This window comes from Myotis myotis, unplaced genomic scaffold, assembly GCF_014108235.1.
Source record: "Myotis myotis isolate mMyoMyo1 unplaced genomic scaffold, mMyoMyo1.p scaffold_m19_p_17, whole genome shotgun sequence".
NCBI classification, from domain to species: Eukaryota; Metazoa; Chordata; class Mammalia; order Chiroptera; family Vespertilionidae; genus Myotis; species Myotis myotis.
Genome location: NW_023416321.1, coordinates 39,451,301 through 39,594,921, shown reverse-complemented (window position 1 = coordinate 39,594,921; position 143,621 = coordinate 39,451,301). Strand labels below are relative to the sequence as shown.

Below are 143,621 nucleotides of genomic sequence, written 5' to 3'. Positions count from 1 at the left end.
TTAAACTGTATAGGTAGGTACATTTAACTTTAAATTCAACTTTGAATTCATGGTTTTCGTCTTCTGTTTTTCTTTGCTTCTTCTTTGTAGCTATCTCAAACAGGGTACCTAAAAAATGTTTCATTTTATAATAATAAAGCCACCAACACAAAAGAATTACAATTCTTAACTTGATGATAAAAATACCTGTAGGATTTGCAGCTCATTGGAAAAATACAGGTAACTTTATGCTTTGAGTAGTACTTTTGTCACCCACGTGCGATTTGCGGACGTGACTAGCGCTAACCACTGCACAATGAGACTGCTGACCGACTGGCTCACTCACCTCGTGCATGAATCCATGAATCGCGCGCCTCCCCCGCACTGCGTATCCCCTGGCCCGCCTGCGCAGCATCTCCTGTCGCCCAACCAACCGACACCCCCCATTTCTTCTAACGCCACTTCTTCAAAATAGACTGGCCCAGGCCGAAAACCAACTTCTGCGCATGGTCGGCGAAGTTTCAATCGCACTGTATGTACATGCCCGCAGGTGGGATTTTGTGGAAGAGCCACACTCAAGGGGCCAAAGAGCCGCATGTGGCTCGCGAGCCGTGGTTTGCCGACCACTGGTATATACCAATGTATATTATTGTCAGCTTGGTTTCCCCAAAAGGCTGTAGCATGGTACCAGAGGGCCCTTTTCTCTGCATCTCCACCAGCAGAGAAAGTTATCACTTTTGAGTTTTTGCCAATAGGATGGGTGTAATTTTCAAGAACAGTGAAGGGTCTGTGTTTTTATCCAACTTAAAACCTAGTTAGATTTGCTGTTTGAAGGATGATGGCAGAAGACACAAAACTTCTAGTTTAGTGAAAAAGGGGGCATTATTACATGGAACAAAAGCGATAGCCACAGTTTCACGTTCACGTCAGTTCCTCATGCCCAACCAAGTCCCATGAATATGATGCGGGAGGGTCTAGGTGAGTGACAGCACACACAGGGCTGCATTATAGGAGAGGACCGCCGCGTTGGGGACTCACCACTCTGTGGTGAGCAGGTCATGCTCATTCTCTGTCTACGGGAACATGACGTCATTGCTCATGGTTGTTCTCTGCAGAAGGCAGGCAGGGCTTTGCATTTCTGACAGACCCAGCAGGAAGACAAGGCTGCACGCAAGGCCCATGACCAATCCCACTAGAGTGATGTGGGCCAGCTGCTTAACCCCTTCTAAGAGCCTCCTAATGAATAAAAAATAAAACCTTGCCGAAACCGGTTTGGCTCAGTGGATAGAGCGTCGGCCTGCGGACTGAAAGGTCCCAGGTTCAATTCCGGTCAAGGGCATGTACCTGGGTTGCAGGCACATCCCCAGTAGGAGATGTGCAGGAGGCAGCTGATCGATGTTTCTCTCTCATCGATGTTTCTAACTCTCTATCTCTCTCCCTTCCTCTCTGTAAAAAAATCAATAAAATATATTTAAAAACAAACCAAAAAAACCCAAACCTATATTCCTCACCAAGGTGTGGTTTCCACAGTTAAACCTGCTGTCCGTGTAATGATAAGGAAATATGTAGAAAAGGGAAGTATAGAAATGTCACTCATAGAAAGTTCTATACATATTAAGAAGGTAAACCCTGTGTTTTGGTAGAGTATGGCCTATACATTTTTATGAATCTGATACTATAGCGGCAAGCCTATTATTCCAGGCTCTCTGACCTGGTGGGTCTTCACGCTGCATGAATACAGTGACCACTGAACACCTAACACGCCTCCACCAGAAAAGCATTCGACATGGAGAAACTAAGATGGCCGCATAGGTAAACACCGGGAAATTGTCGCCTCCCACAACAATTGAAAATTACCGCAAAGGACTGAGCAAACATCATCCAGAACAACAGAAAGGCTGGCTGAGTGTAAATTCTACAACTAGAAGGAAAGAGAAGCACGCTGAGAGCCAGAGGCGCTGCGGAGGTGAAGTGCAGAGGTACGGAGGCTCGCGCGCGCGAGGAAAGGGGGTGGCGCCTGAGGACGCGGCTGTCTTTTTGAATCACAAACTCCCGACTGCTCTGAACTCCGGTTCCGGCAAGTCTCTGGGGACCCAGGTCTCATACGGGGAGAAGCTGGTCTGTCCGGCAGCAGGCGAACTTGAAGGCGGCTTTCCCTCAGAGGTGCTTGCAGCCGTTACCGGGACACTGAGACCCGCGACTCCGGGCGGAGAATCGGCCATAGCTCCCTGATCCGCCCTTTGATTCCCTGAGACCCCGCCCCACCCAGGCTTCGGCAGAGGCTTTTGCATGTGAATGTACCTAACTGCAGCCCAGCCAGGCAGACCCGGAACTTCCAAGAGAAGGCCCAAGGCCCCGCAGCGGCTTGCATTGCTTCACAGCTGAGCCTCTTCGTGGCTCCTGCTGTGTGGCCTCAGGCAGAGGCTGAATTAGCACCTCCTTAGATCCAGGAGCCACTGGACCATCCAGATTGCAACTCCTCAGATCCATAAGGGACACACTCAGGGAGCAGACTCAGTGAGCACCAAAGCCCCACTGAAGCAAGTCTTGCCCCAGAAGGGTGTCTTCAGCACAGAAGTTCTCCCACTTCAGACACAGCTGATTCTCACAGCCAATTGGCCTGGAGGTCAATTCCTCCCAGTGATTCTACAACAACCAAGGCACCAAGAGTGCACCAAGAGTGTCCACCCCAGGTAACTGGGGAGGCTGAGCTACTGGGCCCTACAGGACACCTGGCGCGCAGGGCCACTCTATCAACACAGGGAAGCTGCCAAAATGCGGAGACAAAGAAACAGGTCACAAATGGCAGAAATGGAGGAAAGCAAATGATTGGATATAGAGTTCAAGGCCACGTTTATAAGGTTTTTCAAGAATTTTATGGAAACCGCCGATAAATTTAATGAATCCCTCAATAAGTATAGTGAGACCATGGAGGACATGAAAAAGGACCAACTAGAAATTAAGCATACACTGACTGAAATAAAGAATAATTTACAGAGATCCAGCAGCAGACAAGAGGACCCCAAGAATCAAGTCAAAGATTTGAAATTCAAAGAAACAAAAAATACCCAACCGAAAAAGAAAAAAGAAAAGAGATTCCAAAAATATGAAGATAGTGTAAGGAACCTCTGGGACAACTTCAAGCATACCAACATCAGAATTATAGGGGTACCAGAAGGAGAGAGAGGGCAAGATATTGAAAACCTTTTTGAAGAAATAATGACAGAAAACTTCCCATACCTGGTGAAAGAAATGAACTTACAAGTCCAGGAAGCGCAGAGAACCCCAAACAAAAGGAATCCAAAGAGGACCACACCAAGACACATCATAATTAAAATGCCAAGAGCAAAAGATAAAGAGAGAATCTTAAAAGCAGCAAGAGAAAGACAGTCAGTTACCTACAAGGGAGTACCCATACGACTGTCAGCTGATTTCTCAACAGAAAGCATGCAGGCCAGAAGAGAGTGGCAAGAAATATTCAAAGTGATGAATAGCAAGAACCTGCAACCAAGATTACTTTATCCAGCAAAGCTATCATTCAGAATAGAAGGTCAGATAAAGAGCTTCACGGATAAGAAAAAGCTAAAGGAGTTCATCACCACCAAACCAGCATTATATGAAATGCTGAAAGGTATTCTTTAAGAAGAGGAAGAAGAAAAAGGAACTCTTACCATTTGCCACAGCATGGATGGAACTGGAGAGCGGATAAATACCACATGATCTCACTCATTTGTGGAATATAATGAACAACATAAGCTGATGACTGTCGGGACTTGGAGGGAAGGTAGGGGAGGGTGGGGGTAAGGGGGAAAGATCAACCAAAGGACTTATATGCGCCGAAACCGGTTTGGCTCGGTGGATGGAGTGTCGGCCTGCGGACTGAAGGGTCCCGGGTTCGATTCCGGTCAAGGGCATGTGCCTGGGTTTCGGGCACACCCCCAGTGGGAGATGTGCAGGAGGCGGCTGATCGATGTTTCTCTCTCATCGATGTTTCTAACTCTCTATCTCTCTCCCTTCCTCTCTGTGGAAAATCAATAAAATATATTAAAAAAAAAAAAAAAAAGGACTTATATGCAAGCATATAGGCCTAATCAATGGACATGGACAACGGGGGGGTGAGGGCATGAGCGGGGGGGGGGGGGAGGGGTAGAGGGCAACGTGGGGACAAGGACACATATGTAATATCTTAATCAATAAAAAATATATTAAAAAAAAAAGAAAAAAAAAAGAAAAGCATTCGACATGAAACCACAGCTCCCTCACGCCCTCGGACCCCAGTGCCTGGTCTTCGGAATATCACTTAAATGACATACTTGCCGGTGCAGCAATAGACTGACCCTTAAACCAATTCCAATTCCACATTCTTGCCAACTTCTACTCCAGACATCTTTAGGCAATATTTCACTTCTTAGGTATATTCAGGCTTAGAAATGATGCAGGAATGATGGAGTTAGAATACCAAGAGTTTGCAAAACCTAATAATACATCTAACAATGGTTATCTACAGTGGCTAAATTCACAGGAAGACACATTGGCAATAATTATGTACCCATGGCAGAAATATTTAGCACCAACTATGAAGGCATCTTGAAACATAAAATAGTTAGCGATTCTCATAGAATCTATGGATATAATCACTAACGTGTAGGAAGTACAGTGGGGCCTTGACTTACGAGTTTAATTTGTTTCGTGATGGAGCTCATAACTCAAATTACTCGTATGTCAAATCAATTGTGAACGAGTGAGACACGTGATGCTGGGCTGACGCTGTGGCGTTCACTGTGAAGTTCGCTGCGCCAACGAGCGGTGGGGTATCTGAAGCTGGCTCGTGACCCGAATTTTAGCTTGCAACTCAAAGCAAAAAATCAGCCGAGAGATGGCTCGTATCTCGAAAAACTCGTTAGTCGGGACACTCGTAAGTCAAGGCCCCACTGTATAGAGGATAAAGGAACATGTTAAACCACCAGGAAATAACTAGGAAAAATCTGTTTGAGGAGGCAAACAACCTTGTTTTATCACCATAAACATGGCAAGAATGAAAAGAGAGAGGAAATGAGACATACAGATGAAATACGAGTGACTTCAGAAACAAGTGTAACACATGAGCCATAAATAACGTTGATTGTGGGATTGAGAGTTGGCAGGGCACTGTTGCTTTTCACTACAAATTTTTTGTGTCAGTAGAATGTTTGAACATGGTGTTGTGATTGATAAAATCACAGCAAAATTCCTACAATTAAAAAATAATGAATGAATGTTAGGGAAGATGAATATAAGGAGGTTATGTTGGTCTTATAGAGAAAAGAGGGGCGAGAATACAGCAAGAAGTGTGAGGTCAAGGCAGGAATTCTCTTTGGGATGGAATAGATTTGAGGATATTTAGATGGCAAAGAACTAGTAGAGAGAGAACATTTAAGCTGCAGGGTACAGAAGGCATAGCTGAAGAAGGGACAACATGATGGGTGTGGGAGGATGGAATTCAAACCATATATGCAAGAATTCCTGTTGGATGGACAGGGAGACTCTTCCTTTCTAACGGAAGGCAAGCATAGAAAATTCCATGTAAGGATATTGAGGAGGTTCCCACCTCACAGTTTCTATGTTCACCCCACTCCTCTTCCCAACCCTAGGTGTACTTTACTTCTCAGGGACCCAGGTATCACAGCCCGAGAGGTGAGCCACAATGGCAGCACTGGCCTTCTCAGTTCTTGGACGGCAACGTTAAACTCCAAATGAGAGTGGAGCCCACCCAGCCTGCAGCGCCACCTCACTTGGGGGGAGGCGTCTCTGCTTACAGTTCCAAGCTCTGTTTGCTTTTATTTTCACCAGCTCTCTCTCTTTTTTAATTGAATTGATGGGTTTACATTGGTCAATCAAATTATATGGGTTTCAAGTGTGCAATTCTGTAAGACTAGCACATCATCTGCACATTGCATTGTGCACTCAAAACCCAAATCTAGTCTCCTGTCACCATTTATCCCTGTTTACCCTCCTCCACCTGCCCCACCCCTCTCCCCCTGGGAATCGCCATACTGTTGTGTGTGTCCCTGAGGCTTTTTCCTTACTCCTTTTACCGATTCATTACTCTTGTTCTAATATCTTTCCCTCATTATTTTCTCAACTTAACTCATTACTTGCCTACTGGTGCTGGTCTCTGCTCTGCCCTGATGACCCAAACTTAAAAGCTATTCCTCCCAGGATGTTGTTGCTCATGCAGTCACACAACACAAGTTTTCTAAAAGTTGGCATAATGGAGTGAAGGATTATTTCATCACATAATATAATAATACAGTCAGCATAATGGCACTTACTGTAAGACATTTATATTGTTAAATGTTTTATGGCTATTCCTGACAATAGAATTTCCCTGTACTGTCTTTATTCCCAGTACTTCCCGTAACACACACACACACACACACACACACACACACACACACACACACGCGCGCGCGCGTGCGCCATGTGGCTCAGGTCTCTCACTCTCTCCTCTTTATTTCCAGTCACTCGCACAATGCTTCCCTTCCCCCCATTTCTATTTTAATTATCGTTGGAAAGCAAACATTCTCCCATTTTATTTTATAGAAGAATTCAAATAATTTGACCATTTATTGTTTGAGCAGCATAAAGTAAAGGCAGAGAGTTTGGAAGACCATTAATAGGGTCAATTCTTTGCCATCACCTCTTTCCCAGCAGTTGTAAGTAGAAAGAAGTAGATATTGATTCTCCCAATTGTTTGATTTAAGTGCCACCAACACTCTCAGAGAAAAAGTGGCTATGTTCAGTTTTCTGGGGGAACAAAAATATAAAATGCCTTTCACGTAATCCTTGCAAAAAGTCAGCGAGCTAGCTATTGTTGTACCACTTTTTCAAAATTATGTTTTATTTTTATTGTTGACATTATTACAGATGTTCCCCATTCCATCTCCCCATGTGCCACTTTCCACCTGGACCCTGCCCTCCCCTCCCTCTGGCCCTCACCACATTGCTGTCTGTGCCCATGGGCCATGCATATGTGTACTTTGGCTATTCCCTTCACCTTCTCTCATCCTGTCTGCCCCGCCACCTTGCCTCTGACATCTGTCCGTCTGTGCCATGTATAAATGTCTCTGGTTGTGTTTCGTTCATTAGTTTATTTTGTTCATTAGATTCTACATGTAAGTGAGATCACATGGTACTTGTCTTTCTCTGACTGGCTTATTTTGTTTAGTATAATTCTCTCCAGATCCATCCATGCTGTTGCAAAAGAATTCCTTTCTTTTTACAGCCTCATAGTATTTCCATTATATAAACGTACCACAGCTTTTTTATCCACTCAACTACTAATGGGCACTTACGCTATTTGCAGATCTTGGCTTTTGTAAACAATGCTGCTATGGACACAGGGGTGCATATATTCTTTCTGATTGGTGTTTTGGTATTCTTCGGATATATTCCCAAAAGTGGAATCACTGGGTCAAAAGGCAGTTCTATTTTTCATTTTTTGAGGAAACTCCATACTGTTTTCTCCAATGGCGGCACCAGTCTGCATTCCCACCAGCAGTGTACTGGGGTCCCCTTTTCTCCACATCTTCTCCAGCACTGTTTTTTTAAATTTATTTATTGATGGTAGCCATTCTGGCAGGTGTGAGGTGATTTCTCATTGTGGATTTTAATATGTATCTCTCTGATGATTAGTGATGTTAGGCATTTTTTCATGTCTATTGGCCATCTGTAGGTATGTCCTCTTTGGAAAAGTGTCTATTCAAGTTCTTTGCCCATTGTTTTTATTGATTTTTTACAGAGAGGAAGGGAGAGGGATAGAGAGTTAGAAACATCGATGAGAGAGAAACATCGATCAGCTGCCTCCTGCACACCTCCTACTGGGGATGTGCCCGCAACCAAGGTACATGCCCTTGACCAGAATCGAACCTGGGACCCTTTGGTCCATGCACCTAGAGTACGTAATGTATCCCTCTTCTCGCTTTCGTTTTCTATCCACACCCCCATTTCAAGACAGACAACCAATGTCAATATCTACTGTTTCTGCTTGCCCACTCCTTTCTGTTAATGGGATTGCTTCATATGGTTTGAGTTATTTCTTCCACAAAAATGAGTCATACTCTACATTTTGTTTTCCAGTTAACAATATATGGCCCAGGCTGGTGTAGAATAGTTGGTTGGAGCATTGTACAGTACACTGAAAGGTTTTGGGTTTGATTCCCAGTCAGGACACATACCCAGGTTATCAGTTTGATTCCTGGTTGGGGTGTGTACAGAAGGCAACTGATTGATGTCTTTCTCTCTCTCTCTTCTCTTTCCTCTCTTTCTTTCCCTTCCTCTCATTAAAAAACCCCACATGGTGCTCGCTTCGGCAGCACATATACTAAAAAACCCCACATGATGATAATATTTTCAGATTCATAAATGGAGATTTAACTGCTCTCTTTGATAGCTTGAAGAATTACTCTCTTGATGGGCATTCAGTATTAACTATCATGAGTGCTTTGATGAATACCTTTGATGTATACTCTTACATTTATAGGATAGATTCCCAGAAATGAGATTTCACACTGAAATGTATGTATATATTTTGTATTAGATGTTGTATATCCTTTTTAAACCACTATTTTGAGGTATGCTGGACAGGCAAAGTCTGCACATATTTGAGTGTAAAATTCAATGAATTTACCAATAAGTGTACACTAATGTATATTATTGTCAAATTGCTTCCCAAAAGGCTACAGCATGGCACAGAGGGCCCTTTTCTCTGCACCTCAACTACCATAGAAAGTTATAATTTTAAAAAAATTTCCAATGGGATGGGTGTAATTTTCAAGAACAGTGAAGGGCCTAAGATTTTACCCAACTTAAAAACCAGTAAGGTTGACTACTTGCTATTTGAGGAATGGTACCAGAAGACACAAAACTTCTAGTTTGGTAACAAAGGGGATATTATTAGCCAGAGCAAAAGCAATAGCCACAGTCCATATTCACATTAGTTCCTTATGCCCTCCTAAGTACCATGAGTGTGATTCAGGTGGGTCTAGGTCAGTGGTCGGCAAACTGCGGCTCGCGAGCCACATGTGGCTTTTTGGCCCCTTGAGTGTGGCTCTTCCACAAAATACCACATGCGGGTGTGCACGTACAGTGCGATTGAAACTTTGTTGCCCGTGCGCATAAATCAGTATTTTTTGGAAGAGCCACTCTCAAGGGGCCAAAGAGCTGCATGTGGCTGGTGAGCCGCAGTTTGCCGAGCCGCAGTTTGCCGACTACTGCCCTACACCAACCACACACACACACACACACACACACACACACACACACTCCATGTTACTCAGGTCTCTCACTCTCCCTTATCTTTTTTTTTTTCTAGTCCCTCTCACAATGCTCTCCTTCTCCCAATTTCTATTTCAAATATTATTAGAAAGCACAAAATCTTTCCATTTTATTTTACAGAAGAATTCAAATAATTTGATCATTTATTGTTTGAGCAGCATAATGTAAAGGTAGAGACTTTGGGAGACCATTATCAAGTTCAATTCTTTGCCATTTTCTTTTTCCCAGGAGTTGTAAGTAGAAGGAAGTAGAGAGTGATTCTCCCAATTATATGATCTAAGTGCCATCAACAGTCGCAAAGAAAAAGTGGCTAAGTTCACTTTTTTGTTGGCTGGTGGAGGAGGGTGGATGGGTGGGAGGTAATCAACCAAAGACCTTGCATAACCCGTGGACACAGACAATAGGGTGGTGAAGGCCTGGGGTGGGGGCAGGGCGGGCTGGAGGGGGTCACTGGGGCAAAAAAGGGGACATATGTACTACTTTCAACAATGAATATTTTAAAAAATACCTTTAATTTAATCCTTGAAAAAACGTAGTGAGGTAGCTATTGCTGTACCATTTTTAATAAATGAAGACATTCAAGTTCAAAGAGATGAAGTGATGTCCACAAAGGCCCTTAAAATGCTGGTGGATGATCCCAGAAGGTGTCATGAGCACCTACTGATTCATATCATAACCACCCATTCGTTGGTTAGTCTTTAGTTTTCTACTGAACCTTCTCCTAAATCTTCTTTATGGCCTCTTGATTTTTAAATCCCAATTTTTTTCTCAGTGGTCATGGTTGTCAAAACCTGAGATACCCTGGTTTTTTTGTCTTTTATCTGCATTGTTGGCAGAGGTTCCTGTTGCAGTTCATTGACCTCTGCCCATTCGTCTGTTTCATTTGGAGCCCCTGGGGTTCAGGGAGCAGAGGAAGTGCATGTCCGCAAACCACATCTCCTTCAGCCTCACCAAATCCTGACCTGTTTTGTTTCCTATCCTCGATTAGCCAATCCTACAAGAGTAATATGAGTATATGCACTGTATAACCGTCTAACACCCAACCTGCAATCATGGAATTGCTCTGATGGTGTTATATTCCACAAGGCCTGTGCTTCTTTTCTTTTATCCTTTTACTTATGTTTTTAAAATAAATACCAAAAGATGGTAGGTCTTTTATAATGGGCAAAGATAAACCTGATTCAAAATTCTAAAATCTGAGTGTTGTATATAGGAGTCAATATGATACTGACTCATTGTAATTTAACCAAATCATATGTGCAGAATTTTATTTCTGAGTTAATACAAATATACTTTCCCTGTTTTATTTTTTCATTGAGTTTTTTTTTTACCACTTCATCACTTAATGTGTTGCATTGTGGTGGGTCAGTCTAAGTTATTATTTGACTTAACTGTTTTTTGTTGTATGCAGAGGAGGGTGGGAGGGGTATGGTAAGAGATCAACCAAAGGACCTGTATGCATGCATATAAGCATAACCAATGGACACAGATAGTAGGGGGGTGAGGGCCTGTTTTGTGGAGAGGGAGTGTGCTGGGGAAAAAAGGAGACATATGCCAAAGCCGGTTTGGCTCAGTGGATAGAGCGTCGGCCTGCGGACTGAAGGGTCCCGGGTTCGATTCCGGTCAAGGGCATGTACCTTGGTTGCGGGCACATTCCCAGTGGGAGATGTGCAGGAGGCAGCTGATCGATGTTTCTCTCTCATCGATGTTTCTGGCTCTCTATCTCTCTCCCTTCCTCTCTGTAAAAAATCAATAAAATATATGAAAAAAAAAAAAGTTAAAAAAAAAAGAAGAAAAAAGGAGACATATGTAATATGTTCAACAATAAAGAATTAAAGATGCAACAGAAATCAGGCTAAGCTTGTAAATGGAAGCTTAGTAAATATCCAATACATACAAAAATAAATTGTACTTAGGACCCCAGCACCCCAAATTTTTTGTTTTTGTTTTATAAAGTACTTAAATTTTTGGTATTTCTTTTGTGGTAAAATAAAGATAACATGAAATTTACCATTTTAACCGTTTTTTAGTTTACAGGTTAGTGGCATTAAGTATATTGACATTGGTGGACCCATCCATCTAAGAGCTTTTTTCATCTTCCATAACTGAAACTCTGTACCCATTAAACAAAAACTCTCCATTTCCTCCTCCCACCAGACCCAGCAACCACTATTGTACTTTCTATCTCCATAAGTTTGACAACTCTAAGTACCTCATATAAATGGACACATGCAGTATCCTCTGTGACTGGCTGATTTTTCTTAACCAAATATCCTCAAGTTAAGCCATGTTATGCCATGTGTCTGAATTTGCTTCCTTTTTAAGACTGAATAATATTCTGTTGTATGTATATGTCACATTTTGCTTATCCATTCAGCTAGTGATGGACACTGATAATCATTTGACTATATATGCAAAGGCTTATTTGTTGGATTGCTTTCACCTTTTGGCTATTGTCAGTAATGCTGCTGTGATTATAAGTGTACAAATAACAAATGAGTCCCTGCTTTGAATCCTTTTGGCTACATACCAGAAGTGAAATTTCTGGATCATATGCTAATTCAATTTTAATTTTTTGAGGATCCGTCACACTGTTTCCCACTGTGACTGCACCTGCATCAGTGCCGGGGAGTTCAGTTTCTCCACACCCTTGTCAGCACTTATTTTCTGTTTTGTTGATAAGTGGAGTTAATTTTTTTTTTTTTGAGAAGATGAAGGATCTGTGTTTATTTCCGGGCCTCTGAGCAGGGTGGTCACCCGAAGCATTACTTCTTCTAGGACACTGCGTCAGAGCGTGGGGAACAGAACAAAGAACCAGCCAAGAAGAAAAGGAGAGAAGAAATGAAATGCCTGAGTTAATGGGCACTTTGGGGCTCCTGCTTTCTGTTTACCCGACAAGCAACACTACCCCCTTGTCCAACAGCCTGCACCTTGGACTCTTGGTTCTGAGTGTGGGCGCCGGCGCACCCGATGAGCTCCATAGGCTACAGGCCGGCTGGCCTGCTGACCAGGTGCATGTTTGCCTACAAGCTGGGTCTCCACGACCTGCCCCAGTCAGTTGCCTTTTTCAGTGCCATCGATATAGACGGTGTCTCAGGAAGGAAGTGACCATGGATTGTAAAACCCCCTCCAACCCGACCGGGATGGAAAGGAGATAGGGGATTCCCCAGGGCGCAGCGCTGGGTATCTACCAGGTCCTGGAACTCACCAAAGGCTCCCTGAAGAGTAGAGTAATTTTTTATGTGGTGTAATGTAAGGGTCCAGCTTATTCTTTTGCATGTGGATATCCAATTTCCTCGTCATCTTCATTTGTGGAAAGAACTGTCCTTTACCCATTGAATGGTCCTGGAAACATTGTTAAAAAAATCAAAGGTAAAGAGATTATAAGAAAAATATATTTCTAATTTTGTTAGTTGTATAATGATTATGTTTAAATTATTAACACCTAAGAAATTGGGTGAAGGGTACATATAATGTGCAGTAGTATTTTATCGTTTTAAAAAATATATATATTCTATTGATTTTTTACAGAGAGGAAGGGAGAGGGACAGAGAGCTAGAAACATCGATGAGAGAGAAACATCGATCAGCTGCCTCCTGCACACCCCCTACTGGGGATGTGCCCGCTACCAAGGCACATGCCCTTGACGGGAATTGAACCTGGGACCCTTGAGTCCGCAGGCTGACGCTCTATCCACTGATCCAAACTGGTCAGGGCTTTTTTTTTTTTTTTTTTTTTTTTTAACATATTTTATTGATTTTTTACAGAGAGGAAGGGAGAGGGATAGAGAGTTAGAAACATCGATGAGAGAGAAACATCAATCAGCTGCCTCCTGCACACCCCCTACTCGGGATGTGCCCGCAACCAAGGTACATGCCCTTGACCGGAATTGAACCTATAGTTTTTTTTTTTTTTTTTTTTTTACATGTATGAGATTATTTCAAATTAAAATATTAAAAAATTAAAAATTAAAAAAAATCAAAGGGTGAGGGATGGGAACATCTATAATAGTGTTGACAACAAAAATACAGTGAAAAGATGAATAAGTGTTCTTTTGGGTGAATCTTCAAAAAAAAAATCAATGGACTATATACGTGAGGATTTATTTCTGAGCTCCATATTCTATTCCATTGGTCTATATCTATCCTCATGCCAGTAACACACACTTTTAATCACTACAGTTTTATAGGAAATTTTGAAATGGGAAAGTTTGAGTCCTCTACCTTTGTTTTTGAAGATGTTTTGCCTATGCAGGGTCCCTTGAAATTCCATGTGTATTTAAGGATGGGTTTTCTATTTCCACAAAAAAAGTCATTGGGATTTTGATAGAATTGCATTGAATCTGTACATTGCTTTGGGTAGTAGTCATCTTTAAAATAGTCAGCCTTCCAATTCATGAATACAGGGTATCTTTCCATTTATTTACGTCTTCTTTAATTTTGTTCATTGATGTTTGGTAGTTTTAATTATACAAGTTTTTTGCGTCTTGGTTAAATTTATCCCTACAAACTATTTTTTTTTTTTTGAAAAACACAATTTCCATTTTTATTTTCATGCATGTCATTTATACTTATTTGACTTTGTATATTTTTTTTCCAGTATCTTTTTTTTTAATTAAATCTTTATTGTTCAGATTATTACATTTGTTCCTCTTTTCCCCCCCCATAACTCCCCTCCTCCCAGTTCCCGCCCCACCCTCCGCCCTCACTCCCCACCCACTGTCCTCTTCCATAGGTCCACGATTTTTGTCCAGTCTCTTTCCGCATCTCCCACACCCCTTTCCCCCCGCAAGAATAGTCAGTCCATTCCCTTTCTATGTCCCTGATTCTATTATGATCGCCAGATTATTTATTCACTTGATTCTTAGATTCACTTGTTGATAGATGCATATTTGTTGTTCATAATTTGTATCTTTACCTTTTTCTTCTTCTTCCTGTTCTTAAAGGATACCTTTCAGCATTTCATATAATGCTGGTTTGGTGGTGATGAACTCCTTTAGCTTTTCCTTATCTGTGAAGCTCTTTATCTGACCTTCTGTTCTGAATGATAGCTTTGCTGGATAAAGTAATCTTGGTTGTAGGTTCTTGGTATTCATCACTTTGAATATTTCTTGCCACTCCCTTCTGGCCTGCAAAGTTTCTGTTGAGAAATCAGCTGACAGTCGTATGGGTACTCCCTTGTAGGTAACTGGGTTTCTTTCTCTTGCTGCTTTTAAGATTCTCTCTTTGTCTTTTGCTCTTGGCATTTTAATTATGATGTGTCTTGGTGTGGTCCTCTTTGGATTCCTTTTGTTTGGGGTTCTCTGCGCTTCCTGGACCTGTAAGTCTATTTCTTTCACCAGGTGGGGGATTTTTCTGTCATTATTTCTTCAAATAGGTTTTCAATATCTTGCTCTCTCTCATCTTCTGGCACCCCTATAATTCTGATGTTGGTACGCTTGAAGCTGTCCCAGAGGCTCCTTACACTATCTTCGTATTTTCGGATTCTTTTTTCATTTTGCTTTTCCAGTTGGGTGTTTTTTGCTTCTTTGTGTTTTGAATCTTGGACTTGATTCTTGCGCTCCTCTGGTCTGCTGTTGGGTGTCTGTATAATATTCTTTATTTCATTCAGTGTATGCTTAATTTCTAGTTGGTTCTTTATCATAACATTGAGGGTCTCATTATATTTCTTGAGGATCTCACTACATTTATCTGCGGTCTCACCAATCTTTTCGAGGGCCTTACTAAGTTTATCGGCAGCTTCTAGACAGTTCTTGAGAGACCTTAAAAGTGTGGCTTTGAGCTCTATATCTTCCATTTCTGACATTTGCGTCCTGTTTCTTTGTCTCCGCATTTTTATCTTTTCTTGGTGCACCCCCTAGTGGTCTTTGTGCGCAGTCTTGTAGTTAAGTCTTGATTGTTGTTGGTAATACCAGGGGTGATTTGACCTCCAGGCTAACTGGCTATGAGAGTCAGCTGTGTCTGCAGTGGGAGAGCTTCTGTGCTGGATCTCTAGGGCGGTGCTAATCTAGCCTTTGCCTGAGGCTATCCGGCAAATGGCGCTGCGCAGGGTTTGGGTGGGGCGGGTCCCCGGGGATCTAGAGGGCGGGCCGGAGCGAGCAGTTATGGCTGCTCTCAGTTCCGTCCCTAGGGGCTCTGCCTCTCAGAGTCCCAGCAACTGCTGCAAACCTCGGAGAGAAAGCTGCCTTCGAGTTCTGACCGAAGCTAGACAGTCCCGCTTCTCCCGTTTGAGTCTGGGTCCCTAGAGACTCGCCCGGATCTGGAGCTCAGAGTCTGAAACTCCCTCCCGATTGAAAACAACAACCTCGCCCTCCGCCGCCAGCCCGCTCCGCGCGTGCACTCCGCACCTGAGTATTTCACTTCAGCACTGCGCCTCCTCTGAGTCTGCGTATAATATTCTCTTTCCTCCTAGTTGTAGAATTTCCACTCAGCCAGCCTTCCTGTGGTTCTGGATGATGTCTGTTCTGTCCTTTAGTTATATCTCTGAAGTGGTTGTTCGAGGCAGCAATCTCCAGCGTTAACCTATGCCGCCATCTTGGTTTCTCCTCCCTACAAACTATTTTTTATATTTTTGATGCTATTCTAAATGGAGTTATTAATTTCCTTCGTATATTATCCCTTGTTAATGTAAAAATATACAACTGACTTTTGTGTATTGATTTTGTATCCTGCCATTTTGCAGCCTGGTTGAAAGTAAGGGGAATGAATACACCCCCGTGTTTTATTGCTGGAAATACAGTATATTTGGATTTGAGCCCAAATGGCATGATTCTAGGGCCCATTCTCTTCATGTCTATGGGATATTGTCTCCCCATATTATTTCTTCTCATCCAGAAATGAAGGTTTCTCCACTCATTAAGGTCATTAATAATAAAAAATATTATATGTTTCTCTATAGATGACTTGTTTCTGTCTTATTAAATTTACTCTTATTTCATAATGTGTTACTAACTACATGGAATCATGTTTTATTGTAATTTTAACTGATTATTACTAACTAAAAGCAAAATTATGCTTTAATATGTTTATATAGTATTTAGTTTTGCGTATTTATTTTGTATCCTATCTCTTATTAGTTTTGATATCTATGATTGCCTCTTGAACTTTCTAGTAATATTATTATATTCTCAAATGATGGTTCTTTTGTTGTTTCCCTAAACTTAACTACATGGGACCCTTGAACAACATGGGTTTGAAATGCATGGGGGTTCACGTATGTGTGAATTTCTTTATAATAAATGAATGCAGTGCTGACATGTATTTTCTCTTCTTTAGACTATTCTTAAACATAACTTTCTCTTATTACTTTATTGTAACAATCTATTTATATAAAAGCCCTGGGTGTAACATCACGACCAAAGCTCGACCAACCGGAAGTCAGTCAGTCCTACAGGGGTTGTCTTGGCAACATCTGTGCCCTCCCCAAGCTGTTTCCTGGAGCTGTTTCCCATGAAGGCGAGGTTTGAGGCAGGAACCGGCTTTTGGAGCATGGATGCACTGAGTCCTGGGTCACATTGCCAAGGGCTGTGCCCTTCCTGAGCTGTCTCCCGGGAGGGTGAGGTTTGAGGCAGGAACCAGCCCTCAGAGCATGGAGGCATATCTTTATAAAGTTTTAATACATTATATTAGAGGTTGTGGTGGTACTGTTTTACCCACAGCATCAGGAATTGCTGCAAATTTACTTTTCGGTGGAAGCACCTTTCACTCCCAATATAAATTACCCATTCCACTAAATGAAACATCAATTTCTAGACTCAATATAAACAGTGAAGTTGCTAAAACTATTAAAAAGGCCCAACTTCTCATTATTGATGAATGTACCATGGCATCCAGTCATACCATAAACGCCATAGACAGATTACTAAGAGAAATTTGAATGTTGTATTTGGTGGGAAAGACCGCCTTCTTGGAGGGGATTTTCGACAATGTCTCAGTATTGTACCGCATGCTATGCGATCGGCCATAGTACAAACGAGTTTAAAATACTGCAATGTTTGGGGATGTTTCAGAAAGTTGTCTCTTCCAACAAATATGAGATCAGAGGATTCTGCTTATAGTGAATGGTTAGTAAAAGTTGGAGATGGCAAACTTGATAGCAGTTTTCATTTAGGAATGGATATTATTGAAATCCCCTGTGAAATGATTTGTAATGGATCTATTATTGAAGCTACCTTTGGAAATACTATATCTATAGATAATATTAAAAATATATCTAAATGTGTGATTCTTTGTCCAAAAAATGAGCACGTTCAAAAATTAAACGAATTTTGGATATACTTGATGGAGATTTTCACACATATTTGAGTGATGATTCAACAGATGATGCTGAAAAGGAAAATTTTCCCATCAAATTTCTTAATAGTATTACTCCTTTGGGAATGCTGTGTCATAAATTAAAATTGAAAGTGGGTGCAATCATCATGCTATTGAGAAATCTCAATAGTAAATGGGATCTTTGTAATGGTACCAGATTTATTATCAAAAGATTACGACCTAACATTATCAAAGGTAAAGTATTAACAGGATCTGCAGAGGGAGAGGTTGTTCTGATTCCAAGAATTGATTTGTCCCCATCTGACACTGGCCTCCTATTTAAATTGATTCAACGACAGTTTCCTGTGATGCCAGCATTTGCAATGACTATTAATAAATCACAGGGACAAACTCTAGACAGAGTAGGCATATTCCTACCTGAACCCGTTTTCGCACATGGCCAGTTGCATGTTGCTTTCTCTCGAGTTTGAAGAGCATGTGACGTTACAGTTAAAGTTCTAAACACTTCAGCACAAGGGAAATTAGCCAAGCACTCTGAAAGTGTTTTCACTCTTAATGTGGTATACAGGGAGATATTAGAATAAGTTTAATCACTTTATCAGTCATTGTTTGCATCACTGCTGTTTTTATATCATGTTTTTGTTGTTTTCATATCATGTTTTTGTTGTTGTTATATCATGTCTCTGTTGTTGTTATATCGTTTTGTTACTGTTTATTTATTAATAAATTTATATATTATTTTCATATACATTTTACTAATTTCCTTTCATTTCTCACACTTGTATTATAGAGAAAGGGCAAACAGCAATATTAAAATATTTCTGCTAATTAATTCCCCTTTAATGTGCATGAATTTCGTGCACTGGGCTACTAGTATAGTATATAATACATATAATGTACAAATGTGTGTTAATTGATTGTTTATGTTATGGAATTCTGGTCCACAGTAGGCTTTTGGTAGTTAAGTTTTGGGGGAGACAACTGTGATGGGGTTGGTGCCCCTAAACCCCTGTTGTTTTAGGTGAAGTGTACTTCTTTTTCTTTCTTATTGTCCTAATTGGATTCTCCCAGAGAATGTGGAATAATGGAGATGATAATAGTGATCTCTGTCCTAGTACTGATTTTAAGTGAAATGATTTTGGTTGATGCAAGATTTTCTTTTTTTAAAGTGTTTTTTTAATAACATATTTTTTATTGATTTCAGAGAGGAAGGGAGAGGGAGAGAAAGATATAGAAACATCAATGATGAGAATCATTGAACCCAGGACCTTGCAGTCTGCAGGTCTACACTCTATCCACTGAGCCAAACTGGCTAGGGCAATACAAGATTTTCAATTCATTTGTTATATATTTTGTCATATGAAGGAAGTTTTCCTATAGAGTATTTCTATTTTACTTAGATGCTTTATAGGGATGAATGCATAGTTACAACAAAAGAATTTTTAGCATCTAGTTATAGAATTGTATGTGTGTGTGTTTTTTTTTCTGATTAAGGCAATAAATCATTTTGTCAGAGTGCTTGATATTGCCCCTCTGTAGGCCTCCATGACTCCATTGTGCTTGTAGTAAATTTGCCTCTCTGCTCAGTTTCTTTGGGCAGCGGTACATTTAGAGAAATGCAAGGCTCTGGAGTAGACTGTCCCTTTGCCTGGGTCAGGAGGCTTCAGGTGAGAGCTCCAGAAATGAGACTTAATTTTTCTTCCTCACACCCTCCAAACCTCATCATCTTAACCTGCCTTTGGAATATTGATACTAATATGTCCACATTCTGTATCCCTGCTTATATCACTTATTACAAGTTGTCCAATTTTTCTGGACTCTAATCTCCAATGATTTCCACAATCCCATCAATTCTCTTTCTCCAGTCTTGAAATGTTAACGTTGTATCCCCTGGCAGATTAAATGTTGTTATAGGCTAAAGGTTAATGTCCACCTTCACCTCTCAATTCATATATTGAAACCCTAACATCCAATGTGATGGCATTGGAGTTGGGTCCTTTGGGAGATACTTAAGTCCTGAGAGTAGAGTCCTCACGACTGGGATTAGTGCCTTTATAAAAAGTATTTATTTTGTATCCTATCTCTTATTAGTTCTGATATCTTTGATTGTCTCTTTCTAGTCATATTATTATATTCTCTTAGAGAGCTTCCCTGTCCCTTTGCCATGTGAGGATACAATAAGTCTGCAACCTGGCAGAGGGCCCCCACCTGACTATGCCAGCATCCTGATCTTAGACTTCCAGCCTCCAGAACCGGGAGAAATAAATTTGGTGGTTTATAAGCCATACAGTCTGTGATATTTTGTTATAGTAACCTGAATGGACTAAGACAAGTGTCCTTGCTCCTCACTGCCAATTCTAGGTAATTCCCTTTCCCTCCTCTTTAAACATAAGCAGATCTGAATCTCTTCGTCAATTTCTACTAAGTGGTAATTATCAACTTACTAGAGGCCTGGTACACAAAATTTGTGCAGGGTCCCTAGGCCTGACCTTCCCACCGCCTCCTTCCCTCACTCGCTCAGCACCCTGCTGCCACCACTGCTTGTCAACCTCCATGTTCTGCGCTGCTCCCTGGTGGTCAGTGCACGTCACAGCGAGTGATGGAACTCCTGCTCTCCTGGTTGAACTCCTGAGCGAACAATTTATGTATTAGCCTTTTATATGTATGGATTCTCAAATCAGTTCCCCTCATTTCTTGAAGATTTTACTTCTAGATCATGATCTCTGTTTCTAATACTATTATCATCATTCCTGATGAATAAAAAAAAAGTTTTGATATATTCTGCCATATCTCCCTTTTCTATAGGTGAAATATCCCTATCATAAAAACAGGCCAACCCTTCTCTTGTGAATTAGGCCCCATTATCTCTCATCTACCCAAAGATATCATACTAACTCTTCTTATACATTACCAATCTTTCTGTCTCTCTTGGATCTTTCTCATTAGAACTAAAGCATGCTGTTAATTTTCTTAATCTTAAAAGTCCCTCTATTCACATCAATTATCCTTCCAGTTACCACACTCTTTCTCTTATAGTGAAATCACACTTTTAAAAGGTTAAACATCCAACTTATAAAATTAGAAGAAGAACAAAAGAAAAATCCTAATAAGAGCAAGGGGGAAAATTATGAATATAAAAACATAAAATAACACATTAGAAAACAAAGACACAGTTGAGAGAAACAAAAAAGTCAAAAATTGGTTCTCTTAGAATATCAGTATAACTGATAAACTGCTAGCAAAATGGATCAAGAAAAAAGGAACTTACAAATAGCCATATGAAAAGAAACCAAAATAGCAGTTTCTGTAGATAATTAATAACAGAATATAAGTAAACTAAAGTACAATAAATTTGATGAAAAGTAAAAAAATATAACAGAAATGGTAAAGGTAAATCTGACTGAAATAAAATAGAAATATTGAATAGCCCTATAACTATTAAAGAATATTAATATGTATTTTAAAAACTTCTCATGAAAAAAATATCAGACCTAGGTAAGGTCAACAGGTGAAATTCTATAAAACACTCCAGGAAAAGGTAATCCTTATCTTAGATAAAATCTTCCCCCTTGCCGAAACCGGTTTGGCTCAGTGGATAGGGCATCGGCCTATGGACTGAGGGGTCCCAGGTTCGATTCTGGTCAAGGGCATGTACCTGGGTTGCGGGCACATCCCCAGTGGGAGATGTGCAGGAGGCCGCTGATCGATGTTTCTCTCCCATCGATGTTTCTAACTCTCTATCTCTCTCCCTTCCCCTCTGTAAAAAATCAATAAAATATATTAAAAAAAAATCTTCCCCCAAATAACACGAATGAGAAACACTACCCTACTTACTCTTTGGGGAAATGACAGCTTTCTTAAGAAAAACATGACAAAGAGAGCTCAAGAGATAATTATAAGCCAGTCTTATTTATGAACACAGATGTGCAATATGTTAACAAAATAAGCAAATTCAATTCACAATGCTTATAGATAACTCAGTGTGTATTTTTCAAAAGTACAAATCGGTTTAAGATTTTAAAACAATGTAGATGTAAAGCAATTTCTATAGAAATCATAGAGGTTTCATTTGTGGAAGTATAAAAGCTGATCCTAATTTTTATATGGAAGGCCAGAAGCCCAAGGAAAGCCAAAGTGCCTTTAAAGAACAAAGTGGATGAATATGTCAGTAAAAGGCAGGCTACATTAAGTACAAAGCTGTAGTAGTTATGTGAGTACAGTATAACTTTTGGGCAGCTAAGAATAAATGCATTCATAAATGGTGACTTAATCTGTGTTGGTGTTATAGATTATTAGGGAGGATGGGCCTTTCAATGAACAGGGCTGTGATAACTGACTATCCAGAGCAGAAAAAAAAAAGGAATTAACTTCAAACTTTCACTGTATTAAAAATGTAGTTGTATCATTAAGACATATCTTTAAATCACTTATGTCAATGATAATATACTGTTATCATGTAATAATTTTATGATAAATGGAGATGGCAAAATTTCCAGAGGAAAGAAAACATTGCATGAGTAGATATTTGATTTCTCTAAGGGAGTTAGTTTCAAGTTAAAGATCATTCCATTAAGGAAGCTGCAAGTAAGGACAGTGCCTCATGCAGGTGGGAGATTTAGGTAGGGAACCCAAGAGGAGAAAATAGAACCATAGCAACTCAGATGCATGGAAAAAGTCAATATCAGGGGGAAATGTTAAGCATGGTGGGGGCCTCAAGTATTTGAAGGATGAACAATTTGGGGCTCAGACAGCAACACTGCTCTCAAAGAGGCTGGGCTTCAGGTATTCATAGGGAAGGTCTAGCTCAGCCGTGGGCAAACTAGGGCCCGCGGGCCGGATCCGGCCCCTTTGAAATGAATAAAACTAAAAAAAAGAAAGACCGTACCCTTTTATGTAATGATGTTTACTTTGAATTTATATTAGTTCACACAAACACTCCATCCATGCTTTTGTTCCGGCCCTCCGGTCCAGTTTAAGAACCCATTGTGGCCCTTGAGTCAAAAAGTTTGCCCACCCCTGGTCTAGCTGCTCATTCTGGGCCACGATTTCCCTTTCCAGTTTGTCCAGATCAGCCTGAAACTGCCTTAAAACAGCCTTGGGCTCAGGACCTGAGAAATACTCTTCTTTGAGATGCCCCAGTCGTACCTGAAGCAGAAAGAAAGGATCAATCATCTTCTAGTTCTAAGAAAAAGGGACCCAAACTCCAGTCCCTCACCCTAAAGCAGGGGTGGGCAAACTTTTTGACTCGAGGGCCACAATGGGTTCTTAAACTGGACCGGAGGGCCGGAACAAAAGCATGGATGGAGTGTTTGTGTGAACTAATATAAGTTCAAAGTAAACATCATTACATAAAAGGGTACGGTCTTTTTTTTTTTTAGTTTTATTCATTTCAAATGGGCCGGATCCGGCCCGTGGGCCGTAGTTTGCCCATGGCTGCCATAAAGTCTCCTTGTCAGCCATCAGTCCCCTCAGAGCTCCAGAGGTCCCCTCTCACCATGTCTGGATGCGGCTGGCTAAGGAGCCATGTGATGGACATTTGAAGACAGCTCTGCCAGACATTAGGTAGTGATCCCATCCCTGTGTCCATTGTGATATCTTCCTTGGTGGTGGGAGGGGGCATCTGCATTGAGCCTGGGGTATTAGGGACCCAAGCAAACCAGTCGAACTGGGGGAGGAAGAATCTGGAGTCATCCAGAAACTCTGATTCAGGACCCTAGCTCCCAGCTCTCTCCCTCAAGTGTCCCCTAGCCCAGAAGTTTTCTCTCAGAAACCCAGGCTTTCAGTTGTCCACACCTGGCCTGTGTTGACTGCTGAATGTTGGGCAGTGCATGTGAAGATGAACCTGGTAAGGAAATGACAGAGCTGAGTCCAAGACCAGAAGGACACAGGGAAACCTAGAGAAAAGAACAAAGCTTAGAAAGTGCAGTTCCAAAGGAGATAAAGAAATAAATGCTGATTGCTTGGCATGTCCATATATTAGACCTAGTGTTCATTCATTCACTTATTGAAAAAGTACCAGACACTATATAGGCACTGGGAATATGTAAGTAAGACAGACTGTTGTAGTGAAGAATGATAATAAACAGAATAACTAAGTAAAATTACACACAGTATGTGAGGTAGTGATAAGAATATATCACTTGGAGGTAAGACTCCACTCCACCATAGGAAAGTGGTTAACTAATTGGCCATTCAGGGCCTGGTTATAAGTAATAGCTCTTATCTATTGCCTATTGCTATCCTATGGAGGGAGTGGATGGGATTCAAGGTATTGGTGTGAAGGGGGAAGGAGCTAAAGGATGATTCAAAACAGTCCCAGCTGGCGTATGCATAGTAGAGAGAGGAATATGAACCTAGGAAGAACTCAAGAAAAGCTATTTCTTCGTTATGGATAAAAAATGGGGTAGGGGAGCCCAGCCAACATGGCTCAGTGGTTGAGCATCCACCTATGAACATGGCAGTCATGGTTAGATTCCAGTCAGGGCATGTGCCTGGGTTGCGGGCTTGATCCTCATTGTGGGGAATGCAGGAAGCAACCAATCAATGATTCTCTCTCATAATTGGTGTTTCTATCTCTCTCTCCCTCACCTTTCTTTTCTGAAATCTACATATCTATATCTATATCTATATCTATATCTATATCTATATCTATATCTATATCTATCTATATCTATCTATATCTATATCTCTATCATCTATATCTATATCTACTAGTGGCCCATTGCACCAAGATTTGTGCAATAGGCCTTCCTTCCCTTGGCTGCTGGCACCGGTTTTCCTCCGGCATCCGGGACCCAGGCCTTTGGTCTGGCCGCAGCAGCAAGGCTTGACTTCTCTGCTCTGGCTGCTCCCAGCCCCTCCTTTTTTTTTTTTTTTTTTTTTTAATCCAGCTCCTCCAGTGGAGCCCAGGGCAGACTGGAAGCCTGGGTTGCCCCGGGCAACCCAGGCCCCAGCCCCTCCTTGAGCAGAATTCAGGGCTGGCGGGAAGCTTGACTTCCTCCGTTGCAGAGAGCAACCCAAGCCTCCCGCTTGCTCCAGCTCCGTGGCCACCGCCATCTTCAGTCATCTTCAGTCTTCGCTCCCCACCTGCATATGCAAATTAACTTCCATCTTTGTTGGGTTAATTTGCGTAGTCGCTCTGATTGGCTGATGGGTGTAGCTGAGTGGCGGAGTGATGGAGTGATGGTTAATTTGCATGTTTCTCTTTTATTAGTGTAGACTAGAGGCCCGGTGCACAAAAATTTGTGCACTTGGGGGGGAAGAGGAGGGGTCTCTCAGCCTGGCCTGTGCCCTCTCGCAGTCTGGGACCCCTCGGGAGATAACGCCCTGCTGGCTTAGGCCTGCTCCTGGGTGGCAGAGGGCAGGCCCAATCCCTAGGTGCAGCCCCTGGTTGGGCTCAGAGCAGGGCCGATTGGGGAGTTGGGGCGCCGCCCCCTGTCATGCACAGAGCAGGGCGGATTGGGAGGTTGCGATGCCACCCTCAGTCATGCTCAGTGTAGGGCCGATTGGGGGGTTGGGGCACCGCCTCCTGTCACACTCAAGGCAGGGTCGATGGGGAGGTTGCGGCGCCACCCCATCAAGCACAGAGCAGGGCCAATCAGGGGATTGGGGTGCTGCCCCCTGTCATGCACAGAGCAGGGCCCATCAGGGGAGTTGGGGCTCCTTACCCTGTCACGCACAGAGCAGGGTCGATCAGGGGGTTGGGGAGCTCCCCCCTGTCACTCACAGAGTAGGGCCGATAGGGAAGTTGGGGCACCGCCCCCTGTCACACACAGAGCAGGGCCGGTTGGGGGGGGGTGGTTGGGGTGCCTCCCTCTATCACCCACAGAGCAGGGCCGATCAGGGGGTTGGGGCACTGCCACTGTCACACTCAGGGCAGGGCCAATGGGGAGGTTATGGCTCTACCCCATCACACACAGAGCAGGGCCCGTGGGTGGGGGTGGTTGGGGCGCCGCACCCTGTCACACACAGAGCAGGGCTGATCAGGGGGTTGGGGTGCCGCACCCTGTCACACACAGAGCCGCGGGGCGATCAGGGGGTTGGGGAGCTCCCCCATATCAGGCACAGAGCAGGGCTGATCAGAAGGTTGAGGCGCCTTCCCCTGTCACGAGCAGAGCAGGGTGGATAGGGGGGTTGTGGCCCTGCCCCCTGTCACATACAGAGCCACAGGGTGATCAGGGGGTTTGGGCGCTGCCTCCTGTCATGCTGATCCTGGTGCTGGGAGGCATATTACCCTTTTACTATTTGGATAGAGGCCTGGTGCATGGGTGGGGCTGGCTGGTTTGCCCTGAAGGGTGTCCTGGATCAGGGTGGGGGTCCCCACTGGGGTGCCTGGCCAGCCTGGGTGAGGGGATGATGGCTGTTTGCAGCTGGTCACACACCCTTCAGGGTGGGGGTCCCCACTGGGGTGCCTGGCCAGACTGGGTGAGGGGCTGAGGGCTGTTTTCAGGCTGGCGGGTGATGGAAGCTCCCAACCGCTCCTTTTTTTCTTTTTTTTTTATTCTGGGCCAGCTTTAGCTCTGAGGCTCCAGCTCTTAGGCCTCCGCTGCTGAAAGCAGGTATCTGGTTTGTTTCGGTTCTATAATCGAAACAATGTATACATCCAGCTCTGAGATCCCGGCTCGCTGAAAGCAGGTTCCTGAGGTTTTGTTTAGCTCAGGGGTGGGCAAACTTTTTGACTCGAGGGCCACAATGGGTTCTTAAACTGGACCGGAGGGCCGGAACAAAAGCATGGATGGAGTGTTTGTGTGAACTAATATAAATTCAAAGTAAACATCATTACATAAAAGGGTACGGTCTTTTTTTTTAGTTTTATTCATTTCAAACGGGCCGGATGCGGCCCGCGGGCCGTAGTTTGCCCACGGCTGGCTCAGATAGTGATACTGTTCGCTATGTTGCTAGGCTTTAAGTATTCGTAGGCAAGGTCAAGTTGCTCATTCCGGGCTGTCATTTCCCTCTCCCAGTTTTCCAGATCTGTATGGAATTGGTTTAGTACAGCTTTGGTCTTGGAGCCTGAGAAATACTGTTCTTTGTGATGCCCCAGAGGAACCTAAGAACGAACAAAGGATCAGTCAGTTTCTAGTTTGAAGGCAGAAGCACCTAGAGCCTAGCCCCTCACTCTGACGTTCCCCTTCCATAATCATTTCTCTTCCCGAGTCCTCACTTACCATGTCTGGCTGGCGTCGACCCAGATGCCATGTGATGGCCATTTGAAAACAGGCCTGTCGGACATCAGGGAGTGAGCCCATCACTGTGGCCATTGTCACATCTTCCTTGGTGGTGGGTGGGGGCATTCGCATTGTGCACGGGGCATTAGGCACCCAGGCATACCAGTCCAGCTGGGGAAAGAAAGTACAACCCTAGGATCCTGGCACTTAGGGTTTGAACCCCTATCTCTCCCTAGGGCAGTGATGGCGAACCTATGACATGCGTGTCAGAGGTGACATGCGAACTCATTTTTTTTTGGTTGATTTTTCTTTGTTAAATGGCATTTAAATATATAAAATAAATATCAAAAATGTAAGTCTTTGTTTTACTATGGTTGCAAATATCAAAAAATTTCTATATGTGACACGGCACCAGAGTTAAGTTAGGGTTTTTCAAAATGCTGACACGCCGAGCTCAAAAGGTTCGCCATCACTGCCCTAGGGCATCTTGAGGTCCTGACACTTGCTTTCAGGGACCTGGGCTTTCATCTGTCCATACCTGGCCCTGGTTGATGGCCGCATGCTGGGCACTGCATGTGAACACACACATGGTAAGGAAATGGCAGAGTTGATTCAGAGACTGGAAGGAGACAGGGAAACCTGGGGAGGAAAGGAACAGGATCTAGAGGCTACAGCATGAGAGGAGAGAAATAAAGGTTGATGTCTGCATTTTAGAATTGATGGGTGTTGGTTCATTTATTCAAAATATATTTGCATCAGACATGACTTTCAGTTCAGGCTCAAGCAATCTAGTTAGGATACCTTAGGCCAATTAACTTCTCTGACCTCAATTTCTTCACCTGTAAAGTGTAGATGATACTTACCTTATAAATGAGATAATGTATAAAAAATTGGTACAAGTGCTTAGTAAATAATAATATTGTCATTATGGAAGGGTTGGAGGTGGAAAAGATTGACTAATCAAATATCTTCTGCCTTAAAAAATGGTTAAGAATTTAGGGTTGCTTCTCCCTATTCCCAGACAGGGAATTATAAGTGCCTGAATTATAAGGTGAGGAATAGGAGAAGTCATGGATTCCTAGTGTCACAGCCAAGAGAGGCTTTCCACAAGTTATTCCAGGCCACCCAATAATCCTATCAGTTAAGTGGAACAAGTATAATCACTCTCCTTTTCTAGATAAGACAGACACAGTTGGGAAAAGGCAGAGGCTGACCTTGAACTTGGGATCCTGACTGCTAATTTCTGACAGTTTTTAATCTTAACACATTTCCTCTTTAAGTCTGTTGGGAAATTAGGCAAAAGTCGGCTATGAGAACTGAGGGAGAGAGAACGAGAGGCCGTTAGTTGGAGGTTAAAGTTAACATGTGGAGGTTGTATTTTCCAAATGCAGTTGATACTAGTTGGGGAAAAGATGGCCAGGCAGAGGAAGTGGAGACTTGGGGGCATGTGGAGCCTAAGGGATGGTACTGGGATGTCCTAGAGAGTTTGGTCCTGGAGGGGTGGGGATGGTGCTGCCTCAGATTCCGCAGGGAAAGGCCCCTCCAGGGCGCAGGTGCTGGCTTACTGCTCACTGCGCCTCCTGGGTCTGACCACAGTGGCTCCCCAGTAACTGTCTGTAGGTGTCCTACAGAGGCAGAGATGCTGGTGTGAAGTGTGAGGAGCAGGGGCTGAAGGGCAATTTGAAGCAGTCCAGGTTGGTCCATGTGTGCTAGAGAGAGGAGGATGAACCTAGGAGAGCTCAGGAAAGGCAGTTTCTTCCCCAGCAGTTCAATGTGATTCTGGTAAGCTAAAGCTAATGACTGGATCTTAAGCCAGTGGCTAGATCCCCGCAGGGCGGGGGCAGGACAGATTGGCAAAGGAATGTGAGCTCTAAGGGACAGGGAACTGAGTTTAGATTTGAGCCAAAGCATGTACAGTACTGAGCTTGCACCTGGAATGACCGTGCACTGTGCTGAAGGGTGCAGTATGCCTGGACCCTCTGTGTGTGCTGGACAGTAGCAGACAGGATAAGAACGGAAAACCAGAGTGGGTCATTGTGGGATTTGGTGGGAAAATCTTCCCATTCATATCCTCAGGCAGGAAAAGAGACACCACGGGAGACATGCCTCTAGTAGGGCCTGGGCAGATCCCCCACCCACTGGCTGTGGTTCTGGACCCACTGAGCCCCATGCTGTGGCAGTTTGGAGGCATCTGTAACTAGGCAGCGGAAAGGGACATAAAAGTAGAAGTTCAGGGTCTCTGAGGGGAATAATCCTTGGGTTTCTAGGATGGTCCTAACACTTGGAAGGTGGGAATGGGATCCAGATGCTTCATGTGTGGAGGGAGAGAGGATAATGAGGGGCTGGGATCATGTCCCCAGAAGGGCAAGGCTGAGAAGGGGCTCTGGGCAGAGTGTCTGAGGAGTTTCCTTCTCTGGGGAGGGATCTTACCTCGGTCCTGGGCCTGGCACAGCCCCACCTCAGTGATCTCCCGACACCAGGCCTGTAGCTCAGGGTCCCCTCTCACGACGTCATCCCCGTGGTAGAAGAGGTGGATGATCCCTTCCACGTACCTGCCCAGAGGAGAAGGGAGCTGAGCTCCTTGAGAGTAGAAGGCTGTAGCCTCTGACCTCTACTCCTTTTCTGTGGCCTCTGTCCAACACACTCTTCCTGTGTCTGAGTGTAGATCCTTTAAGACTTGTCTTTTGGTATATCCCCCAACTCTTTCTATACATTAGTGTAGAAAAGAATGAAAATGTGGGTCATTACTTCTAGAAATTCTCTATATATGGTGTAGTCATTCTTCCTGACAACAACCCTGGTGTGTTCAGGTCCCCCTCCCCATCCACAGCTATCCCAGCCGAGGCTGTCTACCCCCATCCTGGTCTCTTTCTTATCAGACCTTACCCACTGTCTCCTCATTCTTCCTCTTTTCTTTCAGGACTGAGTCCTCTGCTCCTCATGTCTGAACCTTCTTTTGACATGTTCCTTTTGCCCCATGCTGACCTCAGGCCAAAGCCCCATTCTCATTGTCCCCAATGGCCCTTCCTTTCTCAGCTCCCACTCTCACCCACCGAGCAATGATCTCCCAGAGCCGTAAAGCATCATGGGCATAGAGGGCACTTGGGATGCCCAGCAGGCCTCGGTCAGCCAGATCGTCAGGAGGACAGAGGGAGCGGTAGGTCAGCTGAGCCATGGCCCGACGCATCAACTGTAAATGGCCCCCTCCACCGATGCTCATACCCTGGGACAAAGAGATGAGAGGCCTTGAGGAAGAAGACAGGGCATAGTGTACAAGAGGTTCAGATATGGGGTTCTCACATTTAATGACATTGGTATAAAGGGACAAGGCTCCTGGATTTAAGGGTCAGGACATTTACACAGGTTGGTCTGGGATTTTTAATAATTTTTTAATTGATTTTAAAGAGTGAGAAAGGGAGAGGGAGAGAGATACATATATCAGCTGCCTCCTGCATGTCCCCTACTGTTGATTGAGCCTACAACCCGGGCATGTGCCCTGACCAGCAATCAAATAGTCACCTCCTGGTCCATGGGACAATGCTCAACCAAGTGAGCCACACCAGCCAGGTCAGTCTGGGATCTTAAAAGTGACAGGAGGTCATGCAGAGTTGGATGATTAGGTAGCCCCACATTCTATTACCTCCTTACCTTATCAAATACACCTTCATCTGAGATGAGTTGGCCCCGTCCCCGTGTGTTGATCTCTATGGTGTAGCGGGTGTGTGGGATCAGGAGCTGGATGGAGAAGGTTGGAGGAGTGGTTTATGGAGGACGTGCTTGGGCCCTTCTTTATCAGGGAGTGGCGCTCAGCATGGTGGCCTCCTGTCCTCTTGATGCTTTCCTGCTTGCTAGCGCCTTTGCAGGCTGGCCTCCTACTTCTCTGGTCACTCGTTCTCATGCTCTTTACTCCCCTGGAGCTAGACTGACCTGCGTTTCAATGTACACTTTGATCCTTGCCCAAGGTAATGGACCCTCTAAGTGCTAATCTGTCTCATCCCCTATCTATCACCTCATCTGCCAACAGGGGGTGATAATAGGGTTTATTTATTTCAGGAGGCAGTGGTGATGCTTAGATGAGTGATGTATGAAGAGGGTATAATACACACAAGTCTTTAAGTCTCAGCTGTATCATTTGTCTTCATTATTTCTACCTTGAGTGTTTGATTTTAAAGAATCAGCCCCTTTTGGTTTTCTTTTGTTCTTGTATCATTTGCATCCTCATAGCTTATAATTACCCCTCTACCCATTATCAAAGCCCCACCCTTATGCTCTGGTAGCTTCACTGTTGGCTTTTAGTGGGTGAGCACCTTTAGTCAGAATGAGAGGAGCCATTCTGAGCTACCTACTTAAGCAGCAGAGGGGCTGTCGCCAAATCTGCCCAACCCCCAGTTAGGCAGTTAGGTCCCCTCTACCTTTATAAGCTTTAAAAAAATATTTAGTTTTTTATTGATTTTAGAGGAAGGGAGAGAGAGATAGAAACATCAATAATGAGAGAGAACCATTGATTGGCTGCCTCCTGCACGCCCCCTACTTGGGATCAAGCCTGCAACCCGGGCATGTGCCCTTGGTCAAAATCAAACCTGGGACCCTTCTGTCCACAGGCGGACACTCTATCCACTGAGCCAAACCAGCTAGGGCTTTAATAGCTTTTTTAAAAATAGCTTTCCTTAGGTAAGGCCTCCTGATCCTCACATATATTTCTGTTTATCTCAGACTATTTTGTGTTCATTTCGACCCAGTTCATATACAGGTTTATTGTAGTGTTGGTATTTATCTGAGTTGATGCTGGATACAGGGAATGGCCCAAGTGATATCTCTGGTGTCAAGCAGCTCACAATCTGAAACTTTTCAGAAAATTCATGAAAGAGGCCAAATGTCACAGAAAGTCTAAAGTCCACAGTAGGAGAGAAGATACCCAAGAACAAACAACTCCTAATAATAGTAATAATAATATCAGGAACTAATGCTTTTTCTAGCTTTCAGCCTGTGTTACATTGTTATGTCATTTTATCCTTCAACAACCCACGGTGGAGCTCCTGTTGTCCTCATTTAGAGATGAGGACGCTGAAGCAAGCCTCTGGTCAGTTCTGAGGCCAGGATTCAGGAGTAGATGCTGGCAGTCTGAATCCAGAGCCTGCCTACATTACAGGTTCCGTCTCCTGTGTGTCCTGATAACAGCTCGGTGGTTTGCCAGGAGATGAAGCTGTTTTGGTGAGTGGATGGAGGTGTGGAGAGGGGTGAACTGGTAAAGGGGGGTGAGCAGCAGATTGTGATGCAGGAGCACCATGAGGTCAGTAAAATCCAAGATTCTATTAATCGCACAGATTCCATCTCATCTATGTTACCCCAGACTCACTGAGGCCATAGCTACTACTGGGCAGGTTTTGGGGTCAGGGTGTAAATCCCCAGCTAAAAACACAGTTCAGTTCTCCTTACGCTGAAATCCTCTTTTATAAAATTACAACATACCCACCCTGTGTGCTCTTAGATGTTGCAGCTTAGACTTGTGACCTTTCTCTCTCTAATTTTATTTGTAGGCATTTGCACCTGTTGTTTCCTCCAAGTCTTTGATTTGTTTTCTTGTCATTCCTGTAACCACTTTGCATGTCTTTCTCCACCTATTTCCTGGGCAGGTATAAGTAACCTACTGGGGCGTTCTCCTTGCCTTTTGATCCATTCCTACAGCAGACTCCTCAGTTGGGGTGGGACATTCTCCGTCAATACTATAGTGTTTATAGGCTGTCTCTTGTGATTTCAAATTCTAGTTCCAGATATTTTTCTCTGGTTGGTTCTTATGGGCATCACTTGTCTTCCTGGATAAACAACAAATCTCCTAAGAGAGGAGCAAGGGTTTTTTTTTGTTTTTTTTTACTAACAATTGTTCAGCAATACCCGAGGTCATTGCTAGATGGTCAGGTCTCTGGAATTTCAGAGGGTTCCCTTATAACATGTCCTGAAGAAACATTAGGTGACTTGATGCAATTAAAATATAAGTCTTAAAATAATGATACAGTCTTCCTTCTACTCTTCCCTCTTTCTTTCACAAATTGGTATAAACATTTTTTGCTGCTGCAGTATCATGTGATACTGACCATTTCCTCTCTTGGGTCTGAGCAAGATGGGACATGGAGGGTAGAGGATTTACCTTGAAGACAGGGTGCAGTCCTGGGAGGCACCTCATGGTGGCGACAGCAATGACTTCAGCCACCAGATGAGTGTTCAGCAAGTGATATTGGAGCTCATGCAGTTGGAAATCTGAACTTCGGACCCAGGACTTTGCCAGGAGCCAGGCAAGTGGAGGATCCGAAGGCAGAAACAGTGATGGGGTGGGGGAGCTAGGGTTGGGAGGCTGGATCTGGGAAAAAGAAATTGAACATTTATTGAACGTCTACTTTATGAAGGATATTATCGTCAGCATTCCTAGGGAAAGAGAGAGGACTAAGTAAGGTTATTCTTTTCCAGGAAGTTATAATCTAGTAGGAGGAATGAGGACCCTTCCACCCTGCCTTTCACTGGCTATGCAGCCATATGAGTGCCACAATGGTCAGGTTGAATGCAGGAGAGTCAGATGCAGGAGTCCAGTAAGGAGATTCTAACAGTGGTTTGGGAGAACTGCGGTGAGGTTCTGAGATAGGGTGGGGGGATTGAAAAGGAGAAGCTGGATGTGTTAGATAATTGACAGTGTTTGCTGAAAGTTGAGAATTTTGGGAGAAAAGATATTCGGGAAACAATGTGTATTTAGAGTCAAGGCTACGGAGAGAGTAAATAGTGATTCTCAAAGTGTGTTCCCAAACTAGCAGCATCAGCATCACTTTGGAACTTGTTAGTAAGACAAATTTTCAGTCCCCACCCGAGATCTACTGAATTGGAAAATCTAGTGGTGGACCCAGAACCTGTATTTTAACTAGCCCTTCAGGTGGTTCTAACGCACACTAAAGTTTGAGAACCACTGAGTACAGGGTGAGAACTCCAAGAGGCCATGATGACTCTTGAACAGGTACTTCCAGTTGGATGAGACAGGGAAAACCAGGCTGCAAGCAAAGACTGACATGAGGACACATCTCACTGTGTGAGGATGGAATTTGGGAACCAAGAGCCAGGGGGCTGGGTCCCTGGGAGCAGAGGTTGGGATGAACAGAGAGCAGTGTTGGGAGGCGGATGCCTTGGTGCCTCACCTGGATGACCATGGGCAGCAGCTTCCCACTGGGTTCCATCTTCAGCATGACAAGGGGGGCAGCCAGGTACTGCTGCTCTTCTCGGATCACATTGGCTGGAATTCCATCCAGAAGGATGAAGTCAGCCTCAAACAGGGAACCTTTCTGGGGAACAGAGGAACATATCCATCGTTAGAGTTCAAGATCTACTCCCAGAGGAACAGGGCAGAGGGGGGGAGACATTTAAAGACATTTATCTTTTATTAACTAATATCACCCCAATAAATTTAATTAAAAATGAAGATATTTATATAGCTTCTTGCCATTATCCTAATCAGTACCAGAGTTCTATTGGCAGAACCAGAGCATCTTGTCCAATTCCTCTTAGTTTATTTTTATTAATCCTCACCCAGAGATATTTTTCCATTAGTTTTTAGAGAGAGTGGAAGGGAGTGGGAAGGACAGAGAGAGAAACATTGATGCGAGAGAGACACGTTGATTGGTTGCCTCTTGCACACACCCTGACCAGGGCTAGGGAACCTGCAACCAAGGTACGTGCCCTTGACCACACTCAAACCCGGGACCCTCAGTCTGTGGGCAGACACTCTATCCACTGAGCCAAAGCAGCTGGGGTTCCAATTCCTCTCATTTTAAATAAACAAAGGAACAACCTAGTGTGGGTTGATGGCTTGTGCAGGTTTGTGGTAGCAGGTCCAGGTGTAGAATCAGGCCTCTCAGTCCAGTTTGCATTGTCGGCATTGCAAACTCTCCCATGTCAAGAAGGCTGTGCCCCTTCCCCAACGTCCCCTAGCGCTCTGCTCCCTGTGTTGGGCGCCCATCAGCTCAGCCAACGCTCTTTCACTCGCTGTCCAAACCTCACCTCCTCTGCCAAGTAATGCACAGAGGTTCCCTGACTGCCATTGCCACGGAACCCAGACACATGCACATGGACATGCTCACATCCTGCTTTGTTCGTCTGCCTTACATCCAGCTCATCTTTCCTGTATCCAGCTTCCTCCTCCAGGAAACCTCCTCAATTCCCCCCACCTGACAGTGCATTCTTCATCTTCACAAAATGCCCAAGAACACTGGTGTTGGGAGCACTGACATCAGCCAGGGAATGTCATTGTCCCAGTTAACATCTCTGGCCCCACCTGTATGTGCCTTGGACATCTATGCTTGGAGGTCCTCATAGTTCCTCCTACATAAGTTATCATCTCTGGGTTTTTTCCAGCACAGGACTCTGCACTCAGGGATAGTGGGTTACCATAACCTTCTTCCTTTGGTCCCTCCCCTTTACCACTTCTCCCCACACAGACAAGAAGACAATAAAGGGCTGGAGGGAGTACCTGGAGTTCTATCTCCAACTGGGCCCGAAGCTCTTCCATCCCCAAGGGCAGCACCAGCCGGGAGGGCAGAGAGGTGGAGCGTCTCAACAGCATGGGGTTGGCGCCATTGAGGAACTGGTAGCCAAAAAGCTCGTCATCCTGCCAGCGCTGGTGAACCTTCTCTGTGGGGTCAGAGTGGGGGTTAGGAGGAGGCTTTTAAAAAAATTGATATATTTTATTGGTTAATAAAATTATATAGGTTTCAAGTGTATAATTCTATAATACTTCATCTGTATATCATATGTTCATCACCCCATAGAGGAGTATATTCACCACAACTCAATGTCCCTTCTCCAGCCAATCAAGGGGTTATAGACACCTAGGGAACCACTGACCAGCCAGGGAGCTCTTCTGGCCCCAGAAGATCTGATCAAAATCTTCCAGATGGTTCCAGGAGCTCAGGAGGGTGTACACACGCTTGAGGGCCATCTCCAGTGCCCTAGGACAGGCATTGAGGCATGAGCCCATTTGCTGACTCCTCAGCCCCTCACTATTTACCACCATTCTTGGGCCTCCCAGCCCTTAGTCTACTCTGAGCTCCAGGCTTTTCCTCACCCAGCCTTCAGCGTCCATTCAAAGTCCAGCCTCTTCTTCTCGTGGAATCTCACATTTGGAGGTAGATCGTCCTCACTGCCTGCAGCTATAGTCAGGGGTAAGCCTTCCTTCCAGGTGGCCCAGCTAGGACATGGGGACAAGGTTCAGGTCAGTGATGTGGGCAGGGTCCGGGTGGGGGAGTGAAACTTGGGGTCTAATATGGGTGGGCGGTCACCGGTATACTTGCTGTCTTTCCTTCAGTTCCTTCTCTCGATGTTTCTGGAACACATCCGATGCATTGTCTCCTGCCAGGAGGGCTGGGGAGACATGAAGACAATTGGCCACACAGTTTTGCGTGGTCCTGTGCTCTGTTTGTCCTCACCGTCCTTTTCGTACTGTAGTCCATGTGTTCAGTTGTGCTCTGTTGCTTTTATCTCTGGCTGTTCCTCAGTTCATTGATTCCCCAGACACATTTATCCCAACTTCGCACTCCTGGCCTCACAGTTGTCTTCCATGTTGTCACAGCCAAACCAGCTCTCCACGTCATATCATGTATTGCTTCCCTTCCCTGCGTCCTCTCAGGGGTCCCATGTGTTAGCCTTACCTGTCCCTGCCCTGACCGGTTCCCAGTCACACGGAGATCCTTTCCACTTTACTTTGGCTCTTCTGTTTCCCAGCGTGGCTGCACCTCCCATTCCCTCTGCTCACATTCTTGGAAGGTGGGATGTACACATCACTCACTTCCCTGTCCAGGCCCACTTCCAGCCTTTTTAATTCTATGTATAACTTTCCTCATCTCTCTCTGGCCCACCCTTAACCTCCTGAGCACGCACTTTTTCAAGCCTCAGTGCAATTCTGCCCTCTCCCCTACTAACCCCTTGGCCCTGCTCCCACTTCCCTGAGGCGGCCCCTCACCGGTGCCCTCGGGCAGGGTCAGCACGCCCTCGCCCTGCACCCAGCGGTAGCAGGGGAAGGCGGCCTCCTCTAAGGCTCCTGGGCCCTGCACGGTGATGCGGTCGCAGAACCAGGCGTTGTCCACCAGGGAGCGGTGTTTGTGCAACTTCACGAACTGCAGTGGCCCCAAGTCCTGGGGAACGTCGTGTTCGAACTCCTCCACCTGTGGGGACAGAACCCGGTGAGACTTAGTAGCGGGGACCCGGGAGAGGAGGTTTTACTGGGATGCGGGGTCCCCTCTGGAGTCCGGTGACAAGGCCTCCAGGGACAGCATTGCCTCCTCCCAACACCTGTGCTGCCTGTGGGTCTCAGACGCCCCATCTCACCGGGAGGACAGGAAGGCGGGGCGAGGCCCTGAGTGTCTTGAACTGAGCACTGAGCATCATCACCTACCCCGTCCACTAACCGAGCTCTCACCGCGCCCGCGCTCTCGGAGGACCTTCCCTTTGACCACTGATCCCACGACACTGGCCTGGGGTCAACTGGGAAAGTAGTGGAGGCTGCGGGGACCACGGTCGGTGGGGGAGGGAGAAAGGGGTTGAGCCCAGCCCGACCCTCTCCCCGCTTAGGGGCAGGCGTCCCAACTCCTGGGAGTTCCATTGGGCGCGTTCGCGCGGTTACTCGCCCCCCCCCCCCGCCCCCTCCTGCCGTGAGCCCGGCGGGGATTGGGGTCCCAGCTGCCCCCGCTGACCTGGCCCCGCGCCGGCAGCAGCTGCAGCTCCAGCTCCGCCTCCCCGCGCTCCCCGACCAGCCACAGCTGCACGCGGTTGTGCGACCCGGAGAAGAGCCAGGCCCCGGTGGCCACGCAGACGCGGTAGCGGCCCATGACGGGACTCTAGTAGCCGAGGCGACAGGGAGCTGGGTCCTGCGATTCTCGGGATCTCTCAAGACTGCGGGCGGGAGTGCAGAAGCTCTAGGGCCAGTTTCTGTCTTTAAAGATGGGTCTGGGTCCCGCCTCCTTCGCTACTTTCAGGCGCTCCCCAGTCTCCGCCCCAGACGAGCCCCAACCTGCCAGCTGCCCAGCAGACTGGGGAAGGGCAGCGCCTACTGGTTCGAGCTGCTGTGGGAAGATAAGCGCCCTTGGCCCGGGTGAGGCCCAGAGGATGGATGCGGCAGAGCGTCTCTGACCCTCCTGGCGAGGCCTGGGGCCAAGAGCCTCCAGGTTGGAGGGAGCAAGGATGAGGACACTCCCCAGGCCTCCAGGCCTTTTGGAGAGCTGGTTGATAGAGGGGGTGAGTGGGCCTTCCCCTTCCGGAGGGGAAAGTTTCCCTTTTTCTGGACCGGGACCATGGGAAGGCGGTGGCCAACATATGGAAGGCCAGCCTGGGAGGCTTCGCTGGGCTGCTAGACCCCTTATGGTCCCGAAAGTCTTCAGTTCCTGATTTCTACCGCATCTGAGCCCCGTCCTTCAATAAATGACCAGAGGTTGCCAGGCTGCCTAGAACCTGGAAAAGTAACAGCTCAGAGACTTGCTGCCTGCCTCTCCCTGAACCTGGTTGCAAGCATCCTGGCATTAGGGTCCCAGTTACACCAGATATTGAAGGAGGCCTAACAGAGGCCGGCAGTGAGAGCCTTCTTTTGTCCAACCTTCATAATGGGTGCAGGAAGGGTTAGGGGTCCAGGTATTAGGGCGCAGTATGGAGTCACTGCCCAGGATACATGGACAGTTCTCATGAACTTTGCCCTTTCCAGGTGAATGCAGCCTTTTTGTCTTCATTACATTCCAGGTAAATATTTATAATGGCCTCGTTTTACTGACCATGGTGCCTGCTTCCTCTACCAGAATTCTAAGAGATCAACCAATGAACTTGTATGCATATATGCATAGCCCATGGACACAGACAATGGGGTGATGAGGGCCTGGCTGGAAGAGGTGGAAAAGGATGGGGGAAAACGAGGACCTATGTAATACTTTCAACAATAAATATTTAAAAAATAAAAAAAGAAGTCTAAAAAATTATATGTGAACAGTAGGCACGAAGTTCCACTTCTTTCTTCTTCCCTCTTGTCTTAGTCCCACTCAACCCCAGCTATTTCCTGGTCCTTCATGGCACTCAGGGGAGGAAATCAGGGGACAGGAGAGGGCCAGTGCTGGTTAGGGACTTTGTACACATTAGAAAGATGATTCAGGGCTCAGGCTTTGTCATCCACCCAGCAACCAGATGAAACCCTTGGTAGGTCCATAATGTAGATCTTCTTGGTCTAAGTCCTTGTAAGCTTTTGGCTCACAGTGAATATGACTGCTGGCTGGGGTAAGCCAGGGCAAGGTAAATCTGCTTTCTTGAGCCAAACCCCCAAAAATGACTTTGGATGTTGGTTATTGGTGAGGATAAAAGGGATTCTAGTCTTGCCTTCCAGACTTCAGACCTCATGGAAGTGTATGATCTGAACTGGATGCCCTTCCCCTTCTTATGTTCTAGGCCCACTCCTGCCTACATCCTCTGTGCTCAGGATTGGTGTCTGCCACATGCTGGCCCCCAGTTTCCGCCAGTTTTTGGATCACTCTATCCTGTCCTAAGCAAATAGATTGGCTCACATTCCCATCCTATGCAGGAACTGAATCTGGCCTTTCCACACACACCCTTTAGGGGTCACTTTTACTTAGAAAAGAGAGTTTGTTTCATCCCTGCTTCCAGAATCAGTCCATACATCAGCCTGCTTCTCTGCTGGTGATACTTATTCTGCAAAGAGAGGTAATGTGAACGTGCGAGTCAGTTACTGGCACAGAGACCAGGGCCCTGGGAGTCTGGAGAAAAGGGGTTTAGCTTTGGCATGCCCATGTGACAGATGTGGTCTTCCCTGCTGCAAAAGGCCCAGGCAAAGTCAAGCCCTTGGACCTTCCTGTGGCACATGTAAGGAAAAATGGTAACTGTAAGGAAAAATAAAACATCTACACTAATAAAAGAGAAACACGCAAATTGGTGTCACTCCACTACGCCCACCAGCCAATCAGATGAGGATGCAAATTAAGCCAACAAAAATGGCGGTTAATTTGCATACACAGGAGTGGAGTGAAGACTGAAGACAACATAGAAGGAAGCCAAGTGCTGCAGAAGGGAGCAAAGTGTGGAGAAGCAAGCGGGGTGGCGGAGGCAGGAGCGAAGCCTGCCTCGGCGGGTTTTGCTCCCTTCTCAGCTTTGCTCCAGGAAGCCCTATTCTTTCAGGAATCTTCTTGCAATGGGCCTCTAGTGGTAAATAAGAGACTTGATTCTTCCTGTTAAACATAGATTTTCCACACTCTCCCTTTTCTTAGAGCATTTACTTTAGCAAACTTGTAAGTTCTTTGTCTCTTTGAAATGTGTGTAGATCATTCTAGAAGCTAAATAAGCTTCTTGTCAGTTTTGTGCCACAGGAATGTCTTTCCTAAGGACTTGGGAGCCAGCTCTTTGAAATCTAGGAAGACAGCAGCCTATCTCCCAGTTTCTGTGAGAGGGTGGGAGCCTAACTGAGATGGGCTCCTTGCTCTAAGTTGCAAAACTACATCTATATACACAAAAGGCTAATATGCTAAGTGTCTTTCCAGGTAGTGATGTCATGTAGCAATGCCCGGCTTCCTCTCCCTAGTGATGACTAGCCTCCTTGCAGTTTCTTCAGCCCAGGAACATGACTTGCTTTATAGCCAGGTGCAAATATTTTACACTTTCACCAAATGTCTGTGAAGCATTTTCCTGTGCCTCATCCTCGTTTGATCCTCACAGAAGTCCTGGAGTAGGTAGATAGGAGACTCGGTAAAATCCTATTTTCTTTTCATTAGCCAGAAAACAGAGATTTAGTAAGTTTAGAAACTTGACCCGACTGAAAAGAAGTAAGAAATGGTGGACTTTGAAAATGACTTCAGGTTTTTCTCACTGCAGAACAAGTTAGCTTCTTGATCAAAGTTCCTCTCACTATTGTTCCCCAGAGGGTATGGGTGAGGGGGATGGACCTTACATTTCATAGACAAAAAAAAATTGTTTAAAAAAAGATTTGTGCTGCACTGTATACATTTTCCAGAAGCTTGCTTTTCTCACTCAAGAGATAGATCTCTTGGAAACCTCTGCAGCTCAATAATAATGTATCTGACTCATTCTTTTAAATGGCTGCATGGTGCTCCCCAGTGCACCCAGCCATTCCTCTGTTGATGAGCATTCAGTGGTTTCCACTGGTATGACCTGTACTGATGCTACAAAGGGCGTGTTTGTACCTACATCCTTAGGAACTTGACGGTTTCACTTCTCTGGGTTAGAGCCCAAGGAAAGGGTGCAAAGGATAAAAGGCTACCAGAATAAAAAAACACCCAGGAACAAAGTAAAACAAACAAATAAAAGAAAAACAACACAGCTTTCTTTACTTTTAAGACAGAGGAATACAGAACAAAAGACATTGGCTGAGTTGTCATGGAGAGGAGTAAGTCAAGGATTTTTAAAGGGGGTGTTTATAATGTTTACACTAATTAAAGTTGAAAGGTTATACCATGGACAGGCAGGCCGGATTGACTACACAGGTTTGTACATCGTTGGTTGAAGCAACTCCTATTGTTCTTTTTTTTTTTTTAATCTATACCTGCAGATATTTTCCCATTGATTTTTTTTCCCCACTGTTCAAGGTTTTTTTTTTTTTTTTTTAATTTATTGCTTAAAGTATTACAAAGGGTATTACATATGTGTCCATTTTATCCCCCCGCCCTAGACAGTCCCCTAGCCTCCCCTATCCCCCAGTGTCTTATGTCCATTGGTTATGCTTATATGCATGCATACAAGTCCTTTAGTTGATCTCTTACCCCCCTACCTCCTGCCCCCCAACCCTCCCCGGCCTTCCCGCTGCAGTTTGACAATCTGTTTGAGGCAGGTCTGCCTCTGTATCTATTATTGTTCAAAAGTTTATAATGGTCTCTATTATCCATGAATGAGTGAGATCATGTGGTATTTTTCCTTCATTGACTGGTTTATTTCACTTAGCATAATGCTCTCCAGTTCCATCCATGACGTTGCAAATGGTAAGAGTTCCTTCCTTTTTAGAGCAGCATAGTATTCCATCGTGTAGATGTACCACAGTTTTCTAATCCATTCATCTACTGATGGGCACTTAGGCTGTTTCCAGATCTTAGCTATGGTGAATTGTGCTGCTATGAACATGTGCTGCATATATCCTTTCTGATTGGTGTTTCTGGTTTCTTGGGATATATTCCTAGAAGTGGGATCACAGGGTCAAATGGGAGTTCCATTTTCAATTTTTTAAGGAAACTCCATACTGTCTTCCATAGTGGCTGCACCAGTCTGCATTCCCACCAGCAGTGCACAAGTGGTCCTTTTTCTCCACATCCTCTCCAGCACTTGTTGTTTGTTGATTTGCTGATGATAGCCAGTCTGACAGGTGTGAGATGGTACCTCATTGTTGTTTTGATTTGCATCTCTCAGATGATTAGTGACTTTGAGCATGTTTTCATATGTCTCTTGGCTTTCTGAATGTCCTCTTTTGAAAGGTGTCTATTTAGGTCCTTTGCCCATTTTTTGATTGGATTGTTTATCTTCCTTTTGTTAAGTTGTATGAGTTCCCTATAAATTTTGGAGATTAGGCCCTTATCAGATATGACATTGGCAAATATGTTTTCCCACACAGTGGGTTTTCTCGTTGTTTTGTTGATGGTTTCTTTTGCTGTGCAGAAGCTTTTTATTTTGATGTAGTCCCATTTGTTCATTTTCTCTTTAGTTTCAAGTGCCCTAGGAGCTGTATCAGTGAAGAAATTGCTTCGGCATATGTCTGAGATTTTGTTGCCTTTGGATTCTTCTAGAATTTTTATGGTTTCCTGTCGTATGTTTAAGTCCTTTACCCATTTTGAGTTTATTTTTGTGTATGGTGTAAGTTGGTGGTCTAGTTTCATTTTCTTGCATATATCTGTCCAATTTTCCCAACACCATTTATTGAAGAGACTATCTTGGCTCCATTGTATGTTCTTGCCTCCTTTGTCAAATATTAATTGAGCATATTGGTTCGGGCCGATTTCTGGGCTCTCTATTCTATTCCATTGATCTATATGCCTATTCTTGTGCCAGTACCAGGCAGTTTTGAGAACAGTGGCTTTGTAATACAACTTGATATCTGGTATTGAGATCCCACCTACTTTGGTCTTTTTCGGGATTGCTGCAGCTATTTGGGGTCTTTTTTTTATTCCAGATGAATTTTTGGAGAGTTCATTCTAGATCTCTGAAGTATGCCGTTGGTATTTTAATGGGAAGTGCGTTGAATTTATAGATTGCTTTGGGTAGTGTGGACATTTTAATGATGTTGATTCTACCAATCCATGAACACGGTATGTTCTTCCATCTGTTTATGTCTTCCTCTATATCTTTTTTCAATGTCCTGTAGTTTTCTGAGTAGAGGTCTTTTACCTCTTTAGTTAAGTTTATTCCTAGGTAGCTTAATTTTTTTGGTGCGATGGTAAACGGGGTTGTTTTTATAATCTCTCTTTCTGAAAGTTCACTATTGGTGTATAGAAATGCCTCAGATTTCTTGGGGTTAATTTTATATCCTGCTACATTGCCAAATTCATGTATTAAGTCTAGTAGCTTTTTGATGGAGTCTCTAGGGTTTTGTATGTATAATATCATGTCGTCTGCAAATAAGGACAGTTTTACTTCCTCTTTTCCAATTTGGATGCCTTTTATTTCTTCTTCTTGCCGAATTGCAATGGCTAACACTTCCAGTACTATGTTGAACAGGAGTGGGGAGAGGGGGCATCCCTGTCTTGTTCCTGTTCTTAGGGGAAATGGTGTTAGTTTTTGTCTATTGAGTATGATGTTGGCTGTGGGCCTGTCATATATGGCTTTTATTATGTTGAGGTATGATCCTTCTACTCCCACCTTGCTGAGAGCTTTTATCAAAAATGTGTGTTGAATTTTGTCAAATGCTTTTTCTGCATCAATTGATATGACCATGTGGTTTTTTTCTTTCAATTTGTTTATGTGATGTATCACGTTTATTGATTTGCGGATATTGTACCATCCTTGCATCCCTGGGATAAATCCTACTTGGTCATGGTGTATGATCTTTCTGATGTACTGCTGGATCCGATTTGCTAAGATTTTGTTGAGGATTTTGGCATCTATGTTCATGAGGGATATTGGCCTGTAATTCTCTTTCATTGTGTTGTCTTTACCTGGTTTTGGTATTAGGGTGATGCTGGCTTCATAGAATGAGCTTGGAAGTGTTCCTTCCTCTTGAATTTTTTGTAGTAGTCTGAGGAGGATAGGTTTTAGTTCTTCCTTGAATGTTTGGTAAAACTCCCCTGTGAAGCCATCTGGTCCTGGGCTTTTGTTTGCTGGAAGCTTTTTGATGACTGCTTCAAGTTCTTCCATAGTTATTGGCCTGTTGAGATTTTTAGATTCTTCCTGATTGAGTTTTGGAATGTTGTATTTTTCTAGGAATTTGTCCATTTCCTCCAGGTTGTCTAGTTTGTTGGAATAGAGCTGTCCATAGTATTTTTTAACAATCATTTGTATTTCTGTGGGGGTCTGTTGTTATTTCGCCTCTATCGTTTCTGATTTTGTTTATTTGGGTCCTCTCTCTTTGCTTCTTGGTGAGTCTGGCTAGAGGTTTGTCAATCTTGTTTATCCTTTCAAAGAACCAGCTCTTGGTTTCATTGATTTTCTGTATTGTTTTTTTGGTCTCTATGTCATTTATTTATGCTCTAATCTTTATTATCTCCTTCCTTCTACTCACTCTGGGGTTTTCTTGTTGCTCTCTTTCTAATTCTTTGAGTTGTAGAGTTAGATGATTTACTACCATTTTTTCTTGTTTTTTGAGATAGGCCTGTAGAGGTATAAACTTCCCTCTCAGGACTGCTTTCATTGTGTCCCATAGGTTTTGGATTGTTGTGTTTTCATTGTCATTAGTTTCCAGGATGTTTTGAATTTCTTCTTTGATTTCATTGGTAACCCAATCAATATTTAATAGCATGCTATTCAGCTTCCAGGTGTTTGAGTATTTTGGGTTGTTTTTATTGTAGTTTATTTCTAATATTATGTCATCGTGGTCTGCGAAGATGCTTTTTATGATTTCAATCTTCTTCAATTTGGGGATACTTTGCTTGTGACCCAATACATGGTCTATTTTTGAATATGTGTTATGAGCACTTGAGTAGAATGTATATTCTGTGGCATTGGGGTGAAGTGTTCTGAAGATGTCTATTAAGTCCATCTGATCTAGTGAGTCATTTAGGATTGCTGTATCTTTGCTGATTGTTTGTCTAGAGGACTTATCCAGTGCTGTCAGTGGTGTATTAAAGTCCCCTATTATGATTGTATTGTTGTCGATCTCTCCTTTGATATCTTCCAGGAGTTTTTTATGAATTTGGGTGCTCCTGCATTGGGTGCATATATGTTTGCCAGGGTTATATCTTCTTGTTGTATTGATCCCTTTAGTATTATGAAGTGGCCTTCCTTATCTCTTGTTATGGCCTTCACTTTGAGGTCTATTTTGTCCGATATAAGTATTGCTACCCCAGCTTTCTTTTCCTTTCCATTTGCCTGAAAGATATTTTTCCATCCTTTCACTTTCAGTCTGTGTGAGTCCCTTCTAATGAGGTGGGTTTCTTGTAGACAGCAGATGTATGGGTCATGTTTTTTTATCCATTCAGCTACTCGATGTCTTTTGGTTGGAGCATTTAGTCCGTTTACGTTTAAAGTTATTATTGAAAGGTACTTGTTTGTAGCCATTTCTGTTTTTGTGTGGCTGTTTTCTTTCTGAGCTTTTTATTTATTCTTTTTATACCAGTCCCTTTAGCATTCCTTGCATTGCTGGCTTGGTGGTGATAAACTCCCTTAGCCTTTTTTTGTCTGTGAAGCTTCTTATTTCCCCTTCAAGTTTGAATGATAGCCTTGCTGGATAGAGTATTCTTGGATTCAGTCCTTTGCTTTGCATCACTTTGTAAATTTCCGTCCATTCTTTTCTGGCCTGATGTGTTTCTGTTGAGAAATCATTTGACAATCTAATGGGAGTTCCCTTGTATGTAACTTTCCGTCTCTCTCTTGCAGCCTGTAAGATTCTCTCTTTGTCCTGAACATTTGCCATGGTAATTATGATGTGTCTTGGTGTGGGTCTTTTTGGGTTCACCTTGTTTGGGACTCTCTGGGCTTGTGTGACTTTTTTCTTCCCCACCTCAGGGAAGTTTTCTGATATTATTTCTTCTAATAGGTTTTCTAATCCTTGTTCATCCTTCTGTTGTTTTGGTACCCCTATTATTCGTATGTTGTTTCGTTTCATGTTGTCCCAAAGCTCCCTTAGGCTCTCCTCCTGTCTTTTAATTTTTTTCTCCAATTGCAGTACATTTTGGGTGTGTTTTGCTTCCTTGTCTTCTAATTCACTAATTCGGTCCTCCGCTTCTCCTAGTCTACTGTTGATACTTTCAATGGAGTTTTTCATTGCAGCTATATCACTCTTCATTTCTTCTTGGGTCTTACTTAAGTTGTTGGTTTTTTCATCTGTTTCTTCTAGCTTCTTCCATATGTTATCGATTTTTTCATCTGTTTCTTCTTGCTTCTTGCAGAGGTTGTCGATTTTTTCCTCCATCCGGTTTATGCACTCTAGGACCCTTATTCTGAATTCTTTTTCTATCATGTTGCATGCCTCTGTATTACTTAGCTGCTTTTCTGGAGAGTCCTCCTTCTCTTTCCTTTGGGGGTTTCTTTGTCTACCCATGTTTGATCTCACTGACATATCTAGACGTTGAGTCGTTCAGTGGTTGCTCCCTTGGTGGCAGTGACTCCTGGGTCTGCGGTTGCTCTTCGGGCTGTTGCGGTAGCAGCTGCTCTTCAGTTGGCAGCAGTTCCTCTGGTGGGTGCTGTTCACAGCTGTGGTGGCTCTTCTGCCTGGTGGGGCGAGGTTTCACGTACAGTTGCTGTTCCTCAGCAGAGGGTGTGGTGCTCAGGAAGTTGCTGTTGCTTGGATCTGCTGCGTTGATTTAAAGGCACAAAATACAACACAATAAGGCACCACGTACCAGGCACTATACACAAATATATTCACGATATTAATAACCCCAAATAAAGGTGACCACCTGAATTAAGAGAATTAGGGGATAAGGAAGAAGGAAAAGAAAAAGATAAAAGAGAAAAAAGAAAAGAAATGTAGGGACCAAAAAAAGGAGTGCAAAAATGAAATTGGGAAAAAGGAGGGGGGAAAATAAAAGCGAGAAAAGAAAAGAAAAGAAAAGAAAAAAAAGCAAAAGGAGAGAATGAAGTGGAAGAGGGGAAGAGACTTTTTTATATGAGGAGAATACTCCTATAGAACAGCCATTAATCCCAACAAATTCCAGCAACAGCTCCCTGGAGATGAATGCAAACTAGAAACAACCAATAATATAATGATGAAAATAGAATGGAGAACACTAATCCCAAAATAAAATAAAGAGAAAATAAAATGGCACTTTAAAAAAAATGGTAAAATGGTAGCAGTAATAATACTGGTTAAAAATAAGAAGGTAGTAATTTAAAGGGTAAAATCAGGTGATGGAAAAAGAAGAAGAAAAAAAAAGGAAAGAAAAAAAAAGAAGAAGAAAAAAAAGAAAAAAAAATTGGTTTCTTAGTTAAAAGGTGAAAAAGGAAAAAAAAAAATTGCAGTAGTGAAGGTCCTTCGGTTCTTCTATTCTTCAGTGTGGCGATCGCCTTAGACCTGCCAGGTATTCAGGAGAGTGTTGAGTTTCCCTGCGATACACTGTTCCTCTGTGTTGTAAACCACAGTCCTTATTTTAAAGCAGGCTGCATTTGTTTCCCAGACTGCCTTATTTTGTGTTTAGCAAAGAGTCAGTTTGTGGGTCAGCCTCTGGGTGGCAGTGTTCTGGGGTTGGCCTCTGAGGCTATAGGGCCTCTCTGTCCAGTGGAAGTTCACTGCCCAGAACTGGCTGCGTAATAGTTAGTTACTGGCGCTGTGTTGTTGCTGGGATTGAAAATCCCTCTATAGGCCAGACCCTGTTAACTCCCAGGGACTGATCAGGTTATTTTAATCCTTCATCTCATACAGGGTGGAATCTGGGTGTGGCTGTGCTCCTTTCCTGGGGGCTGGGGGGAGGAGTCTCACTCTCCGGAGAGAATGGCTGCCCCAGTCCTGGGCTCAGGAGTGTCTCAGCACTCAATTCGCTGCCACCTCTCCCGGCCCCCCTTCTCTCCTCAGTCTCTCCCCAGATTCCACTCCTCCGCACCCTCTCCCTCTCTTCAGCACAGGTGAGTGTCTGTATCTGAAATGTCCCATGAACAGGATTCAGTAAAAACAAACAAACAAACGCCGGCCGCGGAAACGGGAAAGGCTTGGTTTCTGTAAGCTTCTTCTCTTACCGGGACTGCATGGTCTGGTCAGCTCTTCAGGCTGCCCCCTTTAGGCTCAGTCCTCTGTGATCACAGAACCCAGCTCTCAATTCCCCCGGCGGTGCCAGGAATCCCGCGGTTCTCCTTTCCCCCCGTCAGGGGCTGTGCCTGTCCCAAGGGACACGGCTGTCTGCCACGTGGTCTCCCTCCGACTCTCTGGGCTCAGAGGTCTGGCAAACTTTCCTGCCCAAATCCCTGTGTTTTTTTTTACCTTTCCAGGGGAGTTCTGCTCTTCCCGGCTGCAAACCATCTCACCAGCTGAGCAATTTCGCCAATTCGGGGTGGATGTTACTAGTTTCAGCTGCTCACTCCATTTGCTCCGGGACACGACCTGGGACGCGTCTGCCTATACCGCCGCCATCTTCTGGATCCAAAATCCCCCACTGTTCAAGGTTTATTTGGCATTTTATTTATTTATTTTTTTGGTATTTATCTTTTTATTTTTATTATTATTATTTTTTTAATTAAATCTTTATTGTTCAGGTTATTACAGTTGTTCCTCTTTTTTCCCCCCATAGCTCCCCTCCACCCGGTTCCCCTCCCATCCTCTGCCCTCATCCCCCCCCCCCACTCTCCTTATTCATAGGTGCACGATTTTTGTCCAGTCTCTTCCCGCATCCCCCACACCCCTTTCCCCCACGAAAATAGTCAGTCCATTCCCTTTCTATGTCCCTGATTCTATTATAATCACCAGTTTATCCTGTTCATCAGATTATTTACTCACTTGATTTTTAGATTCACTTGTTGATAGATGTGTATTTGTTGTTCATAATTTTTATCTTTACCTTTTTCTTCTTCTTCCTCTTCTTAAAGGATACCTTTCAGCATTTCATATAATACTGGTTTAGTGGTGATGAACTCCTTTAGCTTTTCCTTATCTGTGAAGCTCTTTATCTGACCTTCAATTCTGAATGATAGCTTTGCTGGATAAAGTAATCTTGGTTGTAGGTTCTTGGTATTCATCACTTTGAATATTTCTTGCCACTCCCTTCTGGCATGCAAAGTTTCTGTTGAGAAATCAGCTGACAGTTGTATGGGTACTTCCTTGTAGGTAATTGACTGTCTTTCTCTTGCTGCTTTTAAGATTCTCTCTTTGTCTTTTGCTCTTGGCATTTTAATTGTGATGTGTCTTGGTGTGGCCCTCTTTGGATTCCTTTTGTTTGGGGTTCTCTGCGCTTCCTGGACTTGTAAGTCTATTTCTTTCATCAGGTAGGGGAAGTTTTCTGTCATTATTTCTTCAAATGGGTTTTCAATATCTTGCTCTCTCTCATCTTCTGGCACCCCTATAATTCTGATGTTGGTACGCTTGAAGCTGTCTCAGAGGCTCCTTACACTATCTTCGTATTTTTGGATTCTTTTTTCATTTTGCTTTTCCGGTTGCGTGTTTTTTGCTTCTTCGTATTTCAAATCTTTGACTTGATTCTTGCGATCCTCTGGTCTGCTGTTGGGAGTCTGTATAATATTCTTTATTTCAGTCAGTGTATGCTTAATTTCTAGTTGGTCCTTTATCACAATCTCGAGGGTCTCATTAGATTTCTTGAGGGTCTCATTAAGTTTATCAGCGGTGTCTAGAAAATTCTTGAAAAACCTTAAAAGTGTGGTTTTGAACTCTATATCCAGTAGTTTGCTTTTCTCCATTTCTGTCATTTGTGTCCTGTTTCTTTGTCTCAGCATTTTTTATGCTTCGCTGTGTCAATAGAGTGGCTTTCTGTGCTAAATGTCCTATAGGGCCCAGTGGCTCAGCCTCTCCAATTACCTGAGGTAGACACTCTTGGTGCACCCCCTTGTGGGCTTTGTGCACAGTCTTGTTGTAGTTAAGCCTTGATTATTGTAGGTATCACTGGGAGGGATTGACCTCCAGGCCCATTGGCTGTGAGAATCAGTGTGTCTGCAGTGGGAGAACTGTGCTGGAGACACCCCTCCGGGACAAGACTTGCTTCAGTGGGGCTTTGGTGCTCACTGAGTCTGCCCCCTGAGTGTGTCCTTTATGGATCCGAGGAGCTGCAATCTGGATGGTCCCACTCTGACCACCGGGCACACTGGCTCCTGGATCTCTAAGGAGATGCTAATCTAGCCTCTTCCTGAGGCTACCCAGCAGAAGCCAGCTGTGAAGCAATGCAAGTTGCCATGGGGCCTTGGGCCAGCTGCAGTTTGTTACGTAATTTTCAGATTGCAAAGGGCTGCGCCTTTCATATGTAAAAGCCTCCATGCACGGCTTGGGTGGGGCGGGGTCCCAGGGGATCAACAGGGCAGAGGGAGCAGTTATGGCTGCTCTCAGTCCTGCCCTCAGAGGCCCTGCTTCTCAGTGTCCTGGCAATCGCTGCAAGCACCTCCGAGAGAATGCTGTCCTCGAGTTCTGACCAATGCCAGACAGTCCCGTTTCTCCCGTATGAGTCTGGGTCCCCAGAGACTCGCCTGGAACTGGAGCTCAGAGCTTGAGACTCCCTCCAGATTGAGAAAGACAACCGCGCCCTCAGCTGCCAGCCCTCTCTGCATGCACCTCCACACCTTTGCATTTTACTTCTGCACCGCACCTCCTCTGAGTCTCAGTATGCTTTTCTCTTTCCTTCTAGTTGTAGAATTTCCACTCAGCCAGCCTTCCTGTGGTTCTGGATGATGTCCATTCCGTCTTTTAGTTGTATTTTTGAAGTGGTTGTACGAGGCAGCAATCTCTGGTGTTTACCTATGCCACCATCTTGGTTTCTCCTATTTGGCATTTTAGTTGGTATGACACTTGGATAGTTGGCTGTATTATTTATATGTAGACTTTTCTTTTTACATTATATGGCAATGTACACTAATCTGATACATATAGTACACAGAATAAGATCCTTTAGAACAGTTATGCACAAAACATGCAATATTGGATTTACATTGGCTCCCAGGATGTGACTAATTATAGAAAAAGGAACCACAAGTTATATAACACACAGTGAACACACATCTAGTCTGAAGGGCAACTGTAGCGTGAGCAACATTGGCAGTGGTGCCTTTGAGGAGGTGGAGCTATTTCACAGTAACCAGTTTAGGGCTACCCAAGATAAGGACCCTCTAGCATCAGGATGCAGATGCTGGGTTTTATGAACCATGACTATTTCTATCTTTAGGAAACTGATGTTCTTAGTCACAGATCAGATAAAAAGGACAATATTCACAATCTCCAACTAAAATCCTGCTGGAGCCTAGTCAGTGAGGTGGTAGGACATCAGAAGACTTTAAAACTGCAGCTCTTTCTGGATCCCCCACAGTGTGTCCGCACTCTTCTTCACATGGGCCTCTTCCTCAGGTGTCAGAGTCACCTTCACAACATCTGAGATTCCATTCTGTCCCAAGATGCAAGGAACAACACTAAGAAAGCCGTCGTCCTTTATTCCATAGAGACCCTTAATCATAGTGGAAATTGGATGCAACCGCCTAAGATTCTTCATCATACTTTCTGCTAAATCAGCCACAGATAGGCCAATGACCCAGGATGTATAGCCTTTCAGTTTGATTACCTCGTAAGCACTGTCAACCACCTGTTTGTGAACTTGTTTCCACTGTTCCTTATCTGCATCAGTGCCTAAATCAGGGCGCAGATTCTTTAGGGAGACACCAGCAACATTCACTCCACTCCATACAGGCACACTAGAGTCTCCATTTTCCCCAAGGACCCACCCATGACAGCTTAATGGGTGAACTCCCAGCCTCTCCCCCATCAGGTATCGGAAACGGGCTGAATCCAGGTTGCAACCACTTCCAATAACACGGTTTTTGGGAAAGCCACTTAACTTCCAAGCCACATAGGTGAAGATATCCACTGGATTGGAAACAACAAGCAATTTGCAGTTGGGACTGTATTTTACAACAATAGGAATGATGAATTTAAAGATGCTCACGTTACGCTGGACCAAATTAAGGCGGCTCTCTCCTTCTTGTTGACGTGCCCCAGCTGTGATAATAACCAGCTTGGAGTTTGCAGTCACACTATAGTCTTTGCCAGAGACAATTTTTGATGTTTTAAGGAAAAGGCTGCCATGTTGGAGATCCATCATTTCTCCCTTTAATTTGTCTTCCGTGACATCAACAAGAGCAAGTTCATCTGCCAAGTCCTTCATTAAGATACTCATGGCACAAGCCATGCCAACTCACCAGCCCCAACGACGGTAATCTCATTCTGGGGACTCTGTTTTTCCTTAAGAAGGTTCACATCAGCTGATCCTTGAGTGTTGCCATTTTGGACTTGGAACCAAAAGGAACCGGGCGGGCACGGCAGACGGGCGTTGGTGGTGCACGATGGAGGATCCAGACTTGGCGGCTGCAGCTCGGGTACCTTCCCATTGATTTTTAGAGAGAATGGAAGGGAGGGGGAAAGACAGAGAGAAACATCGATGTGAGAGAAACACATCAATTGGATGCCTCCTGCACGCGCCCCAACCAGGGCCCAGGCTGGAGAACTGAGGTACGTGCCCTTGACCAAAATTGAACCCGAGACCCTAGAGTCTGCAGCCCAATGCTCTATCCACTGAACCAAACTAGCTAGGGCCTGTTGTTCATTGGTTGACAGAGTCTTGGGTCCCCTAAGTCTTGAGGCATACCACTGTTATTCAATATTCATGGTTATTTAACATCTCCGGCTTGCTAGAAACAGTTGTGAACACCAGCATTCAGTTTTGCCATCTCCTAGGCAAGTGCTGCTAAAAGTTCTGTTACATGGAATTGCTGGCTGAAAGAATATGTGTGTATGGAAGATACAATTCTTTCATGAAATTATGGAGAATAGGTTCAGTAGAGAGATGGAGGCAGAATGCAGACCAGAGTGCGGCCTGCCTTTGAAGAAATAAAACCAGAAGGGAACAGAGAGAGGGCTATAGCTGGAGGTGGGTGAGCAGCAGAGCCAGTGAGAGGGAGAGGCTGGGATGCAGGAGAATGAGGGTAAGTGATGAGGAGAAGACCCTGATGGAGGAGATAAAACCTGGAAAATGTGAAGGAACTGGCCTCAGGTTGTGCACCCTCACAGTGGGGCAACAACATCTTAGTTATTACAGTGGTTGGTGGTCTTCCAAAGGGCCATGCACATAAACAGACATGCTAATGTATTAAAGTTTCATGGAGTCAGGACAGAGAGCGATTAGGAAAAACATGTCTTCCAGGCCTTATAGGGGCAATAATGGGGGAAGAGGTAGAGAAACATGGCTCAGGGGTGATTTCCCTAACAGTACTCACTCTTGGTTGCTGACACAAGAAAAATGAAGGTTGGATTCATCCAGAACAAGTAGTGGAACAGGGACCAGAGGCTCTGTGCCTGGTTCTTACCTCCCCAACTTCATTAGTGGAGGAGGTATGGACTCTACGTTTCATTCTTGTTTGTAGCCAATTTGCATTAGCAAACATGGTGTCAAGATAAGCCTCTTAAACCCCCTCGCCAGGAAATTGGCATCTCTAGATGACTTGGGTTTACTTGTTCTGAAACTGGCTTTCTCAGCATTTCTGTAAAGGGGTTGAGAGGTTAATCCTGTTCACTCCCTCCAGCCCCACCGGAATCTATTTTCCTCAGGGATCCAACATCCAGTTCTTGGCCTCTGTTTAGGACTGAACTGCCGGGCCAGGCCCACAGCACCTTGGGCTTCTCACTCCATTTTTGAGAAGTAAAGATTGAAGGACAAGTGTGTTGTGCGGCCCAGCAGAGGGTACAGAGGACAGAGAAATTCCATTGCTTCTCTGGGATCCTTGCCAGCACCCTCTAACCATCCCAAACACTGTTTATCTTACATTATTCAAATTCTTGTTCACACTGACTTTAGACAATTTTTATGTATGTCTAGTGTTGATGACTTTCTTGCTCTACCCTGTGGTGAACCATTTTTAAAGCTAGCCCTAACCCAAATCTGTTCCACCCAGCAGACTTGTACTAAAGCTTTGAAGAGGTAATAACCAGGGCAGGGCCTGGGGTGAGGTGAGTGAGGTATTTAACTTCAGGTGCAACACTTAAGGGGCCCCACAAAAACCCAGAAATCAAGATAAATAACCATAATGAACAAAATATCAAAATGTTATTTTATTTCTTAAAATACATTTTTATTGATTTCAGAGAAGAAGGGAGAGGGAGAGATAGAAACATCAGTGATGAAAGGGAATCATTGATGGGCTGCCTCCTGCACGCCCCGCACTGGGGATCGAGACCATAATCCAGGCATGTGCCCTGACTGGGAATTGGACGGTGACCTCCTGGTTCATAGGTCGACACTCAAAGCGTGAGCCATGCAGGCTGGGCAAAATACCAAAATTTTAAATAAAGACAGGGTCATTTGTAAGGATTCATATTAGCCATCTATATTTTTAACATTTTTTTCCAATCATTCCAGCCACCAGAAATGTCTCTGTGGCCTACTTGACCCTCCAGTACCCCCATGTCCAACCCACTGGTTTCTTGTTGTGGAAAGATCTTACCTTACCTTCTTTTTGCTTATTCCCAGGCTATCTCACCTCTTCCTCCCTCTCTCCCCTCCCCACTAATGGCATACTTGAGGAAAGTCAGTATTATTCTCAGTTTATTATGTAAAACAACTTATCTCTCAGTCTCATCTTTCCTCTGCTTTGCTTCCTGGCTTTCCAAAACCAAAGTGGCTCTTGGATGTTTTGTAAATAGTCATAGGCCTGTTGTACTTTACCAACATAAATAAATGATCTTCAAAATTAATTCTCAGGCATCACTGTGTTTTTTTTTTTTATTTATTAATGTCCGTAAAATGAAAAAAAGCAGAGATTGACTTTCTTAAGTTTCATACACTGCCACCCCCATCTTCAAAATACAATTGGCAATTGGCTGACAACCCAGGTTTGTGTGTGTGTGTGTGTGTGTGTGTGTGTGTGTGTGTGTGTGTGTGTGTTTGAGAGACAGAGAGAGAGAGAGAGAGAGAGAGAGAGAGAGAAAAGACAATGAATGTGTCTACTTTAATCTTACAAAACACAGAGTGGATCTTATCCCTGCTTTATAAGAGGGCCTAGAGCTCAAGGAGGGGAATGGGTGAACTAGCCCAGAAAGTGTCATGGGCTTGATTTATATTGCTACCACCCATTCTCTGACACTTAGTGTAATCTTTTGTCCTTACCACTATGATGAATCCACTCCCAAGTCTTATCTATGACTTCTTCATTCTTAAATTGTTATGTGCTCATTGTTTTAAAAGTCTCTGTTGCTTTAATTAGGACTCCTCCTAGGATTTACAGGGTCTAAAGCAAATAATTTTTTGCACACCCTTTATCTATATAAACAACTTGATTAAAAATACATAACACAATTCACAGGCCCATGTGAGGAATGGTGGTTTATCAGTGAATTTTTAGGACAATGGTTAGTGAGGTAGTACTTACATATTTGTTTATTGTGCAGCCAGTGCACATGGAGCCTGGTAGGTGCATCTGTTCTAGAAGTTTCCTGAGAAAGAGGGCTTAAGAGGTATATTTTAAAATATCTAGCATATTTGAAAAAATATCATTATTCAACTCACATTTGATTGGTAATTTGTCCAGAAATAGAATCCTAGATGGAAAATAAACTTCCCTCCGAATTTTGAAGGTATTCCTGTTAGTGAAAGTATAGGCTCCATAACAAAGAAGCCCTACAATACAATGAGTTAAATGTCTGATTAAGTTCCTATAATATCTCTTCTATTTTCCAGCTCTTTTTTAGTATTTTCTTGGAGACTTTCTCAACTTTTTCACCTCTCCTATTGAATTAAAACATTTCTGCTATTAAGTCTTTTCTACTTTATTCTTTGTTACTTTTAGAAAACATTTTCTGTTTCAAGGAAGCTAAATATCTTATATTTCTGAACATGGTAATTACAGTTTAAAAAAAGTATGTTCCTCTCTATTCCTGTTTTCCTAAGTCCCCTTTTCTTTCAAATGTCTTATCAGACATTTAGCTTTCTCTTCATATTTAAGAGGATGGCACTAAATTTTCAGAAGTACAAATTGGTAGTTAGAAAATAATCATGGGGGATGTGAAGTACAGTGTAGGGAACATAATGTTGTAATAACTATGCATGGTGTCATGTGGGTACTAGACTTATATAAATGTCTACCCATTATGCTGGGTACCTGAAGCCAATATATATAATTTTTAATCTTTGCCTGAGAATATTTTTCCATTGTTTTTTATTGAGAGTGAAAGGGAGAGGGAGAGAGAGAGAAACATTGATGTGAGAGAGACACATGGATTGGCTGCCTTCCACATGTGCCCCAATGAAGTCCAGGAGCCTGCAAGTGAGGTACATGCCCTTGACCGGAATCAAACCCAGGACCCTTCAGTCCCCAGGCCAACAACACTCTAGCCACTGAGCCAAACCTGCCAGGACACTAATATAATATTAAATGTCAACTGTAATTGAAAAAACAAATTAAACAAGGTGATTGTGCCCATTGGTGGGGTTTTTCAAAGTAATGGGCAGAGATCTGGTCATTTGAGATGACAACCTCAGTATGAATATTGTCAGATTTGTCCTGTTCATTGCTTGGTAGCATTTGGAGAAAAAGACCTGGGAAATCACTATTTAGTATGTTGGCTTTCACTTAGATTTTCTGTTTTCAATAGGACACATCCACCTGATGTCCCAAGTCCAGGGTCCCTTTGTTCTATCAGAGCATAAACATTTAGTCTTCTGTTGGGGAGGAGGGAGAATTCCCTGAAGGGGCTGATAAGGGAATACGGGGGCTATTTGCTTTTCATGCAGATGTTCTTTCTTTTTCTTTTTTTTTTTTTTTTTAAAAAAAACACATTTTTATTGATTTTTCAGAGAGAGAGGATGGGAGAGAAATAGAGAGATAGAAATATCTATGAGAGAGAAACATCTATCAGCTGCCTCCTGCACTGCCCCCTACTGAAGATCAAGTCCGCAACCACTGACATGTGCCCTGACTGGGAATCACACTGGTGACCTCTTGGTTCATAGGTTGGTGCTCAAACACCGAGCCACACCGGCAAAGCTTCATGCAGATTTTCAATCAGTTCTACTTTGTCCAATCTCACCTGCACCCCTACCTTCAGGAATCACTGACTCCAATTCCTGATCCTTGTGGCGATCACTGCCCGTTGCTTTCAAAAGACTGTTTGCTGTCTTGGCTTTCACAGCTCAGTTGGGGAGAGGGGCTGGTATGCTGTCAGGGATGCAGTCTATTTCTTTTCACTGAAAGTTGGAAGTGGATGGAATGAGCTGCTGGTGTGGTACATGGGAATTTGGAATCCAGAGTGTGATGGCTTCATATTCCCTGCCGATGGCTCCCATGCAGCTATCACACCTCACACACTGGCCTTGTTTCCTTCTGACGGAGAGAAATATATTCCTCCCTATACGTTCTTGCTAATGTTCTGGGCCACAATGTTCCCTTTTAATCTAGTCTAGGGTGATCTCTGTTTTTAGCAAATTTTCTCTATTCCACCAAGCATTCACTTTTTAGTTTTGGAGAATAGTCATTTGTTTATATTCCCTATTGTTTCTATGGTTGGAGTTTGTTTTAGGAGGGTATACTTTAGTGTGTATCAGTACACCACCTTGTAATCAGTATTGGATATTTATTCTGTACCAAATTTCCTTGTATCTGTGACAGAAAAGATATTTAAATGTCTTGTCATTCTCAAACTGTGAATCAAAGAAACAAAAAGTAATTGAACCTGCTTCACTGGACTATCAGCAAGACTCTACAGGCAGGAATAGATTTGTGTCCTTCAGAAGGCCAATGCTCTGAGGTGTGGTAGCCAAATGGAAGCCATCCACAGGGAATACGAAGCCATAACCCTCTGTATTCCAATTTCCCAGTGACCTCACCAGCAGCACATCCCATCCACTTCCAACTTTCAGTGAAAATCCAGTTACACTCCTTTCAATATTTAGATTAAACTATTCTGTACCTTCGCCCTGCCTATTAGGATATGTTCTTATTCTTTCTCCAGGATCCTTTTTTCATGATGATAGTTATGATAGTTAACAGTTCTATAGTAGTGACTTAGTGCCAGTCATTCTTCTAAGTGCTTTTTACGGATATTAACTTATTACTCTAGAATCCTTGGGGAAGCTTATTAAACGTAATGGGCTAGCGCCCTAGAGCATCGGCATGCAGACTGAAGAGTACCAGGTTCAATTCTGGTCAAGGGCACATGCCCTAGTTGTGGGCTCGATCCCCAGTTGGGGGCGCGCAGGAGGCAGGCAATCTCTCTCATCATTGATGTTTCTATTCTTTCTCTTCCTCTCCCTTCTGAAGTCAATGAAAAAAATATATATATAAAGCCACACAAAATAAACAAACAAAAAAGTTTAATGGGCTAGCACTTATTATTATTACCTTGGGGAGAACAGATCTGAAGACCTTTTTAATTTTTGTTGCTTTTACTCACATGTGGTATTGCTGGTGAGTCTCAGGCTGCCTAATGATTTTGCTCCTTGTCTCCCAATTAATGATTCAATCAAAACCGCCCAATTAGAGTATTACATCATCCTAGACAGTGATTGGTTAGGAGGTAGACACATGGCCCAGTGTGGGCTAACCAGGGCCAAAGAGGCTTACTTTCAGGACTTTGATGGAAATAGAGAGAATGAAGTCTCTGTGTTTCCATCCTGGTTGCTTGTTGACTACAGGCAGAACCCATTTTATTACTCTTCAGTTTACTGTGCATCACAGATAATGTGTTTTCTCACAAATTGAAAGCCCGACTCTCCACCGGCAAAAAGATGATGACTCTCTTCATTGCAATCCTTGCTTTGTTGTGGTGGCCAGGAAGCGAACCTGCAACACCCCTGAGGTGGGCCTGTAATGACCTGTTGGCTCTTGACTCCAGTGGCCGCACGCGAGAAAGGTTATCAGAGAATAAAGCCAACACGGAGGAAAGCAAAGCTGTGTCGTGGAGGGAAAGAGAGGGACTGAGTCCTGATGATATTGTTTGAACCCCTCGGTCCAGCCACACCTGAGGTCACACAACTCTTGCCGTTTTAAATCGTAGGAGCCAGTAAATGTCTTTGCTTTGTAAAAAAGCACTTGGAATTGATTTTCTGTTACGTGGAGCAAAGAATCATGGGTAATGCGAGGGGTAAGGCAGAGGCACAGTCTTCAGGCTGGAGCACACGGGCACCTATTGTCTGGGTCCGAGAGACGGTGACTTGCAACAACGGGCCAACCTGTGAGAGCGTTCTCCCCAGGCAGCCCAGGATCTGTGTGAGTGAGTTAGGTGTGGAGTGGATTTCTCACTACCCTCCTAGGGTCCTCTTCAGAGGGTAGCCTTCTCTTAGTTGCTGGAAACTTCTCTCAGGGGTGGGAACTTGGCATTTCCTTGCTTTTTCCCTATTTCTAGGACCTGAGTCAGCCAGTTTAAAGGGAACTGCATTTGGGTATGTGTGGGAAGACTGCCCAGTGATGGGCCTTGTATTTTCACTTTGACTCACTATTTAATATTTACTAGTATTTTTCCATATATAGTTCTCTCTCTCTCTCTCTCTCTCTCTCTCTCTCTCTCTCTCTCTCTCTGTCTCTCTCTCTCTCGATCATTGTTTATTTTGAGGTTGAGTTTTGTCTTGGTGCCTGTCTGTGAAGCTCAGAGGGGTTGAAGATAGTTCTGGCCACCAGTTCTTCTAAAGGAGGTACTTAAAATAAGTCACCTTGATATGGCTCTTCCTACTCAATTTGTATTTATTCACAGATAATACTCCAAATATTTCTATCATTTGATAGGGAGCACCTGTCCACTGGCCAACTAGCTTATGTTAATTTTATTATATAACTTGTCTTTTGCATAGTTTCTGACATCTGGAAGTGTTTTGTGAGTAGTGGTATTAGTTAACCAATACATTTTTGGGAGTGTATTTTGGGTGCCGTTGTCTAAATCTTCCTTCCACAAATCCACTGTCAAGCATTAATCTTGCCTAACATCAAAATATAAAGCCAATGACATCATTAAGGTTTCACAGAAGAGTGTTCCAAAATGTCACAATTTCTGCTCAGGCCACAGTGTCACCAATATTCAGACAAAGATTTAGTGATTTATTTGACAAAGGAATAGTGTTTTTTAAACTGTAAGATTTAGAATAGTTTTAGATTTATAGAAAAATGGTGAAGATAGTACATATACCAATATTGTGAAATTTGTTTGAAAATGTTTTGGCTGGGGTTTTCTCTGGTGTTATGTGGTGGTGACCTTGTGTTTTGTATATAGGCTCAGTAAAATATTTCAGGCAGTAGCTGGAGCTCAGGCTCTCTTGTAATCTGAGTGTATTATATCAAGAAACCCTAATATTGAAGAATCACTCTCTGCTCATTATATTTCTTCAACTATGGTCACTTTCTGATTTCTGGTGGGATATGCTTCTACTGGTCAGTGAAGTGATTGATCAACACAAATAGGCCTTGATGGTTCCACTTAACAGTCTTTGAGGATATTTTAAGGGTATACAATTTATGAATATTACTTTGGAGTATATATTCAACATGTCAATGTTAGCAAAGCTTTTGTGTATGAACTATTACAAGTGGACTTGTCTTTTTCAGCTACTTTATACCCAAATGGCCAAGTAAGCCACATCTTACCTTTACTATTATTTTTAGTGTTTTTGAACTTTATTTTTTTTGTCGACACTATTACAGCTGTCCCCATTTTTCCCTCCTTTGCTCACCTCCACCCAGCCCCCACCCTCCCTTCCCCCTGGCCATCACCTCACTGTTGTGTGTGTCTATGGGCTAGCATATATGTTCTTTGGCTACTCTCTTCACCTTCTTTCATCCAGTCTTCCCTTCCCTCTTCCCCTCTGACGTCTGTCAGTCTATTCTGTGTATTCATGCCTCTGGTTCTATATATTTTGTTCTTCAGTTTATTTTGTTCATTAGCTTCCACATATAAGTGAGATCATATGGTTTGTCTTTCTCTGACTGGCTTATTCACTTAGCATAACAATCTCCAGGTCCATCCATGCTATTGCAAAAGGTAATATTTCCTTCTTTTTTATGGCCACATAGTATTCCATTGAGTAAATGTACCACAGCTTTTTTATCCACTCATCTACTGATGGACTCGTGGGCTGTTTCCAGATCTTGGCTATTGTAAATAACACTGCTGTGTGCATATATTCTTTCAAATTGGTGTTTCAGAATTCTTAGGATATATTCCCAGAAGTGGCATTGCTGGGTTTAATGGCAGTTCCATCTTTAATTGTTTGTTGATTTATTGGTGGTAGCCATCTGGCAGGTGTGAGATGATATATTTGTGTTGGCTTTTTTTTTTTTTTTTAAAAAAAAAAACCCTACCTGAGGATATTTTTCCACTGATTTTTAGAGAGAGTGGAAGAGAGAGGGAAAGGCAGAGAGAAATATTGATGTGAGAGAAAGACATCAATTGGTTGCCTCTTACACGCACCCTGACCAAGGTAGGTGCCCTTGACTAGAATTGAACCCAGGACCCTTCCGTCTGCAGGCCAAACCAGGTAGGGCTCATTGTAGTTTTAATTTGCATCTCTCTGGTGATTAATGACGTTGAACATTTTTTCATGTCTATTGGCCATCTCTGTGTCCTCTTTGGAGAAGTGCATATTTAGGTTTTTTGTCCATTTTAAAATTGGATTGTTTGTCTTCCTGGTGTTGGAGTTGGTATAAGTTTTTTTTTTTTTTAAAATATATATTTTATTGATTTTTTACAGAGAGGAAGGGAGAGAGATAGAGAGTTAGAAACATCGATGAGAGAGAATCATCGATCAGCTGCCTCCTGCACATCTCCTACTGGGGATATGCCCGCAACCCAGGTACATGCCCCCGACCGGAATCGAACCTGGGACCTCTCAGTCCGCAGGCCGACGCTCCATCCACCGAGCCAAACCGGTTTCGGCGGTAAAAGTTTTTTATGTCTTTTGGATATTAACCCTTTATCAAATGTATCATTGGCGAATACGTTCTATATAGTGGGTTTCCTTTTCATTTTATTGATGGCTTCTTTTGTTGTGCAGAGCTTTTTAGTTTGATGTAGTCTTTTTTGTTTATTTTTCCCTTGGAGTAGGAGACACACCTGCAAAAAGATTTCTATGAGAGATGTCTGTGATTTTACTACCTATGTTTTCTTCTAGGATTTTTAATGGTTTCGAGACTTACATTTAAGTCTTTAATCCATTTTGAGTTATTTTTGTGTATGGTGTAATTGATGGTCTACTTTCATTATTTTGCATGTACCTGTTCAATTTTCTCAACACCATTTATTGAAAAGACTGCCTTACTACTAAATAGCATTTTCTGAAGGGGTCCTGGGTGCCACCCCTTTTATTTCTTGCAGTGTCTGGCGCCCCTGGGCAACTGTACTCACTTTCTAGTCACCTACCAGGCCTGTGTGCCAAAGGGGCACTGGGATTGCCATTGTGGGCTAGAGAAAGCCCTTCTTGCGGACACTTCAGAGGTCAGGGATAAGTTAGAGTATTTCCTGTAGTAAGACTTTCGGTGCCCATGCACCTAGAGTAGCTAATGGATTACTTTTCTCCCTTTTGTTTTCTCTCTACACCCCCATCTCAGACAGACAACCAATGTCAGTATGTCCTGTTTCTGCTTCTCCATTTCTTTCTGTTAATCAGATTTTTTCATATGGTTTATGTCATTTCTTCCACAAAAATGGTCACACTACACATTTATTTTCTTGGAAGTTGCTTTCCACAGTTAACAATTAGTGATGAGAATATCTTCAGATCAATAGATGGAGATCTAACTGCTCTCTTCTCCAGCTTGAAGGATTGCCCTCTTGATGGTTTTCAGTATTAATTGCGATGAGTGCTTTAATGAACTCTGTTGTATATATGACTTTATGGACACTCATATTTATAGGATAGATTCCCAGAAATAAGATTTCACACTAAAATTCTTGTATAAATTGTATATTGGCTATCCCTTTTAAACCACGATTTTGAGGTATGCTTGACATGTAAAGTTCACACATATTTGATGTATAAAAACAATGAATTTGCCAATAAGTGTACACCAATATATATTATTGTCAAATTGCTTCCCAAAAGGCTGTAGCATGGTACCATACCAGAGTGCCCTTTTCTCTGCATCTCCACCAGCATAGAAAGCTATAATTTAAAAATTATTTTTTGCCAGTAGGTTGGATGTAATTTTCAGGAACAGTGAAGGGTCTGGGATTTTACCCAACTTAAAAACCAGTAAGGTTTGACTACTTGCTATTTGAGGAGTGGTAGCAGAAGACACAAAACTTCTAGTTCAGTAACAAAGGGGATATTATTAGTCAGAGCAAAGCAGTAGCCACAGTTCATAGTCACATCAGTTCCCCATGCCCTACCACTTACAGCAAGTGTGATGCAGGTGGGTCTGGGTGAGTGGCAGCACACACAGTGGGCTGCATTATAGGAGAGGACGGTGAGTTTGGGGAACTTGCCACTCTGTGGTAAGCAGATCCATGTCCATTCATTGTCTATAGGATATTACCTCATTTCCATGCTTCCCTCAAGTACTGTAAACAACTACATCCGGATACTTAATTATTTTAATGGTCTGTTCTAGGCTTCTAAATTGGTCAAATCTTTCACTGAATTGTTCAAATAATGAGTTTACTATATTCTGGTACATAAGTATGGACTCCATTACACTCGTTGTAGAGGCCTTCTCGAAATACTTTTTTTCCGAGGAAAATATTTATAAGTTTTAGTTTCAGTATCTCTCTTGAAAATTTTAAGTTTACTTTCAAAAGATTTGATGTATCCAAACATAACATCAATACTTTTGCCAAAACCTTGTAATTTTAAGTTCAGTTCATTCATATGAACAGAGCGATCTGTAAAAAACATCCAATTGCTGACCCACTTATGATCATTGATCTGAGGAAAGTTTGCCAGGTCCTTATTCTCAATAAATACCGTAATTTCTTCAAAGCACTCCACAAATCGCTCAAGTACTTTAGCTTGACTCAGCCATCTCATATTATTGAACATCAGTAGTCCACTGTAGGTTGAATCAACTTCCTGTAAAAGTGCAGAAAATTCTCGCTTGTGAAGGGGTCGAGAAGCTATAAAATTCACAATTTTTGTTACAACTGACATTAAATCATCCAATTCTAAGAATCCCGATTTGGCACACAACACCTCCTGATGGATAATGCAATGAAAAGGTACAAGTGGATGTCTAATAGCTTCCACAAACAATTTCAGGACTCCCACATTTTTTCCCACCATATTTGGTGCCCCATCTGTCATGACTGACACAATTTTAGAAATATCAATGTTTAGGTCTCTGAATGTTTTTATAACAACCTTACATATTTCGTTTCCTGATGTACTTATTGGCACTGATTCTAACTTTATCAACTCTTCTCTCATTGTGAGACCATCAGAATATCTAGCAATAATGGCCAACCGAGAATTTGATGCGACATCAGTAGTTTCATCAAGAGAAATCGAAAAATATTTACAACTATTTAAGTCTTTTTTTAAATTGATGCTGTACGTTTTTGTTAAGATCTATTATTTTGTCTTTGATAGTATTTCTACTGAGTGGTAACTCAGAAATTCTTTTAATAATATCATCTTTATTTTCCATATAGTAAAATAGAGCTGGTGCACATCTTAGAAATGTTTCCTTAATAAATTCTCCGTCACTGAGGGCTTTTCCATGCTGAGCTATGGAGTGAGCAATACAGTAACTTGCTGATGTTAAATTTGTAGAGCATCTCACAAATTTAATGATGGAATTTGATTGACTTTTATAGAGGTGTAACTGCCTAGAAATGTATTCTTTCCTTTCATCGATACTTTTTTTCAAGAGCTGACAATGGCCCTGACCGGTGTGGCTCAGTGGATAGAGCGTCAGCCTTCGGACTGAAGGGTCCTGGGTTCGATTCTGGTCAAGGGCATGTACCTTGGTTGCGGGCACATCCCCAGTAGGGAGTGTGCAGGAGGCAGCTGATTGATGTTTCTCTCTCATCCATGTTTCTAACTCTCTATCCCTTTCCCTTCCTCTCTGTAAAAAATCAATAAAATATTTAAAAAAAATTAAAAGAGCTGACAATGATTAGTTTCAAAATGTCTCTTTACATTCCACATTCTGCTTACTACTGTTTCATTACACAGTATGCACAATGATCTGTTGTTTCTGTTGACAATTCCATACATCTCGGTCCATATGTCTTGAAAGGGTCGGCTACTGCTACTTCCACTTCCTTTATCATTCAGTCTTGCTTTTTTATTTTTTTGATTCTCCATCACAAGGCTGAAAATATAAATAAATATAAATCACCGCATTTTTTTTATAAAAGGTTGATAGGTTTCTTTTTTTTTTTTTTTTAAATATATTTTATTGATTTTTTACAGAGAGAAGGGAGAGAGATAGAGAGTTAGAAACATCGATGAGAGAGAAACACCGATCAGCTGCCTCCTGCACATCCCCCACTGGGGAAGTGCCCGCAACCCAGGTACATGCCCTTGACCGGAATCGAACCTGGGACCCTTCAGTCCGCAGGCCGACGCTCTATCCACTGAGCCAAACCGGTTTCGGCGGTTTCTTTTTTTAAATTTTTAAAAATTGTTTTATTGCTTAAAGTATTATAAAGGGTATTATATATGTGTCTTTTTTCTCCCCCGCCCTTGACAATCCCCTTTTTGCAGTGTTGTTGCACTGACTCCTGGTGCAAAACAATTCAAAGATAGTATGTATAACCAACAAATATATGGTGCTGTAATCAATTATCCGACACGCAGAATGTCTCGTCGAGTACTGTTTCTTCTAACCCTCCCACTCCTGTCTCTTAACAAACGTGGCGATCAAGTGCGTCCGTTTGCCGAATGCACCCGAACGCACGGGAAGCTTACCCGAGGTACATGTTGACAATAACGAGTCCGTTTCCAGAATTGGGCATTTTGTCACTGGAGTAAAAATAAAATGTCATGAGTAAAGATTAATCTCTTTATAGTGCAATGCTTAACCTTTTTATATTAATGTCAATATTGGAACAATGTATCTTGGATGTTTTCACTATGTATCTTTGCTACGCAACACCGATGTACATGTTTACAACCGGTTTTAGAATTGCATTATTGATCATGAGTAACGTGAGTAATAATATTACTCGAGTGATGCCCAACTCTGGCTGTTGCGAGAGACAAATATTTGAATTATGCAATTTTTTGTCTCTGTCGATGCGTGTCACCCAAAATGAGTTCGTGTGTCACCTCTGAGACGCGCGTCATAGGTTCGCCATCACTGACCTAGGGGCACTCAGGGTCCATTGCAGATCGCCAATCCCAATAGAATGAAGTGTTTTAGCTGCTTAACCCTGTCTGAAGCTTCATGATGAATATAAAATAAAACCCGAGTTCCTCACAGTTACTGGTAAACCTACTCTTAGTGTAATGAAGGGGAAATACATAGAAAAAGGAAGTAATAGTTGTGTCCAGAAGAACGTTCTGTACACATTAAGATGGTGAAAGGTGTGGTTTTGCAGTTACAGGTAAACCTACTCTTAGTGTAATGAAGGGGAAATACATAGAAAAAGGAAGTAATAGTTGTGTCCAGAAGAACGTTCTGTACACATTAAGATGGTGAACCCCTAAGTTTTGATAGCGCATGACCCACACCTTTCCATGAATCTAATACTATAGCAACAAGCCTATTATTCCAGGCTCTCTGCTCCGGTGGGTCTTCACTCTGCAGTACTGTGACCACTGAACTTCTAACACGCCTCCACCAGAAAAAGGACTCACCTGGAACCACAGCTACTTCACTCCCCCAGACCTCTATGCCTGATCTTCGGTATTTCCCTTAAACCTTATACTTGCACATTCAGCAAGAGACTGACCTTAAACCAATTCCAATTCCATATTCCTGCCAACTTCTAATCCAGGACAAGTCCGGGGCTTAATAAAGCAGGACTCTGTGTCCACTATAGGATTGGGCTCCATCCCAGACAAACCATAACCTGGGATTAGCCCAGAGGGTGGGGGAAAGGCTGGCTGTTCCTCTGAGCCTGGGTGCAGGAAGAGAGAGAGGGGCAGGGAGAATCCACCAGTTTTCTTTCTAGCCCTCATTCCACCCAATATATACCTCCACCCTCGTTTTACTACTGAATAGCATTTTCTGAAGGCTTCCTGAGTGCCAATCTCTTTTCTTGCTGGCTGTGCCTGGTGCCCCTGGGTGACTGTACCCACTTTCTCTTTGCCTACCAGGTCTGCTTGCTGAATGGGCACTGGGATTGTCATTGTGGGCCAGAGAAGGTCTTTCTTGTGGGACACTACAGTATTCAGGGATGAGTTAGAGTATTTCCTCTAATAAGACTTGTGGTGCCCATTCAGCTAGAGATCAGCTAATATATTCCTTTTCTCCCTTTTCTTTTCTATGCACAGCCCAATCCCAAGGCAGACAACCAATGTCAATACATGCTATTCTGCTTCTCCACTCCTTTCCATTAATAGGATTGTTTCATATGGTTTATGTCATTTCTTCCACAAAAATGAGGTCACACTATACATTTATTTTCTTGGAAGTTACTTTCCACAGTCACCAATGCAAGATGAGAATACCTTCAGATCAAAAGATGGAGATCTAACTGCTTTCTTCCCAGCTTGAAGGATTACCCTCCTGATGGGTATTCAGTGCTAACTATGATGAGTGCTTTAATGAACACCTTTGTAGGTATACTCTTATGCACCCTCATAGTTAAAGAACAGATTCCCAGAATTGAGATTTCAGACTAAAATGCTTGTATATATTTTATATTAGATATTATATATATTTTTGAAAACCATGTTTTTAAAGTATGCTTGTTGTGTAAAATCTGTACATATTTGATGTATAAAATTTAATTTTTGCCAATAAATATACACCAGTGTATATTATTGTTAAACTAGAGGCCTGGTGCATGGGTGGGGTCCCTCAGCCTGGCCAGCAATCCGTGGCAGATTGGCATATCGCCCTGATTAGCCAATGGGAAGCATGTCAGAGGTACAGTTAATTACCATGTTTGTCTATTATTAGATAGGATTGGCTGCCTCTTGCATGCCTGCCTCTGGGGATCCAGCCTGCAACTCGGGCATGTGCCCTGGCTATGAATTGAACCATGACCTCCTAGTTCATAGGTCAACGCTCAACCATTGAATTCCACCAGCCAGGCACAGTATTTTTTTAATGTATTTTTATTGATTTCAGAGAGGAAGGAAGAGGGAGAGGAAGAGGGAGATAGAAACATTAATGATGAGAGAGAGTCACTGATTGGCTGCCTCCTGCATGGCCCTTATTGGGGATCGAGCCAGCAACCCAGGCATATGCCCTTGACTAGAATCAAACCCAGGACCCTTCAGTCCACAGGCCTATGCTCTATCCACTGAGCCAAACCAGATAGGTCACAGAATTTATTTTAAAACGATTGTGTTTGTTGAATTATGTTTCCCATGTCATCATTCTTTTCTCCTTTATCTTAGACTTGTCTCTTTATGGTGTAGCTTACCTAACTCCCTGAGGATCCTTATTATCTATTAATAATTGACACTGAGGAAATTTATTGTGAGCTAGAAGCTCTACATGGACAGTACTATTGACTAGACAGTTCTGCCTTAGAATGAGGACCTGTTTCTCTTGTGTGTTAGGCTCATCTGCTATAATGAGGATAGAGTGCTGCCAACAAAATAGAAACTTATTTCTCTTGTACATAATGCTCTAGAGTGAGTGAGCTTTCCAGGGTAGGTAAGTGGTTCTGATAAATGCAGTCAACAAGCAAAACACCTATGGTGTTGTCCTAAATTACATGGTTGAAGCTGGTTTACTACTATCATGTTAACATTCCAAACTACTGGGAACTAAACAGAGCACACAGAGAGCAAGCCATTTATGTATGTATGTATGTATGTATGTATGTATGTATGTATGTAAAATATATGTTTATTGATATCAGAGAGGAAAGGAGAGGTTGAGAGGAATAGAAACATCAATGATGAGAAAGAATAATTAATTGACTGCATCTTGCATACCCCCTACTGGAGAATTGAGCCCACAACCCAGGCATGTGTCCTTGACCAGAATCGAACCTGGGACTCTTCAGTCCACAGGCCAATGCTCTATCCACTGAGCCAAACCAGCTAGGGCAAGCCCATTATTTTTAAGGAAGTGATCTGCAATGGCACACATCACTTTTGTTCATATGCCATAGATGTATGGCCAACTCTAGCAGGAAGGGGGGTGTTTCTGGGAAACGTAATTTCTATTTAAATGTGTGTATGTTTGAGTCTTTGTTATTATTTTAGCATCACATTTATTGTACCTTGGGAGTAAGATGAAATAAAGGGGTAGGTTCTTTTATTCAATCTCAAGCCACAAGTTTGGTCAAGTGTTTTGCCCCTCAAGGCAGAGTGAAGAAGTTTTTTTTGTATTTCAAAGGTATTATTTCTTACTGTCAGAAAAGGTATTATTTCTTACTGTCAAGCTCTTTTCAATGGGCCTTCACGACTTTTTGTAAATAAATAAAAAGAATAAATTCTTTTGTTTATGAGGAGATAAAAAAGATGGGGTAATACTCTGAGAAGGCATAGGGATGGAAGCAATCAAGTTGGGTCCAGAGTATCTATGGCCAATACCACATCTAATTAATATTCCCAAATCCAAGAAGTACAGGACCAGTGGCCCAGAGAAATGTACCCTGCGCTTGGTTAGAGGAAGGACCCTGGCACTGCACTAAGGCAAGGCTAGCCAGGACAAGGTGTCTCAGCAGAATGGGGATTTGCTCAGCATGTGCTTTGAAACCTCACACTCCTCTCTTGAGTGGGAACATCACCTTCTGGTGCTCTCAGTTGCCCCCAGATCCCATGAAGCTCAACCTTTTGCCTGTGCTTTGACATCTCAGATACCAGTCATTCTTTCACTATACAAAGGCCTCCCAGCAGCATTCCAGGACACTCTTATGCTCTCAGGGCACCAATTAGCAAGGTGAGGGACAAGTTCTCATGCATGTGCTTTGGGGCCAGACTGAGACATACATGTCAACCTAATCTGCCCTTTTTCATGGAAACAACTTATAATTAGATTTGAGCTTAAATAGCCGAACTTCAGAGTCAATGTTTTTAACCTCTGTGGGACAGTGTCTCCCAGTATTAAGTCATCCCATCATGATATTGAGGTTCCTCTGCTGATTAAGATCTTGAGGATCTACATAGACGACTTATATTTCTCTTTTATTAAATTATTTATTTTTTTCCAAATATGTCAATGAGAAGCAGGGAATCGGTTTTTATTTCTAACTATTACTAATATAAATGAAACTATTCTGTTTTAAATATTCATTTGGTATCTTATCCTGGTATTTATTTTGTAGCCTCTCTCTTATTAGGTTTAATAATTTGTAATTGAGTTCTTTGGTCTTTCCAGGAATACAACTACATCGCCTCCAATAATGATCATTTTGTTATTTGTTTCCCTAAATGTAATTACATCTTTTCCTTTCCTATTCCACTAACTTGCTCTCCCAAAGAATCTGGAATAATGGTGATTACTGTGATGATCTCTTGCCTGTTCCCAATTTTAAGTGTAATGATTTTGATGACATATAACATTTTCTGTTCTTCTTTATATATGCTCTTTGTCATATCAAGAAATACGTACTTTATTTCAATTTTATCTAGAGGATTTACTTGTGAAAAATGTTTATTTAAAAAATCCATTTTAAGTGGCAAGTGCCACAAGGATATATTTTGTCTTGTCTTATTAATGTAATAAGTAATGTGGCAGAGTTCCTGATAGAGCGCCTCTGCAGGCCTCCATGTCCTCGTAGAGCTTGCAGTAAGTTTCCCCTTCTGCCCTGTTTCCTTTGGCAGCAGTTAACTTGGAGCCCTGAGGAGCTGGACTAAGCATGCCCCTTTGCCAATAGCAATAGGTTTCAATTAAGGGCCTCCATAGTCTATGTCAGGGGTCCTCGAACTACGGCCCGCAGGCCATATGCAAATACAAATATTGTATTTGTTCCCGTTTTGTTTTTTTACTTCAAAATAAGATATGTGCAGTGTGCATAGGAATTTGTTCATAGTTTTTTTTTTTTTAAACTATAGTCCGGCCCTCCAACGGTCTGAGGGACAGTGAAGTGGCCCCCTGTTTAAAAAGTTTGAGGACCCCTGGTCTATGTTATACTGGTAAAACCCTATCTTTTTCCCTCAAACCCTAAAACCATCATCATCCTTATTAGCTTTGGGATCATTGGAACTAATATCTCTAAGCCTTTTATCCCTGTTCATATCAGCTGTTTCAAGAAGACTAAGTCTCCAAATCATCTCTCATTCTCCAGACTTTAATCTCCAATCTCCTGGCAAAACTGACCAATAAAAAAAGAAAAAAGAAAGAAAGAAAGAAAGAAAGAAAATGTACAAATAAACTATATTAGCAATAAAATGTAGCCACAACTAGAATTGCTACAATAATCCTATATAATAAAAAGCTAATATGAAAATTGTCCCCATGGGCAGGAGTTCGACCAACCGGGAGTTAGACGTGTGCTGACCACCAGGGGGCAATGTGGAACATGGCGGGTCGGTGATGCAGCGCTGGCAGCAGGCAGCAGTGGAAGCGCTGCCAGCCCCAATGGGCCCCACTGAGAGTGGAACCATGGCGGGATGGTGGAGCAGGTGAGCGGGTGACGCCAGGCCAAGGTGGGTGGGAAAGGAGGCCCCGGCTGGCAGCAGTGGCAGGCAGCCAGAGGCAGGTAGGCCCTAGCTGGCAGCTGGCAGCTGCTAAGGACCCTACCTGTGCACGAATTTCGTGCACTGGGCCTCTACTTATTAAATAAGAGACTATTGTGACAAGACAACAAACTTGATGAAAAATTTAAAACTTCCTAGAAAATGTAGAATTAAATCTGACAGGAGACAAAATACCAAACTAGAATTATTGTGTAACTATTAAGTAATTTTAATTGGTCATTTAAAATATTCCCTCCCACCACTGGAAAAAAAAAAACTTGCAAACACACCAAAAATAGACAGTTGTAGAGGTGACGTCTATAAAACATTTAATAAAAAGATATTACCAACCACAGATAGTTCTTCTAAAAGTTTTTTCAGAGAAATGAGGATCACTAACTTACTAAGGTTGATTAAAGCATCTTAACAAAACCAGAAAAGATAAATATAGGCTAATCACCCTGATAAATGTAAATGCAAATATTATAATCAAAATGTTAGCATAGGTAGCTAGATATTAATAAAGGAAGGGAGCAAACGGAATCAGACATTCAGAAGCCTAATCTACTAGGAAGTTGCAGCATTCATAGGCACCCAGGAGATTGCAGCATTTTTCCGCCAAGGGGATTAACATTCCTGCCTTCCCAGGTATGGAGAAAAGACCAGCTTTCCAATCTGCATGGAGGAATAAACAGTAAAGGGGAAATTCCTCTGCTGGGTGCACGTCCAGTAGAAGCCAAGATGGCACAAGGGGTGTTGCTTCTACTATGAGTCATGCTAGTGGGAGCTAAGATAGTGACCATAAAGGGGAGGTACCTAGCTTGGAAAGTGATTGGATTGGATAAGGGACACAGAACCCCAGAGGATCTAGGAAATGCATTGGTTTGAGGGAGAAACCAACAGAAGCAAGGAAAAAATGAGAAAATTGATTGGATAGTTTGAAGTGGTACCTGGTTCTTCTCAAGCCTGAGAAAATGTAATGGAATTTAACAATATATAAAATGGCAAATTGGATATATCTCAAGAATGCAAAGTTGGTTTAAGATTAAAAACTTCATATAGATGCAGTACATTAACACACACAGATCACAATAGGTTTTCTTGGAGAATAACAAGCTGATTTTATTTTTACATGAAAGAGCAGGAGTCAAAGAAAAACTGTCACCTCTAAGACAAATTTGAAGAATATATGTTATGAAATAGTATGTTATTTTAATTATACAGTCGTAGTAACTATGTCAGTATGGTACAGTGTAAGACAAACATATTAATGAAACTATAGAATGAAAAACTCAAAAATACTCCCCTTTAGATATGGCAATGTGACTTATACTATCATAATAGATCAGTGAGAGAGGATGGGCTCTTAAATAAACTGTGCTTATATAATAGATTTCCTCAAAAGAAAATAGAATTGAACATTAATCCCACACAAATCTAACCCCAAATGATTGTATAAAAATAGAAAAGACAAAATTTTCAGAGACAGGAGAAGGCTACATGAGTGAATAGTTGATCTCTTTAAGGAATGGGTTTTCAAGTTAAAGGTCATTCTGTTAGATGATTTAGAAATGGGACAGTGCCTCAGGCTAGTGATATATTGAGGGACGACACTTGGATAGAAAAGAAAATAGAACCATAGCAATTCAGATCCAGGAAAACGTAAAACTCAAAAGGAAAATGTTAACCCTAGTATTGGCCTGTCGTCTTTGAAGGGCCATTTACTGGGGCTCAGATAGCAACACTGTTCTCGATGCAGCTTGGCTTCAGGTATTCATAGGGAATGTCTAGCTGCTCATTCCGGGCCACTATCTCCCTTTCCAGGTTGTCCAGATCTGCTTGAAATTGTCTTAAAATAGCCTTGGGCTCAGGGCCTGAGAAATATTCTTCTGTGTGATACCCCAGGGGTACCTGAAGCAGAAAAGAAGGATTGATCAGCTTCTAGTTCCAAGACACAGGAACCAGAGCCCAGCCCCACATTCTGAAATTTCTTTTCCATTATCACTGCCCCAGAATTCCCAAATCCGCTCTCACCATGTCTGGCTGCTGCCGGCCCACTTGCCTCACGCAAAGCATCTGAAGACAGCTCTGCCGGACATCTGGGAGTGAGCCCATCACTGTGGCCATTGTCACATCTTCCTTGGTGGTAGGAGGGGGCATCCGCATTGTGCATGGGGCATTAAGGACCCAGAACAACCAGTCATGCTGAGGGGGGAAGAATCTGGAGTCAACCAGGCACTCTGATATGCAGGGCTCTGGCTCCCGACTCTTTCCTTCAAATATACCCTAGACCAGGCACTTTCCCTCAGGGACCCAGGCTTTCAGTTGCCCATACCTGGCTGAAGTTGATTGCTGCATGCTGGGCAGTGCATCTGAAAATGCACATGGTAAGGAAATGGAAGAGCTGAGCCCGAGACTGGAAGGAGACAGGAAAACCTAGGAGAAGAAATACCAAAGTTTAGAAACTGCAATCCGTTAAAAAGGATGAGGGAATGAGTGCTAATGTCTGAAGATATCCAAATGTTAGAATTAGTGAGCATTCATTCATTCATGTAAAATAAAAAAGAATAAAATAGCTAGGAATATATTGAACCAAGGAGGTGAAATACCTGTACACTGAAAACTGTAAGACACCAAAGAAAGAAATTCAAGAAAATAAATGGAAAGAAATTCTATTATCATGGATTGGAAGAATTAATATTGTTATAATGTTCATACTACCGAAGGCAATCTACATATTCAATGCAATCCCTATGAAATTCCAATTGCATTTTTCAAAAAAATAGAATAAATCAACCTACAATTGTATGGAATCAGTAAAGATCCCAAATAGCCACAGAATCTTGAGAAAGAATAACATAGTTCAAGGCATCCTCATCCTGCTTCCCAATTTCAAACTGTATAACAACGCAAAGTTAATCAAATCAGTATGTTGTTGGGCACACAGCAGACACATAGATCAATGGAACCAAACAGAGAGCCCCAAAAGGGAGCCAAGAATATACAATGGGGAAAGGACAATGTCTTCAATAAATGGTGTTGGGAAAACTGGCAGCCACATGCAAAGGAATGAAACTGGACTATTATCTTATACCACACACACACAAATTAAGGACAAATGGATTAAAGTCCTGAAACCATAATACTCCTAAAAGAAAACATAGGTGTAAGCTCCTTGACATCAGTCTTGGTGATGATACTTTGGATTTGCAAAAGCAAAGGCAATAAAAACACACATATGGAACGACATCAGGCTAAACATCTTCTGCACAGCGAAGGAAACTATCAAAGCCAGTCAGAGAAAGATAAATATCACGTGATCTCACACATATGTGGAATATAATGAACAACATAAACTGATGAACAAAAACAGATCCAGAGACAGAGAAGCATCGATCAGACCATCAAACCTCAGAGGGAAGGTAGGGGAGGGTGGGGGTAACGGGGAGAGATCAACCAAAGAACTTGAATGCATGCATATAAGCCTAACCAATGGGACACAGACACCAGGGGGGTGAGGGCATGAGTGGAGGGTAATGGGGGGGGGGGAGACAAAGACACATATGTAATACCTTAATCAATACAGAAAAAAAGAAGGCAACCTACCAATTGGGAGTAAATATTTGCAAATCTCATATCTAATATGGGATTATATCCAAAATATATAAAGAACTCAATAGAAAAATAAACCAGAAGTCTGATTAAAAGGTGGACAGAAGATCTGAATAGACCTTTTTCTGAAGACACACAGATGGTCAACAGGTATGTGAAAAGGCGCTCAATATCACTAATCATCAGGGAAATGTAAATCAAAATCTTAATGAGATGTCACCTCAAACCTGCAGAATGGCTATTATCAAAAGACAAGGAAATACAAGTATTGGTGAGGCTGTGGAGAAAAGAGAAACCTTGTGCATTGTTAGTGGGAGTTGGTGAAACCACTATGGAAAACAGTATGGGTATTCTTAAAAAATTAAAAATAGCATTACTATATGATCCAGCAAATCCATTTCTAGATATTTATCCAAAGAATTAAAACAGTGATTGAAAGTATATCTGCACCCCATGTTCATTGCAGCATTATTTACCATAGCCAAGACATGGAATCAACTGCCCTGGCTGGTATGGCTCAGTTGTTGGGCTTCATCCTGTGCAACAAAAGGTTGCTGTTTCAATTCCTGGTCAGGGCACATGACCCGGATATGTATTGTGGGTTACAGGCTCGATCTCCGTAAGAGGCAACAGTTCAATAGTCCTGTTCCTATCTAATATCATTGTTTCTCTCTCCTTTACTCTCTCCCTAAAAGTCAATAAAAAAGTCCTTTAAAAAAAAAAGACATGGGAGTAAACTAAGTGTTCATCAATGAATGAACAAAATTATATGTATTATTTACCTATTAAAAGAAGAACATCTTGCCAATTGTGAAAACATGGATAGACCATGGATGGGTGTTTTGCTAAGTGAAATAAGTAGCCTGAGACCGATAATTATTACATGATCTCACTTATATGTGGAATCTATAAAAAAAAAAAGGTAGGGCTAAGGGTGGGTAAAATGGGTGAATGTATTTTAAACCCTGCATCATTTGCATTTTAAGGCCTGTCCATAATAGCTTCCCAGGATACGTTTGTACCTGTTCCAATGGCTGAAGATGGGACTCAAGGTGTTGGTGTGAAGTATGAGGGGGCAGGGCCTGAAGGACAATTTGAAATGAACCAAGCTGGCCCATGTGTGCAAGAGAGAGGAGGACGACACTAGGCAAAGCTCAAAAAAGCTATTTCTTCCTCATAGAGGAAAATGTGGAGTGGGAGAATGAAAGCTAGGTCCTAGTGAGGAAATGAACCGGCAAGAGAAAACTGAGTCAGTTTGCACCTAGAAATGACCTTGCACGGCAGTAGTGTGGTGTGTGTCTGCACCCTCTGTGTGTGGTGGACAGTAGCAGGCAAGAGGAAAAGGGTGGGAAAGCCAGAGAGGGTCATTATGAACTTTGGTAGGAATTTTTTTTCCTATTTGCATTCTTACGAAGAGCATCAGAGAACACAAGCAGGTTGTGTACCCACTGGGCCCCAGGCTGTGGCAGGTTGGGGGCATCTGTGGCGAGAATGGGGGATGGCCATAAAGGCTGATGGTCAGAACATTGAGGAGAATAATCCTTGAGTTTCTAGAATTGTCCTAACATTTAGGAGGTGAAAATGGAATTCAGATGCTTCATGTGTAATAAGAGGTAATAAGGGGTTATGTCCCCAGAAGGACAAGGTTGACAAGGGGCTCTGAGCAGAGTGTCCGAGGAACTTCCTTCTCTGGGGAGGGATCTCACCTCGGTCCTGGGCCTGGCACAGCCCCACCTCAGTGATCTCCCGACACCAGGCCTGCAGCTCAGGGTCCCCTCTCACGACGTCATCCTCATGGTAGAAGAGGTGGATGATCCCTTCCACGTACCTGCCCAGAGGAGAAGGGAGCTGAGCTCGTTAAGAGGAGAAGGCCCTAGCCTCTGATTGCTACTCCTTTTCTGTGGCCCCAGCCAAGCTCCTTCCACTGTATCTGGGGACAGGTCACAATACGTACTTTTTGGGACATCCCTGAACTCATTCTACACACTACTTTAGAAAAGGAAGGAAATATGGGTCATTAGTTTTAAGAGTTCCCTAAGCATGATTAATAACCATTCTTTCTAACAATATCCTGGTTCTTCCAGAACCCCATCTCCCCCTTCCCAGCTTTCCCAACCTAGGCTCTCCCTTATTCCACTTTCCTCCTTTTCAGATCCTACCCACTGTCTCCTCTGCTCCCTCTGTCTGGACCTTCTTCTTTCATGTTTCTTTTGGCCCATACTGACCTCAAGACAGAGACCCACTCTCCGTCTCCCCAATGGCCATCCATTTCTCAGCTCCCACTTTCACCCACCGGGCAATGATCTCCCAGAGCCGTAAAGCATCATGGGCATAGAGGGCACTTGGGATTCCCAGCAGGCCCCGGTCAGCCAGATCGTCAGGAGGACAGAGGGAGCGGTAGGTCAGCTTAGCCATGGCCCGACGCATCAACTGCACATGGGGCCCTCCTCCTGTATTCATTGCCTGGAATTTGAGAGTTGACAGGTCTTGAGAGATAGAAGGAGAGTTTCAGAATCTTGACATAGTATATAAGGGGTTCACAGTGGGGTTTACAAAATTGAAAGTATAAAATGAACAGGCTCATGGGTCTAAGGATCAGGACATTCATACCAGGTGGTGTGAGACTGTGAAGATGGCAGGAGGTTGTAGAGAGATGAAAGATTAGGCAGCCCCATGCCCCCATTTCCTCTTTACCTGACTAAATAGTCCACTATCTGAGTCGAAGTGTGTCCGTCCACGTATGTTTATATCCATGGAGTAGCGCGTGTGTGGGATCAGGAGCTGGATGAAGAAGATTAGAGAAGGGTAGTTATTGGAGTCCATGCTTGGGTCCTCCCTTGTAGGGAGTGGACTCAGCCTGGGAACATTCTCTCCTCTTGATGCTTTCCTCCCTGCCAGTGCCTTTGCAGGCTGGTCTCCTGCTGCTGCTATGATCACTAACTCATGCTCTCCATGACTCCACTGTGAGTGGGGTTGTGGAGCTAGAATGACCTGGGCTTGAGTCCAGGCTTAACCACTCACTTTGGTACTTGTTTAAGGTAATAAACCCCTACATGTCAATTTCCTCATCTGTTAACACAGATGATAATAGGTCTCCTAAGTCAGGTGCTGTGGTGGTGATTATGTGAGTGATACACAGAGAGTGTTTAGCTCTGTGCCTGGCACACAGAAGCATTGATTAGGACAGTGGTTCTCAACCTGGCTGCACATTAGAATCACCTGGGAATCTTTTTAAAATCCTGATTTCTGGGCCTCATCCTCCGGAAATTCTGTTTCTTTGTTATGGGGCGGGGCCACAACATTAGTAACAAAGACACAGAATTTCCCGAGGATGAGGCCCAGAAATCAGGATTTTAAAAAGATTCCCAGGTGATTCTAATGTGCAGCCAAGGTTGAGAACCACTGGGTTAGGAGGTATTATCGTTACCTTTATTGTATCCACCTTGAATGTAATTGTCTGTTTAGAAGCTACCCCTTAGCTTTTTTGTCATTTAATGCTTCCTCTATCATTCAAATCTTCTCATTCCCTAAACTAGCCTCTCTCCTCATTTTCAAAGCTCTCCCTCCAGCTGCTTATTGTTTTACTCTTGGTTTCCTTTGGGGAAAGGATACCTTCAGTCAGAATTTTTGGAGCCAAATTAAGCTACCTGCTTAAGCAGCAAATGGGTTGTCATGAAATCTGTTCCTAATTGTCTCCTCTTTCCTGCTTTTTTTTTTTAACCTACTAAAAAAGTACACCTGCCTTGGCCACTGTGCTCAGTGGTTAGAATGTTGGTCTGAGCCAGCCGTGGGCAAACTACGGCCCGCAGGCCGGATCCGGCCTGTTTGAAATGAATAAAACTAAAAAAAAAAAGGACCGTATCCTTTTATGTAATGATGTTTACTTTGAATTTATATTAGTTCACACAAACACTCCATCCATGCTTTTGTTCCGGCCCTCCGGTCCAGTTTAAGAACCCATTGTGGCCCTCGAGTCAAAAAGTTTGCCCACCCCTGGTGAGCACTGATGGGTCATGGGTTCCTTTCCCAGTTAAGGGCATGTACCTGGATTGCAAGTTCAATCCCAGGTGCTGGTGGAGGCACATACGGGAGGTCACCAATCAATGTGTTCTCTCTCAGAATGACCTCTCCCTGTCTCTCCTTTTCTCCCTTCTATTCTCTCTAAAAATCCATGGAAAATATATCTTCAGGTGAGGAAGAACAAAAAAAAAATTATATAAAGTACAACAAATCCTGACATGGGCTTCTTTTTATCTTAAATTATTTTTATTTCATTTTAATCTGGTTGATAAAAAGGATTCAGACAGTTTGGGTGTTGATCAGAGTTTTTTATGCTGGAACAAGGGAAGGACACAAGTGATACTCCTATAATCAAGGACCAAGGTAGCTCATATTGTTCTTTTCAGAAAGTTCATGGAGGGATGCTGGTGTCACAGAAAATACTAAGACAACAGCAAGGAATAAAGAACCCAGAACAGAGTTCCTAACAGCAATGACAGAAATGATGATGATAATAAAAATAACAGCAGAAAACTGACATTTTTCTAGCATTTAGTCTGTAATGCCTTAACAACCCAACAATGCAGATCGCTATCCTCATTCAAAGATGAGGACCCTGAACACACATCTGGTAAGTACTGAGACCAGGATTCAGGCTTCAGACCTGAGCAGTCTGAATCCAGAGCCTGCACAGGTAACCTTGGTAACTTCTGCCGGCTTAGCCCTCCTGGGAGTTCCAACAAAGACTGTCTGCCATGGGATGGAGTTGCTATGGTGAGGGAATATGGCTGTGGAGGGGGCTTATCTAGTAAAAGGACATTTTGAAGTGTAAAATTGGGCATAAGTGATTCAAGCTAGGAGGGAGACGGTCATGCAAAGGCATCATGAGATTATCAAATCTGAGAGCCCATGATCTACATTAGTAACTATTTTGTCTATGTCATCCTAGAACCCCGAACAACCCCAGCCCAGAGGAGGGTTGGCGTTGGAACTCTCAGTGACATTACAGTTCAGTTGTTCTGCCTGCCAAATACCCATTTGCATATCTTACCAACACTTCAAACTCTTTGTATCTGAAGCTCAACACCTCATCTTTGCCTCCAAATTGGCTTCTTTTCCTGACTACACTCTGACCACTGTTCTACTTCATAGGTTTATAGATTTTGCCCCCTGCTCTGCCCTGTTTCCTGCATCAAAGTGCCACTGAGATTTGGAAAACAATTGTAAGGCAAGCACAAGCCTTATTTTGCTGCCTTCTGCCTAGCAATAGACACTGAACTCACTGTTTATAACATCAAAGTATTTCTTGGTCATTCCAACAGTATTCACTTTGTGAGCTCCTAAGCCTGGCAGTGCTGAGACCTCTGGCCTTTCTCTCCAATATTGCACAGGCATGACGCAGGCAGACTCCTCCCTCCCATCCCTGTCCCACCGTGCTAATGCACACCTTTAGTCTCCTCACTCTAGATGTCAGTGACCAGCCAGGCCCTTATCTTTTTATCTTGTGTTCCTCATAACGTCTGGTTGCAGTAGAACACTCTCCATCAATACTACAGTGTTTATAGCTGTCTCTTGTTATTTCCACCTCTATTCCAAGATATGCTTCTCAGGCTGTTTGTCATGTCTACCATTTGTCTTCTTGGCTAAATGGCAACATATTGGTTTAACAAATTATATTCCCACTCCCCTCCAGACCCACTGCTGGAGAATTTCAGAGAACTGACTTAGAATATGTGTAGAAAAATGTAAATAATTGGACTTAACAGGATAGATGGTCTCTGTGTGTATTATGACTTACAGTTACATGTGAATCTATAATTAGCTCAAAATAAATAGAATTTAAATGTGAAAATATGACCACAAAATTCAGGTCTTGTCATAGTTAACTGTGTCTTGTCCCCTCCTGCCTATGAAGATTCTTTGCTGCAATACCATATCAGTGCTAGACTATTTCAAAGCAGGTTTGTTTCATATTCCCAGACAGATGGCTTAGGCTTTTTAAATCCTGTGGAAATGTTGCATTGTTTCCTTCCTCTGGGATGTGAGCAAGAGGAGACAGGGAAGGTGGATTATGTACCTTGAACACAGGGTGCAGTCCTGGGAGGCACCTCATGGTGGCTACAGCGATGACCTCAGCTAGCATATGAGTGTTCAGCACGTGATATTGGAACAGTTGCAGTTGAAAATCTGAATTTCTGACCCAGGACTTTGCCAGGAGCCAGGCAAGAGGAGGATCTGAAGGCAGGAACAGTGGTGGGGTTGGGCAGCTGGCGTTGGGAGGCTGGATCTGCAATAAGGAGGAATTAAGTATTCCTTGACCTCATCATATGTTAGACACTGTGCTCAGTTTCTGGGGGGGAAATTATGAATAAGATTGTCTCCCAGGGGTCATAATCTAGTAATGTAAGAACCCCGCAGAGGGATCCCACTCCGTCCCACCGACCGACAGCGACCCCAATCAACCGCAGGAGACGTCCCTTGATGCAAACTGCAAGAGGTTTTATTCCAGCGCGCGCTGGGGCTCAGCTCATACTCACGCAGGAGCAGAGGAGATGGGCGCCCAGTCAGGGGTTTTTCATCTTTTTATATGCAAAAATCACACATCAGGGAGGGGTGGCATGCAGGAGGGTAAGAGGAGAACAAAGGAATTCCAAAGGGGTCTGGTTTGTGTCTTGATAGGGATAAGGCACTCCCGCTTGGTGTTTTTACAACCTGTTTATCTCAATGGTTGATTGAAGCCTGCCCTTTGTTGGGGCTATCTCCTGGAACCTCCTCAGGGAGGGCGTCTTTCCCTCTGTTCCTATCTCTAGTGGGGGGGGGGGGGGGGCCGGGGGAGTTGAGCTAAAACAGGCAATTAGGCCTGGCAGCTGGGCCTGTGCATTTTGTAACATTCTTTTATTCTTTCATTCCCCCATTTGCTTTTTGGTAAGTTCTAATCATGGAACTTCTGTCTCTAGACATTCCTTCTCGAAACTATCTCTCTGGCGGAGAGACTGGTATTGCTGCCTGAGCACTAGTACCTGCACAGCACTTATTCCTTCTCTGATAAAGGTGACCAGTCGGTTTAAGATACAGGGCCCAAGAGTAAGAATTAAAAGCAATATAATAAGAGGACCCATAAGGGTGGATATGAGGGTCCACTGAGTCCTGGACTTCCCTATTTTGCCTGGGCTGTCTTAAGCCGAGTGTGATGAAGCCACGTCGGGATCCCGTCGACCTGACTGCCATGGGGGTGGTCTTTTCAGTCCTTGGGTGACAAATTTCTTTACCCAAACAGTGTCACCAGGTTGGAAGGGATGAACCGGATACAGGCAGATCATCTTGGACGTGCTTCTGGTCTGCTTTCTGGGTAGACTGGAAAGCCTGAAAGAACTTGAGTAAACGGGTGAGATGAGTAGTACAGGGCCTGGAAGAGTCACTAGAATCTGTAAAGGCCCTACTGGTTTTAGGGCAGCCTCCTGGGCTGCTTTGTCTGCAGCCTAGTCCCCTCCTGCTTCTGGGGAGTCAGTGCCAGTTGGCCCATCGTCCTTGCTCTGCTCATGTCTGTCTAACTGCTTACTATATTACCTCAAGGATCCTGGCTCTGAATTCTTTCAGGGAAAATGGGCGTTGAATTCTCTTCTGTAGCTGCTTCGTGCTGAGGAGGGACAGAAGTTTCTCTCAGAGCCAAGAGATCCTTGCTATCTGTCAGAGGGACGATGAGGCCTGGGCACAGAAGGAGGTGGGCTTGTGACCTGGCAGAGACAAACTGTAACAATGGTCTGGTGGGAGGGAAAGAAAACATTTCAGTTTTAATAACCTCTGTTGAAATAGGATTTTTCTTCTTAAAACTCCTCTATGGCTATCAAAAAGCCAAATCAAGACCAATTTATCTACTGTATTCAATTTGGCCTGATGTTTGCATAAACACAACAAGAATGGTAACTGACTACCTGTGCTGGAATTTCATGATTGAATCTTAATGTGCCCCATAGGGCCAGGAAGCCAAGCCATCCAGCTGCCATCAGGCCTGCCTGCTGTATCTGCTGCGTTAGGTGAATCCCTCACCTGTAGCAACTCCACCTGAGCCCACGCTCTAGGCTTTAAGGCCCATCTCAGTAGCCCTCCTACTCGTTGCGGCCCAGAGTGTATGGGGTTCCGCAGGGATGCAGAGGCATCCTTATTGCTCCCCTTCTACTCTTACCAACCGCCAGTGATGGGAGGGCATGGGCCTGACGCTCCAGCACCAGCCATCTTCAGGGCTCCCAAGCAGGATACCAGGCTTTTCCTGTGGCACTTTTATTGGCTTCAAGTCTTCAGAGCTCAGACAGAACTCTTTAAAACATGATACTCCAGTCAAAGTTTTCATTAAATAAAACCACTACTGGAAACTGGTCTTATTGAATTTATGCAAAGAAATGTATTGCCATGACTTATTAAGCATTGCCAAATTTCAGAGGAATTATATAAGGAGAAAAACATACTGATCTGCTCTAAGATCTTCTGATTTTTCTTGTTACTGCTCTTTTATCATTTTCCCTAAGTACTTTGGCATAACTATTTACCCTCTGTTTAGGGAGGCAGAATGTAAATTATTTACTCTTTCTGACTTACTGGCCTGTATCATTTGATTAATTTTCTTTTAACATTTCTCTTCTCCTTCTTATCACATATACAACCTTTTTTAAATTTCATGCTTTCAAATTAGCCTTTAAACCTTCTTTCTATGTCCTTAAAAAATGCATAACCATGCCTTAGGCCTTCTATTCCAAACAGGCTTTTCCCAGTTTTCTACAGTTGAGGTTTTGTGTCACCTCTGACATGGGCATGGTCAAACAGGCCCAAAAGATAGTATACAGGCTGCCAACTGTCAACTGTCTCTCGATAGAGACTAAAACCTGATGGGTATTCTCCTTTGCCCAGTTGGGCACCTGCCCTCTTGGCAGCTAGACACCCTTTACTTTTGGAGTTCACCCCACATAGTCCCCTTCCAGGACAGCTAACACATAGCTATAGCAATGTTCCTCAGTGTGGGAGACTGGATATTTGCCAGTTACAGCTGCATTTAAACCTGTAAGAGAATTGAAGGTTAATACAACACATTAATACAATGAAACATAATAACATAATATTGGCATCATGGCCTCTTCAGGCAGTCAAATCCTCTGCTACTAAACATGAGATATGGCAGGGCTATACAAACGTTTTAGGGAGGTGACTAAAGTCCATACTTTGACCTTTCTATATAAGGTAAGATTGTCCTTGTCTTTCTGAAGCCATGTTTATGAAGATGCAGGCATCATCTGAGTCTATTATGCAATTTTCTGCAGGAATAGTCCTTTTCAAGTTGGGGTGAGTCCTGGGGTTGTGAACTTCTTTACCCATACCGAGTCCCCAGGCTGGAAAGGATGTACAGAGTCCGAGGTGGCACTGGCAGGGCATCTCGAACAAGCTTATGGATGGCTTGCAATTTCTGTAAGAGATCACATCCAAGTAAGGGGTACAGGCATTCTGGCATGACTAGAAACGAATGAGTTACCGTGTTCTTTCTGAGGTCCACAGTCCTCTTTGATGTCCAAGGAAAAAGGCAGTTTGTCCGGTGGCTCTTAGAACTGGTGTCTTCTTAGATGTTACTGGTCCCATTGGCTCTGTCAAGACTGAATAGGCTGCTCCAGAATCACCAGAAAATTATCCAGGGGTTTCATTTATCTACAAATAATTACACCTAAGTAGACATATAAACATCAAATAAACATCCATATTTACACCTTTTCAGTGAACAAGTACTTTTACAGTCTTGGGAATTTTGGCAGATAACAGGAACACTGCCCAAGTCCCCTGATGGGGGCCTGACAAGAACAGATGTGGGGGCCTTTGGCTGGGGGGTACAAAGTCTCCATTCTTTCTCTCTTGGCACTGCTAAGGACAGGATCATTGGAGAGGTCTCTTCACCTAGGCAAGGCTGTGCTGAGTCATCTGGGGAGAAAGTGGTTTCTGCTCAGTTTCCCTATTTTACTTGTCCCAGCTTACTGGTCTATTATGCATTCTATTTTCTTAAAATGTATTCTGGCACAGGAGAAGGTTGTTTGCTGCACAGAGGCAGCTAACCTCTACACAACTGGGCTCGGACATCTGCCCAGCAAACTGCAGCCTATAAGTTCAATATGCAGCCTCCGGTTTTTCTAACCCAACGAGGTTTCAGCCAGTCTGAGTCAGACTCCTCCTCCTCTTTTCTAGCGGGAGTTCAGTTGTTGTTTTATTTTATTCTTAGAAACCTTAATCCTTTAATGATTACCAAAGGTGAACATTCGGCAATTTTAGATTAATATTTATGAACATATTTTAAATGTACTTTTACTCTTAAGATATATCTAGACCTTTTGTGATAAAACTAAGAACAGGTATCGGTCTGATTCAGCATTGGAGGGGTTAAAAGAATAAACCAGGGCAGAGAAAGACTGTGCTTACAGTTACTTTTTGTAACCTTGAAGTTCATTGATAAGACCTGTTAGGTTTGCAGCCAGCAGCATAACTGCCAACCCCCCCACTTCTCTCAGCCCAGGCTGCTTTTCCTCACAGATTTTTTTTTTTTTTTTTTTTTTTTACTCTTTTATAAGCAATCTCAGAACTAAGCAATCTTGGAATTACAGCGATTTACAACCCAGGTAAGAGCAAAGAGCAACTGATAGACAGAAATTTATATTAACTAAGTGGGCTGATTCCTTCTGTAGTGGCGAGCAAAAGACTCTGAGAACTGCTAGAGATTCTTGCAGCCCACCGCGGGTCCAGTCCAAACGTTCAGCCAGATGAATTAACAGAAATGCAAAATAAATCAAAGTAATTTTCACTTTACACAGACTAGTAATGAGCAGCCAAAATAGATAAACACTCGTATTCACGCTCTCAGTAGACTAGCCCAGACTGAAGCTGAGCAGATAAACAAAACAATGCCCAACTCCCCAGACGGGCGTGGGGGCACTCCTGGCACCCATGTTCCAGAACAGAATTCTTGACCAACGTTTTGGTGAGAACCTACCGGAGGAGTTAAGACTGCATCCAGTCCCCCCTTTTGGTAGCAAATTGGCTAGTTCCACACAAACAAACAGCTGTTCACTCATGCTTCCTCAGTGTTTTAGCATTCACTTTAATTTTACAATCTCTATTGTATTCCTTTAAAAAATTTTTCAACATGTAATTAAGAACAGCAGGTTTACTTTGTCCCGACCTCATGATGATCGGTGACGAGAGACAGACAAGGGAGGGGTGACCTGTTTTCACAGATTTTCACTCAGGTACCCGCCTGACCAAAGTTGTGGAGCCACACAAAGGAGAGGAGAGGGCAGGCCCCCTCCCTCCACACTCGCACACTTTCACCAAACATTCATTCAGCAAAGGCATTTAGCCACCACAACACACAGTTTTTCTCAATCAGTAACATTTTTAAGAATAACCTTCAAAAATGCAAGACATAAGTTTTTTTATCATTTGAATTCAGTAAGCTTCAAGGTCCCAAGTTCTCAGCAGTTCTGGAAAACCACACCTGAGGCTGACAAGCAGGTTTGACCCAGCCCTTGACTTTAAAACGACCATAATGCTTAAAGGAGTAGTTTGAGTCTGTCCCATAGCGTCCGTCCAGTGAGTCCACAAAATCAAACAAAAGAACACAGACATCAAACAAACAAACAAAGACACCTAAGAACAGCCTTCCGACCCCGCGGAAGAAAAACTGAGTCTGTCCCATAGTCAGTTCGTATGCCACCAAAAACACAAATAACACAGAAGTTGCAGACACGAGGACCCACTTCCCCCTCCTCGTCTGCCACAAACACGTAGCGGAATCAGACGGGCGTGATCCTGACAATCTCTGATCCAACAGCTGAAGCCGATCAGCGCCCTTACTAAAGGAGACCACCAGGCGTCCCCGGCATCTCCACCACCCTTGGGGCGTCCCCCAAGGCTGCAACCTGTGGTCCTCCAGGCACGTCTACCGACCACTGTTCGGCCACTCTCACGAGTTGCCGAACGGCTGCCAAACCGAAAGCGCGCACCCAAATCCAGACCGCTTGACAAACACAAGACAAAGACAAACAATTCGGGGCCCTCCTTACCTCCAAGGTTGGCTCCGCGGATGAGGGGTGGCCGTCTGATCCCGGGCGAGCCCCCAAATGTAAGAACCCCGCAGAGGGATCCCACTCCGTCCCACCGACCGACAGCGACCCCAATCAACCGCAGGAGACGTCCCTTGATGCAAACTGCAAGAGGTTTTATTCCAGCGCGCGCTGGGGCTCAGCTCATACTCACGCAGGAGCAGAGGAGATGGGCGCCCAGTCAGGGGTTTTTCATCTTTTTATATGCAAAAATCACACATCAGGGAGGGGTGGCATGCAGGAGGGTAAGAGGAGAACAAAGGAATTCCAAAGGGGTCTGGTTTGTGTCTTGATAGGGATAAGGCACTCCCGCTTGGTGTTTTTACAACCTGTTTATCTCAATGGTTGATTGAAGCCTGCCCTTTGTTGGGGCTATCTCCTGGAACCTCCTCAGGGAGGGCGTCTTTCCCTCTGTTCCTATCTCTAGTGGGGGGGGGGGGGGCCTGGGGAGTTGAGCTAAAACAGGCAATTAGGCCTGGCAGCTGGGCCTGTGCATTTTGTAACATTCTTTTATTCTTTCAGTAGGAGGAATGAGGATCCTTCCAGTCATTCTCTCACTAGCTCTAGGGAAGTGTGAGTGCCATGATGGTCAGGTTCAAAGCAGGAGGAAGTGGGAAGAGGGAGTCCAGTATGCCCATAAGTGTGGTTTGGGAGAAACCTGATGAAGGTATGAGTTAGGATGGTAGACACCTGACAGTTCTCATCAATTGACTGATGAGAACAGTAAGAGTGAAAATGATTAAAAACAAGGGAGAATATGTCTAAAATAGAAGGGATATTCCAAAGATTCAAAGGTCAGAAAGAGATTGAGTAGCCTTAGGGTGAGGACCAATAGAGAGCATTCTGACTCTCAAAAAAGGTAATTTCATGTGAGTAGTGAGCAGGCTTCGAGGTAGAAAGGAGAAATTGGAGACAAAGGCAGATCTCACTGAGTGAGGTGGGGGTGGGGGACAAGAGCTGGCTGTCTTTGTCCCTGGGCAGTGGTTGGGGTGAAGGGAGAGCAGTGTTGAAAGAGGATTTCCAAAATATCTCACCTGGATGACCATGGGTAGCAGCTTCCCACTGGGTTCCATCTTCAGCATGACGAGGGGGGCAGCCAGGTACTGCTTCTCTCCTTGGATCACATTGGCTGGAATTCCATCCAGCAGGATAAAGTCAGCTTCAAATAGGGAACCATTCTAGAGGGAAAGTTCAAAGTCTACTCCAGAGGGCCAGCACCAAGGGGAAGATATGTAATAACATTCAGTCTCATTTCTTACAATTATCCTACATCAATATCAGAGTCCTAGTGGCAGAAAGGAAGGAGGCACCCAGAACAATTAGTCCAAGTCATCTCAGTTGACAGTGAGGAAAGAGGCAAAATGAGAGGAATCTTTCCCAGGGACATGTTAATTCCCTGTGGCAGTGGTGGTTTTAAGACCATACTTGACCAATTCCTTTGCAGCACAGGCATGCTAAGATTCTCCTGTCAAGGTTTCCAGGCCTCTTTCCTCATCTACTTTCTCTTCTGCTACCTCTGTCTGGCACCCAAGAGTCTCATAGTTTCCTTCACATACTTTATCAACTGCAAGTTTTTCCTGCAAAAGACTCTGCACATAGGAACAGTGGATTAATACAGTCTCCCTTCCCTGATTCATTACTGGTCCTTCCCCTTCATCACATCCCTTCCCCCACAGACAACGAGAAGACAATAAAGGGCTGGAGGGTGTACCTGGAGTTCTTTCTCCAGCTGGGCCCGAAGCTCTTCCATCCCTGAGGGCAGCACCAGCCGGGAGGGCAGAGAGGTGGAGCGTCTCAACAGCATGGGGTTGGCGCCATTGAGGAACTGGTAGCCAAAAAGCTCATCATCCTGCCAGCGCTGATGAACCTTCTCTGTGGAGTAGGAGTGGAGGGTACAGGGAGGATATTTACAACAACCCAATTTCCCTCTTCTTTAGGTTTTAATACAGCAATTCAGGCATATAGTCACTCTGTATCCAGCCCCTGTCCTTTCTTCTTGTTGCCTCAGAGATATGACCACACATAATATCTTCTCACCTGGGAGGTACTGGGGGACTATGGAGTGTGCAGTTTGAGCCATCAAAACAGGCTATTATGAAGTTACAAAGGTCTATGGGAATACTGACCACATAGGGTGCTCTTGGGGCCCCAGAAGATCTGATCAAAAGCCTCTAGGCTGTCCCAGGAGTTCAGGAGGGTGTAAACACGTTTGAGGATCATCTCCAGTAACCTAGGACAGATATCAAGGATGGCACTGTCAACTCACCAAATCCTGCCTGATACAGCATCCACCACTTCATTGGGATCTTTTCTCACCCTGTCTTCTCTGTCCATTCATAGTTCAGCCTCTTTCCACCATGAAATTTCATATCTGGGGGCAGATCCTTCTCAGAGTCCGCAGCTATTGTCAGGGGTAGCCCTTCCTTCCAGGTGCTCCAACTGGCAGATGGAGAAAAGAGTTCAGGAAGGAATTAGGGTTCAGTGATGGTGGCAGGACCAGAGAAGAGGTGGGAATATCAGGAGGGCTGTGGACGGGTGGTTACCAGTAGATCAGCTGTCTTTCCTTCAGTTCTTTCTCTCGATGCTTCTGGAACTCGTCCAAGGTACTCTCTTCTGCCAGGCGAGCTAGAAGAACATTTGACCACATAGGTTTGTCCAATTGCTGCTATCCCTGACTTGATCTAATCTCTCATTCTTTTTTTTAATATATTTTTTATTGATTTTACAGAGAGGAAGGGAGAGAGATAGAGAGTCAGAAACATCGATGAGAGAGAAACATCGATCAGCTGCCTCCTGCACACCTCCTACTGGGGATGTGCCTGCAACCAAGGTACATGCCCTTGACCGGAATCGAACCTGGGACCCTTCAGTCCACAGGCCGACGCTCTATCCACTGAGCCAAACTGGTTACGGCTAATCTCTCATTCTTAACTGTATTACATCAGACTCTTGCCTTTTTCTCTGGCTCTACCTCACCTGATGTATTCCCAAAGTCACTCATTGTATCTCTGCCCAAAACCTATTCGTGATCTCACCTATTTCAACTCCATAGTGGTCCTTAAGCAACATCTCATGTTTTCCTCCTTTTCATGTTCCTTAAATCAAATTCCATTACTTGTGCCTATACATGATTATGAATTGTCTTCTTGATCACATGCCATATCCACAAAACCCCATATTATTGTGTATTGCCTTTGTTAAGCTCATCAATACTGGTCTTCCCCTTTCTACACCTTCACCTGTCCTCCGAATGACATATTTCCTATTCACTATACATATGCACTGTGCTGTTCTCTGTCCCTACCTCCACCTGATCCCTGAGACACAAATTCTATGTGTGTTATCTTCAACCATCCCATCTCACCTGTCTTAGGGAGCAAATAGTTCCATGGTGCTACTTTTCCCTCACTGCATCTCACCTAGCCTCCCCCTTACATGGTTTATATTTGTTAACCTGACTTGTCCTTTTCTCACCTGTACTTATATTGTCTTACAAAGATGCCTATTTCATTTTTTAATTAAATTTATTGGGAAACATTGGTTGATAACATTATATAAATTTCAGGTGTACAGTCTTACAATACGACATTTATATTCTCTGAGTATGCTCACTGCCCAAAGTCTAGTCTTCTTCTGTCACCATATATTTGACCCCCTTTTATCCTCTTCCCTTTGGTAACCACCATTATGTTGTCTATATCTATGAGTTTGTATTTTTATTTGTTTTGTTTGTTCATTTTTTGCTTTTTGATTTTTTATCCCACTTAGGAGTCAAATTATACAGTTCTTGTCCTTTTCCTTTGACATTTCATTTAATAGAATACTCTCAAGATCCATCCATGTTGTCTCAAACAGCATGCCATCTTTCTTAGGGCTGATTAGTCTCCATTCTTATATGCCATTGTCCTAAATTTCTCTCCAGTCATATTTCTCCTCCATGTGTCCCACAGCAACAAATACCCTATAGCCGGTGCTCACTCATCCCCACCCCAGTCAGTGTGCTCCCTGCCCTACCAGTTGTCTTCCATGTTTTCACAGCCAAACCAGCTCTTCACATCATATCGTTTATTGCTTCCCTTCCCTGCCAACTCTCAGGGGTCCCATGTGCTAGCCTTACCTGTCCCTGCCCTAACTGGTTCCCAGTCACATGGAGATCTCCTTCTCACTCTACTTTGGCTTTTCTGTTTTCCAGAGCATGGCTGCACCTCCCATTCCCAGGGCACACCTTGGGAAGTGGGATGTACACATCCATTATTTCCCTCTCCAGTCCTACTTATAGCCTTTTTATTTATGTATAATGTTCCCCTTGTTTCTTCCCCAGTACTCCGTGGGCCCTGCTCCCACTTCCCTGAGGCGGCCCCTCACCTGTGCCCTCAGGCAGGGTCAGCACGCCCTGGCCCTGCACCCAGCGGTAGCAGGGGAAGGTGGCCTCCCGGAAGGCTCCTGGGCCCTGCACTGTGATGCGGTCACAGAACCAGGCATCGTCCACCAGGGAGTGGTGTTTGCATAACTTCACAAACTGCAGTGGCCCCAAGTCCTGGGAAACGTCCTGCTCAAATGCCTCCACCTGTGGGGACAGAACCCGGTGAGACTTAGTAGCAGGGACCCGGGAGAGGCATTTAACTGAGGGTGCCGGATGGGTGGGGCTTCTGTGGAGTCCAATGACACGGCCTCCAAAGACAGCAATTCCTCCTCCCAACATCTGAGCGGTGGGTCTCAGGTGACCCATGGAACCAGGAGGACCAGGAACCCGATTGAGACCACAGTGACTTGAACACTGAGCACCAACACCTGCAGCTGCACCTGGGCTCTCGGAGGACCTTCCCCTTTGACCATTGACCCCATAATGACACTTGGGAAAGGAGTGGAGGTTGTGTGGATCAGAGTCTAGGGGAGCGGGAAAGGGGTTGAGTCCAGCTGGGCCCTGGCTCTGAATCTCTCGCCCACCCAGGTACAGGCGTCCCTTCTCACTGGAAGTCCCAGCTGGTGTGGTTGTGCAGTCACTGGCTCTCAGCCTCCCAAGTCCGAACTGCCCTCAGGCATGGAGCTCAGCCAGGGGGCCTGAGTTCCCCCTTCTTCCGCTTACCTGGCCCCACGCTGGCCTCAGCTGCAGCGCCAGCTCTGCCTCCCCAAGTTCCCCGACCAGCCACAGCTGCACGCGGTTGAAAGACCCGGAGAAGAGCCAGGCCCCAGTGGCCACTTGGATGTGGTAGCGGCCCATGGCAGCAGGTGGACTGCCTGAGTGTCAGAGGTTCCCAAAGATTCCCAGGCTAGGTTTCTTCCCGCTTCATGCAGGACAAACCCAGGGCTTTAATAAAGCAGGACTCTGTGTGCCGGCCCACTACCGGATTGGGCCCCACCCCAGACAAACCAGAACCTGGGATTAGCCCAGAGGGTGAGGGAAAGGTGGCTGCTCCTCTCCACACATTGTAAGGGATTTATATTGTTAAATGTTTTATGGCTACTCCTGACAACAGGATTTCCCTCTGCTGTCTTTATGCCCAGTATTCTCCCTACTCAAACACACACACACACACACACACACACACACACACACACACACACACTCCATGTTGCTCAGATCTTGCACTTCTCTCTCTCTTCTAGAAAAATCACTCACAATGCTCCCTTTCTCCCCATTTCTCTTTAAAATATTATTGAATTGCAAAAATTCTTCCAATTTTATTTTATAGAAGAATTCAAATCGTTTGATCACTTATTATTTGAGCAGAATAAAGTAAAGGCTGAGAGTTTGGGAGACCATTAACTGGGTCAATTCTTCACCATCATCTCTTTCTCAGCAGTTGTAAGGAGAAGGAAGTAGAGAGTGATTCTCTCAATTATATGATATAAGCACCACCACCAACTCTCAGGGTAAAAGTGACTATGTTGAGTTTTCTGGTGCAGCAAAAACTCAGTGAGGTAGCTATTGCTGTACCACTTCTTTAAAAATAAAGGCATTCAAGTTCAAAAAGATGAAGAGATGTTACCAAAGGCATCCAAAATGCAGGTGGGTGATCCCAGAAAGTGTCATGATTCATATCATAACCCATTCTCTATTTAACCCTCTGGCTGTTGGCTTCTGGCCTTAGTTTCCTACTGAACCTTCTCCTAAAGCTTCTTTATGGCCTATTGATTCTTAAATCCCAAGGTTGTTTTTTTCAGTGGTCATGGTTGTCAAAGCCTGTGAGGCTTTGACATTTGTCTTTTAGCTGAGCTGCTGGCAGAGGTTCCTGTTGTAGCTCGTTGACCTCTGGCCATTCTTCTGTTTCATTTGGGGCTCAGGGAGCAGAGGAAGTGCATGTCCACAAACCAAACTCCTTCAGCCTCACCAAATCCTGACCTGTTTCATTTCCTAACTTCGATTACCAGTCCTAGAAGAGTTATCTGAGAATATACACTATATATCCCTGTACCACTCAACCTACAATCACAAAATACATTACTCTGATACTGATATATTCCACAAGGTCTGGGTTTTTACCCTGTTACATATGTTTTTAAAATAAATAACAAATCATGGTAGGATCTTTTAGAATTGGCAAAGATAATCCTGATTCATAATTACAAAATCTGAGTGTTGTATATAGGATTCAGTATGATATGATTCATTGTAATTATACCAAATTATATGTGCAGAATTTTATTTCTGAGTTATTACATATATATTTTATGTTTTCATTTTTCCTTGATTTTTTTAAAACTTTGTTTTATTGCTTAAAGTATTACAAAGAGTATTACATATGTCTCCTTTTCCCCCCCACTTGACCTTTCCCCGGCCTCCCCTACTCCCCAGTGTCTTGTGTCCATTGGTTATGCTTATATGCATGCATACAAGCCCTTCAGTTGATCTCTTGCCCCCACCCTAACCCTCCCCGGCCTTCCTGCTGTAGTTTGACAGTCTGTTCGATGCTGCTCTGCCTCTGTATCTATTTTTTGTTCATCAGTTTATAATGGTCTTTATTATCCCTAAATGAGTGAGATCATGTGGTATTTTTCTTTCATTGACTGGCTTATTTCACTTAGCATAATGCTCTCCAGTTCCATCCATGCTGTTGCAACTGGTAAGAATTCCTTCCTTTTTACAGCAGCATAGTATTCCATTGTGTAGATGTACCACAGTTTTCTAATCCATTCATCTGCTGATGGGCACTTAGGCTGTTTCCAAATCTTAGCTATGGTAAATTATGCTGCTATGAACATAGGGATGCATATATCCTTTCTGATTGGTGTCTCTCATTTCTTGGGATATATTCCTAGAAATGGGATCACTGGGTCAAATGGGAGTTCCATTTTTAACTTTTTGAGGAAACTCCATACTGCTCTTCACAGTGGCTGCACCAGTCTGCATTCCCACATTCCCAAGGAGTGCACGAGTGTTCCCTTTTCTCCGCATCCTCTCCAGCACTTGTCGTTTGTTGATTTGTTAATGATAGCCATTCTGACAGGTGTGAGATGATACCTCATTGTTGTTTTTATTTGCATCTCTCAGATGATTAGTGACTTTGAGCATGTTTTCATATGTCTCTTGGCTTTCTGAATGTCCTCTTTCAAAAAGTGTCTCTTTAGGTCCTTTGCCCATTTTCTGATTGAATTGTTTATCTTCCTTTTGTTAAGTTGTATGAGTTCCCTATAAATGTTGGAGATTAAACCCTTATCGGTGATAACATTGGCAAATATGTTCTCCCATGCAGTGGGCTTTCTTGTGGTTTTGTTGATGGTTTCTTTTGCTGCGCAGAAGCTTTTTATTTTGATGTAGTCCCATTTGTTTATTTTCTCTTTAGTTTCCAATGCCCTAGCCTAGGAGCTGTATCGGTGAAGAAATTGCTTCTGCATATGTCTGAGATTTTGTTGCCTTTGGATTCCTCTAGGTTTTTTATGGTTTCCCGTCTTACATTTAAGTCCTTCATTCCTTTTGAGTTTATTTTTGTGGATAGTGTAAGTTGGTGGTCTGGTTTCATTTTTTTGCATGTATCTGTCCAATTTTCCCAACACCATTTACTGAAGAAACTGTCTTGACTCCATTGTATGTTCTTGCCTCCTTTGTCAAATATGAATTTAGCATATTGGTTCGGGTCAATTTCTGGGTTCTCTATTCTATTCCATTGATTTATATGTCTGTTCTTGTGCCAGTACCAGGCAGTTTTGAGAACAATGGCTTTGTAATACAGCTCGATATCTGGTATTGAGATCCCACCTACTTTGTTTTTCTTTCTCAGGATCGCTGCAGCTATTTGGGGTCTTTTTTTATTCCAGATGAATTTTTGCATCTAGGTCTGTGAAATATGCCATTGGTATTTCAATGGGAACTGCGTTGAATTTATAGATTGCTTTGGGTAGTATGGACTTTTTTTATTTCTTAAATATTATATTTATTGGGGGACATTGGTTAATAAATTACATAAGTTTCAAGTGCACAATTTTATATAATATATCATCTGTATATAGCACTGTGTGCTCACCACCCAAAGTCAAGTATCCTGTGTTTCAAGCAGCATTTCTCTGCTGCTTTGTGATCTTTCTTCCAAATGTTTTAGCTTACCATTGATTGAAAATTCTGCAAAGCAGCCTGCATCAAAAGAGTATCTGTCTTTATCCATTCTTGTAGGATGTGCAATATACCCACAACCGCTATCAGAATCCCTTCTCCTGGTCCTCAGCCCCGTGGGGCGGGATTGTAGCAGTTCATTCCTGGAACAGGCGTTTCCGGGCCTTGGGAGCAGGCCCCAGAGGGCGCCGGGGGCGCACCAGAGGACCTGGACTAGGGGACGGAGGTAGAGCTTGGAGCGGTGAGCTGGGGAAGCGCTCCCACAGGTGGAAGTTCAGGTTGAAGTAGGGCCCATGCGGGCATCTCTCTGGACTAGGTGTGGGGGCCCGAGGCCATGGCTGTCTGATGGGGCCGTGCGGGTGGGGGCCTAACTCCGATCCAGCGACCAAGCCGGCTGCAGGGACCATCCAGGGAGTCAGGAACCCGGGGGCGGCGTCCTCGCCCTCGTGGTGGGCCTCTTCTTGCACTGCGACCTCTGGGACAAAAGCGCAGAAGAATCCCTGCTGGATGGCGACACCTCCCGCGGGAGCGCCCAGGAGAGCGCCGGGTTCCAGGCCGACGGGCGGGTGCGCCCCCGCTCCCAAGAGCGCCTCAGGTACCAGCACGAGGGTGTGCCCTCCCAGAGACACTTGAAGGACCGACGTGGGCTCGGGCTCCAGCACCAGGTCGACGCTGCCATCCAGAGGCAGCTGCAGGGCACAGCCTGCAGCCAGGACGAGCATGGAGGTGCGTGCGTCGGCGGCCCAGGGCCCCGCCGGGCCTTGCAGGTTGGGCGCCATCCCGTCTTCAGGGCCCACGGGCTCCTCAATTCGGCGGCGCTTGGCGGGGCCGGGTCCTCCGGACTGGGGTCCCCACCAGGGCGCAGCATGGAAGCTGGGGCTGAGGAGGCGGCTGCCTATCATCGGAGTGGCGCTGCGGGCGGTGCTGCGGGAGCTTGGCAGAGGGCGAGTGTCACTCGGCGTCGGTGACAGGTGAGGCAGGCTGGGGACGGGCTGGGCGAAGGGCCGCGCGTCGTGGGGCAAGTCCTTTGAGCTCCTGGGTGTCCTACCCGGAGGCCTGCGATCCGGCTGGCGGCAGCCTGCGTCTGGGTTTCGAATCTTTATACGCCCCGCTGGCCCCTCCCCTACGTGCGGCGTGCGTGCCCCGTACACCCGGAACCAGCGTCTCACTGGTTCTGGCTAAGCCCCGCCCCTTCCGAGGCTCCGCCCCACGGAGATGGTGGCAAGTCTGGCGCCCAATATCCTCGGCTGTGGTTGGTCAGTCACTGTAAGGAGGCCCAGAGGGCCGGGCAACCGTGATGCTCTAGGCTTGATTTCCAGTGTAATAGTCCCTGTTGCTTTTTGAATTGACCTCGGATGCGGAGGACATGCTCAGCCGAACGCCGATTAGGAAGGAGGACGTTATAACCCGAACGCCGATTACGTTTCTAGTCTCACCAACAGAGTGCTGCCCCAGGACACCGACAGGGAAGTCCATCTTACCCCAGGCCCATCCCCTAGTGACCTGCGTGTTTCTTTTTTGGAACAATAGTGGGGTGAGTTTTGGGGTTACATCATTTTCTGTTTGCCTAAGTTGTAAATTACTGTCAGATCATTTCAGTCGTGTTAGAACAGAGTGTGTTAAAATCAGCCTCCGTACGATCAACTTACGAATATATATATATTATCAGTGTAGTACTATCCTAATTATTATGCTACCATAAACTGAAGAGTTTGACCTAAACTGTAGCAGCGAAGTGTATCTGTTGTGAGCCCAATTTACAGATAAAAATGCCACGCAGAAGGATTTTGTCCCGGAGCCCAGAACCAGCAGAGCTGGTCTGAAACGGGAAACTGCACTTTAAGATGATGCAGGATCGGGGCTTTAGTCGGAATGTCAGTTACAGGTGTGTCTGCGTGGTGTGCGTGGCGTAACATGGCTGCAAAAGCGAAGCTGTGGCTCAACGCGTTAGCTGGTGTTAATAGGAATAAACGCCCAACACTGACTTGGTAATATGTAATACTTTCATGGGTGACGGAGGACAAGGAAATATTTCCTTCTACCCCTGTCAGGTTCCACGGATGGTTTGTGCTTTTGGTCAGGGCCCTGCTTTTAGTGACGAAGTCATAAGGGAACTCAGACTTCCCGGGCTGCACTGGGGGATTTTGCCAGCACTACAGGCTGCATCTGCCCGTACAGCCTGATTTCCTGTCTCCCTGTCCGTGCGGGTGGAAATTCCCCGCAAGTGGCACGACCCTGTGGCGGTCCCCGCCGGGCAAATGTGCACGCGGTTGGTACCTACATCCAGGCTGCCAGGCCATTGAACAGCTGCTGTGTTTCCGGTGTCTGGGTAGAGGGCGCCGTGGTGGGAGGAGCTGGCAGGAAAGAATTGCTTTGGCCCTGGAGAATTCTGTCTTCCATCCGTGAACATTCCACATTCGATGAATAATGGGGGCAACATTCAGGAGAGGGAGGGTGAAGGTGCCATGGTGTAAGGAACAGATGGACAAGTTCAAAGCAGGCCAGGACGCCAGGAGGAGCTCTAGGCTCCTGGCCTGGCCAGTAATGGAGTTCTGAACCCAGTGGCGCCACCTCGTGTCTGCTGCTGCTGGCCTGACCTCCGCACCTCACCTGTGAGCTCATCCTTGCCCTGTGCCCTGTGAATCTTCACTGTGAACTCCCTGTCTGCTGAGCCAAACCAGGTAGGGCTGGGCTTACCTTTTTTTAAAAAAAATTAAATCTTTGTTGTTCAGATTATTACAGTTGTTCCTCTTTCTTCCCCCCATAGCTCCCCTCCACCCGGTTCCCACCCCACCCTCTGCCCTTACCCGCCCCCCGACTGTCCTCATCCATAGGTGTACGATTTTTGTCCAGTCTCTTCCCGCATCCTCCCCACACTCCTTTCCCACCCCTGAGAATAGTCAGTCCACTCCCTTTCTATGCCCCTGATTCTATTATATTCACCAGTTTATTCTGTTCATCAGATTATTTATTCACTTGGTTTTTAGATTCACTTGTTGTTGATAGATGTGTATTTGTTGTTCATAATTTGTATCTTTACCTTTTTCTTCTTCTTCTTCCTCTACTTAAAGGATACTTTTCAGCTTTCATATAATACTGGTTTGGTGGTGGTGAACTCCTTTAGCTTTTTCTTAACTGTGAAGCTCTTTATCTGACCTTCAATTCTGAATGATAGCTTTGCTGGATAAAGTAATCTTGGTTGTAGGTTCTTGGTATTCATCACTTTGAATATTTCTTGCCACTCCCTTCTGGCCTGCATAGTTTCTGTTGAAAAATCAGCTGACAATCGTATGGGTACTCCCTTGTAGATAACTGACTTTTTTTCTCTTGCTGCTTTTAAGGTTCTCTCTTTGTCTTTTGCTCTTGGCATTTTAATTATGATATGTCTTGGTGTAGTCCTCTTTGGATTCCTTTTGTTTGGGGTCCTCTGTGCTTCCTGGACTTGTAAGTCTATTTCTTTCACCAGGTAGGGGAAGTTTTCTGTCATTATGTCTTCAAATAGGTTTTCAATATCTTGCTCTCTCTTCTTCTGGCACCCCCATAATTCAAATGTTGGTACGTTTGAAGTTGTCACAGAGGCTCCTTACACTATCTTCATATTTTTAGATTCTTTTTTCTTTTTGTTTTTCAGGTTGGGCGTTTTTTGCTTCTTCGTATTTCAAATCTTTGAGTTGATTCTTGCGATCTTCTGGTCTGCTGTTGGAACTCTGTACAATATTCTTTATTTCAGTCAGTGTATGCTTAATTTCTAGTTGGTCCTTTTTCATAACCTCGAGGGTCTCACTAGATTTCTTGAGGGTCTCACTAAATTTATTGGCGGTTTCTAGAAAATTCTTGAAAAACCTTAAAACCATGGTTTTGAACTCTATATCCAGCAGTTTGCTTTCCTCCATATCTGTCATTTGTGACCAGTTTCTTTGTCTCCGCATTTTTTATGTTTCCCTGTGTTGATAGAGTGGCTTTGTGTGCTAGGTGTCCTATAGGGCCCAGTGGCTCAGCCTCCCCAATTACCTGAGGTGGACATTCTTGGTGCACCCCTTTGTGGGCTTTGTGCACAGTCTTGCTGTAGTTAAGCCTTGATTGTTGTAGATATCGCTGGGAGGAATTGACTGTGACAATCAGCTGTGTCTGCAGTGGGAGAACTTCTTTGCTGGAGACACCCTTCTGGGGCAAGACTTGCATCAGTGGGGCTTTGGTGCTCACTGAGTCTGCCCCCTGAATGTGTCCCTTATGGATCTGAGGAATTGTAATCCGGATGGTCCCACTCTGACCACTGGGCAATATACTAATTAGACTGGACAGCCAAACGACCTTCCAGACATCATTCTGGATGTCCTTCCGGACAAAACTGCGATGGCGGGGGCCCAGGCTGAGGCGGTTAGAGGCAATCAGGCAGGCAGGTGAGTGGTTAGGGGTGATCAGGGAGGCAGGCAGGCCAGTGGTAAGGAGCCAGTGGTCCCAGATTGCGAGAGGGTGCAGGTGTGCCCACCACCCAAAGTCAATTCTTCTCACCTCACCATATATTAGGCCCCCTCAATTCCTCTCACCTCACTATATATCACCCACCATGCCTTTCCCTCTGGCAACCAACCACCACACTTGTGTTTGTGTTCATAAATTTCAGTTTTATATCCACATATGAGTGAAAGCATATGGTTCTTAGCTTTTTCTGACTGACTTGTTTCATTTAGCAAAATATTCTCAAGGTCCACTCAGGTTGTTGTAAATGGCAGTGTTTCATCCTTTCTTATGGCTGAGTGGTATTCCATTGTGTGTGTGTGTGTGTGTGTATAATATATATATATATATATATATATATATATATATATATATATGTGTATATATATATATATGTATATATGTATATCTTCTTTTTCCAGTCTTCTGTCTCAGGACACTTTGGTTGTTTCCATGTCTTGGCCATCATAAGTAATGCTGCAATGCACATAGAGATGCATATATCTTTGCAAACACATGTTTTCAAGTTTATTTGGGTATATACCCAGGAGAGGGAGTGCTGGTTCCTATGGTAGCTCTATTTTTATTTCTTCAGGAATTGCCAGACTGTTTTCCATAGTCATTGTACCAGTCCACGTCCTCACCAGCAGTGAAGGAGCATTCTCTTTTTTCTACAACCTTTCCTACGCTTATTTGACTTATTGATAATAGCCAGTCTAACAGGTGTGAGGTAGTGTCCCATTGTAGTTTTTATTTGCATTTCCCTAATTGCTGGTGAGGTTGAACATTCTTTTCATATATCTATTGGCTGTTCATATGTCTTCTTGGGAGAGGTGTATTTTCAGGTCCTCTGCCCACTGCTTGATTGGGTTGATTGTTTGATGTTGAGTTTTATGAGTTCTTTATATATTTTGAAACTAAACTTTCGTCAGAACTATTGTTTGAAAATATCATCTCCCATTTGTTTGGCTGCCTCTTTGTTTTGTTGTCCGTTTCTTTGCTGTGCAGAAGATTTTTAGTTTGATACAGTCCCATTCATTTATTTTTGCCTTTACTTCTCTTGCCTTTAGGATTAAATTCATAAAATATTCTTTCCCCCATTGAATGGCCCTGGTGCCCTTGTTGAAAGTCATTTGACTACATACAGAAAGCTTTCTTTCTGAGCTATGTATTCTGCTCCATTGGCCTGTATGTCTGTCTTTCCATTAGTACCACACTGTTTGGATTATTATCACTTTGTAGTAGTTTTTGAAAATCACAAAATGTGAGCCTTCCAACTTTTTCTTCTTTACACAAGTGTTTGTTTTTGGGGGGGTCCCTTGAGATTCCATATGAATTTTAGAATGGGTTTTTCTTTTTCTGCAAAAATATGCCTTTCAGATTATTACAATATTAAAATTGAATCTATAGATCATTTTAGATAGTGTTGACATCTTAACAGTATCAAGGCCTTCAATCCACAAACATGGCATGTCTTTTCATTTATGTGTGTATATTTTTTTAAATATATTTTATTGATTTTTTACAGAGAGGAAGGGAGAGGGATAGAGAGTTAGAAACATCTATCAGTTGCCTCCAGCACACCCCCCACCGGGGACGTGCCCGCAACCAAGGCACATGCCCTTGACCGGAATCGAACCTGGGACCCTTCAGTCCACAGGCCGACGCTCTATCCACTGAGCCAAACTGGTTTGGGCATTTATGTGTGTTTATTTTTTGAAACATTCTTTCAGCAATATTTGTAGTTTTCACTGCACAAGTCTTTTGCTTCTTTGGTTATGTTCATTCCAAAGTAGTTTGTTTGTTAATCTATTTTAAATATAGTGGTTAGTAATTTCCATTTCATTGTTTGTTTATAGAAGCACAACTGATTTTTGCATGTTGAATTTATATATTGCAACTTTGCTGAATGTGTTTATGTGTTCTAACAGATATATTGTGAATGGAAGCTAGCAGGGTTTTCTTCAAATATAATCCTTTCATCTGTGAACCTTTTCCTTTTCACAGAAAGAAAATTCATTGAGGGGTTTCGTTGCCCTTACTTTCTATACATCTTATAGTTTCATTTATTTCTTTAATTGTCAGGTCTGTTTTCAGAAGTATTTTATTTTTTAGCAATTATACAGAATATGAAGGTTTATTTTTTAAAGTACATTTTTTAAAACCAGGATACACAGATGCACTCAATGTAACAGAGCCTTCTACAAAAATAGGTGACATAATACTCAGACATGCAAGGAACAATCTAATTCCCTATGAATAAGACAGCAGACCTTTTAAGCTTAGACAGCCTTCAAAATAGAGGCTGAAACTGCTTGATGACAAGAAGTAATTCTACAGCCTGATACCACAGAGCTAACGATGTTAATTAAACTACTACCATACAGCTGCAAGCTACTCTTTATATTCACACAGTCTTAAACAAAAATGGTTTTGATTCCAGTCATCTCAAATGTCCTGGTGCTGCTAAGAAAAAAGTTGAATGATACACAAAACGATTAAAAGCTACAAGAGAACTATTTAAACACCTTCTCCAAAATTGAGAAAAGCAGTGTTAAATTCCTAAAAAGGAGAAAAAAAAGGGAAGTCTGACAGAACTCTCAAGCAAGTCAGAGGTCCTCTCCATAAGCAGTCAAGTCAAGTTTACTGGAGATGTCAATACATTCTCTTGAAGCCATGGCAGAGTATTAATTTTCAGAATCATCATGGAAGCCCACTCTTAAGTGGCTTAAATCCAGAGCCACTTCTTGGCATGGAATCGTCACTGACTCATACAATTCTATTAATTGGGGATGCATTACTTGCATGCTGAGTTGTCATGAGTGCCCCTGTCCAGCCATCACCCATCACCTTGCATCATGATAGGCCCTTGAGAAGGTGGACTATGCCACACTTTCCTTGGCCCACTTGTGTCCTTGACAGCCATGACATTCAACCACATTTCATTTTTCAGTGCTGTGCTCCACTTCCTGGGACTGTGATGACTCTGTCTCCCTCTCTGTTTCCATAGCCTGAAGCATTACTGTGATTCCCAGGGAGAGCCCCTCTACACTGTGTCCTGAAATTTCTCCCAGATCGCCTGTCTTTCAACTCTACTTTCCCATTTGTCATTGGACATGCCTCCTCCATTTTTCTAGGTGGATGGTCTCAATGGATTGGGCCCTGCTTCTCGAGGATATCTAGGGTGAATGATCACAGTTCTCCTCTCATCTCATTCCACTCATACTTCTTGACTGATTCTCTATAAATTTCTTCGTGGTGGAGAATCATTTCTTCTGGAATCACGAACATTTGGGGGATGCCTTTCAAATCCTGCACCTTCTCTTCATGCAGTAGGGCATGCTTTTTCCCTTCACTTTGACCAACAAAACATTCTTGCCTTTCAGAAGGTAAAGGCTTGCCCTGGATGGTTTGGCTCGGTGGTTAGAGCACTGGCCTGCAGACCAAAGGGACCAGGTTTGATTCCTGGCCAAGAGCCTGTATCTGGGTTGGAGACCTGATTCTGGCCTGGGTCAGGGTGCTTGCAGGAGGCAACTGATCCATATGTCTCTTTCATATTGATGTTTCTCTCTCTCCCCCCTCCCTCCCTTCCACTCTATCTAAAAATCAATGGAAAAAATACCCTCCAGTGAGGATGAGAGCATTATGCTAAGTGAAATAAGCCAGTCAGAGAAAGATAAATATCACATGATCTCACTCATTTATGGAATATAATGAACAACATAAACTGATGAACAAAAACAGATCCAGAGATAGAGAAGCATCGATCAGACTGTCAAACCTCAGAGGGAAGGTAGGGGAGGGTGGGGGTAAGGGGGAGAAATCAACCAAAGGACTTATATGCAAGCATATAGGCCTAACCAATGGACACAGACAACAGGGGGCGGGGTGAGGGCATGAGTGTGTGTGTGTGGGGGGATAGGGGGTAACGTGGGGATAAGGACACATATGTAATAACTTAATCAATAAAAACTTAAAAAAATAAAAAGATGAAGGCTGTACTGTTCAACTCTCAGGAAACCTGTCCTTCTCTCTTGGTGATCAAAGTCATTCAATCTGTTCTGTTGGTGAGAGTAGTCAGATCCATGGCTGAGTTGTGCATCTGCATCTGGAGACAACTTTTCATTCTCGCTCCAGGAAGGATCATCTTGCCTATGATCTACATCACCTGCGTGTTTCAAAGAATTCCTTTTTTTCTTGTTCATAACAGAGTTCCTCTTCTTCTCTAGTAATACGTTCAGCTTCCTTAGAGGTTCCTGTTCTATACGAATGCATTCCCTTTCCAAACATTTGCATTCCATTCTCTGTCTCTCTCTAGTTTTTGCCTTTCAATTTCTAAGCACTCTCCAAGACTGTTATGAATAAGAATGCTTGTATGGAACTCCTTCAGAGGCCTTGATTGCTTGAGAATATTTGTATTACACCTTCATATTTGAATAAAACTTTGGCTAGATATACTTTTAAAAATTACCACATTATATAACCTAAGTAATTTGGGGAATGTGCGAAATCTAAAATGCAAAAGCAAGTATTCACAAGCGCTAACAGTTCTCATTAGCAAGTGTGATACTCTACACAGACATTGGCAATTAAGCAATTAACTAAATAGATGGCATGTGTTGGGACCCAGGTTTCTTACTGTTGGAGTGGGAAGTTACATATAAGAGGGCAAGAGGCTAATCATCCTCTGACAATGAATTAGAATGGAGATATCAGTATAAACACAGGTATGTGTGTATATTACATATATTAGTACTGTATATGTGTATGTGTGTATGTGTGTGTGCTTGTGTGTGTAAGCACACACATATGTAGTTCATTATTCAGTCAGGTGTGAAGACCTAGAATTAATGACACTCCAGAGGCAGTAAACAGACATAGTTCTCAGATTGTGATGTCTAATGCACTATTCAATTAAAGGAACCAGGAATTTGTAGAGAAATGACTGATTCTAGGACTGGGGCAGAATATATCCATGAGTCTTTATTAGTTCATCTACCATGAAAGGCTTGGGTAGCACCAATATTATTCGGTGAATAAATATTTCAGTGTTGGTCTTCAGATTTCTGATGTAATGAGGATGTTAAATGCTTGTCCACCAATCAGGGGATAGGCATCGCAATTTAAAAATCTTTCATCCAACCTCTCCTCTCCTTAAAATTCAAACTACTTTCCCATCACCAGCTGTAGACACCCATCTCCTCCCCACACACACGATTTCAAGATAATCTTAAGTCTCCTAGTAGTTTTACTCAGTATTTTTTTAATCTTTATTATTGTTTGTTCCTATTTATTGTTTTTTTCTTTTTTATTGTTTAAAGTATTACATATGTCTCCTTTTTCCCCCATAGACCCCTCCCTGGCCTCCCACCCTCCAGGACAAGCCCCCACCGCCCCAATGTCTGTGTCCATTGGTTATGCTAATATGCATGCATACAACTCCTTTGGTTGATCTTTTACCCCCTCCCTTGCCTTCCCTCTGAGGTTGGACAGTCTGTTTGGTGTTTCTTTATCTCTGATCTATTTTTGTTCATCAGCTTATGTTGTTCATTATATTCCACAAATGAGTGAGATCATGTGATAGTTATCTTTCTCTAACTGGCTTATTTCGCTTAGCATAATGCTCTCCAGGCCCATCCATGCTGTTACAAATGATAAAAGTTCCTTCTTTTTTATAGCAGCATAGTATTCCATTGTGTAGATGTACCACAGTTTTCTAATCCACTCACCTGCTGATGGGCACTTAGGCTGTTTCCAGATCTTAGCTATGGTGAATTGTGCTGCTATGAACATAGGGGTGCATATATCCTTTCTGATTGGAGTTTCTGATTTCTTGGGATATATTCCTAGAAGTGGGGTCACTGGGTCAAATGGGAGTTCCATTTTTAGTATTTGGCAGCCATCCATCAATGGGTAAAACTGCCTTTGAAAACGCATTGTGATCCAGGAAGGAGGATGTAAAATACACATGAAGTTCAATATTAAAGAGGGCCACTTTAAGAAGCAGTCCAATGCATGGGTAGAAGGCTCCAAAGTTGTCCTGCCTGGAGCCTGGGATCAATCAGAGGACTGAGTCAATTAGAAAAGGATACATATTGTATAACCCCAACTATATCACATTCTGGAAAAGGCAGAACTATTAAGAGAGTAAATAGCTAAGTGTTTGCCAGGGGGCTAGGGTGGGAAAGTAAATATGTGTAGTACAAAAGATTTTTAGGGCAGTGAAACTACTCTGTGTGATACTGTAATGATGGCTACATGTTATTATACATTTGTCAAAATCCAGATAATTTATACCAAGAGTGAACCCTCGTGTATAATGTGGACTTTGAGTGATAAAGATGTGTCAATGTACATTCATTGATTTTACAAATGTACCACACTACTGGAGAACTTTGAAACTGAAGGATGCTGTGTTAACACGGAGGTGGGGCAATATTTTAAATCTATGTATGTTTTTGCTATGAACCTAACAATGCTCTAAAAATTAAAGTTTATTTTAAAAGACAAAATCACATGATACACGTAATAATGTTTTTTGGTTAGTATATGGAGCAACTAGCATTCTAGAACACTGGTAGAAGGCATATAAACTACATCAATCACCAAAGGAAACTGGCAGAATCTACCAAATCTCAACATTCCCACATCTTCCATGGGAAATTCTACTCATTTACTCCCATCAGAAATCCATACATAAATGTTCTGAAAGATGTACAAGAATGTTAAGAGTAGCACGATTTGTAATAGCCCCATACAAAAAACAACCCAAATGTCCATCAATGGTGATATATTCACACAATTGAATATGATGCTATAATGAGGCTGGATAAGCTACAGTGCTATACAACAGCGTGGATGGGTTTCAGAAACAATGTAGAGTGAAAGAAGCCAGACACAAAAGTGTACCTGCTAACACCAGTATTTTTTAGTTTAATTATATTTTTTAATAATCTCTGAAGATTTTAAGTATAAACCAAGAAATGGCTGATACCGCTATTGACATAAAGATTAAAAGGACAAAACTGATACATAGTGAGTACCATTGGGGTAGTGTTTATCCTTAGACGTGGGGCAGTGCCTGCAAGGGGTCATGAGAGGGTCTTCAGAGATGTGTTAATGTTCTACACTTAACGAAAGGCAATCTACCATAAAGCTCTCTCACGTGATCTGTGAAGAATGAGTGCAGCACTTAGGCCGGGAGGTGAGCAGCTCAGAAAGGACACCACTGTCATAATCCATCTGCCACTTAAACAGAGTATGCCAAGAACACTTTTCTCCTGGAACGTTAAGATCTACTCATTGTTTTCTAGTTTTTGTTACTGAAATATCTGATTACCGTCTGATTTGTTTTGTAGCATTTTGCTTCTTTTTCTCTTTTTAAAATTAAATAAATTTTAATTACAGTTGTTATACAATATTATACCAGTGTCAGATGCACAACATAGTGATTAGACATTTATACACCTCCGGAAATAATCACTCTGATAAGTCTAGTACCCACCTAACACCATATATAGTTATTACAATATTATTGATTATATTTTCTATGCTATACTTTATATACCCATGGCTATTTTTATAATTGGCAATTTATAATTTTTAATCCCTTTCACCTTTTTCACTCATCCCCCCACTTCCTGCTCATCTGGTTACCGTCAATTTGGTCTGGGTCTATGAGTTATTTCTGTTCTTTAGATTCTACATAAAAGTGAAATCAAATGATATTTGTCTTTCTCTGTCTGACTTATTTTACTTAGCATAATACCATCAACGTCCATTGATGTTGTTACAAATGGCAAGATTTCATTTTTTTTATTTTTTAAGGAGTAATATTCTTTTGTATACATGCACCACATCTTCCATTCAACTATTGGTGGACACTTATGTTGCTTCCATATCTTTGCCATTGTAAATAATGCTGCAATTAACATAAGGATGCATATGTCTTTTTAGATTAGTATTCAGGATTTATTTGCATAAATAACCAGATTTGGAATTGCTGGGTCATATAGAATTTCTAGTTTTAATTGTTTGAGGAACCATGATACTTCTTTTCATAGTGGCTGCACCAATTTATAATCCCACCAACAGTGCACTAGGGACTCCCTTTTTTCTACATCCTCGCCAACACTTGTTTTTTCTTGGTTTATTGATGATAACCAGTCTGACAGGTGTTGAGGCAATATCTCGTGGTTTTATTCACTTTATATTTTTTAAGTTTTTATACTTGATCTCCTTGATTGATCCTCTATTTCTTAATGTTTATATTTCCTATTTCTTTGACTTTTAGTTCTATATTCTGGGAGATTGTCTCTATTTAATTCTGTTAAATTATTTTGTTTTTGCACATTTACTTTCTAAAAGATCATTATTATTTTTATTTCCCCATAGTACATTTCTTTTATTTGATAGGGACAATATTTTCTCAAGTCCAAAGATAGTGATTACAGTATTTTTTTAAATATATATTTTAATTGATTTCAGAGAGGAAGGGAGAGGGAAAGAGAGATAGAAACATCAATCATGAGGGAAAATTATTGACTGGCTGACTCTTGCATGCCCACCACTGGAGATTGAGCCTGCAACCCAGGCATGTGATATGACCGGGAATTGAACCGTGACCTCCTGGTTCACAGGTCAACACTCAACCACTGAGACACACTGGCCAGCACAGTATTTATTTTAAAATGATTGTGTTTGCTGAATTATGTTTCTTAATGTCATCATTTTTCTCCTTTTTATGTTGGACTTGTCCCTTTATGGGGTAGCTTACCTAACTCCCTGGAGATCCTTATTATCTGTTTATGATTAACACTGAGGCAATTTGTTGGTGAGCTAGAAGCTCTACATGGACAGTACTCATTGACTAGAGCAGTGATGGCGAACCTTTTGAGATCGGCGTGTCAGCATTTTGAAAAACCCTAACTTAACTCTGGTGCTGTGTCACATATAGAAATTTTTTTATATTTGCAACCATAGTAAAACAAAGACTTATATTTTTGATGTTTACTTTATATATTTAAATGCCATTAAACAAAGAAAAATCAACCAAAAAATGAGTTTATGTGTCACCTCTGACACGTGTGTCATAGGTTCACCATCACTGGACTAGAGGGTTCTGCCTTAGAATGTTTCTCTTGTGTGTTAGGCTAATCTGCTGTAATGAGGATACAGTGACTCCAACAAAATAGAAACTTATTTCTCTTGCACATAATGCTCTAGAGTAAGGGAGTTTTCCAGGGTATATAAGTGGTTCTGATAAATGCAGCCAACCAGCAAAACATCTATGGTGTTGTCCTAATTTACATGACTGAAGCTAGTTTTCTACTATCATGTTAACATTCCAAACTACAGGAAACTAAACAGAGGACATAGAGAGCAAGCCCATTATTTTTGAGGACGTGGTCTGAAATGGCACACATCACTTCTGTTCATATACTGTAGACTACAGTTAGTCATATGGCCAACTCTGGCTGGAAGAGGGGTGTCTGAGAAATGTATTTTCAATTTAAATATGTGTCTGTTTGAGTCTTTGTTATTATTTTAGCATCACATTTATTGTACTTTGGGAGTAAGATGAGGTAAAAGAGTAGGTTCTTTTCTCCATCTCAAACCAGAAGCTTGATCACGTGTTTTTCCCCTCAAATCAGATGTGTTTTTTTTTTTTATTTCTAAGGTTTTATTTCCTTTTTCTTTTAAAAATCTCTTATTTTAAAAATTTACCTTTATTGTTGTATGTATTACAGATGTCCCCTCTGATTGGCTCCTACCCAAACATAGGAGGAGGTACTTTTGTGAGGCATGCCCATAGGAGCTAAGATAGCAACCATAAAGGGGAGGTACCAAGGCTGGGAAAGTGATCAGATTCAATAAGGAACTCAGAACCCAGATGATCTAGTAAATGGATTGGTTATAGAGAGAAACCAAAAGAAGCCAGAAAGGATTGGGAAGTTGATTGGTTGGTTTGAAAGGGCACCTGGTTCTTAGCAAGCCTGGGATACTACAATGGAATTCAACAGTGTATACAGTGGCAAATTGGATATATCTCAAGAATGCAAAGTTGGTTTAAGACTGAACACTTTATATAAATGAGTGCACTGACACACACAAATCACAACACACTATATTTGGAGAATAACAAGCTGATTTTAATATGTATATGAAGGGTCCTAAGTCCAAGAAAAGCTGTCACCTCTAAAAGACAAATTGATGGATCTGTGCTACAAAATAGTAGGTGATTTTAATTATAAAGTTGTAGCAATTATGTCAGTATGGTATAGTATAAGACAGACACATTAATGAAAACATAGATTAGAAATCTCAAAAATATTTCCATTCTGATTTGGCAAAGTGATATATGCTAGCATTATAGATCAGTGAGAGAGGATGGGCTCTTAAATAAACTGTGCTGGTATAATAGCTTTTCCAAAAGAAAAAAAATGGAATTGAATATTCATCTCACACGATATTAACAAATCTATCTCAAAATGATTATATAATAAATGAAAAAGACAAATTTCCTAGAGATAGGAGAATCTACATGAGTGAATAGTTGATCTCTTTAAGGAATGTGTTTTCAAGTTAAAGGTCATTCTGTTAGATGACCTGGAAGTGGGACAGTGCCTCAGGCTAGTCATATATTCAGGGAGGGAACTCAGATAGAAAAGAAAATAGAACCATAGCAATTCAGATCCAGGAAAACATAAAACTCAAAAGGAAAATGTTAACCCTAGTATTGGCCTGTGGCCTATGAAAGGCCATTTACTGGGGCTCAGACAGCAACACTGTTCTCTATGCAGCTCGGCTTCAGGTATTCATAGGGAAGGTCTAGCTGCTCATTCCGGGCCACTATCTCCCTTTCCAGGTTGTCCAGATCTGCTTGAAATTGTCTTAAAATAACCTTGGGCTCAGGGCCTGAGAAATATTCTTCTGTGTGATACCCCAGGGGTACCTGAAGCAGAAAAGAAGGATTGTTCAGCTTCTAGTTCCAAGACACAGGAATCAGAGCCCAGCCCCACACTCTGAAATTTCTTTTCTGTTATCACTGCCCCCAAATTCCCCAAATCCCCTCTTACCATGTCTGGTTGCTGCCGGCCCAGTTGCCTCATCAAAAGCATCTGAAGACAGCTCTGCCGGGCATTAGGGAGTGAGCCCATCAGTGTGGCCATTGTCACATCTTCCTTGGTGGTAGGAGGGGGCATCCGCATTGTGCATGGGGCATTAGGGACCCAGAAAAACCAGTCGTGCTGAGGGAGGGAAAGAATCTAGAGTCAACTAAGCACTCTGATATGCAGGGCTCTAGCTCCCAACTCTTTCCTTCAAACATACCCTAGACCAGGCACTTTCCCTCAGGGACCCAGGCTTTCAGTTGCCCATACCTGGCTGAAGTTGATTGCTGCATGCTGGGCAGTGCATCTGAAAATGCACATGGTAAGGAAATGGCAGAGCTGAGCCCGAGACTGGAAGGAGACAGGAAAACCTAGGAGAAGAAATACCAAAGTTTAGAAACTGCAATCCCTGAAAAAGATAAGGGAATGAGTGCTAATGTCTGGAGATTATATTATGATTAGTGTGCATTCATGCATTCATTCATATAAATATATACTGCATCCAAAAGAATAAAATAGCTAGAAATATATTGAACCAAGGAGGTGAAATACCTGTACAGTGAAAACCATAAGACATTGACGAAAGAAATTGAAGATAAGTAAACGGAAAGATATTCTATTATCATAGATTGGAAGAATTAATATTATAAAATGTCCATACTACCCAAGGCAACATATACATTCAATGCAATCTCTTTGAATTTCCAATTGCATTCTTCAAAGAAATAGAGTAAATCAATCTACAATTTATGGAATCAGTAAAGACCACAAATAGCCACAGAAATCTTGAGAAAGAATAACAGAGTTCAAGGCATCCTCATCCTGCTTCCTGATTTCAAACAGTATAACAATGCAAATTTAATCAAATCAGTATGGTATTGGGCATACAGCAGATATCTAGATCAATGGAACAGAAAAGTGAGCCCCAAAAGGGAGCCAGGAATATACAATGGAGAAAGGACAATGTCTTCAAAAATGTTGTTGGGAAAACTGGCAGCCACATGCAAAAGAATGAAACTGGACTGCTATTTTATACCACACACACAAATTAAGGAAAAATTGATTAAAGTCCTGAAACCATAATACTCCTAGATAAAAACATCAGTCTTGGTGATGACGTTTGGATTTGCAAAAGCAAAGGCTACAAAAGCAAAACACACAAATGGAACTACATCAGGCTAAACAACTTCTGCACAGCAAAGGAAATTACCAATGAAATAAAAAGGCAACCTACCGAATGGGAGAAAGTATTTGCAAACCACATATCTAATAAGGTTAATATCCAAAATATGTAAAGAACTCATACAACTCAATAGCATAATAAACCAGAAGTCCAATTAAAAAGTGGACAGAAGATCTGAATAGACATTTTCTCAAAGACTCACAGATGGCCAGCAGGTACATGAAAAAATGCTCAACATCACTTATCATCAGGGACACGTAAATCAAAATCATAATGAGATGTCAACTCACACCTGTTAGAATGACTATTATAAAAAGACAAGGAATAACAAGTATTGGCAAGGCTGTGGAGAAAAGAGAAGTCTTGTGCATTGCTCATGGGAATGTAAATTGATGAAGTCACTATGGAAACCAGTATGGGAATTCTTTTTAAAAAAATTAAATATAGAATTACCATTAGATCCAGCAAACACACTTCTGGATATTTATCCAAAGGAAACAAACACACTGACTTGAAAAGATATCTGCACACCAAGTTCATTGCAGCATTATTTACCATAGCCAAGACATGGAAGCAACCACCATTGTTGGTATGGCTCAATTGGTTGGGCATTGTCCTGTGTACCAAAAGGTTGGTGATTCAATTCCCCGTTAGTGCACATACCAGGTTATGGATGGCTGGCTCCATCCCCAGTAGGGGGCATGCAGGAGACAGCTATTCAATAGTCTTGTTCCTCAATAACACCTATATTTCTCTCTCTCACCCTTACCATCTCTCCAAAAGGAAATTTAAAAATATTTTTTAAAAAGGCATGGAAACAACCTATGTATTCGTCAATGGATGAATGAATAAACAAAATTATATATGTATATGAATATTATTTAGCCACAGGAAAGAAGGAAATCTTTCCATTTGTGACCACCTGGATGGACATTATGCTAAGTGAAAAAAATAGACTGAAAAAGATCAAATATTCTATGATTTCACTTATACATGGAATCTTAAAATAAAAAAGGGGAAAAAATCCTGAGATCATAGACACAGAGAACAAATTGGTGGTTGCCAGAGGTGGGGATAAAGGTGGGTGAAATGGGTGAATGTGGTCAAAAGTTACAAACTTCCAGTTATAAAATAAACAAGTCATGGGATGTAATGTACAGCATGGTGACTATAGTTAATAATACTGTATTGTATATTTGAAAGTTGCTAAAAGAGTAGATCATAAAAGTTCTCATCAAAAGAAACACTGGGTAACTATGTGTGGTGATGGATATTGACTAGCCTTACTGTGGTGATCATTTCACAATACATATAAATAATGAATCATTATGTTGTAAATCTGAAATTAATAATTTATATCAATTAGACCTCAATTAAAAAATCACAAGATAGCCCTAACCGGTTTGGCTCAGTGGATAGAGCTTCGGCCTGCGGACTGAAGGTTCCCAGGTTCGATTCTGGTCAAGGGCATGTATCTTGGTTGCGGGCACATCCCCAGTAGGGGGCGTGCAGGAGGCAGCTGATCGATGTTTCTCTCTCATTGATGTTTCTAACTCTCTATCCCACTCCCTTCCTCCCTGTAAAAAATCAATAAAATATATTTTTTTAAAAATCACAAGGTAAAGGCTACAACCCTAAAGGTATAAGGGTAAAAGACTTTAATAGGCACTTCATAAAGGAGGATATCCCAATGACTATTAAACCAAGAAAAAAGTACTCCCTAGTCTTTAGGGAAATTCAACTTAAATACACAATATGATAGATCTACATATCCACCAAAATGGCTAAATAAAAAAGATAGAAAAATATTTTCATGTATTTGAGACTATATGGAGCTCTGAAACTCTGATGAAAGGAGTGGAAACCAGTACAACCACTTTGGAAAAGGGTCAATAACTATTGAAGCTGATTTTCACATACTTTATGGCCCATCAGATCCACACCTAGCTATTAATAGAACAGGCAAACACACACAGAAATGTTCACAATAGCACTAATGTTGATCGCCCCAAACTGGAAACAATACTAATTGCCCATCAGTAGCAAAAAGGAAAAATAAATGGTGCCATAATTATAAAATGGAAGTTACCACAATGATAATGAACAAACTACATGCTGCATTCAACAAAGTAGAAAAATCTCAGACATAGTGTTCAGAGAATGAAGCCAGACACAAGCAAGTGCGTGCTTGTATTTCCTTCTGTGGACGGTCAAGTAAAATTAGCCAACCTACAAGTCAAGGTAATGGTTACTTTCACGTGGGTCTGACTGGAAGAGTACACAAGGGGCTTTCTGAGGGAGCTGGTGAAGTTCTGATTCTTGATCTTCATGCTAATTATACAGGGGTGTCACTGTAGTAACACATCAGAAGTTGTACACCTATGATTTCTGTACCTCTCTCTAGGTTTGTTGTATTTCAACAAAATTGCTGTCTCCCCAAAAGGGGTTCAGTGCTTATAGATACCTGGGTAATGATGCAGAGAAAGAGAAGTAATTCATTCAGTTAAAATACAGGAAGGGTGTCAAAATCAGCTATCCATTCCACTCAATATACAGGCAACTGTTTTAAAATATAGTTTCTATTATTATTATTATTCAGTTGTGTTAAAGCCAACAGGTCAGGAGATAACTGTCATGGGAAAGGATATATGTTATACTCACAGATCCCAAGAGATGAGTACCTACCACACCACGGGGGACCACACTGGGAGGACCAGGGTTGGTCAAGAGGCAGAGGGGTGAGGGGAAAAGGTAGCAGGAGCCTTTGTCATGGTTTCCATGAGAAAGAACAAGCAAGGCAGAATTAGCAGGTTTTAGGACAGGCTAGTTGCAATAATTCCAGTGGGCTCTGGAGTGTGGTAGCTGTCCAGAGTCTGGTACCTGGCCTGAGGTGATTAGGCCAGGGGAATAGCGGCCCAGAGTGTAAGAGCTCAATACAGGTGGTGGTTGGGACTTCCGGCATATGAAAGCATGCTCCCAGGGGAGTGGTTTGCTATATCTGAGAATCAGCTGGCCCTGGGAAGGGCAGTGCCTTCTGGGTCAGCAAGACTCCAAGATGTCAAAGTATCAAAACTGCAGAATAAACAAACATGATGAATGCAGTGAGATGGGGTCATAGAGTGTGATGCCTGACCAAAGTCATCTACCGCATGGCAGAGTCTGGACTCTCCTATTTCACATGCTGCTCATATTGCAGAGGTATTTTTGTGTGGGGTGGAGCATATGATTAAACTCATTTAACACTATGTACTATGTAGGCTTCAGTACTGTCACACATTATATCATTGGGTCTCAAACATTCTGTCAGGCACTAAGTGAGAATGGTTGCCAAATATTTTGCCCATTTTAGCTTTAAGGAAACTAAAAGTCAAAGTGAAAGAGACCTAGTGGATGGCTCAAGGTCACATAGAAGGAAAGAGGCAGAAACCAGTACTTTAGAAACAAATATTAGTGTGTGGCCTTTAATGAGAATAACATGGGAATAATAGGGCAGAGAGAACATTGAAAGCTGAGGGAGTGAGATGGGGGAATCAGAGATTAAAGCTTATATATGACGGTACTTTGTAAATGCTTAAGGTAGATATGTCATGGGAAGAGGATTTCCAGGGAGAGGGAGAAGCATTTTTTTGGGGCATGGGATGCTTGAAGAACAGAACTGAAAAGTATGAGAGAACATTTGGTCCTGAAAGGGTCAGGGTGGTCGGGGTGTTCCCTAGACCCTCCAAAGAAAGCCTCCCTCCAAGGGTCTGGCATTGGTATATTAAACCTTGTATTCCCATGTCCCGGCCATAATAGCTTCCCAGTAAATGTTTGTACTTGTCTCACAGGCTGAGGATGGGACTCAAGGTGTTGGTGTGAAGTAGGCGGGGGCACGGCCTGAAGGACAATTTGAAACAGATGAGGTTGGCACATGTGTGCTATAGAGAGGAAGATGAAACTAGGCAAAGCTCAAAAACACTGTATTTCTTCTTCGTAGATTAAAATGTGGAGTGGAAGAATGAAAGGTAGTAGCTAGAGCTTAGTGATGAAATGCACTGGCTAGGGAAATCTGAGATTCATTCTTCACCTAGAAATGACCCCGCACTGTGGTCACTGTGCTTGGAACCTCTTCTGTGTGTGGTGGACAGTAGCAGGCAAGAGGAGAAGGGAGGGAAAGCCAGAGTGGTTCATCATGGACTTTGGTGGGAACATTTTCCCCACTTATTTTCTTAGGAAGAACATCAGAGAGCACAAGCCGGGCTTGGGCAGATTCCCCACTGGTTGGGGTTCTGGACCCACTGGGCTCTATGCTGTGGAGGTTGGAGGTATCAGTGGCAGGAATGGGGGATGGTAATAAAGGTTGATAGTTACTCTGAGGAGGAAAATCCTTGGGTTTGTAGGACTGTCCTAACACTTTGGAGGTGGGAATGGTATTCATATGCTTCATGTGTGGAGGGCGAGAGGGTGATGAGTTGTTGGGTTCATTTCCCCAGAAGGGCAAGGCTGACAAGGGGCTCTGGGCAGTGTCTGAGGAACTTTCTTCTCTGGGGAGGGATCTCACCTCGGTCCTGGGCCTGGCACAGCCCCACCTCAGTGATCTCCCGACACCAGGCCTGCAGCTCAGGGTCCCCTCTCACGACGTCATCCCCGTGGTAGAAGAGGTGGATGATCCCTTCCACGTACCTGCCCAGAGGAGAAGGGAGCTGAGCTCATTAAGAGTAGAAAGCCCTCGCCTCTGATTGCTACTCTTTTTCTGTGGCCCCAGCCAAGGTCCATCCACTGTATCTGGACACAGATTTTACAAGAGTTACTTTTTGGGACATCCCTGAACTCATTCTACACACTAGTTTAGAAAGGAAGGAAATGTGGATCCTTAGTATTAATAGTTCCCTAAACGTGATTAATAACCATTCTCCCTAACAAAACCCTGGTTCTTCTAGATCCCCATCTCCCCATTTCCAGGTCTCCCAACCTACGCTCTTATTCTACTTTCCTTCTTTTCAGATCCTACCCACTGTCTCCTCACTCTTCCTCATCTCTCCCAGGATTAAGTCCTCTGCTCCCCCTGTGTGAACCTTCTTCTTTCATGTTCCTCATGCTGACCTCAAGACAGAGACACACTCTCCCTCTCCCCAATGGCCGTCCATTTCTCAGCTCCCACTCTCACCCACCGGGCAATGATCTCCCAGAGCCTTAAAGCATCATGGGCATAGAGAGCACTTGGGATTCCCAGCAGGCCCCGGTCAGCCAGATCTTCAGGAGGACAGAGGGAGCGGTAGGTTAGCTGAGCCAAGGCCCGACGAAACAACTGCACAAGGCCTCCTCCACCGGTGCTCATTGCCTGGAATGTGAGAGTTGTCGGGTATCACAGAATAGAAGAGCTGCAGAATCTTATATAAGGGGTTCAGTGTTGGGGTTTACAAAATTAAAGGTATAAAAGGAACAGGCACATAGGTTTAAGGGTCAGGACATTCATACTAGGTTGTCGGAGACTGTGAAGATGGCAGGAGGTTGTAGAGAGATGAAAGATTAGGCAGCCCTATGCCCCCATTTCCTCTTTACCTGATTAAATATTCCACTATCTGAGTCAAATTGGGTCCGCGCTCTGATGTTAACCTCCATGGTGTAGCGCGTGTGTGGGATCAGGAGCTGGATGAAGAAGATTAAAGAAGGGTTGTTAATGGAGTCCATGCTTGGGTCCTCCCTTGTAGGGAGTGGCACTCAGCCTGGTGACATTCTCTCCTCTGGATCTTTTCCTCCCTGTTCTGGATCTTTTCCTTTGCAGGCTGGTCTCCTTCTGCTGCTATGATCACTAACTCTCATGCTCTCCATGACTCTACTGGAGCTAGAATGACCTGGGTTTGAGTCCTGGGTTTTAACCCTCATTCTGATACTTGTTCAAGGCCATATACCCCCTAAATGTTAATTTCTTCATCTGTCAACCAGGATGATAATAGGTCTCCTAAGTCAGGTGCTGTGGTGGTGATGATGTGAGTGATATATAGAGAGTGTTTAACTCAGTGCCTGGTACACAGAAGCATTGATTAGGAGATATTGTCATTTCCTTTAAAGTATCCACCTTCAATGTGGTTGTCCATTTAGAACCTACATCTTAGCTTTCTATATCATTTCATGATTCTTCTATCATTCACATCTCCTCATTCCATAAACTAGCTTCTCTGTTCATTTCAAGGCTCTTCCTCCAACTGCTCATTGTTTTATTCTTGGATTCTTTTGAGGACAGGATACCTTTAGTCAGAATTTTAGGAGCCAAATCAAACTACCTGCTTAAACAGCAAATGGGTCATCATTAAATCTGTTCCCCTTCCTAATTGTTTCCTCTTTCCTTCTTTTTCTTTAGTTATTACAAAAGTGCACTAAAGTTCAAAGATGGTGGTGTAGGTAAATGCTTGTACTTTCCACCTCCCACAACCATGTCAAAACTACAACTAAAATATAGAACAACCATCATTCAGAACTGCCTGAATGCAGTTGAACAGATGTCCTACAACTAGAGAAGTAAATAAGAAAGCACATTGAGACTGGTGGGAGGGGTGGAGGCACAGAATAGTCTGGTTTTTAAATTGGGAGTGTTATCTCCATGGCTGCTCATGAGAAGCAGGGGTCCCAGCTGCACACCAGATCCCCCCATTCCAGGGTTCCAGATCTGGGAAGCCAAGTCCCTATAACTTTGGGCTATAAAAACCAGTGGGGATTGTGGCTGAGTGACATGGAAGCTGCTGGAGTCCCAGGTATTCCTCTTAAAGGGTCTGTGCATGAACATACATGATTTTGCTTCCTCTGAGCCCCAGCTCCAGGTGGCAGCTTTGGGGGAATCCAGGGATATATGGAGAGGAACTGGACTGTCTGCCACTGGGGCAAGAATGCAGGGGCAGCTTTCTCCTAGACAGGGGTACTCACAGGGGTCATTGTTAATGTCCTGAGACCTTCCCCATAGCAGGGCTGTCTGGCAGCGTATCTGAGTTTCTATTACCATGGCCAACACTGTTAGCTCTGCTCTGGTGATCCCCTGAGACGCCACCCCATCCAATTTGCTGCCCCACCCAAACTATTTGCAGTGGCTTTTTCCATATGAATGGCCTGCCCTGGCTCAGGTTTCAGACTTTCCTAAAATCTCTTAAACAAGCTCCAAACCTATCAATAAGAGGCCCAAGACCTGGCACTAGCACAAGCTTGCCTTGTTTCACAGGTAGGCCTCGTCTGGGCACTTCCTAGCCCACTACAAGTAACAGCCATCTGCAGATCTCTCTGTAGCTCCTGCAGAGTGGCCCCAGGTAGTGGCTGCCTTTATGCTTCCTGGGAGGCCCCAGAGCCAGTGTGCCTGGTGGACAGCTTCAGAGCATTCTAGATTACAGCTCTACTCATCCACAAGCAACACACTCAAGAGGAAGACTCAGTGTGCACCAAAGCCCCACTGAAGCAAGTATTGCTCCATAGGGGTGTCTCTTGAATAGCAGCTCTTCTGCTGTAGTCACAGCAGTTCCTCACAGCCAATTGTCCTGGAGGTTAATTCCTCCAAGTGATGCCAACAACAGTCAAGGCTCAACTACAATAAGACTGTGCACATAAATCATACAGGGGCACACCTAGAGTGTGCAGCTCAGGTGACTGGGGAGATTGAACCACTGGGTGCTATAGGACACCTAGTACACAAGGCCAATCTATCAATTCCAGGAGACATAACATCTCTATCTAATACATAGAAGCAAAAACGGGGAGGCAGTCAAAATGAGGAGACAAAGAAACATGTTACAAATGAAAGAAATGGAAGCAAGCAAACTACTGGATACAGAATTCAAAACAATAGTTATAAGGTTACCTAAGGATCTTAATGAGTGCTTCAAGGGGTTTAATGAGGGTTTCAAGGGAATTAATGAGAGTTCCAAGAGACTTAGTGAGACTTTCAAGGATCTTAGAGAAAATGTCAAAGATATGAAAAAGAACCGGTCAGAAATTAAGCATACACTAACTGAAATAAAGAATCATGTACAGGGATTCTACAGTAGAGTTAGAGGATTCTGAGAATCAAATCAATATGTGGAATATGAGGAAGAAAAAACACCTAATCAGAATAGTAAAAAGAAAAAAGAATTAAAAAATATGATGATAGTGTAAGGAGTCTCTGGGACAACTTCAGGCATACCAACATTTGCATTATGAGGGTTCCAGAAGGAGGAAGAGAGAGCAAAATATTGAAAACCTATTTGAAGACTTGCCCTACTTGATAAAAATAATAGACTTCCAAGACCAGGAAGCACAGAGAGTCCAAAACAAGAGAAACCCAGAGAGATCCACAATAAGACACATCATAATTAAAATGCCACGGGTTAAAGATAGAGAGAGAATTTTAAAAGTAGCAAGAGGAAGGCAGTTAGTTATCTACAAGGGAGCTCCCATACAACTGTCAACTTATTTCTCAATAGAAACTTTGCAGGCCAGAAGGGAGTAGCAAGAAATATTCAAAGTGATGAATAGCAAGGACCTGCTATCAAGATTACTCTACCCAGCAAAGCTATCATTTAGAATTGAAGGTCAGATAAAGAGCTTCACAGACAAGAAAAAGCTAAAGGAGTTCATCACCACCAAACCAGTATTACATGAAATATTGAGAGGTATTCTTTAAGAAAAGGAAGAAGAATAAGAAGAGAAAAAAGATCATAAATATGAATAATAAAATGGCAATAAATGCATATCTATCAACAATTGAATCTAAACAAACAAAATATAATGAACAAAATAAACTAATAAATAAAATAAAATCAGAGGCATGGAAACATGGAACAGATTGATGAATCTGTTCAGAAGGAAGGGGAGAGGGGCAGGAAGAGATTAACCAAAGATCTTATATGCCTATCTGCATTACCTATGGATACAGACAATAGGGTGGTGAAGGCCTGGGGCAGGGTGGAAACCAGGTGGAGGTAGGTAATGGGGGAACAAAGAGAGACATTTGTAATACTCTCAATAATAAATATTTTAAAAATAAAAATTATACCTGCCAAGCTAGTGTGGCTCAGTGGTTGAGTGTTGGTCCATGCAAATAGGTCTTAGGATTGATTCCCATTCAGGGCACAGGCCTGGAATTCAGGCTTCATCCCCAGTAGAGGGCATACAGGAGGCAGCTGATCAATGTTTCTCATACATGTTTCTATCTCTCCCTCTTCCTTCCCTCTCTCTAAACTCAACAAAAGCATATATTTTTTAAAAATGCACCCAATCCTGACATGTGCTTCTTTTTATCTTAGATTATTTTTATTACAGTTTTAATCTGATTAATATATAGGATTCAGACAGTTTGGATATTGATCAGAGATTTTTGATGCTGGAAAAAGGGAAGGGCACAAGTAATACTCCCATAATCAAGCTATCAAGACAGCTCATATTGTTCTTTTCAGAAAGTTCATGGAGGGATGCTGGTGTCACAGAAAATACTAAGACAACAGCAAGGAATAAAGAACCCAGAACAGAGTTCCTAACAGCAATGACAGAAATGATGATGACAATAAAAATAACAGCAGAAAACTGACATTTTTCTAGCATTTAGCCTGTAATGTCTTAACAACCCAACAATGGAGATAGTTATCCTCATTCAGAGATGAGGACCCTGAAGACACGTTTGGTGAGTACTGAGACCAGGAGTCAGGCTTCAGACCTGAGCAGTCTGAATCCAGAGCCTGCACAGGTAACCTTGGTAACTTCTGCAGGCTTAGCCCTCCTGGGAGTTCCAACAAAGACTGTCTGTCATGGGATGGAGTTGCTATGGTGATGGAATATAGCTCTGGAGGGGGGCTTATTTAGTAAAAGGGCATTTTGAAGTGTAAAATTGGCATAAGTGATTTAAGCTAGGAGGGAGATGGTCATGCAAAGGCATCATGATGTTATCAAATCTGAGAGCCCATGATCTACATTAGTAACTATTTTGTCTATGTCACCCTAGAACCCCGAACAACCACAGCCCAGAGGAGGGTTGGCGTTGGAAACCTCAGTGACATTACAGATCAGTTATTCTGCCTGCCAAACTCTCATTTGCATATCTTACCAACACTTCAAGCTCTCTGTATCTGAAGCTCAACACCTCATCTTTGCCTTCAAACCGGCTTCTTTTCCTGACTACACTCTTTCAGACCACTGCTCTGCTTCATAGGCTTATAGATTTTTGCCCCCTGCTCTGCCCTGTTCCCTGTATCAAAGTGCCATTGAGGTTTGGAAAACAATAGTAAGACAAGCACAAGCCTTGTTTTGCTGCCTCCTGCCTAGCAATAGACACTGAACTCGCTGTTTATAGCATTACAGTATTTTGGGGTCATTCCAACAGTATTTACTTTGTGAGCTCCTGAGCCTGGCAGTGCTGAGACCTCTGGCCTTTCTCTCCAATATTGCACAGGCATGACACAGGCAGGATCTCCTCTCTCCCATCCCTGTCACCACCGTGCTAATGTACATCTTTAGTCTCCTCACTCTTGGGTAGATGTCAGTGGCCAGCTGGCCTGCTATCCTTGCCCTTTTATCTTGTGCTCCTCATAACATTCGGTTGCAGTAGAACACTCTCCATCAATACTATGGTGTTTATAGCTGTCCCTTGTTATTTTCACCTCTATTCTAAGATATGGTTCTCTGGCTGTTTGTCATGTCTACCATTTGTATTCCTAGCTTAACAGCAACATATTGGTTTAACAAATTATATTCCTACTCCCGTCCAGACCCACTGCTGGAGAATTTCAGAGAATTGACTTGCAATACTAGTATGGGTAGAAAATGCTAAATGACTTGATTTAATAGGGTAGGTGATATCAATGTGTATTATTTCTTACAACTGCATGTGGATCTATAATTAGCTCAAAATTAAAAGAATTTAAACAGGAAAATATAACCACAAGATTCAAGGACTTGCCATAGTTATTTTTCTCCTGTCCCCTCCTGCCTATGAAGATTCTTTGCTGCAATACCATATCAGTGCTAGATTATTGCAAAGCAGGTTTGTTTCATGTTCCCAGCCAGATGGCTTAGGCTTTTTAAATCCCGAGTAACTGTTGCATTATTTCCTTTCTCTGGGATGTGAGCAAGAGGAGACATTGAGGGTAGAGTATGTACCTTAAAGACAGGGTGCAGTCCTGGGAGGCACCTCATGGTGGCTACAGCGATGACCTCAGCCAGCAGATGAGTGTTCAGCACGTGATATTGGAGCTGCTGGAGTTGGAAATCTGAACTACGGACCCAGGTCTTTGCCAGGAGCCAGGTAAGTGGAGGATCTGAAGGCAGGAATATTGGTGGGATGGGGGAGCTGGGATTGGGAGGCTGGATCTGCAATAAAAGGATTTAAGCATTCATTGACCTCTCATCATATGTTAGACACTGTGCTCAGTATTCTGGGGGAAACTGATGACTAAGATTATTGTCTCCCAGGGGGTTAATACACTCATCCTCTGATTAGCAGTGGGGAAATGTGAGTGCCATCATGGTCAGGTTCAAAGCGGGAGGAATTGCAAAGAGGAATCCAGTATGACTGGGAGAAACCTGATGAGGATGTGAGTTAGGATGGTCGGATAGGAAGGAGAAGCTCAATGTGTGAGGTAACTGACAGTTCTCATCAATTGATTGGTGAGAACAGTAAGAGGGAAAACACACTAAAACCAAGGAAGAGACTTTCAAGATGGAGGTGGAATAGGTGGATCTTACACTTACCTTCTTCCAGGACCAAACTGGAAATACAACTAAATTAAAGAATAATCACCCTGAATAAACAACTAAAGACAAGCTGATAACCAAGGATTTTCAGAAACATATCATGTCTGGTAGGAAGGGCAAGATGGGAAAACTGCTGGCCCTGCTCCCACAGGTAGTGGCTAAGGTTCAGGAGGTATACCTCTGTGAGGAGTTCCCCTGAGAAGCATGGGTCCTAATCCCCAGGCCATGCTCCCAGTCCAGAGCACCAGAGCCAGGAAGAAGCACCCGCATAACATTCAACTATAAAAAAAGCAGCAGGGGTTCTGTCTGCCAAGGAGTGATGGAATCTGCTGGAGACACAGGCAGCCCTCTTAAAGGGCTAATGCACAAAATTTCATTTGCAGCCACTGACTCTAAGTTCTGGTGGAGAGAGGGCAGTACAAACTGGAGTTGCCTAGGGAGAATCTGAGGTTTGGACTCTGGGGTGGAGTCAGGGAAATGGCTGCTGGAATACCTGTGCTGAGTCATTCTTTAGTGCCATGGTCACCATCTTTTCTAGGTGGAGCAATCCCCTCCATGCAACATCAGACTGGGGGAAAACAATAACCCCACTCTCTGGACTCCCTCTTGCCCCACCCTGAGGAGGTTAGGCTCTGCTGAGGAGTCAATTTCATTGACTAGGGTGTATAAGTCTGGGCAGATTCAGGGGGTGTCAGTGACTAGCTTTGTGGTGGGGCCATTTCCCCCACTTTCCGGTGAACCTGACTGGCACTTCCCCCTCACAGGAGATCCAATAGAACTACCCTTTGTCTTCCCACAGTCCCAACCTTTGGGCTCCAGACACCCCACCTGCCTGACTACAAGGTCAGGGCAAAATCTGAGATAGACTCAGTCATGTGGCTCTGGAGAAGAGACCACACCCATCAGCTTCCCTGAAACCTGTACAGCACCTCCTCTTCATGGAAGATCCATTCGCCCCATTCTCCCGAATTCACCACAGGCTCTTTCAGTGACTGAGCCTAACAGGCAGCCAGAAGGTAGAGGGAGGCAGTGGTGGCTTTCAGGTTGCCTTGGAATATTTGTTGACATGCCCCTGGGCCCAGTGCTGGTAAAAGCCAGCCTTTGAGCACGCTTGGTCCTTCCTATGCACTGCCAAGCCCAGCAGAGACAGCCACAATCTCTGGATCATTTGTAGCTTTAAACAGGTTGCCAAGGGCCAGACACAGACAGTATCTGACATTAACTTGCATCAGAGTCTCTTCCAAGAGGCCCAGAACCAACACACCAAGTGGCCAGTTTCAGACAACATTGGAGCTGGATCCAATAAACTTTGCAAACAGCTTATCCAAAAGGACATGGCAGTGGGCACTAAACTACTGAGGCAAATTCCACTTTTTTTCTCCCCCTCCTTTCTCTTTTCTTTTTTCTTCTTTGAGCCTTTTGATTTTATTTATTTTTCTTTGTTTTTTATTTTATTTATTTTTATTTTCTGTATTTTTCTATTTTTTTTATTTTTTTTATTTTGGTCAGCACCTGCACAGTAACACACATGCCAGGCCCAGTGTTTAGCCTCACAGTCAGCCAGCCTGAAAGTCAATCCCACCTACAAATGGGGCAACAGCAATCAATACTCAATTACAACAGCAAGGCCCACATAAGCCACACAAGTGACATTCATAGAGCACCCAGGTCAGGAGATCAAGGAGACTGCACCACTGGGTCCCACAGGACACTTACTACATGAAGACTGGGAGTCAAAGATGCAGCCAAAATATGGAGACAAAGAAATAGGCCCCAAATGAAAGAACTGAGGACATCTCCAGGAAAAAAAGCTAAATGAAGTTGAGGTAAACAATTTATCAGATATAAAGCTCAAAGGAATGTTTAGAAAGATGATCAAGAAATTTAGTGATAATTAGAACAATGTGAAAGGAGACATAGAAACCATGAAAAAGAACCAGTTGGAAATGAAGAATATGATACCTGACATCTAGAATACACTGGAAGGAATAAAAAGTAGGTGATGAAGCAGAGGATTGAATAGCAGTTTGGGAGATAAAGTAGATAAAAACTCTGAATCAGAGCAGCAAAAAGAAAAAAGTATTAAAAAGAATGAGGAGCCCGGCCAGTGTGGCTCAGCGGTTGAGCATCAACCCATGCACGAGAAGGTTACCAGTTAGATTCACAGTCAGGGCATTTGCCTGGGTTGTTGGCTCCATCCCCAGCAGAGTGCCTGCAGGAGGCAGCCAATTGATGTTGATGTTTCTCTCTCATCAATGTTTCTATCTCTCTCTCCCTCTCCCTTTCTCTCTCTCTAAAATCAATAAAGACATATTTTTTTAAAATAATCTCATCTCATGTGGGGTTAATTTCCAAAATATATAAGGAACTCATTTAACTTAACAAAAGGAAGACAACCAATCCAATTAAAAAATGGGCAAAGGACCTAAACAGACACTTCTCCAAAGTGGACATACAGATGGCCAAGAGACATATGAAAAAAATGCCCAAAGCCACTAATCATCTGAGAGATGCAAATTAAAACAGCAATGAGGTAGCACCTCATACCTGTCAGAATGGCTACCAACAAATCAACAAATGACAAGTGCTGGTTAGGATGTGGAGAAAAGGGAACCCTAGTACACTGCTGGTGGGAATGCAGACTGGTGCAGCTACTATGAATAACAGTATGGGGTTTCAAAAAAAAAGTAAATATGGGATTGCCATTTGATCCAGTGATGCTACTTCTAGAAATGTATCCTAAGAAATGTGAAACACCATTCAGAAAGAATACATGCATTCCTATGTTCATAGCAGTTCAATTTATAATAGCTAAGATCTGGAAACAACCCAAGTGTTCATGAGTAGATGAATGGATAAAAAAGCTGTGGTACATTGACACAATGGAATACTATGCAGCAGTGAAATGGACCTCTTACCCTTTGAGACAGCATGGATGGACCTGGAGAGTATTATGCTAAGTGAAATAAGCCAGTCAGAGAAAGACAAGTATCACATGATCTCACTCATATGTGGAATCTAAAGAACAAAATAAACTGATGAACAAAAGAGATCTGGAGACACAGAAGCATGGAAGAGACTGTCAAATCTCAGAGGGAAGACAGGGGTGGGAAGGTGAGTGGGAAGAGATTAACCAAGAACTTACATGCATAACCCATGGACACAGATAATAATGTGGTGAAAGCTTGGGGTGGGGGTTGGTGCAGGCTAAAAAGGGTCAATGGGGCAAAAAGGGGACCTCTGTAACACTTTCAACAATAAAGATATTTAAAAGATGTGGTACATTTACACAATGGGATACTACACAGGCATAAAATAGAAGGAAATCTTCTCTTTGGTGGCATCATGGATGGACCTAAACATTATTATGCTAAGTGAAATACATAAGTCAGTCAAAGAAAGACAAATACCATATGCTCTCACTTATATATAGAATATAATGGAAAATATAAAGTGATGAACAAAATAGAAACAGAGGCATGGATACATGGAACAGACTGACAACTGTCAGAGGGTAGGGGAGGAGTGGGGGACTGAATGAAAGAAGGTAAAGGGATTAGCCAAAGACCATAGATGCATAACTCATAGACACAGATAACAGTGTGCTGAAGGCCAGTGGGAGGGGAGTGAGGACTGGGTGTAGGTGAGCAAAGGGAGGGTTCATGGGCACATCTGTAATAGTGTCAAAAATAAAATTTTAAAAAGGAAACAAGAAAAAAAGGGAGAAAAAAATGTCTAAGAAAGAAGGGGTATTTCACAGATTCAAAGGTCAGAAAAAGATTGAGTAGCCTTAGGGTGAGGACCAATAGAGACCATTCTGACTCTCAAAAAGGCAATATCAGGCGAGTAGTGAGCAGGCTGTAAGGCAGAAAAGAGAGATTGGAGACCTGGACAGGTCTCACTGAGTGAGGCAGGGGTGAAGGACAAGAGCCTGCTGTCTTTGTCCCTGGGCAGAGGTTGGGGTGCACACAGAGCAGTGTTGGGAAGAGGATTTCCAAAACACCTCACCTGGATGGCCATGGGTAGCAGCTTCCCACTGGGGTCCATCTTCAGCATGACGAGGGGGGCAGCCAGGTACTGCTGCTCTCCTTGGATTATGTTGGCTGGAATTCCATCCAGCAGGATAAAGTCAGCCTCAAACAGGGAACCCTTCTGGAGAAAGGGGGAACATATCCATGGTTAGAGTTCAAATACTACACCCAGAGGGACAAGGCAAAGAAATGTGAAGAAATTTCAGTCTAGTTTCTTACAATTATCCTACATCAGTACCAGAGTCCTAGTGGCAGAAAGGAAGGAGGCATCCAGAGCATTTAATCCAAGTCATCTCAATTGACAATGAGGAAAGAGGCAAAATGAGAGGAGTCTTCCCCAGGGACATGTTAATCCCCTGTGGCAGTGGTGGTTTTAAGACCATACTTTGCTGGGGTCCAACCCCAGCAGGTCCAGGGGTCCCCAAAGGTGTGGACGGAGTCGGCGAAGAAGAAATGACACGGAGACAGCATTCAGTTGATCAGCAGCCTAGCCAGGATCTCTAGCCAAGTTCTGGTCAGGATCTCCAGCGAAGTTCTGGTTAGGATCTCCAGCCAGGTTCTGTGTCCATGTTCTCTTGCTAGGTTCTCCAGCCAGGTTCTGTCCAGGTCCTGTAGCCATGTTCCCTCGCTAGGTTCTCCAGCCAGGTTCTGTCCAGGTTCTCCAGCCAGGTTCAGTCACCAGGTTCTAGTCAGGTTCTCTTGCCATGTACTATCCAGGTTCTGTAGCCAGTTTCTGTTCAGGATCTTTTGCCATGTTCTCTCGCTAGCGAAGTTCTTCTGTCTCTAGGTTCTGTGTAGGTTCTGTTTCTAGGTTCTGTGTCCTGTTGTCTTGTTACATCTGTATTTATACCAGTTGATTCCAATCCTATCAATCTCTATTCCAAAGGTTAGGGCGTTTCTTATCTCCATTTCAGGGAGTAAAGATTATGTAGCTTAAGCATGATTGTTCGTAGTTAAAGTGATTAATTACCCGCCTGGCACTTAGTTAAGGGGTTTTATTTCCTCCCTAACTTCAGGGGAAAATCCCTACCTGGGGAAACAACCTTTCTCAGAGAGGTGACCTTGGTTAAAACACATAGTGCCAAGAAGGTGAGCAAACATATTAAGAACAGTATGCCATATATGCCAGGTCCCTTGAAACAGCAAGGATGGACTGGCTCCCGGCAATACTTGACCAATTTCTTTGCACCACAGGCATGCTAAGTTTTCCCCGCCAAGGTTTCCAGGCCTCTTTCTTCATCATATCCTAATTTCCTGCTACCTCTATCTGGCACCCACCAGTCTTATAGTTTCCCCTGCATGCTCTAGGTTTTCCCTGCAAAGGACTCTGCACCCAGGGACAGCGGGGAAACTAACACAGACTCCCTTCTCTGACTCACTTTTGGTCCTTCCCTTTCACCACTTCCCTTCCCCACGCAGATAAGAAGACAACAGAGGGCTGGGGGTGTACCTGGAGTTCTTTCTCCAGCTGGGCCCGAAGCTCCTCCATCCCCGAGGGCAGCACCAGCCTGGAGGGCAGAGAGGTGGAGCGTCTCAACAGCATGGGGTTGGCGCCATTGAGGAACTGGTAGCCAAAAAGCTCATCATCCTGCCAGTGCTGGTGAACCTTCTCTGTGGGGTTGGAGTGGAGGGTTAGGGGAGGATATTCACCACAACCTGATGTCCCTCTTTATACAGCATATGTTCACCCTGTATCCATCCCCTGTCTTTTCTTGTTGCCTCTGAGAAATGACCAGGCATACAATCTTCTCCTCTGGGAACTACTTATGAGAGACTATGGAGAGTGAAGGTTGGGCCATCAAAACAGGCTATTAAGGACTTACAGGGGCCAATGGGAATACTGACCAGAAAGGGTGCTCTTGGGGCCCAAGAAGATCTGATCAAAAGCCTCTAGGCTGTCCCAGGAGTTCAGGAGGGTGTAAACACGTTTGAGGACCATCTCCAGAGCCCTAGGACAGGTGTCAAGGGCGGCACTGTCAACTCACCAAATCATGCTTGTTACGGGATCCACCACTACCCACTCCATTGGGATCTGTTCTCACCCTGTCTTCTCTCTGTGTTCATTGTCCAATGACTTCTCACCATGAAATTTCATATCTGGGGGCAGATCCTTCACAGAGTCCGCAGCTATTGTCAGGGGTAGCCCTTCCTTCCAGGTGGCCCAACTAGCAGATGGGAAAAGAGTTCAGGGAGGAATTAGGGGGTTAGTGATGGTGACAAAATTAGAGAAGAGGTGGGAATATCAGGAGAGCTATGGATGGATGGTTACCGGTAGATCAGCTGTCTTTCCTTCAGTTCTTTCTCTCGATGCTTCTGGAACTTGTCCAAGGTACTCTCTCCTGCCAGGCGGGCTGAGAGAACATTTGACCACATTGTTTGTCCAACTCATGCTATTCCTGACTTGATCTAATCTCTCATTCTTGACTGTATTGTATCAGACTCTTGCCTTTTTCTCTGGCTCTGCCTCACCTGATGTATTCCCACAGTCACTTATTGTATCTTTGCCGAAAACCTATTTGTGATTTCACCTCTTTCAACCCCATATTTATCTTTAGTCAACATTCCATAATTTCCTCCCTTTCTTGTTTCTTGAATCAAATTCCACTATTGTGCCTATAAATGATTATGACATGTCCACAATATCCCATATTATTGTGTATTGCCTTTCTTAAGTCATCAATACTGGCCTTCCTCTTTCTACACCTTCACCTGTCCTCTGAATGAAATATTTCTTATTCATTTTATATATGCACTCTGCTCTTTCCTTCCCTACCCACACCTGATCCCTGGGACAAAAATTCTGTGTGTTCCCTTCAACCATCCCATGTCATCTGTGTTAGGGAACAAATAGTTCCATGTTGCTACCTTTCCCTCACTCCATCTCACCTAGCCTCACCATCACATGGTTTATATTTGTTAACCTGACTTGTCCTTTTCTCACCTCTATTTATATTATCCCTCAAAGACACCTATTTCATGTTTCCATTTTTTATTAAATTTATTGGGATATAACATTGATTAATAACATCACATAAAATTCAAGTGTATAATCTTACAATACGACATTTGTATACACTGAGTGTGCTCACCACCCAAAGTCTAATCTCCTGTTACCTTGTATTTATCCCTTTACCCTCTTTGTCTTTCCTCTGGTAACCACCACTCTGCTGTCTGTACCTATGAGTTTGTGTTTTTTGTTCGTTTTGTTTGTTCGTTTGTTGCTTTTTGTTTTATATCCTATATATACACGTAAGAATACACTTCTTATTCTTTTCCTTTGACATTTCATTTAACATACTCTCAAGATCCATCCATGTTGTCTCAAACAGCAATATGTCATCTTTCTTATGGCTGATCAGTCTCCATTCTTACAGGCCATTGTTCTCAATTTTCTCTCTAGTCAGATCTGTCCTCCACCTGTCCCACAGCAACAAATCCCCTATAGCCCCTGCTCACTCATCCCCATCCCAGTCAGAGTGCTCCCTGCCCTACCAGTTGTCTTCCATGTTATCACAGCCAAGCCATCTCTTCATGGTCATATCATTTATTGCTTCCCTTCCCTGCCTCCTCTCAGGGGTCCCATGTGCTAGCCTGTCCTTGTCCTAACTTGTTCCCAGTCACCGGAGATTCCTTCCCACCTTACTTTGGCTCTTCTGTTTCCCAGCGTGGCTGCACCTCCCATTCCCAGGGCACACCTTGGGAGGTGGGATCGACACATCACACATTTCCCTGTCCAGTCCCCCTCTTCCAGCCCTTTTAATACTATGTGTAATGTTCCCCTAGTTTCCTGTCTTGGTTGCTCTTAACCTGCTGAGCATGCACTTTTTCAAGTCCCTCTGACCTTCTTCTGTGCTACCCATCCCGCCACCCCTTCGCCCCCCATTACTCCCTGTGTCCTGCTCCCACTTCCCTGAGGTGGCCCCTCACCAGTGCCTTCGGGCAGGGTCAGCACGCCCTCGCCCTGCACCCAGCGGTAGCAGGGGAAGGCGGCCTCCTCTAAGGCTCCTGGGCCCTGCACGGTGATGCGGTCGCAGAACCAGGCGTCGTCCACCAGGGAGTGGTGTTTGCGCAACTTCACGAAGTGCAGTGGCCCCAAGTCCTGGGGAACGTCCTGTTCGAACTCCTCCACCTGTGGGGACAGAACCCGGTGAGACTTAGGAGCGGGGACCCGGGAGAGGACGTTTAACTGAGGGTGAGGGGTCCTTTGCGGAGTCCGGGGACAAGGCCTCCAGGGACAGCATTGCCTCCTCCCAACACCTGTGCTGCCTGTGGGTCTCAGACGCCCCATCTCACCAGAAAGAGGAGGGATGTGGGGCGAGGCCCATAGAGTCTTGAATTGAACACTGAGCACCATCACCTACCCCGTCCATTGACTGAGCTCTCACCGGCCCGCGCTCTCAGAGGTCCTTCACCTTGACCACTGATCCCATAGGAACACTGGCCTGGGGTCAACGGGAGAAAGGTAGCGGAGGCTGCGGGGACCACGGTGGGGGCGAGGGGAAGAGGGAGGAAAGGGGTTGAGCCCAGCCAGGGCCCTGGCTCTGAACCTGTGACCCACATAGGTGCGGGCATCCCTTCTCACTGGAAGGCCCAGCCGGGGAAGCTGCACTGTCATTGGCTCCCAGCCTCCCTCGTCCCGCCCACCCTCACTCGGCCAGCCCAGCCAGGGGGTCTGAGTCCCGCTTGCCCCGCCCACCTGGTCCCGCGCTGGCCGCAGCTGCAGCTCCAGCTCCGCCTCCCCGCGCTCCCCGACCAGCCACAGCTGCAGCGGGCTGAACGACCCAGAGAAGAGCCAGGCCCCAGTGGCCACTTGGATGCGGTAGCGGCCCATGGCAGCAGGTGGGTGGCAGAGGTTCTGTTACTGCTACCAGACAAAGATTCGGTGGCCAGGCTTGGTCCTCCTGCCTCAGGACAAGTCCAGGGCTTAATAAAGCAGCACTGTGTGTGCCAGCCCACTCCAGGATTGGGCCCCACCCCAGACAAACCAGAACCTGGGATTAGCCCAGAGGGTGGGGGTAAGGCTGCTGCTCCTCTCAGCAAAGTGCTGAGAATGGGGCTTGGAGGAAGATGAGCGGCTGAGCCTGGGCGGGGGAAGAGAGGTAGAGGGGCAGGGAGATTCCACCAGAGTTTCTAGACTCTCACTTCCCCCACCTACATGCCCCCACCCTGGTTTTACTATCAAATAGTATTTTCTGAAGGGTCTTGGGTGCCAGTCCCTTTTCTTTCTGGCAGTGACCGGTGCCCCTTGGTGACTGTACCCACTTTCTCTTTGCCTGCCAGGTTTGCTTGCTGAATGGGCATTGGGATGGTCATTGTTGGCCAGAGAAGGCCATTCTTAAAGGACACTCCAGTGTTCAGGGATGAGTTTGAGTATTTCCTGTAACAAGACTTGTGGTGCCCATTCACCAATGTATTACTTTTCTCACTTTTGTTTTCTATCCACACTCCCATCGAAGACAAACAACCAACGCCAATACATACTATTTCTGCTTCTCCACTCCTTTCTGTTAATAGGATTGTTTTATATGGTTTGTGTCCTTCCTTCCACCAAAACGGTCACACTATACATTTATTTTCTTGGAAGTTGCTTTCCGCAGTTAACAAACATGATGAGAATATGTTCAGATCAAAAGATGGAGATCTAACTACACTCTTTGCTAGCTTTGACATTACACTCTTGATGGGTATTCTAGACTCTCACTTCCCCCACCTACATACCCCCACCCCGGTTTTACTATCGAATAGTATTTTCTGAGGGGTCTTGGGTGCCGGTCCCTTTTCTTTGTGGCCGTGACTGGTGCCCCTTTTAACTGTGGTGAGTGCTTTAATGAGCACCTTTGTGTGAAACCCTTATGCACCTTTATATTTATGGGACAGAGTCCCAGAATTGAGATTTCAGACTAAAATACATGTATGTCTTTTATATTAGATGTTATATATTTTTTTGAAAATCACTTTTTTGACGTATGCTTGACATGTAAAATTTGTATATATCCAATGTCTATGTCTGTAATTCAATGAGTTTGCCAATAAGTATATCCCAGTGTATATTATTGTCAAAGTGCTTCACAAAAAGGCTGTAGCATGGTACCAGAGGGCCCTTTTCTCTTCATCTCCACCAGCAGAGAAAGTTATCACTTTTTAAGTTTTTGCCAATAGGATGGGTGTAATTTTGTAGAACAATGACTAGCTGCTGTTTGAGGGATGGTGGCAGAAGACACAAAGCTTCAAGGTCAGTAACAAAGGGGATTTATTACTCAGAGCAAAAGCAATAGCCACAGTTCATATTCACATCAGTCCCTCATGCCTTCCCAAGTCCCACGAGTGTGATGCAGGTGGGTCTAGGTGAGTGGCAGCACATGCAGTGGGCTGCATTATAGGAGAGGACCACTGGGTTGGGGGGCTCACCACTGTTGTGGTAAGCAAATCATATCCATTCTTTGTCTACAGGAACAGGACCTCGTTTGAATGATTGCTCACTGCAAAAACAACCTTGACAAATAGCCCAAGTCAAGGCAATCAAAGCTTTGCATTTCTGGCATACCCAGCAGGAAGCTCTGGGGGCACTCGGGGCCCATGACAGATCGCCAAACCCAATTGATTGATGTGTGTTAACTGCTTAACCCCTTCGAAGAGCTTCCTAATGAATGAAAAATAAAACCTAAGTCCCTCACCAAGGTGTGGTGTCCACAGTTAAACCTGCTGTCAGTGTAATGATAAGGAAATATGTAGAAAAGGGAAGTATAGAAATGTGACCCAGCATAGATGGTGAACCCCTGAGTTTTGATAGAGCATGACCCACACCTCTCCATGAATCTATTATACAGGCTCTCTGCCCTGGTACTCACTCTGCACAAGTACTATGACCACTGAACTTCTAGCACGCCTCCACCAGAAAAGGGACTCAACATGGAAGCACAGCTACTTCACTCCACTGGACCTCTATGCCTGACCTTCGGTATGTCCCTTAAAACTTATATTTACAGACTCAACAATAGCCTGACCTTAAACCAATTCCATTTCCACATTCTTGTGAACTTCTAATACAGACAACTTTATGCAATATTGTATGTCTTAGGTATATTCCAGATAATAAATGATGCAGGAATGATGGAGTTAGAATATCAACAGTTTGCAACCCCTAGTAAAATAATACATCTGAGAAATGGTTATAGTGGCTAGATGCACAAAAAGAGGCATTGTCAATGATTATGTGCCTCTGTTAGAAAGATTTTGCACCAACTATGAAGGCATCTTGAAACATAAAACTCTTAGTGAATCTCATTAATTCTATAAATATAACTACCAACATGTAGGAAGTACAGAGGATAAAGGAACTTCTAAAACCACCAGGAAATAACCAGCAAAATATGTTTTGGGAGACAAACAACCTTGTTTCATCACCATAAACATGACAAGAAATGAAAAGAGAGAGAAAATGAGACATACAGATGAAATACAAGTGACTTCAGAAACAATTGCAACACATGAGCCATATATAACATTGATCTTGGTGTTTGGAGTTGACTGGGGACTGTTGCTTTTCATACAAAAAAATATTTTGTGTCAGTAGAATATTTGAACATGGTGTTATGATTAATATAATCACACAGGAAAGTCCTACAACTATAAATAATGAATGATTTTTAAGGAGGTTGTGTTGATGTTATAGAGATAAGCGGGGCCAGAATGCAGCAAGAAGTATGAGAGGTCAAGGCAGGAATTCCCTTTGGGATGGAATAGGTTTGAGGATATTTAGATGGGAAAGAACTAGTAGAGAGAGAACATTTAAGATGCAAGGTATAAAAGCCATAATTGAAGAAGGGACCACATGATGGGTGTGGGAGGATGAAATTCAAATCATATATGCAGGAATTCCTGTTGGATGGACAGGGAGACTCTTCCTTCCTAACAGAAGGTAGGGCATAGAAAATTCCATGTAAGGATATTAAGGAGGTTCCCACCTCACAGTTTCTATGTTCATCCCACTCCTCTTCCTAAACCTGATGCTAGATGTACTCTACTTCTCAGTGATCCAGTTATCACAGTCCCAGAGCTGAGCCAGAATGGCAGCACCAGAACTTCTCAGATTTCTCTTTCCATCTTGGACAGGCAAGGTTAAATTCCAGATGAGAATGGAGCCCACCTAGCCTGCAGAGGGGGCAAAAACTACCCAATTTGGGGGGAGGTGTCTCTGCTTATAGTTCCAAGATCCATTTACATTTATTTTCATTAGATCTGCTCTTTTTTATTGAATTTATTGGGGTTACATTGGTCAATAAAATTATATAGGTTTCAAGTGTACAATTCTGTAATACATCATCTGCACATTGCATCGTGCACTTGCAATCCAAATCTAGTCTCCTGCCATCACCATTTATCCCGTTTACTCTCTTCCAGCGGCCCACAACCCTCTTTCCTCTGGTAATCGCCATACTGTTGTCCGTGTCCATGAAGTTTTTTTCTTACTCCTTTCACCAGTTCATTAGCTCTTGTTCTAATATCTTTTTCTCATTATTTTCTCAATCTAACTCATGACTTGCTGTTCTCTGCTCTGCCCTGATGATTCAGACTTTAAAGCTAGTCCTCCAAGAATGTTATTGTCATGCAGTCACACAACACAAGTTTCTAAAAGTTGGCATCATGAGTAAAGGATTATTTTATCACCTAATACAGCCAGGGCAATGACACTCACTATATTGTTAAATGTTTAATGGCTATTCCTGAGGACAGGATTTGCTTCTGCTGTATTTATGCCCATACTCCCCCTACCTCAAACACACACACACACACACACACACACACACACACAAACACACACACACACACACACACATACACACACACACACACACACACACACTCTCCGTGTGGATCAGATCTCTCACACTCTCTTCTCTTTATTTCTAGTCACTCTCACAAGTCTCCCCTTCTCCCCATTTGTATTTCAAATATTATGAGAGAGCAGAATTTCTCCCCTTTTTGTTTTACAAATGAATTCAAATCATTTGATCATTTATTGTTTGAGCAGCATAAAGTAAAGACAGATAGTTTGGGTGACCATTAACAGGTTCAATTCTTTGCTATTAACTCTTTCCCAGGAGTTATAAGTAGAAGGAAGTAGAGAATAATTCTCTAAATTTTATGATTTAAGTGCCACCAATGCTCTCAAAGGAAAATGGCTACATTCAGTTTTCTGGTAGAAGGAAATATAAAATGCCTTTTACTTAATCTTTTCAAAAACTCAGTAGGGTAGCTATTGATGTACCCCTTTTTATAAATAAAGACATTAAAGTTCAAAGAAATGAAAACATGTCCCCAAAGTCACCCAAATTGCAGGCAGTTGATCCCAGAAAGTGTCATGAACATTCGCTGATTCATATTATAATTAGCCATTGTCTATTTGATCTGTGGGTGTTGGCTTCTGGCCTTAGTTTTCTACTGAATCTTCTAAAGCTTTTTTTATGGCCTGTTGATTCTTAAATCCCAAGGTTTTTTTCTCAGTGATCTTGATTGTCAAAGCCTGTGATGCTTTGACATTTTGTCTTTTAGCTGAGCTGCTGGCAGAGGTCCTTGTAGTTCGTTGACCTCTGGCCATTCGTCTGTTTCATGTGGAGCCCCTGGGGCTCAGGGAGCAGAGGAAGTGCATGTCCACAAACCACGTCTCCTTCAGCCTCACCAAATCCTGACCTGCTTCATTTCCTGTCCTCGACTAACCAATCCTAGAAGAGTAATCTGAGAATATACAGTATATATCCCTGTACCACCCAACCTATAATCATGAAATAAATTGCTCTGATGCTGTTATATTTCACAAGGTCTGCACTTTTATCCTGTTACATATGTTTTTAAAATAAATACCAAAAGATGGTGGAATCTTTTAAAATTGGCAAAGATAAGCCTCACAATTCTAAAATCTAAGTGTATATAGGAGTCACTATGATAGTGCTTCATTGTAGTTACACCAAATTCTACATGCAAAATTTTATTTCTAAGTTATTATGGATATACTTTTCCCGTGTTTGTTTTTTATTGATTTTTAACGACTTTATCATTCTTGTGGGTTAATCTAATTTGCTATTTGACTTAAATTTTTTGTTTTACAAAGTGTTAAAAGTTTTGCTGTTTTCTTTGTGGTAAAATAGACATAACATAAAATTTACCATTTTAACCATTTTTTTTTCAGTTTACCGTTCAGTGGCATTAAGTATATTGACATTGGTTGGCCATCCATCTACAGGACTTTTTAAATCTTCCATAACTGAAACTTTGTATGCATTAAACAAAAACTCTGCTCCCACCCTCCCCCCACAACCACTATTGTACTCCCCATCTCCATAAATTTGACAGTTCTAGGTATTCTATATAATAAAAGCCTAATATGCAAATCGGCTGAACAGCAGGAACAACCTGTAGAACGACCAGTTGCTATGATGCACACTGACCACCAGGGGCAAACACTCAATGCAGGAGCTGCCCCCAGCCCACAGGCCCCAGGCCAGCTAAGGTGGGTGCCAGTGGGGGCCCCCGGTTACCCCACCGGTCACCCTGCAGATTGGCCCTGATCACTAGCCAGGCCTAGGGACCCTACCCATTCATGAATTTCGTGCACCAAGCCTCTATTCTCATAGGAACGGAAACATGCAGTATCTGTCCTTTTGTGACTGCCTGATTTCGCTTAGCAAAATGTCCTCAAGGCTTATTCATGTTATACCATGTCTGAATGTCCTTTTTTAAAAAAAAACACATACTTTATTGATTTTTTTACAGAGAGGAAGGGAGAGGGATAGAGAGCTAGAAACATCGATGAGAGAGAAACATCGATCAGCTGCCTCCTGCACACCCCCCACTGGGGATGTGCCCGCAACCAAGGTACATGCCCTTGACTGGAATCAAACCTGGGACCCTTCAGTCCGCAGGCTGACGCTCTATCCACTGAGCCAAACCAGTTAGGGCTGAATGTCCTTTTTTAAGGCTGTTGTAAGTGTGTGTGTATATATATATATATACCACATTTTGTTTATCCATTCAGCTACTGATGGACACTAGATTATTTAAACCTTTGGCTATTGTCAATAATGCTCCTGTGAATATAGGTGTGTAAACAACTGAGTCCCTGCTTTCAATCATGTTGGATATATACCAGAAGTGGGTTACAGGTTCACATGATAATTCTATTTTTAATTTTTTGAGGATCCACCACACTGTTTTCCACAGTGGCTGTACCATTTTATGTTCCCAGCAGCAATGCACAAGGGTTTTAATTTCTCCACATCCTTGTCAGCACTTGTTATTTTATGTTTTATTAATAGTAGCCATCCTAATGGATGTGAAATGATATCTCCTTGTGTTTTTTTTAAAATATATTTTATTGATTTTTTACAGAGAGGAGGGGAGAGGGATAGAGAGTTAGAAACATCGATGAGAGAGAAACATCGATCAGCTGCCTCCTGCACACCCCCTACTGGGGATGTGCCTGCAACCAAGGTACATGCCCCTGACCAGAATCGAACCTGGGATCCTTCAGTCCGCAGGCCTACGCTCTATCCACTGAGCCAAACCAGCTAGGGCTCCTTGTGGTTTTGATTTGCATTTTTCTAAAGATTTGTAATGCTTCTCCTACTGGCTTATTTTGCTTAACATAAAATGCTCTCCAGGTCCATCCATGCTGTTGCAAATGGTAAGAGTTCTTTCTTTTTTACAGAAGCATAGTATTCCATTGTGTAGATGTACCACAGTTTTCTAATCCACTCATCTGCTGATGGGCACTTAGGCTGTTTCCAAATCTTAGTTATTGTAAATTGTGCTGCTGTGAACATAGGGGTGCATATGTCCTATCTGATTGGTGTTTCTGGTTTCTTGGGATATATTCCTAGAAGTGGGATTACTGGGTCAAATACAAGTTCCATTTTTAATTTTTTGAGGAATCTCCATACTGTTTTCCACAGTGGCTGCACCAGTCTTCATTCCCACCAGCAGCACAGGAGGGTTTTTGTTTTTTTCTTCACATCCTTGCCAGCACTTGTCGTTTGTTGGTTTGTTGATGATAGCCATTTTGACAGGTGTGAGATGGTACCTCATTGTCATTTTGATTTACATCATTATGAGTGGTGCTGCACTGTAACTGTTTCTCCCTCTCCCTCTCTCTCAAATCAATTTTTTGAAAAGTTTTTTCTTAATTTACAGTTTATAAGCAAATCCATTTTCATTGTTTATATCTTTTTAAAATCTTTATTGTTGCAAGTATTACATATGTCCCCTTTTCCCCCCATTGACCTCTTCTAACCCATCTTACTCCCCACCTTAGGCCTTTACCACCTTATTGTCTGTGCCCCTGGGTTATGCATATATGCATACAAGTTCTTCGGTTGATCTCTTCCCACCCTGAACAGTTTTTTTAAAAAGTCAATGCCTACCCACTTGCTCACTATGACCTGTGTTCTCTCTCCTCTCTCTGCCTCTGTCTCTCTCAGGCCACACTGAGGAATGAGCCCCCTGTGCTGCGAGTGGCTATCTGGAGAGACCCACATGGCCTGGCACTGAATGAGACCAACAGATAGAGATGAAGTCAGGCCTTCCATCCAAACTGAATCCCGAAGACCCACCTCCCCTGAGTGAGCTCAGACCCTCAGTGACAGATCCTGCCTCAGGTGAGACCACAGTAATCCCAGCTGAGCCCTGCGGGATTCCTCGTCACAGAACCAGTGAGTTAATAAGTGTGTGTTGGTTACGTCTCTAGTGTGGGGTAACTCTCAGCAATAGATCACTAGCACAGTCGTCCCACACCAGGCCCTAGCCCTGCCCTCCTCCCCTCCCTCGTCTCCTCCCAGTGCCCTCCAGCCCCCTCCCACCTCCTTTCTAACCTCATCTCTGTCCAGTCACCTTCTGCCTCCAAGTGCCTTCCGCCAGGCTAACTACACCTGAGTGTGTGCAGGTCTGGCTCCTTCTGGTCCTGCTGCTGGGAATATAAATGCCACCTCAGTGCAGCCTTTCAGCCCCTCTTCCAGCAGCCTCCAGCCTTCCTCGCAGCACCTGCTCCCTTTCCACACAGCCACTGCCCTTCCCTCTCACGTGACTGAGTCTGCGTGGTGTGTCCACCTGCCCTGCAGCCTGTGAGCTCCTAGAGGGCAGGGCCTGTGGTTTCTCCACATGGACCAGTGTGAGTGCTCAGGGCACAGGCGCTGAGGGGAATGTGGGGCAGTGGAAAATTGCCAGCCCTGCACGGGGAAGTGCAGACCTTGAAGCTGTCCCCAGAGATTTATAGCCCCCGACGCTGAGAACTGGCTGAGGGAGTTAGGCTCTGATTAATTGTTAAGATAAGCTGGATGTGAGAGTACCAGGCAGGAGTGATAAACTCCCATGCCGTTAGGACACAGCACAGACCCCTTTGGAATTTCTTTGTTCCCTTTTACTCCCTCCTGAGTGAGAAAATTTATAGTCTGGCCATCTGGCCCGGGGTCTTGGCTGGCAGGTCAAACTGACCTAAGGAGCAGGATGTCTTGTCAGGTAATAACAAATGTCCCAGGAAGCCCCTGGCTGATGCGTGAACCCTCTTTGTCCTCGTTACCCCCCACCCCTATTTTGAGTTGTGTATAAAAAGCTGTAACTGTAACCGCTCGCTGCTGCTACCTGCGCGCGTCTTGCCGCGGCGGCAGCCCAGATTCGAATCTGCTAATAAAGAAACTCCCTCTCCAGATTGGCAAGGGAGAGGATCTGTTTCATCAAATTCTTGGTCTGCCGTGGTTTCCTGTCTCGCGGGTAATTTCTCCTTATAACAGGGAACAGAAAGGCAGATCCATCCACCACAGACCAGCTCAGTTCTCAGAGCCAAATTGACTTTGTCATCTTAAATGGCCTAGAAGGATAACCATGTAAATTCATTCGGTGGTTTAATCCTCTTGTGGGTGGATTATTTTATGGTGAGTTCCCCAAAATTCCACCAACATTTTGGTAGCATGTCACTGTATGTTTTCCCACATACCAGTGCTAGGACCAAAAAATCCACCAACATTTTGGTGGCATGTCACTGCTGGAGACCAATTCCAGCATGACAGCAGGCTGCATCTGGGAATGGCTGAAGGCATTTCGCCAAACCTGAAAAGGGATTATTGCTTGGCTACCAGACAGCTGAGGGGCATCTTAATTTACATGTTATTGCCTCCTACTGGCCAAACACCTGAACAGCCGTAGGCTAATTCCCCCATTCTGACAATGCTTGTGTATACCCTTTGAAGTGTATATCTCTGCCTCGCCTCAGGACAAGTTGTGTTAATAAAAAGCATGGGGTCCTGGGACAAGGAGACCTTAGAATTTTAGACTAGAGACCTTAGACCTGAGATCTTAGAACTTAGCTCCTTTAGCTAAGCTCCTCTGACCCCCAAATGCTTTTCAAAATTATCTCTGGACTCTTTAATCTACACACAGCCTTCTCCAGATTCCCAAACCCTTCTAGATGCCAGAATAAGAACCCCAGCATGTCACTGTATGTTTTCCCACATACCAGTGCTAGGTGGGTGCTCAGATTGGAGAGACACATCCTTCACATGGCCACTCAGGAACCCAGAGTTCTTCCATCACGGGCCTCCTTCATCCCTAGGAAGCACCCCCATGTACTTCCGTCAGCCTGAGGGGACAGGTCACAGAGAAACGCATCCGTTCCTGTCCTCTCCCACTGGCAACAACAGCTCGTAGGGCTGCAAGGGAGGCTGGGAAGTGCCATCCCACTGTGCCCCGTAGTCAGGTGAATGGATTTTGGCAGACAATTAAAGGTCTCTGACACCATGAGTAACTCATCTAGAATTATGATGCTATTCACACGGTTACTGAGTGTTTGCCGTATGTCCAGCGCTGTGCTAACAGCTGGATGGAGATCTGATTGAGCAGCATCTTGGCCTAGGAGAAGCTCCTGATCTAAAGGAGATAAGACATGGCAGGAGGTGCCGGCACTTTAAGGGAAAAGAATGCGGTGCGTGTGCTCTGGAAGGTTAGTGAATGATTCCACATGTGGAAGCTACCTGGAGCTCATAGCAGCCGAACTGCACTTTCAGAGGCAAACAAGATGTGCTTGGCCTAGAGGTCGGCAGCAGGTCAGTTATATACATCGTATGAGAAAAA

At 43.4% G+C, this 143,621-nt stretch overlaps 4 protein-coding genes and 1 pseudogene across 5 annotated transcripts; all 5 read right to left on the bottom strand.

Annotated features, from left to right (window-relative positions):
* Nucleotides 1-26,370: 26,370 nt before the first annotated feature.
* On the bottom strand, nt 26,371-37,626 carry LOC118672026 (polyunsaturated fatty acid lipoxygenase ALOX12-like). 2 transcript variants are annotated; one of them, XM_036341342.1, is made up of 14 exons: nt 37,456-37,590; nt 36,726-36,927; nt 36,046-36,127; nt 35,832-35,954; nt 35,612-35,715; nt 35,238-35,398; nt 33,910-34,053; nt 32,880-33,089; nt 30,383-30,469; nt 29,788-29,957; nt 29,165-29,286; nt 27,273-27,373; nt 26,735-26,905; nt 26,371-26,616 (listed from the first exon to the last, which is right to left on the bottom strand). In XM_036341342.1, exons 1-14 carry the CDS (start codon nt 37,588-37,590, stop codon nt 26,437-26,439), a joined length of 1,992 nt encoding a protein of 663 aa, XP_036197235.1. In that variant the 3' UTR covers nt 26,371-26,436. The 2 variants fall into 2 exon arrangements, with proteins under 2 accessions (XP_036197235.1, XP_036197236.1); XM_036341343.1 differs by lacking the exons at nt 26,371-26,616; nt 27,273-27,373 and having other exon boundaries at nt 26,748-26,905; nt 37,456-37,626.
* Nucleotides 37,627-51,292: 13,666 nt separating this feature from the next.
* On the bottom strand, nt 51,293-52,333 carry LOC118672031 (annotated as a pseudogene).
* Nucleotides 52,334-73,388: 21,055 nt separating this feature from the next.
* LOC118672028 (polyunsaturated fatty acid lipoxygenase ALOX12-like) lies at nt 73,389-92,712 on the bottom strand. Its single transcript, XM_036341346.1, has 14 exons — nt 92,578-92,712; nt 91,857-92,058; nt 90,035-90,116; nt 89,808-89,930; nt 89,618-89,721; nt 89,203-89,363; nt 88,526-88,669; nt 81,443-81,652; nt 78,061-78,147; nt 77,660-77,829; nt 77,073-77,194; nt 74,090-74,190; nt 73,789-73,959; nt 73,389-73,665 (listed from the first exon to the last, which is right to left on the bottom strand). Exons 1-14 carry the CDS (start codon nt 92,710-92,712, stop codon nt 73,486-73,488), a joined length of 1,992 nt encoding a protein of 663 aa, XP_036197239.1. The 3' UTR covers nt 73,389-73,485.
* Nucleotides 92,713-96,176: 3,464 nt separating this feature from the next.
* On the bottom strand, nt 96,177-96,941 carry LOC118671545 (proline-rich protein 23C-like). Its single transcript, XM_036339824.1, has one exon. It carries the CDS (start codon nt 96,939-96,941, stop codon nt 96,177-96,179), a length of 765 nt encoding a protein of 254 aa, XP_036195717.1.
* A 13,694-nt stretch (nt 96,942-110,635) lies between these two features.
* On the bottom strand, nt 110,636-133,338 carry LOC118672027 (polyunsaturated fatty acid lipoxygenase ALOX12-like). Its single transcript, XM_036341345.1, has 14 exons — nt 133,204-133,338; nt 132,435-132,636; nt 130,777-130,858; nt 130,550-130,672; nt 130,353-130,456; nt 129,958-130,118; nt 128,485-128,628; nt 123,883-124,092; nt 118,333-118,419; nt 117,942-118,111; nt 117,332-117,453; nt 111,879-111,979; nt 111,576-111,746; nt 110,636-111,451 (listed from the first exon to the last, which is right to left on the bottom strand). The coding sequence occupies exons 1-14, from the start codon at nt 133,336-133,338 to the stop codon at nt 111,272-111,274; spliced, it is 1,992 nt and encodes a 663-aa protein (XP_036197238.1). The 3' UTR covers nt 110,636-111,271.
* Nucleotides 133,339-143,621: the final 10,283 nt, after the last annotated feature.

Excerpts from the sequence above, each read along its gene's own strand:
- LOC118672026 (XM_036341342.1), bottom strand. The coding sequence starts at position 37,590 with ATGGGCCGCTACCGCGTCTGCGTGGCCACCGGGGCCTGGCTCTTCTCC. Across the intron at positions 36,928-37,455 it reads TGCTGCCGGCGCGGGGCCAG|GTGGAGGAGTTCGAACACGA; the intron begins GTCAGCGGGGGC and ends CTGTCCCCACAG. Across the intron at positions 26,617-26,734 it reads GTCGACGCCAGCCAGACATG|GTTCCTCTGGGGCATCACAA; the intron begins GTAAGTGAGGAC and ends GTTCGTTCTTAG.
- LOC118672028 (XM_036341346.1), bottom strand. The coding sequence starts at position 92,712 with ATGGGCCGCTACCACATCCAAGTGGCCACTGGGGCCTGGCTCTTCTCC. Across the intron at positions 89,364-89,617 it reads CCCCAAGAGCACCCTATGTG|AGAAGGTTCATCAGCGCTGG; the intron begins GTCAGTATTCCC and ends CCTACTCCACAG. Across the intron at positions 73,666-73,788 it reads GCCGGCAGCAGCCAGACATG|GTACCCCTGGGGTATCACAC; the intron begins GTGAGAGCGGAT and ends TTTCTGCTTCAG.
- LOC118671545 (XM_036339824.1), bottom strand. The coding sequence starts at position 96,941 with ATGATAGGCAGCCGCCTCCTCAGCCCCAGCTTCCATGCTGCGCCCTGG.
- LOC118672027 (XM_036341345.1), bottom strand. The coding sequence starts at position 133,338 with ATGGGCCGCTACCGCATCCAAGTGGCCACTGGGGCCTGGCTCTTCTCT. Across the intron at positions 130,859-132,434 it reads GACCCTGCCCGAAGGCACTG|CCCGCCTGGCAGGAGAGAGT; the intron begins GTGAGGGGCCAC and ends ATGTTCTCTCAG. Across the intron at positions 130,673-130,776 it reads GAAAGACAGCTGATCTACCG|TTGGGCCACCTGGAAGGAAG; the intron begins GTAACCATCCAT and ends CCCATCTGCTAG.